The sequence below is a fragment of the Equus caballus genome, chromosome 10 (assembly GCF_041296265.1).
Source record: "Equus caballus isolate H_3958 breed thoroughbred chromosome 10, TB-T2T, whole genome shotgun sequence".
Classification (NCBI taxonomy): Eukaryota; Metazoa; Chordata; class Mammalia; order Perissodactyla; family Equidae; genus Equus; species Equus caballus.
The window spans coordinates 6,162,205-6,289,540 of NC_091693.1; the positions used below are offsets into that span (position 1 = coordinate 6,162,205).

Below are 127,336 nucleotides of genomic sequence, written 5' to 3' on the forward strand. Positions count from 1 at the left end.
CACAATAGTCACAAGATTGCCCTGTCAGCACAGTGCTTGATGGACACAGCAGGTAACGGTCTGCTGTCTCGGTGGGCGTAGCAGGAGGCAAGTCTGTCTGGAGCTGGGCGGTCACAGGTGAGCGCAGCAAGCAGTTCCTTGCCTAAGGAAAGATGCTTAATCTTTAAGGAAATGCCAACGTTGGGAGGGGGAGGGAAGTCAGTTACAGGAGGTTACCAGACAAGCACAATAAAATGCGGATTTAAGTCCTTGCCTTTGGTATTGCTTAAGAGTTTCTAGAGAGAAGGTCATCTCCTTTCTTCTTCCTGGTACAGAGAGAGAGGCACATTTTACAGATAGAGATTTACCTTACAAATGTAAATGTGTCCTAACGAAGGGCAAGTTCCATTCCTCAGAGCCTCCTTCCCTGTCCCAGTTTATCAAAAGCAATCAGCCTCAAATAATCCTGATGCCAAAGAGACACATCTTGGGGTGGCCAATTTCAGGTCCCTACAGTGTTTATGCTCCTAACTCAACCCAAGATCAGGAGACTCTAAACAAAATACGTAACTTGTCACCACTCACTCCCAACTTACCGTCATGACTCAGGAGCACAGTGACGGGACCTATTCAAACTGCTGAAGAAATTACTGGCAAGCTTGATTTCTACACATAGCAAAAGTGTCTTTCAAGAACAACCAAAAAAAAGAGATAAAGTTATTTCAAGCCCAAAATGAAAAAACTTAATAGAAAATTAACCTGCATAAAATGCAATTCTAAAGATTATATTTAAGAACAATGAAAGTGATTCCAGGTGGAAACGCTGCGATGATAGTGTAGGGACCTGAAATTGGCCACTGCAGAAATCAAGACAGGGTGGTACTGGCAAAAGAATAGACAAACAGATCAATGTAACGGATCTACTGATCTGAGAATAGAGAGCTCAGAAATGGACCCACACAAATTTAGTTAAGTGATTTTTGACAAACGAGCAAAGGCAATTCAATGGAGAAAGGATAATCTTTTCAACAAACGGTGCTGGAACAACTGGACATCAACACGCAAAAAAATAAATCTAGACACAGACCTTACATCCTCCATAAAAAAATTAACTCAAAATGGACCACAGACCCAAATTTACAACACAGAGCTACAAAACTCATAGAAGATAACACAGGAGAAAATCTAAATGAACTTGTTTTGGGCCATGACTTTTTATATACACCACCAAAGGCATGATCCATGAAAAAAATTGATAAATGGACTTCGTTAATGTCCATAGGATCAGTAGTAAATGGTCTCTCTCTTATTTCTGATATTAGTAATTTGTGTCTTCCTTTTTTTTTTAGCTTGTTGGTGTTATGGACTGAAATGTGCCCCCCGCCCCTCCAAATTTGTATGTTGGATCCCTAACCCCCAATGTGACTGTATTTGGAGATGGGACCTTCAGGGAGATACTTACAGTTAAATGAGGTCATAAGCGTGAGGACCTAATCTGATAGGACCAGGGTCCTTATTAGCAGAGGAAGAGACATCAGAGACAACTCTTTCCACACACACACAGAGACCACATGAGGGCACAGCAAGAAGGCAGCTACCTACAGGCCACCAGAATCCAAGCCTGACAGCACCTGGATCTTAGACTTCTAGCCTCCAGAACTGTAAGAAAATAAATCCCACTGTTTAGGGCACCCAGTCTGTGTTCCTTTGTTATGGCAACGCTGGCAGACTGATATAGTTTGCCTGGCTAGAGTTATCAATTTTATTAATTCTTTCAAAGAACCAGCTTTTGGTTTTGTTGATTCTATTAATTTTTTGTTTTCGTTTTCACTGATTTCTCTTCTAATTTTTATTACTTTTTTCTTCTGCTTACTTTGTTCTTTTTTTTCCCTAGTTTCCTAAGGTGGAAGCTATATTACTGATTTTTAAATATTTTTCTTTTCTAATCTATGTATTCAATGCCATAAATTTCCCTGTAAGCATTGCTTTCACTGCATCCCACAAATTTTGATGTTATATTTGTATTTTGATTTAGTTCAAAATATTTTTTTATTTCTCTTGAGACTCCTTTTGAATCTACATGTTATTTAAAAGTGTGCTCTGTAATCTCTAAGTATTTGAGGATTTTCCAGTGATCGCTCTGTCGTTGACTTTGAGTTTAATTCTATTGTTGTCTGAGGGCAGACAGTGTATGCTTTCTATTTTTTTTAATTTTTAGGTTCTGTTTTATGGCCCAGGATGTGGTGTGTCTTGGTTCCATGTGAGCTTGAAAAGAATATGTATTCTGCTCGTGATGTTTTTTCTGGGATTAACGTGATTTATTTCAGTATCAGTCTTAAAAGTTGCTGAGTTTGGGCAAAGCCAGCATGGTTGATAGTGTGTACCTCTAATTCCAATGCGTGTTTTCCAACACCACCAAGCAATTCTCCAGTTCTCAGCAGACACTGATTGGGTGTCCTACAAATTTAACTCAATGCTGACGCCATCTGCCTGGAGATAGCATCAGGTCCCACAGGTTAAGGGCTCGGTCCCCCAAGAGTGCCCCCATTTCAGACACCAGTTCTAAGTCTAGATTGTCACCTGTGCTTCTGATCAACTGGCTATAAACCAGCGGTTTCCATACCCCTCCTTGGAGTTGTTCATTTGTTAGAATGGCTCACAAAGCTCAGGGAAACATTGACCTTCATTCACCAGTTTATTAGAAAGGACGTTATAAAGGATAGAGATGAACAGCCAGATGAAGAGGTGCGCAGAGTGAGGTCTGGAAGGGGCCCAAGTGCAGGAGCTTCTGTCCCCGTGGAACTCAGGTGCGCACCCTCCCAGCATGTGGATGCCTTCACCAACATGGCAGCTCATCAAATCTTGTTGTTCCAGAGTTTTTATAGAGTTTAATCTGTGGCCACAAGCCCCCCACCAATTTCCCTTCCTAGAGGCCAATGGGTGGAGTTGAAATTTCCAACCTTAAATCACTTGATCTCTCTGGTGATCAGCCCCATCCTAAGGTTATCTAGGGGTCCTGCTGTAAGTCACCTCATTAACATAAACTTAGGGGTGCTCCAAAAGGGCTCCATATTAATAACAAAGACACTCCTATCAGTCAGGAAATTCCAAGCGTTTTAGGAAATTTGTTCAGGAACCAGGGACAAAGACCAAATATATTTCTTATTATACCAAGTACCTTTGATATAATGCGGGGAAAATGACACTTTACCTCTATGATCTTCTTCCTCAACTCCCGTAACTCCAGTCTAATCATGAAAAATTGTGAGTTAAATTCCCATAGAGGCACAGCCTACAGTACACCTGACCAGTACTACTCAAAACTGTCAAGGTCATCAAAAACAAGAAAAGTCTGAGAAACTGTCATGGCTAAGAGGACACGACAACTAAACGTTGTGTGGCATCCTGGATGGGAGTCTGATACATAAAAAGGGCATTAGGTTAAAAACCCAGGAAATCTAAATAAACTATGAGCTTCATTCAATAATAATGTATCAACATTGGCTCAGTCATTGTAACAAAGGTACCATATAATGTGAGATGTTATGCGTATGGGAGAGGTATATTGTAACACTCTGTACTATCTGCTCGTTTATTTTGGTAAATCTAAATCTATTCTAAAAAACATAAAGTCTATTATTAATTTAAAAAATCAGGGCTCTCTCAGAGTTTACAAGCATGATTGCGGACAGAGGATATTCCAAGAAAAGTGTGAGGATAGAGAATCACATCTATCGTGCTGTTGTTTGCAGGTAGGGGAATTGGGACTCTCAGATATGAACTCTTCCGATGAGGTTCAAGGTCAATCTTTTGAAAGTATCATTTCCAGGGAACCAAATCTCCGATTCCTATATGTGGACTAATTTAAATGGGAGGACAGGAGGTAAAACAGTGTTAATCTGTTAAGTATGGGTATAGTTAATGAGTCCATTGCAGTATGTGAGAATGTCTGAACTGACCACATTGGAATCTTCCATAGTCCCTGCCATGTATGGAATTCTCATGGATCTTCTTGTTGTCAATGCAAATAACAAATAACCAATCTCTAGATGAGACAGATAGGTGAGTTTTACTTGAGCCAAGCTGAGGACTAGCCCAGGAATGCAGGAAGGAAGAAAGTGTTCTGGGGAAGCATAGTCTTCAGGACAGCTTTATACCTTTTAGAACAAAGAACAGACGTGGAACATGCCCAGGATACATATTCGAAGACATATTTAGATACAGATTAGCAGGTCAACGTGAGCCTGGTGTCCAGAAAAGGAAACATCTTCAGGAGTACCGATACTGGCATAGTAGGAGGGAAGTATGCATCCTTATCTTCAAGGAGTGCATTCTTTGACTTTGAGATAATGTTTAACCATCTTTAATGGTTAAAGCAGATATACAAGGTATGTTTGACGGGCCGTGAGTCTGGCTTCTTTAGTTCAGGCTGAATCAGATTTAAACCAGAATAGCTGCTACCCCATATACCTCAATATGTGAAAATTTCTTATCACAGTTATTGTCTCATAGAGGAAGAGCTGAGTGACCTTGTAGGTGAGGATCAGAGAGTTGTCAAAGCCAAAGGTAAACCCTTGAACCATGGAAGGCTAAGTTCCTCTGAAATTTTTGTAATATTAGATTCAATAGTCCATTTGCCCACTCAATCAGGCAGGGCAAGAGAAATTCCCCAGGTGCAGAAAAATCATTCTAATAGAAATTTAACAACAGTAGTAGTGGTGGCCCTTTTACATGGGAAAGCTTTGATGCAACAAGAGAAAATGTGAGTGATGATAAGACATAGGGAGATGAATAAAACCTAATTGCCAACGGATAACCAGTCCCACTGGAGGTGGCCCTTTTCCTTGCCCCACCTTTATAGCTTTACAGGATTGTCTTGGGCAGATGGGGTGAAAAGATACCATTTGCTCCAGGTAAGGAGTAAAAGTTTCCGCTGATGCCAATGGAGGAGCTGCCCTGGTTTTTCCTTCCCATTTCCTGGAAGCCATGGACTAAATTTCAGGCATGGGGTTGAAGAGAGGCCAAACGACCATCTGCATGTCTCCCAAGTTGGTCCAGGTGCATGAAACAACCAGCTTGTTTCCAATTGGCCTTTTGATCTTAGGGGCTTTGAGCTGAGATGCTTTCATTTCCTCTATTCGAGGGGCAGGTGGGAGGCAGAGCAGCTGTAACCCTCGGTCTGGCCGTAGTGGAACTGGGGCAGACTTAGGAGCTGCTAGCCTAGTGTGCTTATCAGCTAGTGGGTTCCCTCTTTGCTTTGGGATCTTATCGCTCCCTTGAGCTTCTACTTTAAATATGTCCACTTCCTTTGGTGATAATAAATCCTCTAAGTGACCAGCCACCTGTTTCCCATCTTCAGTTGGTGTTCCAGTGCACTCACACGTCCTCTGATTTTCTCCAACATCCCCGTCGTGTACTTCCTCAGAAGCAGATCTGCACATATGGAGATCTTAAGTAAAGTGCAGCCCTTGGTGATAATGTGAGTTCTGCTCTTTGAGATGATTTGGTGTCAGCAGAGACTCATTCCACGGGATTTTGGAAACCTGTACTGGCATATCCTGCCTGGAATGTTCCTTCTGCGGTGAGGAGGTAAGATCCATCAACAAAGAGGGGGAGGTCTGGGTCTGTGAGGGGAACCCCTGAAATGTCAGCATGAGGAAGGGTTAGTGTTGAGGTGGCCGCAATGCAGTCACGTGGTTGGCCTTCAGCCAGGAAAGGAAGAAGAGCAGCAAGGTCAAGATTTTAGGGGATAGTTACGTGAGAAGGAGAAAGCACAAGGATCTCAAGAGAGGTGAGGTGTTGAGGTAAGAAAACATTCGGTGTTTCAGTGAGGAGAAGGATCTGGGCAGCATGAGGTACATAGACTTCAGGGTCTGACCTGGCACAAGGTCAGCTGTAGCTTGAACCCATTTCACTGTTGCCCAAATGCTCAAAAACAAGAAGGGAAGGCTTCAGCTGCAGGGTCTGCAGTGAGGCTAAAATAGCCAATGGGCCTTGGTTTCCGCTACGCTTCTGAGACAGGGCACCCGAAGCATGTCCTTCTCTCTCATGAATGAACAGGAAAAGGGGCAGGGGTAGTCTGGGAACCCCAAGGTGGGGCAGAGAAAAGGGAGGGTTTAGGGATTCAAATGCCATCACGGAAATGGGGTCCCATTGTGGAAGTTCAAGCTTAGTCTCCTGAGTTATGCCACACGGAGGGGACGCCACAGCAGAAAAATTAGGAATCCACTTCCGACATTATCCAATTAATACTAGAAAGTCCCAGAGTTGTCTTTTTGTTTCAGGCAGAGGGTAATTCAGGATGGCCTTGATAGTTCTGAGGACAAGGTTTTTCCTCAGGGGAGGTGTCCTGTCCTGAATAATGTACCTGGGGACAGCAAAGTTGTATTTTGTCCCTTAAAACCTATGTTCTTTGCAAGCCAGGGCTTCTAATAAGTATCAGCTGTCTGACTATGAGATACCAAACCTCATAGAACAAAGAAGGTCATCCACATACTGAATGAGGGTTGAAATTATAAGGAAAGACCAAATTCTTTAAATTTACACTTAATGTCCAGGCAAAATCAGTGGGAACTTGTGACTTTCCGAGTATACTGTTCATTTCCCATGTAAGGTGAATAGGTGTTGGGAGCTGTGATACAGGGGTGTGCTGGAGAAAGCAGAGCATGAGTCTACAGGAATGAAATAAGCAGTGTCAGAGGGTGTGGGACCAAGGGTAGTGTTGGGGCTTGGGAACAAAAACAATGTGGTTTTGCAGTTTTATTTATGACTCACAATTCTTGGACCAATTGGCAGCCCTTTCATTTAGGGTTCTTTACAGGCAGAAGGATGTGTTACAGGGGCTGGTTGTGGAGGTCAGAAGCCCCTTGTCAAGGAGCCCGTGAGGTTAGTTGTGAGACCATAAATTGCCTCTGGTTTTAGAGTATTAGGTTAGTTTAGGGAGAGGCATAGTAAGGTGTCTATCTACCATTAAAGGCTCTGTTCACCAGATGTATCCTACATCTGTCTTTCCTTGAGCCCAAAGTGAGTCAGGGATATGAATGAGCATGTCCTGAAGGTGGGGATTATCAGGGGCTTAGTGAGCTGAGAGGGGTCAGAAAACTTGGGCAATCTGTCAAAGCTGTGAGAGGGCAAAAGGAACAGAGAGGAGCCTGGAACGGCAAGGTTAGTCCCTTGGATGAACATGAAAATTAACATTACAATGAGAAATTAAATCTCTGCCCAATATATTAAAAGGTGTTGAGCTCAACAAAAAGGTTATGTTGAGCATCATGGGGCCCAAGAGATACAGAAAGGGTTTTATTTTATTTATTTATTGTTTTGTGACCGAAATTTTTTTTAATTATTTTATTGAGGTCTTAATGGTTTATAACATTGTGTAATTTCAGGTGTACATTATGTACATTATTATTTATCAGTTTCTGTATAGACTGCATCATGCTCACCACCAATAGTCTAATTTTTATCCATCACCATATAAATGTGCCCTTTATCCCTTCCACACACCCCCAACCCCCTTCCCCTCTGATAACCACTAATCTGTTCTCTTTGTCCATGTTGTTTATCTTCTAAATATGAGTGAAATCATATGGTGTTTATCTTTCTCTGTCTGGTTTATTTTGCTTAACATAACACCCTCAAGGTCCATCTGTATTGTTGTGAATGGGACGATTTTGTCCTTTTTTGTGGCTAAGTAGTATTCCATTGTGTGTGTGTGTGTGTGTGTGTGTGTGTGTGTGTCTGTGTATGCCACATCTTTATCCATTCATCAGTTGGTCACTTGGGTTGCTTCCATGTCTTGGCTATTGTGAATAATGCTACAGTGAACACACGGGTGCATAAATCTTTGTATTGTTGATTTCAGGTTCTTTGGATAAATACCCAATAGTGGAATAGCTGGATTGTATGGTATTTCTATTTTTAATTTTTTGAGAAATCTCCAGACTGTTTTCCATAGTGGCTGCACCAGTTTTCATTCCCACCAGCAGTGTCAGACAGGGGATTTAGAAGGGGTAAATCGTGTGGTTAATTATCTACAGAGATGGTCTGTGAACTTTGAGGAATTACGGTGGGGAATTGTGAGGTGTGGAGGGTGGAGTAGATGGCTCCAGTGTCTGCCAGAGAGAAGGTGGACTGCCCACTGGCTGAAATTATAATTTCACCCCACGTATTCAAGGGCATCTGGGGGAAGCCAGGAAAAGATTCCTTAGAGGGAGTCACTGGAACTCCTGTAATTATCCTTTTCTTTTCTTTAAAACTGGACAATCTTTAGTCCAGAGTCCCTTTTCCCTGTAGTATCTGCAAGTATGTCTCTATTAAAGATTTCGGTAAAGTGGAGGCTAGCCCTAAGGCCTTGGGACAATTTTCCTTGAGTTGTTTATTTTGAAGAGTCATGAGTTTACATTGTGTAGATTTAGTATTTAGTTTTATCAGCCATTGCCTCCTCACGGTGCTGCACGAACGCATGGATTTCAGAGAGAAGAGTCCTTTGCCAGTTAAGAGCGTGTTTCTGAATAGTCTCTCTCAGTTCCACATGGAACCTACTAGCAAAGTGAGTACTCAAAGCAGACGCCATATGGTTATGCAAGGTTAGACCCAAGTGATCCTTCCATACATTTCCTAAGCAACGCCTATAGTTAGAGACCAGTTCTTCTCCTTGTTTTCTGCACTCTTCAATCTTTAATCAGTCTATTTTGGATGAGAAGACTGCAGGGAAGGAATCCAAGAGCTTCTCTCCAATCCCCTTAGCTCTGTGTTAGGCCAGGGGTGAATCTTGATTTAATTGTAACCCTTCAGTGACTCTGACCCATTTGTCCTTTCACACCATAAGGAGACGTCTCCAGGACCCACCAGAAGTTGGACTAACTGGCGGAGTTCTGAAAACCGTGGAGAACATGCCCCTAAAATTAATCTTAGTTGTGTAGCAAATTCTTCTCCATTCTTCTCATGGGTCGGGGAAGTATTTTATTATAGCGTGTCAGTCGGATCAAGACCAAGGCTTTAAAATGACTTGTTTGGCAGTAGAGCTCCTTCAAGTTTCTTGCTCTTCTCTGGGGTCTGAGAACGAGGGGAGCAAGACCAGCATCTCGAATAACAGTAGAAAACTGGGGACAGGTTCAGGGGAGGCAAGTCCATACAAGGAGAGCCAGAACATAATGATGTGGGAGACAGGAGCAAGGTTGGAGGAGAGGAGGGATAAGGAGAGGAAAAGGAGGAGACAATTGTAGTCCCAAATTGCCCTTAGTGAAATTCTACCTTTCTCTTTTTTTTGAAATGTTGGACTGAGTTCGTGCTGTAGTGACAGAGCATATAATCAGCAGCAGAGAAGGAAGGAGGGCATGCAGTGGAGTAAGAAATTCCCCTGGGATTAAGTTAGCATTCACACAAGCAAAAGAGCTTTCACAGAAGATCTGGGAAGATCGTCTCTCAGCCAAAAGAAGCTTGGAAGATTCCTGCTCAACAGAAAGAGTCAGAGATGAGATACCCACCCAAGAGCCAAAGAAAGAAGTTTTCATTCAAAGGGAATCAAAATAACTCCTTACTGTGCTACAACAAGCAAATGTCCAGAGCACCACGTTAGAGCTTGTGACTCACCGTGTGGATCCAGATTTTCCCAATGAGGAAAGGACACAAAAGATATAAGAAGCTGGCATGAATACCTAGGGAAGACAGAGGGACCTGAGGGGCAGTCAGCACTCCATCCAAATGATGGCACCAGAAAACTGTCCAAAAAACAAACCCAAACTTAAGTCAGGAAAGACTACTCAACAAGTCTGTTGCAATCGACAGAATGCTCCAATCATAGATCTATAAGCACCTCAAAAGGCTGGGGAAAGTGGCAGTTGTCCTACAGGGAGGAGCAAACAAGGCTAGAAAGAACTGGTTGTAGGGGAGGGTAGGGAGATGAGCAAGTCATGTGGTCAAGCAACTGACCAGGAAGTGTTTTCCTTTGCAGTCAGCCAGTCCTCAGAAGGGGCTACGAGGAGCTTCTTCTGCATCCTAATGCTTGCTCAGGCTCAAGGGTGGGCTGACGTTCAAGGGCCTGTGGAGAGGAGAGATGCCTGATGAAAGTCTGGTCAAATCAAGTTAGCAGGTATTTTGTCCAGATTGGCCATTTGTATTTTCTAAAACTTGGACTAGATGGGATCGTACAGAATGTACTCTTCTGTGTGGCTTCTTTCCATCAGCATAATTATCTTGAGAGTTTCCTGCCTTGGTGGCTCTCCAAAATGCCTTCCACTTTTAATATTTTGCCCTGCTTTCCAATTGTTTTCCAGTGGAAAGGTTGATCTGAAACGATCCAGCCAACCATCGTTGGAAGTGGAAACCTGCTCATCATTTTGATTGTGGACTGTACTCTTATTCTCTTTTTAAAACATCTATGGGAATTTGGGGGACCTAGAATGAGATGTCTTCCTCAAGAGGAGTTGGGTCTGGCTCTGGTGGTGTCTGAGGGCTCCACTCTCACGAGGGCCATTTTGAACTAAGAGCACACCTTGCCCTGGGGTTTAACTGACTCAGTCTGCTTTGCAGTTCTTAGGATGGTGCTGCCGTCTCCCTACCTGGCAGAGGGCCCAGGCCCTGGCATTGCTTCCTCCACCTCCATATTGCCAAAACCAAAGCTGGTTTGCCAAAGGGGCCTTGACACTGCTCTTCTGCTCCCCTCTCTGATTTCCTTCTTTTCCTTACAATTTAGTTTTCACATTTCCATACTGTCTGATCTTTTAAGACTTCTCCCCAGAATTTTTAGTATTTTCAGTGGGATGTCTGTTCTAAATTACTTAGGCTGCCACAACCAGAAATAGAGTTCTAATATTGATTTTTTTTTTTAAAGATTGGCACCTGAGCTAACATCTGTTGCCAATCTTCTTTTTTTTTCCTTCTTTTTCTTCTCCCCAAAGCCCCCCAGTGCATAGTTGTATATTCTAGTTGCAGGTCCTTCTGGTTGTGCTATGTGGGATGCCTCCTCAGCATGGCCTGATGAGCAGTGTGCAGGTCTGCGCCCAGGATCCGAACCAGTGAAACCCTGGGCCACCAAAGCAGAGCGTGCAAACTTAACCACTGGGCCACAGGACCAGCCCCCAATATCGATTTTTAAATAATTTTAAATCTGAAGTTTTTGGTCATCTGATAAATTTAATCATCCGTTTAACCACCCTCCAAAGAAGACAGGACCCATGGAAAACTCTCTCCCTTCAACCCCTCATGCTGAGGTCATCTAAGATTTCAAAGAAGGCTGACCATCTTTGGGTAATCAACACTTTTCACTTTACATGGGTTTTGTTGTTACCTCTTGTTCTTGAGTCTTTCTTGGGTTCATTTTTGTTATTGTTCTTTATGTGCAGATTTATATTTTCCTTTAATTATTTTAATATCATTTATGGGTGGTATATTTTCTGAGTCCTTGAATATTTGAAAAAAGTCTTTATAATACCACTAAGTATTCGTTTCTCAGTTCAAAATAATTTCCCACCAAATTTTGAAGATATTGCTTGTCTTTTCACTTCTCATTGTTGACGATGAAAAGACTGATGTCGGGGGCTGGCCCTGTGACTGAGTGGTTAAGTTCGCGTGCTCCGCTGCAGGCGGCCCAGTGTTTTGTTGGTTCGAATCCTGGGCGCGGACATGGCACTGCTCATCAAACCACGCTGAGGCAGCGTCTCACATGCCACAATTAGAAGGACCCACAACGAAGAATATACAACTATGTACTGGGGGCTTTGGAGAGAAAAAGGAAAAAAATAAAATCTTTAAAAAAAAAGAAAAGAAAAGACTGATGTCAATCTTACAGGCATTCTTTTGTAGCTGACAATCTTCTTCTTCATTTTTTTTTTTTTTTTTTTTACTTAAATCTCTTAAGCAGTCACTTTTGCCCTTGGTGGATCTGCAATTTTACCATCGTAAGTCAAAACTTGAGAGTTTCTTTATTATTTAATTCAGCAGACCCTTTCAACCTGAGAGCTTAGATCATTGTTCAATCTAGAAAATGTCTTTTTAAAAAAGTTTCCCCTCCTCCATCTGTTCTTCTTTCTTCCCAGATCTGTAATTCGATGGACTCTCTGACATTCTTATGAAAGTCATCCCTCTCCCCGACCAGAAATGAAGAAACAGATATTCTCCCGGATTTTCTCCTAATATCTGAAAAGTCTTATTTACTTTTATTACTAGCATAGTCCTGAATTTTAAAATATTTTTAAAGAAGTCCAGTCTTTGAAAATAGAAAATCATCTTTTGCCACATTAAATTTCTACTGTATTATTTTTTCCCCTTTAATGTAAATGCCACTTTTTTCATAAAAGTCTACATTCAAATTGCTTTATTTCTTTGAATCACATATCCATATATAATTCAATTCTACTCTTTTAAAATTACTATAGTTTAATAATATTTTTATGCTAAGAAGAATCTTTTTATGCTAATGAAATCCTCTTCATTATTCCTTATTTTCAAAGGATTGCTATTTCCTTCCCAATCATTCTTTCCATTGAAATTTAGAAATCCCTTTTCAAGTGCCAAGAAAATAATTCTTTAAAATTTTTCAGGAACTTGATGGTTAAAGTGGTTGGGCTGATGTCTCTTGTCTGTGGTGTGGAATAGGAAACAGCACCTCTTTGGTTACTTTTTTTTTTTTAAGATTTTATTTTTTTCCTTTTTCTCCCCAAAGCCCCCCCGTACATAGTTGTATATTCTTCGTTGTGGGTCCTTCTAGTTGTGGCATGTGGGACGTTGCCTCGGCATGGTTTGATGAGCAGTGCCATGTCCACGCCCAGGATGCAAACCAACGAAACACTGGGCCGCCAGCAGCGGAGCGCGCGAACTCAACCACTCGGCCACGGGGCCAGCCCCCTCTTTGGTTACTTTTAAAATTTCTTTGGGGGGTTTTATCTCTCTTTAGGTTTCTTCTCTCTTTTTCAGCCTGTCATTATAACTTCTAGTGGCTGATTAACGTTTATGTCTATATTTTTAATGTCTTGGTGTATTTCTGTGCATCTTCTAATGGGCTTGTTTTAATGCTGTCTCGGGAGATGGAGAGCCGTCATCATTAATATCTGTGTCTCTGGAATCAGGCACGGCTTTGACTCCTGGCTCAGCTGCTTATTAGCTTACCTCGGCCTCCAAATTTTGGCAAACAGCCTGCTGTGAATTTGAATGAGAAAATGTATATAAATCAATGAGTTACTAGTAATCAAGTTGTGTCTTTTACGCTAGAAGTTTTTCTGATGTCGTTCTTTTCAAAACATGGGTCTCTCTTTTACCAGGGTCTCCACCATAACTGCCTCAAATGATAGTGGCATCAGTTCTGGCTCCACACGTGTGACAGGTCACCCGAACCTGACCCCCAAATTATACCCCAGCATCACATGGCTTCATTGTCCTCTCCAAAGTCTCAAACAATGCACCCAGGCTCGCCAGGACCTCTCTTCTGGGTTCCAGCCTCAGGGGATGAAGTGGAGTCAGCGAGCTGTTCACCAGCATCTCCCATCTTCCTCTTCCCTCTCATACCTCAGCCACGGCACTCAAATGTTCCTGTATCCACTAGCTGACTTTTTATAATCCCTGGGCTTTTTAATCTTGGAGATGCCTTTCCTTTAACATGAGACCATTTAAAGTTGGGAATTCGATGTGTGTTGTCACTCAATCACCCACAGGGTTAGACTTCAGGTTTAATTTTCGGAAATCTCAACTCAGCAGCCAAAGGAGATGAGATGTCTTTACGACATAGTCATAGAATGTTTCCATCCCTCACCTTGACCTTGAGCTGAGAACTTAAAGCCCTGGGCTCATTTTCATTCTGCAATTTCTCCTGTGTACTTAAAAGGAAGCAACCAACCAATCTATTGCACTTTTTTTTTAAAATTTTCACTAAAATGTTCTACAGCAGCAACTTCTTGGCCACCCAGACCGTTACCTCCCAGGCACTTCATTTCAGGTACCCTGCTGACAGGTGCCTCGTGGCGCTCTCTCTCACCCAGCTGTATTACTTGTAGCAAGCCCCACAGACATTCCCCCATCAGGACCAATGCGGCTGGACTGGCCCTTGTGGTTCTTGTTATGATTGCAGGACACACTTCTGGAAAAACTAGCAGGGAACTTTGAAAAATAAGATTTATAACTCACAGTCCCGGAGGGTCCACAGCCTGCCCAAGGACCACATGGCAAGGTCATGGAGAGAGACAGAGAGCCGACCTGGGGCTGTGCCTTTATTGGGGTCTGAGGGTGGGTGTCGGATTTGGAGGGATTACTCATTATTGGCTAATTTGAATCATAAGAGTGGGAATTAGGGCACGGGAGACTGGTGGCAGGGCCACTCAAGTGGTCAGTTACCTAGGTCGCCCAGGCTTTTCTGAAGGGGGAACTGCCTGGGTGTGGGGGGCCGAGTGCCTTATCTGGGTATTTTGCGAATAGCTGTGTCGTACAGTGGACAATATGCTTACTCTGCATGGATGTCTTTTGAAATAGATGCCTTGGCAATCAAAGCTTAATGTCAGGCACTTACACTATGACAGCAATAGTTTTAGTCACTATTTTGCCACTGCATTCCATAAGCAATCGATGTCTCTTTGACCACTGGAAATGGGGTCATGAATGTGTTGAGTCTGGTCCCATCAGAGAACCACTTCCAGATGTCTCTCCTTAAGGTTCCATCCCCCTGGAGCCATGCACAGGACCCAGACCCATAGCCATCAGTCAGAACTCAGCCGGGGAAGTGGACCTCTATGAGCATTATGGGATAAGGCATCTATGATAAGAATTAGACTGTTTGCAACTGTGGGAGGAGCTGGGAGAGGAAGGCCTGAAAGCGGAGGTGGAGTGTCGGAGGAGCCACCAATTCGTCAGTCTGAGAAGCTGTGACCGTGCCGCTGCCAAACCAGGACTGCAGAGTGGGAGCTGGCGGAGAGCTCCCCAGAGGGGACTGTCGCCCTTGTGGGTCCACAGCAAAGTACCTGGTGATGGCTCTGGGGCCAGTGCTTGGTCCGCAGGGCCAGAGTTGAGAAGAAAAGCTGGACATGGAGTGGAGGGGAGCAAGGACAAGCTGGAACCCACCGGCTCCTCTGTGTCTGCCTGTCACTGCATCTGACGTGATGACTTTCAGAGAGCGACGGCTGCTGCTTCACTTCCTCCAGCCAAACCCCGTGCAGATTGGTGTTCTGGCCAACTGTCCTACAAAATCATACGGGGACACGGCTTCCGGGGAGGGTGGTTCTAGTCTAACCAAGGTGACACCACATAAACCACCACAACGTCCATGCAGTGGACTTTAGATACGGGGCTATTTAAAGGAATGAACCAGGAAGGGATTTAGGAGGATTAAGAGAAGTTATTATTAGAATCATGATACTTACACGTGTTCAATTGCTCACGAAGTATTTTAGTGGACATTATAGTACTTAATCTTCACTCTAATCTTAGGAGTTATGTTCACTTAATAGTTGGAGAAACTAAGCGATAGAAAAAGAGAGCCAGCTGACGGGCACAAGGTCCAGCTTACCTCTTTCCAGTGCTGTGCTCTTTCCTGGATGCAGCAATATGTGACTCCTGGCCTCCCTTCCTATACAGTGTTCTCTCTTTTAGAATCTTGACCAGGTTCAAGGCAGGCGGCCCCAAGAGGCGCCATGCTGGTATGTGGATTATTTCGAACTGTAGAAAATAAAGGCTCAGAAGACTCAGGAAGAACATTTGGCCTTGCCCCAAATTGCCTAAAAGAATTTAAGATAGAAGGCCTGATCCAAGAAGGAGCTAATACCATGAGATAACTATAGTATAACGTAAAATATGTGTGATAGGAAAGGCAGCAACAAGCCCGTCTTATGGGAATTTTGTCCCTTGGGCCACGTTCTCTACAGGGGGCCCAGCAAACAGTTGTCTAACAAACATTTGCTTTTCCAGCTCCATGTGAATTGCCTTCCTCCCGTTTGAAGTCCCAAACGGCTACCCGCAACATCCTCCTTTGTCTTTAGCTGGAGGTGGTATTTAAGGTGGCGACTTTGGCCGTTGTGGCGAATTGCTCACTTTTCCCGGGTTTCTTCCATGTATACGTGTGATTAAACTTTGGTTTTCTCCTGATAACCTGCCTTTTTAATTATTTGACCAGCCGTAAGAAGCAGAGGGAAAGGTGGGGGACTATTTGTCCCTCTTATCCTATAATCTTGTCACTCCTTCCCCTCATTTCAGGGATATTCTGATGTTTCCTCCCTCTGTACTTCTTTTTTTCGTTTACTCTCCCACAAAATGTCTACTAACTTACAAGATACCCTTTTTCTACAGAACCCATCACCCTCCTTTTCACACTCCTTGCTGATTCCCCAATATTGATCCCAAGGCTCCTCCCTGCCATGGAGCCTCTTCCATGGAAGCACGTAAGCTCTGATGCACAGAAGTCTGCAGATTTGGGTTCTCGCTTTTCCCTCCAGGCGTCAGGTTCCTCATGTTTTGGATGTGGGGACTAGTAGCTATCACCAGGTTGCTCAGAGTGTTGATTAGGGTGCTGGACGCGAGAACACGTCACAAACCCCAAAAGCCCTAGAGAAATGCTTCCAACGGTAGCATTTCCCACATGATCAGCACATTAGAAAGTTGATGCCAAAGGATCCACCAAATGAAAAGACACTGCTTGAATTTACGGATGGGAGCGGCAGACTTCTTGAATGTGACCAACCCGAGAGGGCCTGGCAGAAGCCGTGCCTCCCCCAGGAAGCATGTACTGATGACAGGCTGGGCGGGAGTAGGTGAGAAGGAAAACGGGAGGGAACATCCTCCACTGGCCTGGTTTAGTTCTCTGGGGGGATGGCTTCCGTCCAGGCCTGGGTCCGACCTGGGGGTACCCTGATGGTCCAGACTGAGTTAAGGCCAAACTTTGATCCAGGATGAGAAAGCACATAAGAATAAGAGCCTTTGCGTCTCATAGGTCTGCTCTGAATCCTCATGAAAACTGTGACATTGGCCAGATCTCCATTTCTCTGTGCTTCAGATCCCCAAACTGTAAAACACGGGTGACAGGAGGGTGGAAGACAATCTACAGCATTTGTGAAAGCATTCACTGAAGTATAAAAGGCTTTCCTCCTGAGAGGCGCTCACGTAATGCTACCTGCGATAGGAAATATTTCACCAGATGAGCCCATTTGGCACGAGGAGTGCATCTTATTCATTGACGGAGCCCCAGATCCTGGCACAATGCCAAGGCACAATGCGGCCACAGCAAAAACCTTCTGAATGAATAATACAGTAAATAAAGAGGTCATAAGGTTAGATGTGATCGTGGGAGGAGCAGAAAGCAAACATAATCTGGCACCAGGTGTGCAGCTGGTGAGGATGAGGTGTCCTACCTCCTCTGAACCACAGGCTGTTGTGGGAATCAGTGTCTGTCAAGGGCCATTTGGGACACAGACGCTTGTGGGAATGGCTGAGCCCCAGTCTTCCGGATTCCTCCCCTCGCTGCCTCTTCCAGCTCCAGGCCTGTCATTCTAGGAGACTGCTTCTCAGGCCTCCACAGCCTCTCCTCAGGGCCCCGTTCGGGCCTCACCCTCCTGTCCTGATGCCCTGGGTGAGTCTCAGTGGCCCGGCTCTCTGGCACCTCCCCAGGGAAGCGCCCCCACCCGGCTCTCCCTCCTCCTCTGTAAGTGACACTCTTGGCTCTGGTCCTCTGTGTGGGGGCATCGGTGTCCATGGCTGAACCAATGCTTCTCTTTCTCCCAGGCGGGGAGTTTGGGTCCCTCCCTCTCTGCCTGTACCCAGTGCCCCAGGGCCCAACAAGCACTCAGTGTGAGGACTAATTAACCAAGGACAAGTGGATTCATGATTTATGAGATTAATGATTAAAAGAATAATGACCCTATTGATTACCGGAAATTTGGAAAGTGCCTACTGAATTGATGGGAAGGTATAGACAGCTGAGTGAGTAAATGATCTGATGAATGGATATATTCGAGTCGACCTTTCAGCAGCCTTGACTGCTTCCTCCTGCACCTCCCTTCTCTCCTGCCTTCTTAGACACCACATTCTCTTTGCTCTCCTCTTACCTGCTTACCACCTCGCCCCTTTTCCCTAGTCTGGCGTTCACACTGTCCACCGATGTTAGTTTCCCTACGGCACGGTCATGGCGCCTTTTGTCTTTCCATCTCCTCAAATGAGTTCCCTCATTCTCTTGACTTTGAATTCCATTCATTTCCTCCTGATTTTCAAAGTTACATTGCCCGCTCTCACTTCTCGCCAGCACTCTCAGCCCGTATGTCCGATGGATATCTCATAGCCCTCTCTAAGAGAACACTTCCTTCTAAATCTATTCCTTCTCCAGTGTTCCTCATCAGTCAGGACGCCAGAAGTGAGATGAGACAGTGTCTGAGCAGAAGCGTGGAGAGAGAGGCATAACAGAGAAGGGAAACCAAGACTTTGAACCCCGGAAAATAATAGATTGGGGGAGCAGCCCATGCCCAGCCCCAGCAAGTCTGGGAGCCTGACTCCAGGTACCGGGAAGGGGGCCCCCGGTTTTAAATTCTTTCCTAGCCAAGACTGAGCACTGGGGAGAACCTGTATTTCAATATCAGGTGCCCCTCGTACGGGGCTGCCCTGCAGCCTGTGAGTTCACGCACAGTCGGGTGAGCTCATCGTCCTCTGTCAAAGGGCACCTCACTCAGGCCTCGCCCCTCCCTTCCACTCTGCTCCCACAGGCAGTGTCCAGGCCCTGCAGATTCTACACCATCTGGACCATCTATGGTGGTCCAGGCCACTCTCATCTCCTGCCAGAATTCCTGGGCCAGCCGCCTCCCCAGTTCCTCAGAGAAACATCCACACCCACCAGCTGTTTCTCACCGTCCTGGCTCCCTTTTCTTTCACTGCAGTCTTCAACTGTTCACCGTCTGTGGGCAGTCAACGCAGTGTGTCTCCCATACCTGCCACCCGTTGAGCTCCACCAGGGCAAGCACCTGGGGTGTCTCATTCCGCTTTGCACCCTGACACTGAAGCAGCAACGAGTGGGTGCTCAGTGCATATTTCCTAGAACATGCGTGAATAAAATGGACATCGGGAGGACGGACAGAGGAATGCACAAATGGATAAACTGACCAGATGAGTGCTGGGTGGGTTGAGGCAGGGGTGGAATGAGAGCTGGAAAGGACGGCAGGAAGCTTGCACAAGTGTGTGATGGAGAAGGGGCTGTGACAGACATCTTTGAGGGGAGTTGCTGCCGGCGGGCGTGGGGAGCATTCCTTCAGGCTCTCCCTCCACAGTGAGAAGATCTCTCCCCCATGCCTTCTGGGACCCTCACATGGGTCTCTCAGGCTCCTTAACCGACAGACACAGGACCCGATGCCATCTTCCTCCGCCTCAGTGGCACCAACCACCGGTGGACAGCCACAGAGTCCTGCTCCAATTGGCTATGCGGAAGGTGGTGGGTCTTGGAAGGGATGGTTGGTGTGGTTGGAGGGGGCTGCTCCAGAAATCCCCTCCCAAGAGCCTTAAACCTAAAAACTGAGACCACAGAGCCCTTCAGCCTGAAAACAGGTCGACTTTATCAGTGGGAAGACGACCCGACTCCCTCCCTCAACGGTAGGCGTTGGATGCGGGGAAAGCGAAGGTCGGCTCCAAGGGGAGGTGGATTTTCAGGACTTTCCAACCCTATTTTGTGTAACTACTATGTGTTGAGGCTGTGAGGAAAATAGATGCAGGGAAGTTTATTATTTACAAAGGAAAATAGGAACTTTACAGTAAGAAACCCAGCAGACACCACCTTAAGTAAGTGATCAAGGTCATCATCCCCAGAAATGTCCTGTTGACATCATGGTCCCCCTGCTATGAAGCACTGAGAAGGGTACAACATCAGTCCTGTGGCATCCTTGCCATAAAGGCATAACCTCAATCCAATTGTGAGAAAACATCAGGCAAACCCGAATTGAGGGACGTTCTACAAAATACTTGTAATGATTCTGGTCACCAATTACAATGTGTGTGGACGTTTTTCCCCACACCACCAAGCAAGCCTCTGACATGAACTGGGTGTCCTACAATTCAACTCAATTCTGACTCTCATCTACCTAGAGAGAGCATCAGATCCCGCAGGTTAGGGACTCGGTCCTACACACTTCAGATGCCAGTCACAAGTCCAGGTTCTCACTTGTGATTCTGACCAACGGCCTGTAGATTGGAGGTTCCCATGCTCCCCTCTTTAGGTTTGATTTTTTTTTTTTTTTTTTTTTGAGGAAGATTAGCCCTGAGCTAACTACTGCCAGTCCTCCTCTTTTTTTTTTGCTGAGGAAGCCTGGCCCTGAGCTAACATCCGCGCCCATCTTCCTCCACTTTATATATGGGATGCCTACCACAGCATGGCGTGCCAAGCGGTGCCATGTCCGCACCCGGGATCTGGGCCAGCGAAACCCGGGCCACCAAGAAGCGGAACGTGCGCACTTAACTGCTGTGCCACCAGGCCGGCCCCTCTTTAGGTTTGATTAATTTGCAAGAGCAGCTCACAGAACACACAGAAACCTTTTACTTACTGGATTACTGGTCTATTATAAAAGGATGTAACTCAGGAACAGCCAGACGGAAGAGATGCATTGGGCAAGGCATGGGGAAGGGGCACGGAGCGTCCCTGCCCTCTCTAAGTGCACCACTCTCCCCAGATCTCCACATGTTCACCTACCCAGAAGCACTCCAGACCCCGTCCTTTTGGGTTTTTCTGGAGGTTTCATTACATGGGCATGACTGATTAAATCATCGGCCATTGGTGACTGACCAACCTCCAACCCCTCTCCCCTCGCTGGAGGTCAGGGGGGTGGGACTGAAAGTTCCAACTCGACTCGCAGCTGGCTCCATTGGCAACCAGCCCCACCCTCAGGTGGGGTCCAAAAGTCACCCTACTGCCATGACAGAAGACACCTTTGTTGCTCCCATCACAGGAAATTCCACGGGTTTTAGGAGCCAGAGACAGGAGGCAGACCAAATATATATTTCTTATTATAAATCACCATATCACAGCTTGACTCTTCAAAAGTGTCAAGGTCATGGAAAACAAGGAAAGATCGAGGAGACTAAGGCAACAGAGAAGCTAACAGCAATATGGATGCCAGACTGGATTCCGGAACGCAGAGAACATCAGCCGGTGAAATCGAGCCAAGCCCGGGGAACAGCGAATGGCATCGTTCCAAAGCTAATCTTTACTTTGACCGTTGTATTATTGCTGTGCGAGACGTGAACATGAGGGGATGCTGCATGAAAGTGTTTGGGAACTCTCAGTATTTTTTTTGTTTCCCTTCTATAAATCTAAAATCATTTCAAAATAAAAAGTTACAAAAGATAGATGCAGGAAAGGAACATCTCCTGCATCTGTGTGTGTAGGTTGGAAGGTGTGGGGATGATTGGGCGGTTGGAGGGGTCATGAGAAAATCTGGCCAGGAGGTGTCAAAGGTGAATGTGAGCAAGAAAGCCGGAGACGCCATCCAGGAGGCAGATGGGTCTGGAGCTCCGAGGATGGGGCTGAATCTGGAGGTTGGGAATCACTGGTCTCCATGGGAGAATTCACACCTGGGGAGTGAGAGCAAGGACCAGGGAGGTAGAGAGAGGAGCAGACAGGGCCAGACTTATTATTCCCTGAGGAATAACACTACTTAAACATGGGGTACATTTTGTGTTTTAGAAAATAAGAATCTATATTCATATTTGCTTGTATATGCATAGAGATGCTACAAATCAGTGCTTTTTTCCGCTGGTCACTAAACATTTACCAGCACTCCACTGTATCTACCGTAATTCACTTGACCAGCCCCCTATTAATGAACAATTAAAGTGTTTCCAATCTTTTTGCATCACAAGGAAAAAATGCTGATGTGAATAACTTTATATCTCTGTCATATCTCACATTTGTGGATATATCTACAGGAAAATTTCCAGCACCACAATTGGCACTTAAAAGTTGTGAGTATTTGTAATTTTAATAAATATTTCCAAATAGCTTTCTACAGAGGTGATGTCAATTTATGTTCCTACCAGCAACATATGATAATGCCTATTTGTCCATATCCTCACCAGCACAATGTTATCACACTTTTTTTTCATAGCCTGTCTTGATCCATGAAGAATTATGCTTCCTTGTTGTTTAAATTTGCATTTCTCTTAAGATGAGTGAAGTTGAGTGGCTTTTCTTATGTTAAGAGAACTTAGATTTTCCTATTCTATGAACTCTCATATTCTTTGCCCATTTTTTAACTGGGTTGCTGTTTTTTCTTATTGATTTTTAGGAGCTCTTTATATATGTGGAAAATTAATTCTTTGTTATATGAGTAGCAAATATTTTTATCAGTATGTAATTTATGTTTTATTTTATTTATGGCTTTTCTTAATGTGAACATTTTTTATTCTTATGACATCATACATAAAAAGACCACCCCAAAGCTGAGATTAATTTTTAATAATGCTCTTCCATACTTACATAGCGTATTTAATGGTTTCCGTGTTTTATGGTTAGGTCATGGCACCATTTGGAATGGATCCTGATTTGAGGCTCTGTCTGTCTTATCCTGCTTTGTAGCTCTGTTTCTCAGCCCTGAGGGACCAGTGACCCGAAGCTGGGTCCTTCTGCCCAGAGCCGCCTGTGCCAATAGAATGAGACCAGGTTCGGAATAGCAGAGCAGAAATTTTCTTCATTGGTCATCGAATGCAGGAGGCAGAGCTGGGCTCTAAAACACCTTCTCCCCGAAGGGAAGGTGAGCAGAGTTCTTATGGGATGCGGAGGAGGAGGGGTCCCCGAGTCACCACTGGAGGTGGGGGCATTTGGGGCACGCGTAGATCTTCCCTTCTTGCATGTGACATCTTTTGCACACATTTCCTTTTGCTCACGGCACCCCATCGCCACCTTGACCTTTCTGCTTTGGACCGGTTCTGTGGTTTGGCCATATGACAACGTTCTGCCTTAGTTCTTACAAGCAAGCGCAATTTAAAAACAAAGCATTGGACACGGAAAACACTTCAGGGACTTCTCTGTAGTAGTGACAGCACTACTTCCTGAGAATCGCCTGAAACCTAGTAGATAATAAATATTTGTTGAATGGATGAAAAAATTAGCTCTCCGTCTGCCTACACACCCTCTCCTGAAACCATTATTTTCTGTTGCCTGTGGTTCTTGATTACGTCCCAGGGACCTCCACCCCGTGAGCCTCCATTTCCCTCAGTTCCCACAGGCAGACGCCCTCAGAGCATCTCCCGTGGAGCAACGTGCGCTCACGCTTCTCGGAGGATGAGTAAACTGCCCCTGGTCCCTCCTCAGGCGGGGGCTGCGGTGGAGAAGGCCGCGGGGCTCCATGGCAGCCCTCTGCAGCGCCGGTGTCTGTCTGGCGGTCACCAAACGAGCCTTGCTGAGTTCTTTCTCACCATGTGGGCTGGAAGCCAGAGTGTGCTTAGCTCCAGAGTAAACACCCTCCTCTATGTCTGGCCCTGAAAACCATTCAACGTGAACCCAAAAGTCCAAGGAAAAAGCTCTTTCCTCTCGTATTTGAGAACCAAAGCAGATCCGTTTTTCTTGGGGTGCAGTGCCTGGTTCTGGTTTATAGAAAGCAAATTACAAACGTAATGTGTGAAGACAAAAGGGAAGATTGGGGGCACGAAGGCAACCTTTGTGGGGTAAACACCTTGTGTTGTCACAAAATCTAAGTGTCACATAACATAAGGGATGTGGGAGCCGAGCAGCAAAATAGGGAGACTGGAAAGAATACCCAGGTGGCCCCAACTCTCACTGTTCTGCTTCAGAATGTTCTTGTTCCAACAAAACCGAGCCCAGAAGCCCACTTCTGCGCCTCCTGCCCGCTGGCCTCCTTCAGTCAAGAATTCCTCCGTCGATCATACTGGGCAAGGCGTCTCCTCAGATTCCAAAGTTGAAAAGCAGGAACAGCTTCTGACCAGGGCATCTGGGTCCAGAACTGCCGGGAAGGAAGGCAGGGGCTCAAATGAGAGACGGCTCCCGCCATGGAGCAAATGGGTCTTCCTGCCATAGGAAGAGCCAGCGCATCCTGAGGAAGCCACAGGCTTTGCAGAGCAGAGCTCAGCCTGGCCCAGAAGAAGAGGATGTGAGTTTGTGATGTTCAGGGTGGAGAGCGTGTCCGAGGCTTCACCTGATTCAGACAGAATGTGAAACAGGCTCCCGGGGAGAAGACTCATAGGAGTGAGGCATGGAGTCAAGAACAGACACCCAGGAGAGAAGCCACGGGGCCAGATGCAGCTAAAATACTTTGTCCGTTTAGACACCGCAGGGCACATTTGGGCACATGTTCAGGCTGAGTGTGACTGGGGATTCTGATGAAGCGGTGACACGTGGGCAGCCAGAGGAGGGGTGGTGTATGAGTTATCTATTGCTGCATAACAAATTATCCTAAAACCTAGTAGCTGAGAACAACACGCATTTCTTATCTCCCAGTTTCTGCGGGTCAGGAGCCCGGCATAGCTTAGCAGGGACCTCTGCTCAGGGGCTCCCTGGAGGCCCCAGTCAAGGTGCCAGGTGGCGCTGAAGTCTCCTCTCACGGATTAGTGCCATCAAAATGCACAAGCCTAGAAGGCAATGGAGAGAGTCTGCTAGCAAGACAGAGGTCACAACCTGTTGTAACCCAATCACGGAAACGACTCCCCATCACCTTTGCCATGTTCTGTTGGTTAGAAGCGAGAGCCGTGGTGGAGTCAGGCCCACCTTCCAGGAAGGCAATTACACAAGGGCACCAATAACTGGAGGCGGGGGTGTTGGAGGCCCTCTGAGAAGCCTGCCTCCCACAGGTGGGGCGGTACCTGCAGAAAAAGACTTCAAACTACACTTCCCTCTCGGTCTAGACGGTTCTTGAGAACTATTTAAGGAGACAGCCTTTTAAATGAATTAAATGGCAAAGAAGGAGAGTTATGAAAGCGCCAATCTTTCTAAAAACATTTTAGGACTGATTTCCTAATAGTTTATGAATATTGAACTTAATTTCTAATAAGACTGCCTTTTAAAAGTAGTAATTAATGAAAAATAGGCTATTCACCTGTAATTAATCAAAACCGGAAGTTCCTCCCCTCCACCCTCTACCTGGTCAAATTCAGCGTATTGTGTAAGGGAGAGAGTCTGAGAACGTTCCAGTTACCTACTGCCGTGTAACAGCAAGTCAAAGCTTAGTGATTTAAAACGACGTTTATTTTGCTCACAGATCTCGGTTTTGGACGGGACTCGGCGGGAGCAGCTCACGTCCGCTTCGCTCGCGCATCAGCTGGGGCGGCTTGAAGGCAGGGAGCTGGGATCTGCTGAAGGCCCGTCACTCACATGGCTGCACCTGATGCTGGCTCTCGGCTGGGGCTCTGCTCGGGTTATTACGAGCCTGAAATGAAGGTGTCGGTGGCTGGAGGAGAACCTGTAAACACTCCAGAGATTACAGCTGTTAGAGGGCGCTTCCCACTTCAGTCCTTCCCCGCTGGGCGCTGCTAGGGAGGTTTTGACCACCATGGGGCGCAGGAGCCGCCATCCCCGCGGCCGGGAGCGCGGCCGAGTCCCAGCCCCTGCCCCGCCGCGGTGGGTACAGCATCAGCACCGCCCGCGAACCTGCTCCAACAGCAGAGCCGCGGCCCCAAACCAGACCCGCGGGATCAAAATCCGCATTTTGTCAACAGCCGCGGGCACTTAAAAGTTTGAGGGGTGCTTCAGCTCAGTTGTTCTCAACCTTGGCTGCCTGTTACAATCGCCCCAGGAGCTTCAAAAATTCCTGGCGCGAGGGCACCAGCCCCCAGAGGTTCTGATTTGAAGGAGCCTGGGGTCCGGGTTGTTAAAAGCTCCCCTGGGGATTTTAACGTGCAACCAAGGTTGAAAATCGCTGCGACTCTAGCTCATTCCACACTGTAAGAACCTTGTGGATGAAAGGAGTGTGCTGTGGTGCTGTTCCCACCATCCGGGCGTAGACACCGGAGAAGGACAGAAAGCCCCACCCTCAGGGATTTCCCCGGAATGCAAGACCCGGGACCCCAGGGGCCTCCGGGTTATGGTGAAGTCAGGGCAAAGGGGAGAATGTGAAGCACTGAAGGGATATTTCACAAAGTGCTTCAAAGTCCCAGGTCCAACACCCACTGTTCACACACAAATTCCAGTTCCCCCGCCCCGGGCTCTGGGTCGGTGCTCCCTGATAGGAGGGTGACGGTGCTCCCTGGCCGGCGGGTGACGGTGCCTCCTGAGCTCCACCTCGGGCTCCTTGAGAGCGGGAACTGTGCCGCCTCTCCCCTGCAGGTTGCTCCGTGAAGCCCCTCCACAGCTGCTACACGACCTGGGCAGAGCCCAGCTGGTGGCGCCAGTGACCAGAACTTCAAGAAAGCAGGTCTGGAGGGCAGAGGAACTCAGAAAGGTCAGAGGGACTTTAAAAATGTGCATCCTTCCCCATTTAGACAGCGCTGTGCAGTCCCAGTGCACTTTCCTGTGCGTCATTTCATTTTCACAGACCTCATCTGCACTAAAGCAGATTGCTGCAGACCCGGAAAACGGGGACGGGGGGCAATGGGTGTGCTGGGATTTGCTGGATGAGTCAGGCAGAATCAGAACAGGGAGTCGCTTTCCTAAATCCCCTGATTTTCTAAGTGCCATTTCCAGAATGTGGCAATATCCAATTTCTGACCGCTCTTCCCTCACACTGTTTGGGCCCATTTCTGGGAAGTTTATCTTTGTTCTTCCTTCTCCATTCTCCTTCCCAAGTTGAGGGTTTGTTTTGCCATTCTGGAATTCTCAGTTAACCTCTTGCCTAATGTCCACTGACTTACACAATTTCTCATTTTCCATAGAAGATGCACCAGGTATGGAGAAAATTCTGCAGATGCCCTGGCAATGATGCTGCTGATTTCACTATATTGTGCGTTTCTTGAATGTGAGGAATTATTTCCCATTGTATCTCTAGCACTTGAACAAAACATTTGTGGAATGAATGAATCACAAGTGAAGTGAAGGGATCTGCAAGTTACTTCCAGAGAGGGAGGAGGCAGACGCTGAGGGCGCATCCAGCTGTCAGCCCGTGGGCGTGTGCTGGGGCCGGCTCTAACCTCTGAACCCAGAGCTGTGGGCTGTGGTGTAGAAATACCACCAGCACCGCGGGGAGGGGTGGGTCTTCTCTTCTCGAATAATGGGCAACTCTCTGGCCTGCCTTCCCTCTCCCTGCTCCTCTCTGCGGTGCAGAAGAAGGAAGTTAAGGTCTGGATGCATTTCCTGCTCAGACTGAATGCCGTATTGTTCTTTGAAGAACTCAGTGAACCTCGACATGTTGGCTCTGAATAAGGGCCTTCCTGCTCCCCAATTTTTCCTGGCAAGTGTCCTTACTCCTCTGGCTCAGAGACCCTTCCTTCCTCCCCAGACAGCTCTCCTCCGTGGGACGTTTGAGGTGTAGGGAGGACATGCTCCGCCTTCACCTCTGCCCTGTCAGGACCAGGCCCGTCCCAGGCCCACCCCTCCCTGACCAGAGACCCTTGCCCCCTCCCATTGCTTTGCTCCCACCATCACCCACTTTCCTCCTTGAGACCTGGCCATCCAAGGGCCTGCAGCTCCTGTCCAGGGTGGGGGGCCTGGCTCCCTCGAAGCCCACTCTGCCCCTGGCATCCAGGGTCAGCGTCCAGCATCCACAGTGCAGGAGGCTGTTTACTCCTGGTCCATACTCAGGGCCTTGTGGGGCGCAGGCCATGGCGGCAGAAGAGGCTACCACCTGTGGACACTCGGGACTGGTGACCGGCGGGCGTGCTTCAGGAGCTGCGTCCTGTTGTAAAGGAAAGAACGAATTCCTTTCTCCCTTCTCAGATCATAGGGAAGAAACTTTCTTGAGTGCATGGATAAAAAGAAAGAGTGTTACAACTGAATGAGTTGAGACCAGTTCAGGGTTGGGCCCCAGGGAGGTGAAGATGCCCTAAGCGCCCAAATCTTCCTGTTCCTGTTGCCAGCAGGGTATTTAGATCTCCTGTTTCTTCACAGCCCAAGGCCCCTCCCTGAGCTCATCCTGGATCGCATCTCAACAAGGCAGCAGACACACATTAAGGATTTTTATATGCAAAACCCTGTGCCACAAGGGACCTTCGGGGGTCATAGTATATATGTTTGCCAAAAGTCACTGAAGTGTACACTCAAAACAAGTACATTTTATTGTGGGTAAATTATACCCCAATAAGTTGATTTTTTTAAAAACTGCATCAGAAGATTGGCAAGAATATTGATTGTCAAAGCTGCATGACTGTTTTCTCTCCACTTTGGGGAATATTTGAAAGTTTCGTAATAAAATGTGCTAGACGTAGTTCAGGGAAACATAGTCACACTTTAATGCTTCCACTTAAGTAGCAATTTATTGAGCATGCCCTATGTGCCACACACTGTGCTGGCGCCAGGCGTCTGGTGACCAGGGCATTCCCGTGCCCGCGTTGTTGGGCATGGCCCAGCGGGAGAGATGGCACTGAACAAAGAAATGATAAATGATAAATGACGACTTTCATAACCAAGGCAGACTTTTCAAATTTGAATTTTGATCAAGGTTAAACACACACATAATAGAAAAGGTAAAATAATTCAACAAGCGCTCGTGTCCCCCACTCTCCGCCCCGCGCCTTCTCATCCTCGTTCTGCCCCCAGAACAGCCGCGCTCTCTTTCAGCGGTGACTTCTGCTTTGATCTCCGTGTTTACGAATAGCAGCTTTGTATACCGTCTTGATTCTTTGGTTTTGTCTATTGCCAATTACTTTTCACCAGATGATGGTGAGTTAGCTTCTACCCCCGTCGCACACACACGTTTCCTTCCCCTCCATCTGTCCTCCCAAAGATGTTATTTCACGCTTTTGATTAAAGCAGTGACCGGTGATTATTTTATCATTATTATTAGGAAAATGTTAGTCAGAGCTGAGCTATACAGTATGCTGTGATTTGCATTTTTTTTCTGATGCAAGCTTTTCGTTTTTCTTTACAACCGTAGCTAAAATTTGCTTTTTTGCCCCCTGTGAATAATTTAACCCCCAATATCTCTGTTTTTCTGCTCCAGTCTGAACTGGCTGCTCCTTAAGCCAGCTGCAGAATTCTCAGGCTGGGTCTTCCCTTCACCATCTTATGTTGATTCCCCAACTTTCTCTCTCCTGGTTAACTCCCTCATTTTTTGGTGAAAATATCTTCTAGGAGCTTCTAGAGAAAGAGTGCTTGGGAGGCAATTTTTTCTCTTTTTTTTTTTGCTGAGGACGATTTGCCCTGAGCTAACATCTGCTGCCAATCTTACTCTTCTTTTTCATGTGAGCTGCCATCACGACATGTCCACTGACAGATGAGTGGTGTGCCATTGAGCCCAGGAAATGAACCCGGGCCACTGAAGTGTTGTGTGCTGAACTTTAACCACTAGGCCATTGGGGCTGGCCCAGGAGGTGGTTTTTTGAGACATTGTACATCTGAAAACATCTAGTCATACATTACTTAACAACAGGATATGTTTTGAGAACAAAGTTAGTAGGCAATTTTGTCATTGTACAAACATCATAGAGTGACTTACACAAATCTAGGTGCTATAGCCTATTACACACCTAGCCTCTATGGTAGTAACCTTACGGGACCACCATTGTATTATGTGTGAGTCATTGCCCGAAACATCATTGCGTGGTGCCTGACTGTAGTCTTGTTTCCACTTGATTGACAGTTTGATAGAAGTCTAAGTTAAACAGCATTTTTTCCAGAACTTCCAGTGTCCTTTCAATGATGATCCTTTAACTGTGATTTTTTTTTCTGGAAAGTTTTAGAACTGATGTTCTAAAGTATCATTATCATATTTTAACAGTTGTGCTGGACACTCTGTAGGCCTCTTCCGATTTTCAGTTGTGGGATTTTTCTTGTAATATTTCTTTAATACTTCCTTCACTACTGTATTTTCTGTTTTCTCTTTTTTGGAATTTCTACTTTATCTTCTAATTTTCTTATTTTTTCTCTTATTATCCATTTTGTCTTGTTTTCTGCTTTCCAGGAGTTTTCCTTCTAGTTTATCACTTTTAGTGCATATACCATTTATCAGTTAAAGGAAGCACTCATATTTCTAGTTTGCTAGTTTTTAGTCATGAACAATGCTAAATTTCTTAGAATGCTTTTTTTGCATCTTTGATCTGTGAATGTGTTGAATTACATTTCCTGGTTTTCTTTCTTTCTTTTTTTTTGAGGAAGATTAGCTCTGAGATAACATCTGCTGCCAATCCTCTTCTTTTTGATGAGGAAGACTGGCCCTGAGCTAACATCATGCGCATCTTCCTCTACTTTATATGTGGGACGCCTGCCACAGCATGGCTTGACAAGCTGTGAATAGGTCCACACCCGGGATCTGAACCAGCGAACCCAGGGCTGCTGAAGTGGAACATGAGAACTTAAGCACTATGCCACGGGGCTGGCCCCACATGTCCTGGTTTTCTATGTTAAGCCATCCTTGCATTCCTGGCCTAAACCCAACTGCAGGATTCAGTCTGCTAATATTTTGTTTAGGATTTTTTGCATCTCTGCTTATGAGTATAATTTTCCTTTCTCATCATGAGATTGTATATTTTGATATCGAGGTAATGCTAGCTTTATAAAATTAGTTGGGAGATCTTCCCTCACTTTTCTTTCTGGAAAACAATTTGTATAAGATTTGAATTACTTTTTCCTTGTATGTTTGGCAGAACCCCTGTTGAAAACCTCTTGTGCTGTGTTTTGTGTGTATGGTCTGATGGGGGAGTTACAGGGAGCAGAATTTTTAACCAGTAATTCAACTTATTTGATTTACTTGTTATATGACCATTTATATTTTGTATTTATTCCTTAATCCATTTAGTAAATTATATTTTTTCTTAGGAATTGGTTTGTCGCCTCTAACTTTTTAAATATATTGACAAAAAGTTGATCATAATATATTCTAATTGTCATTATAATATCTGTGTCTTGGTCCCTTTTATTCATTTTTAATTTGGAATGTTTTTGCCCTCTCTCTTTTTTTAAACTTGACCAATCTTTCCAAAATTTTGTCAATTTATCTTTTCTGACAACTTGTGAGTTTTCCAATCTTCTCTATTGTATCTCAGTTTTCTATTTTATTATTTTCTGCTCTTATGTCTATTATTTCCTTTCTTATATATTCTCAGAGTTTATTCCTCTATCTCTTTCCTACCTTCTTAATTCCATTGCTTACTTCATAAATAGCATTTAAGGCTGTAATTTTCCTTCAAGTTTTTATATATGGCATTTTAATTTTTGTTAGTTCCACACATCTTCTAATTTCTATTATGATTTCTTCTTGGACTCATGGGTTATCTAGAAGTATGTTTCTTAACTTCCAAACAAATAGGTTTTTCTAGTAATCTTTTTGTTATTGATTTCTGATAATTTTATTGTGACCAGAGAACGCATTTGTTTGCCATCAAAGACTTCATCATCAGCACTTGCTTTACGGCCTCGGCAGTGATGACATTTTGTAAATATCCACGTGTGCTTCAGGGCATGTTTGCTCTTTCCTTATAGGGTACGGTTTGTTCCTTACAGCAGCCGAGCTGAGAACCGTTGTATTTTCCTGGTAAACTGAACTTTTATATTGTTAGGGGTCGTGTCTGTCTTTACCTTTAAAACTTCTCTCAGAACCCCTTGCGGTGGATCATAACATTTTCCACACTTCACAGATGAGGGCTATAGGCTCACTGACCACAGGGACCGTGTCTATCTGTCTGTAGCTTAATTCCCCTTTTGCTGGAAAAGCAGCTGACAATGTGTGTCGGTGGGAAAGGAGACGGCCTAGAAAATCATTGCAGCTTATCGAAGGCTCCCCACCATCACTGCTGAAATGAAGCCTCCAATATCTAGAAGTTTCCTGGAAGAATTCCCACTCTGGGTGAAATACGGGATGGAAGCTCCACCGGGCATTCAAGATCCCCCCAAAACAGTTATTTTCTACAGGAAATGTTATTTTTGGTTCTGACAAGTCCTTGCAGAAATGAACCCGAATGGTCAGGAAAAAAATGTGATTCTTTAGGTTTTGAGAAGTAGAACAGGCCATCCTTTCTTAGACTATGTCTTGGGTACTTCCTAGGGTGGGAATAAAATGTATAAAATTAGAAGGCAAAACAGAAAAATAGATGCTGGGAAGAAACCTGGGAGAAGGAAGCAACTCCGGGGAGGCCCAATCTTGAATGCTCTGATTGACAAAATACAAAAAGCTCATCTTCATGCCCCTGGCCTGCACTGGTCAAGGTGCTGATTCTTTGGGCAACTCGAGGTACACCAACTTCCTCCCCAGAGAGCCCCAAGTGTAAGGGCAGGAAATGGTCTTGCCCTGGGTGTCCTTGCTGTGAGAGCAGCAGCACCAACACTTCGATCCAAGATGGTGGGGCGACAAGGCGGAAGTTCACGAGAAACCGAGGCTCAACGACACTCTGTCGGTGAGGCGGAGAGGTGGCTGGGAGGGGACCATCCAACTGGCCGCACAGACAGCTGCTTAGCACCTGGGGACACATCTGTTTTGTAGGAATAGAGCTCAGTCTAGCCCAAGGGGAGAATTCTCAAGATTGTGAACAAGGAATTGAAAGGGAGAACATCAGAGAATTGGGGACTTTCAAGGGTGGAGAGTGCGGGAAGGGATTTGTTAAAATCAGACACACTTGGGGAAGAAATCTTAGGTATACAGAGAGTGCGGGCGAGATTTGGGAAGAAGTCAAACTCACCAGACCCACGTGGATACTGAAAGAAGAAACCAGAAGTCACAGTTCACTGGAAACACAGAGACACAGTCGGAAAATCTTGAAGGACCTGGGGAGCGCAGCTATCACATTATTGCTTATTATTTGTCACAAACACATAAGCCTGTGCTTTCTTGAGCACCCACAGAGGTGAGGAAAGTGGAGCAGCCAGCACAGATCCCATCTGTGCATCAACTCTTCACGTGAAAAAACGCTATAGAAATAGCACAAAATCCGGACTCCTCAACCCAGCAGCCACCCCCGCTGGGAGGAGACTCCAGGGGGCAGTGTCATGGCCCTGCCACTCCCTGCACGAGGGGAAGGCAAAAGTAATGGAATAAGAGGCAGGTGGTCTTCAGTCCACAGAGCTTTGAGCATGGGGACCTGGGGCCTTCACGTGGGGCCTCACACGGGGCATTCTGAGATAGCCCTGCTCTGTTTAGGATTTCATTTCCACACACCAATCCTTCCCATGTTCCCAAGGATGTTAGGTCCCAATGGGGCTCTTTCTCTCCACAGCCCTAACACCAGCCATGAACCTGACTCAGAAATCTGTCTGCAAAGGTGGAGAGCAGAGAAGGTAAAGACAACCTGATGTAAGCCCAGTGCCCCATATAACTCAACCCCAAGAAAGAATCTGGAGTTGACCTTGAAGTTTCTTGAAGACAATACTCCTGTGTAGGGAGAGAAAGATGGGTTCTGGGAAAAAACGTGCCAGGTAAGGAGGGGGTCATCTTGCCAGCTAGACACTTTGGGCTGGGTGCTCCCCATTAACATGCTGAGGACTCCCAGGGCCAGCCCGGTTCTCTGTTCAGCCAGCTACCCACTGGACCTCTCCATCTGGAGTTTCCATAAGCATCCCCAGCAAGTTTTCCTGAATAGAATTCTTCACGTTTTTCTGCAAAACATTTTCTTATGTCAGTCTTCCACTGCCCCCTTGGTTGAGCCACAGGCTCAGCCTCATGTCCTACTCCTAAATACGAACTGACAGGCAAGGATCATGCACATTTGAGGAAAGCCTCTAATAGGAAATGCGAAGAAAGTCTTAAAGAAGAGCAAGGTGGGAGGACTTTCCATCCCAGATATCAAGATTAATTGTAAAACTACATATATAAATTAGGTATGTATAATTAGGATAGCACAGGGATAGACAAATAGACCAATGAAGCTCTGAAACACCCATGGATGGATGGATGGATGGATGGATGAATGGATAGTGGATGGATGAATGGATAGATGAATGGATGGATGGATGGATGGATGGATGAATGGATAGTGGATGGATGAATGGATAGATGAATGGATGGATGGATGGATGGATGGATGAATGGATAGTGGATGGATGAATGGATAGATGAATGGATGAATGGATGGATGGATGGATGGATGAATGGATAGTGGATGGATGAATGGATAGATGAATGGATGGATGGATGGATGGATGGATGAATGGATAGTGGATGGATGAATGGATAGATGAATGGATGGATGGATGGATGAATGGATAGATGAATGGATGGATGGATGGATGGATGGATAGATGAATGGATGAATGGATGGATGGATGGATGGATGAATGGATGGATGGATGGATGAATGGATAGTGAATGGATGAATGGATAGATGAATGGATGGATGGATGGACGGATGGATGGATGAATGGATGAATGGATGGATGGATGGATGGATGAATGGACGGATGGATGGATGAATGGATAGTGAATGGATGAATGGATAGATGAATGGATGGATGGATGGACGGATGGATGGATGAATGGATAGTGAATGGATGAATGGATAGATGAATGGATGGATGGATGGATGGATGGATGAATGGATAGTGGATGGATGAATGGATAGATGAATGGATGGATGGATGGACGGATGGATGGATGAATGGATAGTGGATGGATGGATGGATGGATGAATGGATGGATGGATGGATGAATGGATAGATGAATGGATGGATGGATGGATGGATAGATGAATGGATGGATGGATGGATGAATGGATAGATGAATGGATGGATGGATGGATGGATGGATAGATGAATGGATGAATGGATGGATGGATGGATGGATGAATGGACGGATGGATGGATGAATGGATAGTGAATGGATGAATGGATAGATGGATGGATGGATGGATGGACGGATGGATGGATGATTGGATAGTGAATGGATGAATGGATAGATGAATGGATGGATGGATGGATGGATGAATGGATAGATAGGTATATACTTGATGTGTGACAGACAGGAAAACAAGGAGACGTAAAAGAATGTTCACAGCAGCACTATTTTTAACAGTCCAAACTGGGAAGCCATCAAATGTCCATCAACATAATAGATAAGTAAATAGTAGTATTCATCTACAATTTGTTTCATCAGTGGAATACTATACAATACTAAAAATAAACAGATTTCAGCTATACACAATAAGCCAGATGATTCACAAACACAATGTTAAATGGAAAAAACCAAATACGAAAGAATCAAAGTGTGTTACTCTATTTATGTGAAGTTCAGAAACAGGCAAAACTAAACTAGGATGTTGGGGAATACACGCTCAAGTAGTAAAACTCCAAAGAAAAGCAAAGAAGGGCTGCTCCTCGAGGCCAGGGTGGGAGGCGGGTTTGCTGGGAAGGCACTGTGGCCTCTGGGACGCCAGCGACACACTCTTCCTTACCTGGATGATGGGTCCCTGAGAGTCTCTTTTCTCATATATTAAGTTGTACATTTATATTTTATGTCCTTTCCTGTGTGTATTATCCATCACAAAAAGGTTTTGAAGAACATGAAATATGAAAGAAAAAATCTGACAAAAGATAGGAAAGAACTTTACAAGAAACCATTTTTCCAAAGGACCTAAACCCCCGGTGGTGACGGTTGTACAACAATGTGAATGTACTTAACACGACTAAACTGTACACTTAAAGATGGGTAAGATGGTGACTTTTATGTTATGCATATTTTATCACAATATTAAAAAACACCTAAACATACAGTGAGTGACATGAAAACATACCCAGATACATGGGGAGTGACCCCCTGTGGACATTTTGGAAAACTCAGGATTGTAAAGAGAGCAATCGTAGGTTACAGCACGACAATTCAGTCCCCAGTGTTCACTCTTCTCCGCGGAATGTGACACGCTGACTCAGGTGGAGGAGGAAGACAGGAAGACTCGCTTCACCAGACAGCAAGACTTAGCGGAAAGCTAGAGTAACTGAGGCAGAATCCCACGGAGCCAGGACGAGACAGATCCCGGGACCCGACCTGAGCACTCAGAGACAGCCCCGCACAGGTGAGGCCCGGGGGGCTGGGCCATCAGTGGGACACTGGCCACCCCAGGGTTACCCAAGGAGCACAGCCAGGAGCATCCAGGGCAGCTCCATACATCGGAGCAGAGAACCGGAAACAACCCTGCGCCCACGGGCACACGGACAAATAAACTGAGGTGTCCTCCCACTACGGGATAGCTGCAGCAGCAGAAACGCTGGAGTGTAACCACCTGCACCCCGTGGACGAATCTCAGGAATAACGCTGAGTGGAAAAAGCAACTCAGCAGAGATGACACGTGGTATGAGGCCATTTCATAAAGCTCAAAAGCAAAGACAACTGAAAACTGTATTGTTAGGGATGCATACCAATGCGATTTAAAAAACTGTTCAAATTTGAAGGAATGATAGCTGTCAAACAGGGGCTGATGGAGGCTTCTGGAAGGGAGGTGGGGCAGGATGGGGGAGGCCCTAAGGCAGTCAGAGGGCACTTGCCTGTATGTGTTGGTTCTCACATTGGGGGTGGGGAGGTTACAAGTTTGTTTTATTGTTATACTTTGTAATTCACACCCACGATACAGACATCCTTTAGTCTGTGTCAATTATTATGTAGTAAAAATGGAAAAATAAGAGAAAAGTGCCCAGACCTAAGCCATGGGGAATAGCAGCGTCTACAGACCAGGTGGGGGAGACGGAGCTGCGCACAGGAGCGAGATGGTGCTGTCAGAGGGTGGGAGGAGAGCCAGAGACTGGGGCATCTCAGGGCCGAGAGAACCTCCCAGAAGGAAGAGAGGTCTCCCAGCATCTGGCTTCTAAGAGCAGGCAGGCAGATGAGCACTGGAACGTGTCTCAGACCCGGACACCTGGGGGTGGTCCCTGGACTCGGAGGAGCAGTTCTGGGGACCAGAGGGGACTGAAGCTATGTGGTGGCTGGCTGCCGGCCAACAGGAGTGATGGACCAGTAGAGGCCCAGGTGAGGACAGCCCCTTCCCCAACAGGGCAGTCAAGAGGGAAGGACGAGGCGCAGACCTCAGCCTCCTCCATGGTAGGAGCGCCCCCACCCCCAGCCTGCCCTCTCTCCCAGGAACAGCTGGCCAGAGGGGAACACGACTCCAGCCAGTCACAGACACGCTATTCCTGCCGGCAAGGTCATGACTCTCGGGCGCAGCCAGGACTCCCGGGGGGAGGGAGGGGCCTGCTGTCCAGCCCTGACCCTGGATGTCCAAACCCTGTGAAGACAGAGGAGGAGGAAGCCATAAGGTAGGGGTATTGGGGTGCCTGGGAGGACCCCAGGGTCCAGGCCTAGCCTGTAAGGGTCAGGGTCTTCCCCAAGCCAGGGGACCCTCACTGGGCCCCACAGGTCCTCCTTCCCTATTCCCCCGGCAGCAGGACGCCGGAGAGCCCTTGCTGTGCTCTGCTGTGAGGACAGACAGATACCCATCTGGTCTCCCCAGACCAGGCGGCCTCTGCTATCACGCTGCCACAGGCGGGACCCGCCTGGCTGCGTCCCAGCTGGGGAGGCCTCCGGCCACCCTCCCTCTGTTTGTCTAGGGAGGGGCGACTGCTGAGCCAACAGGGAAGGGAAAGCCTGGGCTCGGCCTCTCTCTTCCGCTCCATCAGCCGTTGCCCGGGTGGAGACCTCTGGGGCCCACCTCGGTCCAGCTGCTTCCTGGCTGGGGTGTGAGGGGCGCCCGGGTGGCGTATGGAAACGCGGGCCTAGCCTTGGTGAGTGCTCAGAGGAAGTGACCCCAGCCTGGGGGCCTGAACTGACTCACTGCCCACTGGCTGAGCGCGGCCCAGGCAGCGCTCCAAGTGTCAGAGCTCTGGGACACTGCCCTGCCCCCTAGGACATCAGCATCAGGCTCTCCTGTGTCCAGAAGAGGAAACTGAGGCTCAGGGTCATGAAGGGAAGACACTGGCTGAGGTGGGAACCCCACCCGGACTGCTCTGAGCTGCACCCTGTGCTCTGCACCTCAGCTCCTCTCTTCTTGGTGGAGCAGCCGGGGGAGGTGGTGAGGGGCAGGGCGTGGAAGGAGCTGCCCTTTCACCTCTCTTTTCTCTCCTCCAGAGACCTCGCTGCCGTCCAAGGCCCCCAGCCGGGCAGGCAGAGCCCTCCCCATGGCTGAGCTCCTGCCCCTGCTGCCTTGGGCACCCCCACTGACCCAGGACGGTGCCCAGGACTCACCTGTACCCCCAGCCAAGTGGCAGAGCCAGCAGCCACAAGGTGGCAGTGCCGAGGGCCTGGCCCCTGAGGCCTGGAGACTCCTGGGAGTGCCCTCCATTCAGATAACGCCATGTAGTGATGGGGAGTCACCCCCTGGAAGCCCGACCCCCGGGCGCCTGCAGCTGCTGAGGACCCCAGACCTGGAGAGCCTGCCCCAGGACAGGTCAGACCCAGGCAGTAGGGTGGGAATGGGTTTCCCTCTCCAGAGACTCATGCTGGAGGGGGGTTCCCTGTGGCTGTCACTGTGCAGGTGGGGAGCTGCTGGTCAGTCAGAAGGTGGCCTTGGCTGAACAGGGTCAGACTAGAAGCTGTGAAATTGATGCACGAACCAAAACAGGCAGCTGGGACTCTGCGGTGGGATAACGGCCTCAGCACTCAGCTGAGCAGGGCCCCGGAGGCTGGAGGGGGCCAGCCCCACACCCACCCTGTGTTTTTCAAACTGTGGGTCGTGACCCCTTTCAGGGCCATGAAAACAACCTGGTACATGGCAATCGGCACTTTTTCCCAAACAGAACTAGGATAGAAAGGAAAATAACACAGTGCGTGAGGCAGGTGAGTAAGTGTGGTTTCTGGAAACTTCTGTGACGTTACATGTATTCCTAAGTGTTGTACCGGAGGCTGATCTGAAAGCTATTTCCTGCCGCAGCTCACGGGCAAAAAAAAACAACAAAAAAAGTTTAAACAAAACTTCTGCAAAGAAACACAGCCTCTGGCACAAGGAGACAGGAACTGGGAGGTTCAAGGCTACAGGGGAAAGGACCGTGGTGGCCCTGAATAGAAATATCCATTGCCGTGCCTTCCCACAATGATCCAGATAAGTCTGTGAAGCAGAGTTCTGGTACCACTGCGGAGAAATCTCCGAAACAGTGACGGTGGGGAAAGCAGGTCGCAAAACCAAACAGCAGGAGCCTAATTGTCTATCTCTTGGTGTATCTTTTTAAAGGACAGTGAAAAATAGACTATTGTTGTTGATGGATACATCCTGATGTAGAAAAAGGAAAGAAACCTGCACAGGAAAAACACACTAACTGCAGGGCTGTGGGTCCCTTGGGGGGCAGAGGCAGAGAGAGGACGGATGGGGAGCTGGCTATAACTGTCGTAGTTTATTTCTTTAAAAAAAGAAAGAAAGAAAAAAGATCCGAAGCAAAAATGTCCATTTATATTATATACGGGTCACGGGGACATAGATGACCATTATATTTTTTTCCTATTTGAAATCAATATTCTCTAATTAAAAATTTAGAAGTATTTCAAGAGAAGAAACAGGCAAAGAGAAATATAAAGCAAGCAGTGAGACAGAGGGAGGTCATGGAAGGAGGACCTCTCTGAGGTCTCAAGGAGAGAGGCATTCAGGGCAAGAACTGGGGGAAGAGCTTCCATGCAGAGGTAACAAGTGCAAAGGCCCTGGGGCAGGAATGTGCCTGGAACAGGAGTCAGAGGAACAGCAGGGAGGCTGGTGGCCCGAGGGACTGAGCAAGGGTGAGACAGACAGGGGAGAAGTCAGAGTGGGGCCCTGGGCACCAAGGTAAGGACTTTGGTTTTACAAGGAGGGAGGTGCAGCCAGGGGAGGGCTCTGAGCCAGGAGGGCCATGACCTGACTGGGTTCACAGGGGGCTCCTGGCTGCTGTGGGGAGCAGACTTCAGCAGGCAGTACGGAGCAGGGAGACAGGGAGGAGGCTGCTGTGATGGTCCAGGAGGCAGAGGATGGAGGCCGGGCCAGGGTGGGGCAGTGGGAGAAGAGATTAGATTCCGGATAGATGCTGTGGGTGGAACCCACGGGGTTTGCGGAGAGACTGGATGTGAGTGTGAGGGAAAGAGAGGGGTCAAGAAAGACAAGTTTGGGGCCTGCCATCTGCCAAAATGGAGAAGTCCAGTGGGTTTTTCGGAGGGAGGGGGTGTAAGGGTGGGCAGGAGGCTGGGGATGGAGTTCTTCAAGACGTAGGAACAGCCCATCTGGAGAGGGGTGCGGAGCAGGTCCGTGCAGGGTTCCTCTGGCCAGGAGCCTTGAGGAGGGACTCGGGCGAGGAGTCCAGGACACCAGCAGATCCAGGCAGCCCCTGCAGAGACAGGCGTAGGTGATGGCGGCAGAGCACGGTTGCACCCAGCTCTGCAGCCTACCCACTGGGTGACCTCCTGACCACTCACTTCTCCTCTTTGAGGCCAGGTTTCCCCCTGCCCCGCTGTCCCGTGCGAAAGCCCTCACCAGAGTTCGTGGGCGCCCCAGCACGGGGGTCATCTCCCCAAGATCACAGGACACACAAGCGCCGGGGAGGCTGCATTTTAACTTGGTCTGGCTGACAGGGACTGGGGCCCCAGAGAGCGAGGGACTCCTGGGGCCAACAGGGGCTCAGAGACGGGGCGGCCTCCGGGCCCCACCTGCTTCCCCTTCCCGCCGGCCCGAGGTTCCTCCGGTAACACAGCCAGACACCTCCATCGGCTTCCCGGAATCTCCATCACCCCCAGATCCGCCCCGCTCTCAGGGTCGCCCCGGGAGGGTGGGCCACTCTCGGAGCTGAGGCCCCCTTTGCGGTACCAGGGAGAGGGCCGCAGCCCGTGCCCAAGAGCCGCCGTGGCGCAGTGTTGTTTTAATTGAGACTGTCTCTCTTTCTCTGTCTTCCCCTCTCCCGCGGTCATCTCTCTCTCTCTCTCTCTCTCTCTCTCTCTGCGGGCCTCTCCGGCGTGCCAGCCGCCCCCTCTGGATTTCTCGGTCGGGCCCCTCCTCCCCTGCGCCCTCATCTCTAATTCTGCTCCCGTCTCCTCTCCCTCGGGGCCGCCCGGTCCTCGCCCCGCCCCTCCCCCTCCCCTCCCCCCTCCCCTCCCCTCCCCTCCCCCTCCCCTCCCTTCCCCTCCCCTCCCCTCCTCCGCCATTCCTCCCCCTCCCTCCCCTCCCCTCTTCTCCCCTCCCCTCCCCTCTCCGCCATCCCTCCCTTCCCGCGGCGCCGTGACGCGGGGGGCGGGCGCGGAGGGCGCTGACGCCGCGGCGGCTCCGGCGGCTCCGGCGGCTCCGGCCTTTGTGCGGCGGCGAGGCCGGGGGGCGGCGCCGCGGGAGGCGAGGCGGGGGCCCTGCGGGGACGCCGGTCAGCCCAGCCCCGCTCGGCCGGGCGCGCCCTCCGCGCCGCATCCATGTTCGAGTAAGGCACCGGCCGGGCCTGGGGGCTGTGCACGTGGGGCGGCCGGGGGGGGCGGCGGGCACGGGGGCGCCGATCGCCGACGGGGCCGACTCGTCCCTGCGGGGCCCGGCGCATCCCGCGGGGAGGCCCGGCCTGGCTCGCCCCGCCCGGGAGGCGAGGGTGGGCGCGCGGCTGAGCCGGCCTTCGGGCCGGGGTGGAGGCTGGGCGGAGCCGAGCCCCGCAGGCCGCGGGCCGGGCAGGCCGGAGCAGCCCTCCCGGGCCGGGCCCCCTCCCGCCGCCCTCGGTTGCGCGGGGCGGGGGGCTGCTGCGGCTGGGGGCCTGTGCGAGCCCGGCGGACCGCGAGCCGGAGACCCTGGGGGTTCGTGGGCGCCGAGTCGACCTCCTGCCCCCGCCTGGGCCCGCTGCGTTATCCGTTATGAGTCCGGAGTCTTGGAAGTGTGTACGCGTGTCCGGAGCTCCTAGTGTGCGGGCGGCTGTGGTCGTCCTTGCCTCTGTGTGTGCGTGTGTGTGTGATTTACCTCTGCATCTGTGACTCCAGGTGTCACTGTAAGTTGCCTGTGTGTCCAGCCGGGACTTTAGCGTGTGTCCATATGTCTGGGGCTCCGCGTCTGCCGCCATGACCCTGTGCCTCCGTGCGTGCCTGTAATTTACCTCTGAACCTGTTAGCTATGTGTGCACATGTAGGTTATCTGCGTGTGCTCGTGTGTTGCACTGTTGTGTGTCGGGGGCTCAGCGTGAATGACTGAGACCTTTTGGGATGGTGCCAATCGTTTGCCTTCGATTCCATTTTTGTGTGGAAGTTCCACTGTGTGTCCATTTGTGACATTATTGTGTGTGCCTGGGCTTCCGTGTTTGCAGCTGGGACCCTCTGGGCTTTGTGTGTGTGAAGAGCAAGAGAGAGAGACCCCTTGTGGTTCTTGGCGGGCCTGGGACCCTCCCTCCGGAGACCTTGACTGTACCCTTGGCTCTGCAGCAGCAATGATAACTGATAGAGTTCCCCTGTCACAATGTATACAGCACGTCCTGTGCATTATTTCAGTTCCTGGCCTCTGTGTTGTCGAGATGTGTCCACACCCCCCTGGGCTGTGTTTTTCCCGAGTCCATCACGCGCCATGTGAGTGTCCTGGTTCTCTGTCAGCGACAGCAGCCGACACCTGCATCCCTTCCACGTTAGCACAGGCGGTTGCTTTGTCTTCCCGGCCATATGGTGACACCAGGAGAGCCGAGCCAACCCTGTGACCGTATTACCTGGGTTGTGCATGTGTTTGCTGGGGTCCCCGCGGTTCTTCTTTCACTGGGTGGCTCTCCGTAGCCGTGGGAATGTTATTTGTTTTTGGTTCTTCCCTGAGACTGTCTTGTGACTGTAAGTGTGAATGTGATCGATCTGGGACTTTCTGTGGTTTTCTGTGACCCTCTGCAGCTGCACGTGTGACTGTAACATACGTGTGATACGACTGCTACGTGTGTGTGGGTGGAGGGGGGAGGCTGGGGGAGACTTGTTGCAACTGTGGGGACCTCCATTTGCCTGTGACATTCGTGTGCGTGACCCACACCGAGTTTCCCTTTTATGCACACCTGTGTACACATCTGCCCGGCTCTGCCGAGAGGCACCTCTGGGCCTCTTGGGGCCCAGAAAGCCGGAGGTGAGGTGTCTGCAGTGGTGAAACCCCATTCTCTTCCGGGTCCCTGCCCCCCCATAACGGTCACCCGGCTGTGCGGGCTCCTCCCTTCCTCCTGTCCTCTGCCGCAGTGGCCTGCCTGCCTGGGCAGCCTTGGGGCTGTGCCTGCCCTCCAGCACTTCCTCTTCATCCTGCCAGGGAGCAAGAGCTGGGGGTGCGGCTGCCCCCCCCCCCCCCCCGCAGGAAGTGGGACAGGTGGAGGAGGGGTCTGCATTTCAGGCTGGAAGTTGAGGCAGGTGAGGATGTGTCACCCCTCCCTCAGAACCCTTCCGTAGCTCACCAGTGCTTTCAGTCTGGAGCCCAGAAACCTGGCCAGGGCCCCCAGGGCCTGCAGTGGGCCTGTGCCCTCCTCCCCTCCTTCCTCAGGCCCACTGGCCACCTCACTCCTCCTCAGACCCGCCACGTTCAGTCCTCTCCCTGAACTTGCTGTTCCTGCCAGTCTCACCCCCCCACTGTGCCAGATCTGTACTGTCCTTGGGCTTCAGCTCAGGTGTGCTCTGCCTGCCGCCCACCCACCCAGCCCATCCTTTATGTCGGTGGTCCTCAAACTTGACCTTGCATTGGAACCTCCTGGGCCCACCCTCAGGGGCTGATTCCGGAGGTCTGCAGGGGGCCTGGAATCTGCGTTTCTGACAACTTCTGGGGGCTGCAAGTGCTGCCGGGTGAACAGCTCTCGGCCGGCCAGTCCTGAGATCACCGTCCTCACTGACGTGTTTTCTCATTCATTATCTCCATCTACCCGGAGTGGCGGGTCCCCGCAGATGGGGCTGGTGTCCGTGTGGCTCGCTTCTGCAGGGCAGGTGCTCAGTGCACCTTAGAGGTGACTGACTGGCGTTTAGGGTCAGTTTGGGCCCCAAACGCCAGGCTGAGGTGTCTGCGTGGTACCTGTCGGGGTCAGCGTCGCGACATGGACACAGTGCACCAGGCCGGGTGCTCCCTTTCCGTCTGGCCCCCCTTCTGCAGCCCGAATGCCTCCCGTGTGCTGGCTCTGTGTGTCTCCGTCACCTTCCGCTGCAGACAGCCCTGCGACTCCTTTATGCTCAAGAAGAAGCAGGCATAGATGGGTTTAGACGCTTGCCTAAGGTCACACAGGGAGGAAGTGGCTGAATGGAGTCTCAGGGTCCAGCAGGTCACAGGCCTGGTTGAATCCAAGTTCTCTCAGGGGCGGCGGGGGGCATCAGTCATTCATTCAGTCCACAAGAGCAGATGCTCACAGAGCACCCACTGTGCGCCAGGCCCTGGTCTCGGCTGTGGGGATGCAGCGGGGAACAAACCCCCTTCCCTGTGGAGCTCACCCCCTGGTGTGGAGGATGAGCAAGGAGAGCCCAGAGACGGGTGGGTGGGGGGAGTGTGGAGGAAGCAGGTGTGGGGGGGGTCTGGAGGGTGGGCCTCGTGGTTTAAATGGGAGGTAAGGGGAGGCGTCTGGGAGAAGTGTCCATTGAGCAGGGCCCTGAAGGAGGCCAGGAAACCCTGCGGACTTCTGGGAGGAAGCGCACTTGGGCAGAGGGCATGGCCAAGGCAGGAGCTGGGGCCGGTGAGCAGGGGGCCATGGAGGGTCCAGCCCTGGGCTTCTCCCTGGAGGGAGCGCCGGTCACCGGGGGGCCCGGCCTGACTCGAGGTCCAGGCTCCTGGCTGCGTGTGGGGAGCAGACAGACTGAGGGGCACAGGGACGGAGCCGGGGGGACCGGGGAGAAGGCAGTTTCCAGAGTCCAGGGGGAGTGGTGGAGGCCCTGGTCACCATCTATTTCATTTATTTATTGTATTCCACAAATTTATTTCACAATTATGACCTTAATGCCTACCCTGGGCACCGTCCTGAGCAATGCTGGGGACAGAGCGGTGACCAAGACAACACCAAGGCGTGCCACCAGGGAGCTCACAGACCTGTGGGGGAAATGGAGTTGTCATCAGACAGTGACAGCCCAGAGCCGTCAGGTCTGGATGGGGGAGCCGAGGCCAAATAGTTAGGGAGAGGCTGAGAGCTGTGGGGGGCCTATGGGCACCCATGAAGGGGAGGCAGCATCCAGGAGGGAGGCAGTGTGCGAGCAAGAGGCTCAAAGGATGCCTGAGAATTTGCTAGGCAGAGAAGAGAAAGGCCAGTCTGGACCGAGGGCACAGCATGTGCTCAAGCCTGGAGGCAGGAGAGAGAAGTCTGAGGGACTGCCACCTCTACCCGGAGGAGGTCATGGCCCCCAGGCTGGAGTCCTGCCCAGAATTAAACCAGCCGTGCAGACTGGACAAGTGGCTCATGGCCTTGCGCCTCAGTTTCCTCCTCTGTAAGGTGGAGATGGTCATAGTCTCAGATGCACAGGGCTGCGTAAGGAATAATAAAGTTATCACTAGGAGAGCTTGCCGTAGCTCCTGGTACGAAGTCAGCAGTGACTCTGGTGCTTACCCCACAGCCTGTTACGCTTCCTGTTACTCAGCCCTGTGGGAGTTCTGTTGGTTCCTCTCTGCCTCCCACCAGGAGCTTGGTTCCCCCAAGCAGGAGCCTTGTCTGGTGGCTGCTGCTGCTCCCAGCTCCGGCCAGTGCACGGGTTGTCCTTGTGGTCACCAGTGTTGACAGAGGGTTCACTGTGCGCCAGGTGCAGTGTTGGGTGCTGGGAACAGGGGCAGCCAGGACCTCCTCAAGTTCAGGGTCTGGGGCAGACAGTAAACAAACTGAATAAGTGACGAGGATCAGTGGAGGAGGTGTGAGGCGGGACTGGGGCGGGGGGTGGTCCTGCCGGCTGGGGGACCAGGGGAGGAGGAGCGTTCGAGCGGAATGAGATGGAGCCGTCATGCTGGGGCTGTGGAAGGACATCCGGGCAGAGGGCCTGGGACAGGAGTGCAGTTGGTGAGCTTGCGGAGCAAAAGAGGCTGGGATGGCTGGAGGGGAGACAGTGACAGGGAGAGGGAGAACGTGAGGTCAGAGGGGGCACGGGGGCCTTGGGCGCCGAGGTGAGGACTTCGCTTTTACCCAGCCTGAGTGCAGCCAGGGGAGGCTCTGAGCCCGGAGGACCCTGACCTGACTCAGGTTCACCGGTGGCTCCTGGCTCCTGTGGGGAGCAGACTGCAGGGGGCGGGGACAGAGCAGGGAGACAGGGAGGAGGCTGCTGTGATGGTCCCGGAAGCAGAGGATGGAGGCCGGCCCTGGTGGCGCAGTGGAGCAGGGGAAGTGGGTGTAGTAGCAACAATGGAAATAGATTTGGGATGTGGAGCAGGTGGGACTTGCTAACAGCTTAGAAGTTAAGAGTGAGGAAAAGAAAGAAATGAAGAAGATGCCTAGGTTTTTAGCTCAAGCAGCTGAGTGGGAAGTGGCCGCCTAAGAACCGCTTGTGAGAGCGAACTGATAAGTGAACTCAGAAGACAGCAGGCGTCCTCCGCGGGCTCCATTCGAAGCACATTCTGTGCACTGACTGCAAACCACCAGCCCAGGCCGCGCTCGTCGCCCCGGGTCACAGGGGAAGTGTCTGCGGGGCGAGAGCAGGGCCGGAAGTGGGGTCGAAGTGGGGTCGGTGGGCTTGGGGGCGGGCCTTCCCGAGTAGGCGTGTCCCCGCACCCCAGCCTGATCTCCCCGCAATGCCCGCCTCCCCCCAGCACCACGCCCCACTCTGGCCGGAGCACGCCGAGCAGCTCCCCATCTCTCCGCAAGCGGCTGCAGCTCTTGCCCACAAGCCGAGCCCCGCCGGAGCCAGAACCGGGCACCATGGTGGAGAAGGGGTCAGACAGCTCCTCGGAGAAGGGCGGGGTGCCTGGGACACCCAGCACCCAGAGCCTCGGCAGCCGGAACTTCATCCGCAACAGCAAGGTTGGTGCAAGCCCCCATCGGGGGTGTGGGGTAGGAAGAGGAGCCGGAGGTGGGGGGTGGGGGGTGGGGGGTGGGGGGGCGGAGGGCAGGGGATCCAGAGCTTGTTCTGACTTCACTCCATTCTCTTGCAGAAGATGCAGAGCTGGTACAGTGTAAGTGTCTGGACGGCGGAGCTTGCTGGAGGGCTGAGAGGGAGAGGGCCGGTGCTGGGCCAGGGGCCCCAGGCTGCAGCGGTCAAGGGAGGGGTGCCAGCTTCAGCAGACCTAAGGTCACATCCTATGCTGCTAGTTGTGCTGTGTGCCCTTGAGTGAGTCGCTTAACCTTTCTGGGCCTCTCTTTCTTCTTGGGCAACAGTCCCAACCTTACAAGGCTGAAGGGAACCTCACTGAGAGTCAGCTGGTGGGTATTTGGCCTAGAGCCTGGCTTATGTAGAAATCAATAAGTGGCCCTTTGTCCTGGTTATGCTTGTGGTAGGCCCAGTGGGAGCCAGAAGGGAGTAGACACTGAGGCCTCGGAGACCCTGTCTGGGGCTGAGGAGACTGAGGGGCCCTGGGAGCTCTGTGGGGCAGAATTAGGGATGTGGACCCCCCTTGGGGTCCTCACCTCCCGTGCTGCCCCCAGATGCTGAGCCCCACCTACAAGCAGCGGAACGAGGACTTCCGGAAGCTGTTCAGCAAGCTCCCTGAAGCCGAGCGCCTCATCGTGGGTGAGTCCTGCGCCCCAGGCCCATCCCTGGAGCTGCCCCGAGTGCCCTGCTCTGCCCTCTGACCCCCGCCTCGCCACAGGCCGGCCCGGCCGCCGTGTGACTCGGTGTCTGCCCTCTCTCCCTCCCCGGCCGCCTCAGATTACTCCTGTGCCTTGCAGCGTGACATCCTCCTCCAGGGCCGCCTCTATCTCTCCGAGAACTGGATCTGTTTCTACAGCAACATCTTCCGCTGGGAGACGACGGTGAGCCGGTGGGGCGCGGGGAGGGCCCGGGCGGGCCCTGGCCCTGGCCCCAGCCCGGCTGACCCACCTCTCGTCCTCAGATTTCCATCCAGCTGAAGGAAGTGACGTGTCTGAAGAAGGAGAAGACGGCCAAGCTGATCCCCAACGCCATCCAGATCTGCACCGAGAGCGAGAAGGTGGGCCTGAGGACTGCTGATGGCCGCGTGGCCCCTGGTCCTGGCGGGCTCCCCCATCAGAGCCCTGTTTATTCTGCCCCCCTGAGCTCCTTGCGAACCTGTCGCTTTCTCTTCACTCCACCAGCCCTTGCCCAGCCCGGGCTCCCATCGCCTCTGACCTGGCTCCCTCCATCAGCCTCCTGTGTTGGTCCCTGCAGTCTGTCTTCTCTCTCACACAGCCTCTCAGGGATAGCAGTAATAGTGAACTTCTTCCCTCCGTCACCTCAGATGTCCCCTCCCCTTGGACGCCTTCCCTGACCCTCCGTTCTGTCCCCGGGATTGTTGCCTCACAGTTCTAAGACGGCAGCTCACACCAGCGGCCCCGACGGGAAGGAAGGGGGATGGGGGCAAGACTTCCCAGCAGACTTCCCTTTGTGTTTTCTTGGCCCAGAATGGGCCAGTTGGCCATCCCTAGCTGGCAAAGGAGACTGGGAAAGTGCCCTGGGTGGCTCCCCTCTCAGCCCAACCCCGTGGGCTGCCCTGTCTGGAGATGTGCCTGTCTCCTACCCTGGACTGTGAGCTTTGGGGACAGGGCCAAGGCAGTGTCCTCTTTGCAGTCACTCCAGCATCGTCCAGTGGCGGGTGGGCACAGAATAAAGATTTGTGGAGGGAATGGAGGGATGGATGAAGGGATACAGGAGGCTGGAGACTGGGACCGGGTGTGGGTGGGTGGAGCTTCCCTGCCCTCGGGCCGCTCCCTCCCTGCGCTCACAGCCCTCTGTCTCCTGCAGCATTTCTTCACCTCCTTCGGGGCCCGGGACCGCTGCTTCCTCCTCATCTTCCGCCTCTGGCAGAATGCACTACTTGAAAAGGTGGGCCTGGGCAGGGGGCCAGGGGGGCCAGAACTCAGGGAACTGGGGCACCCGCAGCTCTTCTCCATGGGCAGCAGGCCCAGTGCATCTGCAGCTTCCTCTGTAGGCCCCGCTGGGGGCCGCCCCGGGCTCCAGCTCCAGACCCACGAGAAAGGCACATCCATGGCCCTCATTCACCATCTGCAAATCCAGAATGCTCTGAAAATGAGGAGGTTTTATTGTATTTGTGGCGGCAAAATCTGACCTGAGCCAACATGGTGGTTTAGAGTCTGTGTCAGTGTCTCTGCTGCAGTGGAAGTGTCCTCTCCGTGCCGGCCTCCACAGTGGCCACTGGCCACGTGTGCCTGTTGGCCTCTTGAAAAGTGGCTGGTAGGACAGAGGATCTGTATTCTTAGTTTCATTTCATTTTAATTAATTTAAACTTAAGTGGCCACGTGTGCTTCTCAGTTAATGTGACCATTCATATGTTTCAGGACAAAAAAATGTTCATGTGTCTGACAGGGGTAAACCTTGGACGTAGTTGGAATTCGACAGGAAGCCATAGTGTGCAGTGTAGACGCTACCAGTGCCTCTCACACTGCAGCCTCAGGAACCCTTTGCACTCTTTACAGTGATTGTAGACTCCAGAGAGCTTTTGCGGAAGTGGGTGATACCTACCAACATTTACTGTATTGGAAGTGGAAACGGGGCCATCTTTAAACACGAGATACACAGGGACACCGCGCATTAGCCGCCAGAGTGACAGCATCCCGGGTCACAGGGCCTCTGGGAAACTCCAGTGCTCACTCATGAGAGTAATGTTGGGAACGGCGGGTAACGTCTTAGGCTGCCAGGAAAGCTCATCATACTGAGGAAGGGGGGCTTGAGCTCATGGACCCTTGAAGGGGCCTAGGGGGCCCCCCGGGAGTCCTCGGACCACACCGAGAACCTCTGGTCCACACTGGCCTGGACACTAAGTAAAATGGAGTTGTTGCTGGCGCTGTTACAGCGGACGGCGCAGGCCCTGGTTGTCTTTCTAGCCCCACGTGACTTGGCTTTGAGCTGTGTCTCGCCCGGAGGCTTTGAGTAGGGACTTTAGATTTGATGACCTCACTCATGGTCTGCGGTCTGCAGCACCCGCCGTGAGTGGCCCTCCGGGCATACCCGCGGTGGGACAGGGTTCATACAGGGTGCGTTCACTTGCAGGGAATGAAAACCCAGCCACACGATGGTTTAAGCAAGCAGATCCTGATAATCACAGAAGGTGGTGGGGTGCCAGGCCTTGTTCTGAGCATTCCCTGAGTTACCTCCTGCATTTGTCCTTCACAGCCACCCTCCGAGGTGGTGTGGTTAGTTCCTTTATGTCACCAGTGAGGCAGGAGGGGCAGACTTGCCCATGGTCACCCCTCTGCCTATTGATATTTTGTCCACATGTTTGTCGCCTCATGGTTGCAAGATAGCTGCCACAGCTCCAGGTGTCACACCCTCACATAAGTATGCCAAACATGAAGGAGGAAAGGGGTGGATAGAAAGTGAGCTTTCCTTTATCAGGGAGGGAAAGTCTCCTTTAGCTGACTTCTCTTTACATTTCTTTGGCTAGAACTGGGTCACGTGATCACCTTTGGTTGCAAAGGATGCTGGGTATGTGGCAAAGGAAAGATGAATTGGCGTAAACCAGTCACAGTTCAACCTTGGGGCTGGGGAAGATTTTCACCCCAAACTAATCAGGGATCTGCTGGCAGTGAGGAAGGGTGGATAGATACTGGGCAGGCACCGCACAGTGTCTGCTCCTGCTGGCCTCTAGCACCTTGCAAGGCCCACACCCGCTCCTCCAGTGGTGCTGCGCCATGTCCTGTCCTCTCAGGGCAGCCCAGCTGTAGCCGTCCTCGGGCAGGAGCAGGAACCTGAGAGAGGGACCTCATGGTGTCACAGTCTCCAAGGAGGGTGAGGGCAGAGGAGGGTTCCAAACTCAGGCCCTGAGGGCCCCGGGGCAAGTCACTGAACCCCATCAGTTAGATGGGGACCGTGCGTACTTCATAGCATGCAGGGCCAGCCCAGAGTAAGAGCTCGGTGATGTCAGCTCTTAAGAGGAAGGGTTGCCCAGTGGTTAGCCCCAGGGTGCTAGCCCAGCCCCCCAGGCTCACATCCCAGCACTGCCACTTCCTAATGGATGGCCTCGGGCCATTACTGCATCGCTGAGCCTCAGCGTCATTGTCTTAAATTGGTGACAGTATCGGCAGCTCTTTCACAGAGTTGTTCTGAAGACTCAGGGAGTTGGCACGGGTCCGCGGGTCGGGATTTGCCTGGCTCCCCGTGACGCTCAGTGAATGGCTGCTGCTGCTGCTGCGGTGGTTACTATTATTCCTGTTTCTCGTCGTGATCCAGCCGCTGTGGCCGTGGGTAGCTGAGGGTCCAGGGCTCTGAGGACACCTGGGAAAATAGCCGGGGCAGGATGCAGGAGGGTGGGAGCACCGGCTCCGGAGTCTGGCGGGGGTTGACTCGGAGTTGCCCTTGGTCACCTGTGTGGCCTTGGGCTCATCACTTCCCCTCCCTGGGCCCCACAGCCTCTCTGTAACGCTGGGAACGGTACCCTGGAGCTCCGGGAGTGTTGTGAGGACCCGAGGGGAAGTCCGGAGCAGACTGGCTCCTAGTGGGGGCAGGTGCGGTGGGCGGGGCATCCGGGGTTCGGCCATCCAGGGGCCTTGGGCAGGGCTGGGACGCGAGGCCGTGCTGCCCCCTGCTGGGAACCCGGCGAACTGCCGAGGCTGAGGGCTCCCGGGGTCCCGGTGGGAAGGGCTCTGGCCTCAGCCAGGCGGAGGCCAACCCCACGTGCCGCCCGCACAGACGCTGAGTCCCCGCGAGCTCTGGCACCTGGTGCACCAGTGTTACGGCTCAGAGCTGGGCCTCACCAGCGAGGACGAGGACTATGTCTGCCCCTTGCAGCTGAACGGTCTGGGGTGAGTCGGAGGTCGGCGGCTGGTTCCTGGGGTCGGGGAGACAGGAGGGGCTGCCTGCGGGGCTCCTGGAGTCCTGGGTGGAGTCAGGTGGGTGTGTGAGGTCTCAAAGATACAGTGGTCTCAGCCTCCCTTTCCCTGCAGGACCCCCAAGGACGTGGGAGATGTGATCGCCCTGAGTGACATCACCCCCTCGGGGGCAGCGGACCACAGCCAGGAGGCGAGCCCCGTGGGTTCACGCCGTGGCCGCCTCACCCCCAACCTTTCCCGGGCCAGCAGCGATGCGGACCACGGGGTGAGCAGGAGGGCGGAGGGGAGAGAAGGTGCTGCCAGGAGGAGACAGAGGAAGGAAGGCGGGGGGTGGTGTCGGGGAGACGGATAGACAGATTGGGGGGGACACGGGAGAGGATGGACAGAGGGACAGATGGAGGAGTAAGGGAGGGGACAGAGGGAGGGATCGGACAGAGCTGGGAAGATGGGCAAGGAAAATAGGGACAGAGAGAGACAGGCAGAAGGGGGGACACAGACGCAAAGGGTGGGAGACAGAAGAGGCAGGAGAGGGAAGGAAGGGTGGATGAGCGAGGAGACAGACAAGGCCTGCACAGGACGGACAGACGGACAGGACAGGCGTAAGAAAGCTTCTGGCCCAGGCCTCCAAGGCAGGCCTGTAGGGGCCCCTTGTGGCTGAGCCCTCCGTCCACACGGCCTCCAGCATTGCTTCTCCTGCAGTGGCGAGTCCTTCTGGCCGATGTGGACACGTGGGGGCCCTCGGGCTGGGGTAGAGGTGGGACGAGGCTGCATGAAGCCTTTCTCTGCAGGTCGAGGAGGACAAGGAGGAGCAGACAGACAGCCAGCCAGACGCCTCCTCCAGCCAGACAGTGACCCCGGTGGCTGAACCCCTGAGCGCGGAGCCCACCCCGCCTGACGGGCCCACCGCCCTGGGCCCTTTGGACCTGCTGCCCAGTGACGAGCTGCTGACAGACACGAGTAACTCCTCCTCGTCCACGGGGGAGGAAGGTGAGGCGGCGCCCGCACGGTTCGCTTCCCTTACCTGTGACAAGCCTCACTCCGAGCGGCCTGAGCCTGGGGTCTGCTGGCTCTCGGGACTAAAACGTCCGGCAGGTGGGCAGGTGAGGCGTGCAGGCGGTGTTAGAAGTCCGCCTGTGCTTAGTTCTGCTCTGAAGGCAGCAGGGAGGGGGACTCAGCCCAGACTCGGAAGCCAGTTGCCAGGGTTCAAATCCCGGCCACCCTGCTTCCCAGCTGTGCAGCGTGGGCAGATCGTTTAACCTCTCTGAGCCTCATTTTCCTCATCTGAAAAATGGAGTTAGCAGGAAGAATACCCACTCGCAGGGTTGTTGTTAAGAGAGTTAAGTGAGTTAGTACAGGTAAAGTGCTTGGGCTGGTTAGTAAGTGTTGGCTCTCGTTATTATTCCCGTTTTCCGCAGAGAAAGCTGCTCCTCAGGTAGCTGGGGCTCACTCTGCCCCAGGGGGAGAAAGCACGCTTTTCCCGGGGGCTGCACGAAGAGCTTAGGGTGGGCTCCCATTGGTCCAACTTAGAGCACAGGCCCACCCCTAAACCATCACGGTGGCTGATTGGCTGGGCCTGCGTCACACACACCCCTGAACCAATCACGGTGGCTGATTGGCTGGACCTGGGTCACGCACACACCCCTGAACCAATTCCTGCGACCGAGAGCCGCAGCCTGACCCCCTGTGACCCTGTGGCCGGAGTTGGTTGGCCTAGGTGTGTGCTCCGCCTTGAACCGGTGGTGGTGGCTCTGATCAGCTGGGCCTGGGACACACGCCCCCACTGTCCCGCCGAGCCATCCCTGTGGCAGAGGGGTCGAGTGGTGCTCTGTGACAGTGTCCACTCTGTCCAGGAGGATGGGCGTGGGGGCGGGGAGGAGCGGTCACCCAGAGGGCAACAAGGGCCCAGGCTGAGGAGGGAGGGCAGCAAGTGGCGTCACCCACTGCCTTTCTCTGCCGCCAGCGGACCTGGCCGCCCTGCTCCCCGACCTCTCCGGCCGCCTCCTCATCAACGCCGTCTTCCACGTGGGCGCCGAGCGGCTGCAGCAGATGCTCTTCTCAGACTCGCCCTTCCTGCAGGCCTTCCTGCAGCAGTGCAAGTTCACAGGTCAGGGGCCAGGTACCCGGGTCGGGGGTGGAGGGCCAGCCAGGAGATGGGGGTGCCCTGCTGTGCCGGTTAGGTGTGGCGGGTGGGGGAGGGACAAGAGGGTCCTGAGACCCGACCGGCGCGGCCTCGGCTGGTTCCCAGCTGCTCTCTGCCTCAGTTTCTTCTTCTGTGTAATGGGGGTGTGATGATGGACCTGCCTTGTCTCCTGGGAACTAGAGGAGTCTGTATTAGCAAGGTGCACAGGACAGTAGCCTGCAGTAAGCAGTTAATGAACACGAGTTAATGGTCACACGCTTAGTGCCCACTCTCAGGCTTGCGCAGAGACCAGGATAGACAAACCCCAGGATCTAGTGAGAACGCCAGTGTGTAGATGCTCCCATGAGGGGGAGAGCAAGTGTCCGAGGGGTGTCCGGACGCTGCAGGAAGGCTGTGAGGTTGAGCCTGTCAGGGAAAGCAGGTGGGGGGAAGAGGAAGCCAGGTGGCCAGCAGGCCCTGCAAAGGCCCTGAGGCTGGAGGCAGGCAGTGGCAGAAATCCCTGTGGCCGGGCCCCTGCAGCCAGGTGTGGAGGGGCAGCCCCAGCCCCAGGTGAGGTGAGAGGGCTGGCCAGGGGGCCAGCACAGGAGCTCAGGAGGCTGCGAAAGAGAGTCAAGTAGGGGAGGGGCCAGCTAGGTGGTAGCTTTTCTCTCTTTTTTTCTGTATTGATGAAACATGCAGAATATCCTACAGAGTGAGTCAGCTGTGCCTTGTCCTTGGGGACATACAATCCCCCAAAACTGTGCTTATATCCTGGAGATACTGGCACATCAGACTGAGGCACTCAGACTCTGTCTGGGGGTACTTGGGAGCTATGGAGTATTCTAGGCAGATGAGGTACAGGGTCAGGCTTAGCTTTAGGAAGCTACCCCTGGAGCAGAGGTGGAGACTGAGGCACGGAGCTCGGGGGGAAGCTGGAGGAAGTGGGGCCCAGCTCTGAGACAGGCCCCTAGAGGAGGGGCAGGTTGGAGGAGATGCTGAGGCTGGTGTGGGTTCTGGTGGGTGTGAGAGCTCCACGGGACTTCCAGGGCAGTGTGTTCAGGAGCCCAGGTCTGAGACTGGGGGTAAGCCGGGGCTGGTACAGAGAGGGAAACTGAGGCTGCAGGAGTGGATGAGCCCAGGAGGGCTGAGAAGTGTGGGGAAGGGAGATGTCCCAGCTCTGAGTATCACCAACATCTGAAGTTTTACGCGTCCAGAGGGAAGGTGGGCAGACACCCGAGTGGGGACACAGAGGAGTGGGGGTTTAGGGGCAAGTTCCCAGAGAACTAGAACCTTCTGGAAAGGCTGACTCTCCTACAGCCTGTGGGTGGGCAGAGGCCTGGAGAACGGTCTGCTCATTCTGCTTCTCCTCGCCTAGACGTGACCTTGAGCCCCTGGAGCGGGGACAGCAAGTGCCACCAGCGCCGGGTACTCACCTACACCATCCCCATCAGCAACCCGCTGGGTCCCAAGAGCGCCTCGGTGGTGGAGACACAGGTGTGCGGGGCGGCGGCCCGCCGGGGGTGGGGGGCGGCGCGGGGCTGGCCCTGACCTCCCGCTCCCTCTCGCAGACGCTGTTCCGGCGAGGCCCGCAGGCGGGCGGCTGCGTGGTGGACTCGGAGGTGCTGACGCAGGGCATCCCGTACCAGGACTACTTCTACACGGCCCACCGCTACTGCATCCTGGGCCTGGCCCGGAACAAGGCCCGCCTCCGGTGAGCCCCGACCGAGCCCGGAGCGCCCCCTCGGCTGCCACCTGGGCAGAGGAGCAGAGGTGTCGAGTCCCGAGGGCTCAGGGACACCCTGCGGTGTGGAGCCGCCGTTGACCAGGATGTGGTGCGGGCAGCTCGGTGTGAGCTGCATGGAGCTGGGGCACAGCAGCAAGGAGGAAGGGGTGAGGGCCGGGGGCGGGGGGCGGCCGGAGACTCGCCCAGGCAGAGGGTGCGGACAGGGGGCCGACGGGCCAGCGTTTGGGGTGAGTGCGAGGCAAGGAGGGATCACAGGGAAGCCGTGGGGTGGGAGTGTGTTTGGTCTGTGCGTGACAGGGGGCCGCCTCTGAATTAGGGAAGGGAAGCACCTGGGCAATGGGGCAGCAAGTCTGGCGTCAGAGCCTGACCCCTGCCCCATACCCCCACCCCAGAGTGTCCTCCGAGATCCGCTACCGGAAGCAGCCCTGGAGCCTCGTGAAATCTCTCATCGAGAAGAACTCATGGAGCGGCATTGAAGAGTACTTCCGCCACCTGGGTAGGGGCGGGGTCGGCCGGGTAGGGTCGGGGCGGGGCCTGCGGGGGGCGGGGCCCGGCCCGGTGCAGACCAGCGGAGCTCTGTCCTGTGTCTGCAGAGCGTGAGCTCGCCAAGGCCGAGAAGCTGGCCCTGGAGGAAGGCGGGAAGGATGCCCGGGGCCTGCTGTCAGGCCTGCGGCGGCGCAAGCGGCCCCTGAGCTGGAGGGGCCACGGCGACGGACCCCAGCACCCGGACCCGGACCCCTGCGCTCGCGCTGGCATGCACACCTCAGGTGCGTCCCACCAGGCCTGCGCAGGGCAGGAGGAGGAGGGGGGCTCGGCGGGGGAGCCCGGGAGAGTCTGACTGACTCCGAGTTGCTCTCCTGCAGGCTCCCTCAGCTCCCGCTTCTCGGAACCGTCCGTGGACCAGGGCCCCGGGGCAGGCATCCCCAACGCCCTGGTTCTCATCAGCGTTGTGTGAGTATGGGGCTGGCCTCGGGGTCAGACGGGCCTGGATCTGCATCCTTGGCTGTGTGACCTTGGGCAAGAGCTCGGCCTCTCTGGGCCTCTGCTTAAGTGGGAGCTTGGGCTCCCCTCACAGTGAGGATTAAATAAGGTGGTGTGTGGCACCCGCTGGCAGAGCTCCTCACACAGTGTGGACGCTTGGTTTGTCATGGACAAGTGTTCTCTGCTGGGACGGCAGAAGCCCTGGAGGCCGGGAAGGTCAGAGGGGCCTGACTTTGCTCGGGGGCAGGGGGCTTCCTGGAGGAGCAGGCACCCAAAGCCTGTGGAATCCGGTGAGCAAGGAGAGGGGCAGAGAAGAAGCAGTGTCATTTGCACATTTCATTCGTGTTTTCTGTGCCCAACTCTAAGCTGGGTGACCCCGGGGACACAGTAGTGACCAACAGCCCTGGGGGGAGCAGACCTGAAGGCAGACCAGATGATGAGGCTGTGATGGGGGAGGCACAGGCAGAGGGGACAGGCCCGGGCTGACGAGGTCAGGGAGGGCTCCCTCCAGGGTGGACGGGCGGGCGGTCAGGGAGGGCCTCCTGGGAAAGCGGAGGACTCCTGAGTGGAGACACCCCAAGGACTTGAGCAGGGGCCTGACATGCAGGCGGTTCTGGAGCCGCAGGGGGCAGGACGTGCTGAGGAGATGGAGGTGAAATCCATGCTCCCAGCAGACCCTGGGAGGTGAGACTCAGATGCGCCCCACACTCAGCTTCTCTGAGCCTCAGTTTCCCCACAACAGCAGGGCAGTGAGAGGCTGTGCTGCATGCTCTGCTCGGAGCCGCCAAGCCTGGAGGGTGGGGGGCTAGGACGGGCTGGCGGCTCTCATCTCTTTGTCTCCCCTCCCTGCCTCCTCAGGATCTGTGTGAGGTAGGCTCCTTCCCATCCTCGTGTCTCTCCCCCAGTGCAGCCCCTTCTCCCTGCCCCAAGCCCCTGGTTCTCCCAGGGAGGTGGCCCGGTGTGGCAGTGAAGGGCGCCAGTATCAGACAGGCCTGGGGTGGAACCCTGACTTTGCTGTTTGTGGACTGTGTGACCCTAGGCATGTCACTTACCCTCTCTGAGTCTTAGCTTCCTCCTCTGAAAAGGGAGGTAATCCTGGTGCCCCTTCAGGCTGTGGTTGTGCGGGTGCCCAGCTGAGGGGAGCGTCCGTATCCTGAGTCCTGACCTCTGCCCCCTGCCCCCAGCCTGATCGTCCTCATCGCCCTCAATGTCCTCCTCTTTTACCGCCTCTGGTCCCTGGAGAGGACGGCCCACACCTTCGAGACCTGGCACAGCTTGGCCCTGGCCAAGGGGTGAGTGGATAGCCCGAGGGGTTGGGGGCTTGGGCAGGTCTGGGGAGGCCGAGGCCCCACTCAGGTCCTGCATCTCCCACAGCAAGTTCCCCCAGACAGCCACAGAGTGGGCGGAGATCCTGGCCCTGCAGAAGCAGTTCCACAGCGTTGAGGTGCACAAGTGGAGACAGATCCTGCGGGCTTCCGTGGAGCTCCTGGACGAGGTGCGGCTTTGGGGCTGCGGGCTCCTGCATTTAAATCGCCAGAGGCAGCAGGTTCATCTGGGCCTCAGGTTCCTCTTATGTAAAATGAGGAGGCCATTCCTAGTCCCCACCTCCCAGAATTGCTGGAAAAATCAGTGGGATGGAAGAGAGAATTTCTTGGCTCTCATCCTGGGAAGAAAGTTCAGGGTGTCTGACTTCAGGCATGGCTGGATCCAGCCACACAAGACTAGTAAGAATTGGTCTCGTATCATCTCTTGTCTGTCTACCCACAGGATTGGCTTTGTTTTGGGCATCCTCTCCCCCAGGATGACTCAGGTGGTACTTGCAGCTCCAGGCTGACATCCAAAAAAAAGAGCCTGCCCTCACTGGCTGCTGGGGCCACATGCCCATGCTTGACCATTCACAGTGGTTGGTTAGGCAAGGCTTGGCCCCTGAACCCCTCCCCCGCTTTGGGGTGACTGAGGGGTCACCTGAGGGTGGGAGAGGTTGTCCTAAGGCTACTAGGGTATCATCTCCGGGAGGGGTTGCCCCAGACAACCTCTGCCGTTCAGAGGCAGCATCTTTTCAGATGGCCAGGTTCAAATGCTGGTGTGGGACCTTGTGCAGTGACTTCACCGTTGGGGCCTTGGCTTCCTCCTGGGTAAATGGGGTAGCAGTTGATGTGACCTCAAGGACTGTTGAGGGATTGAACGAGGTAACATTTAAATAGTGCCGAGCTCATTGTAAACAATGTGTTTGCTGTGAGCCCAGGGCCCGGTACACAGTAGGTGCTCAATAAATGTGTAGTGGGTCAGCACAAAGGGCAGCCCCTGGGGGAAGTGCCTAAGGTGGGGAGGGGCATGAGTAGCTGGGGAGCAGCTGGCCTCGGCTGGGTGCCCACCCTGGTGGGTGACGGTGAAGGTCACGTCTGGTCACCGTAGACCGTCGTGCTGAGGGCCACCTTCAGGGGCCTCCTTGCTCCCTGAAATGGCGCTCAGAGGGAGATCAGGCCGGGAAGGGCCATGCAGCACGGAGTGGGAGGGGATTGAGGCTGGGGCCCCATCGCTCAGAGAGCGGAACGGCCCGGCCCCCTGACCCTGAGTTAAATTCTTGTTTTCCTCTCTCTCTCAAACTGCCAAGGGCACAGAGTTGACTTCACAAATTAGTGTGAACGGCAGACGCTGGTTGAGGCCGGCTGTTCCAAGTGCTAAAATGGCCAGCTTACTTGCTCCTCACGCCAGCCTGTCAGGGATGCTCTCGTCATCCTCCATCTCATAGATGGAGATGCTGAGCAACAAGGCATTCAGACTCGCCCAAGGTTGCACAGGCTAGCTGATGTGCACTGAGTGCTTCCTGGGTGCCAGGTCCTAGGTGGCCCCCCCCCACCAGTATCCCTGAACTAAGCCAGGGAAGCAGGGATGTTACTGACCATACTTCCGCCGAGGGACCTGGGACGGCTGAGGGGCTGGCCCGAGGTCACCCAGTAAGGAGGGGAGCCAGCACTTGAAGTCAGGCCACCTGGGCCCCGTCCATCTGCTGCCTGTGAGAAGTTCAACTGGGCGCAGCCGGGTTGCCTCTTGTTATGGGGTGACCTTGGCAGGGCACATGGCCTCCCTCGACCTTCCCGGTTCCTCACCGGCAGGATGAGGCGACGTCACCTCTGCCGACACTCACCCGCCCACCTCTCCCCCAGATGAAGTTCTCGCTGGAGAAGCTGCATCAAGGCATTGCCGTCCCAGAGCCTCCTTTCGACTCCCAGCCACAGCCCGACGACAGCTTCTCCTGAGGATGCCGGACACGCAGCCGTTCACCCAAAGGGACAGATGGACATAGAGCCTCGGTAGCCACTGCTGGCACGGTGTGAGCGCCGGGAGCCTTCCGCCCACCCCTCCCGTGGCCTGACCAGGGGCCACGCAGACACGGGGACCACAGACACAGAAGATGCACTTTAGACCAGCGTGTGCGAGTCCAGCTGCCATCGCCTGCCCTCCAGGGAGCTGGCCTGGCCTTTGGCAGGCCCCCCGCTAACTTATTTTGCCCGGCTGGGGTTGTGGGGGGCGCCTCCTGGGGTGCACGGTTCCCTCAGCTCTGGGTTTAATGTATTATATTTATTTGGGGCTGACAGAGCCCCAATAAAGGGTTGGAAATGGCTGTGGCTATGCCTGCGGGGCCCTGGGAGCGAGAGGGGGGGGATCTGTCCATTTTCTGGGGCCATGGTCACTGGTGTGACCTGGAATTCCCCAGCATCTTTCATAAGCTTTGCATCATCAGGGTCCAATGCAGGAGCTCCGAGGACAGACTCTGGTGCCCGGTGGCCTGGGTTCAAATCCACGCCTGGTACTTAGCAGGCGCATAACCCGCAGCAGGTCAACCTCTCTGAGCTTCACTTTCCTCTTCTGTACAATGGGCGTAAAAATAACCCCTGTCTCCCAGGGGCGTTAGAAATGAGTCTTCTCACACTTGAGCTGAATCACGAGCCTGTAGGGCTTATTAAAAAGCAGAGGCAGAGCCCCCGACCCCCCGAGTGTCTGACTCAGCAGGAGGGGGTGGTCTGGGATCCTGCACTTCCAACAAGGGTCCAGCTGATGCTGATGCTGATGGTCCAGAGACCATCACTTTAAGAACCACTTGGAGGGTTCAAGGAGTTAATAAACGTGGCTACTTAACAGGCCCTGGCTTGGAGTAAGTATTCAATAAATGTTACTCTTATCATAGAAAAATTGAGGGGAAGAAGGTAACTCAAGTAGTGGGCGCCGAGTGCGCCCCAGGCTCTGGGCTGAGGTCTGAGATTCATTGAATTCTCACGGTAGCTCTGTGACATGGAGACAGAGTTACATGCCTGATGCCACTCAGCAGGGAGGCGCAAATGACAGGCCTGGCCCTGGTGTCTCCACATTCAGTTGCAGGGCCCTGTGCCCTTCAGGACCCCCAGAGGACACCTCCAGGTTGAGGCTGTCTTACCGAGGAGGAGATGGGTGGAGAGGCAAAGTCTCTGTCCAGGTAGAAGCCAGATCTGTCTCCCTCACCCCGTGTGCGGCTTGCAGAGTGAGCAAGGGGCAGAGAGAGACCTTCGACGTGTGCCAGCCAGGCTGGAAGCATCTTCACTGAAGGCTTGGGGCAGAGGGCTCGGTGGGTAGGGGCAGGATGGACCACCAGTGGCAGAGCCAGCCTCTCCTGTCCTCTAGCTGTGTGGTCATGGCAAGTTACCCACTCTGAGCCTCAGTTTCCCATACCTGTAAAATGAGCGTCATGGTAATACCCACCTTGTAGGAGGAATTGAATGAGTTAATATCAGTAAAGTGCTTAGAATGGTGCCACGCCCACAGCAGGTGCTCAGCAAACCCCAGCGTATAGGGCTGGCAGGAGGCAGCCCTGCCTGGTGCCCAAGTCAGGTCCTGGCTATGCCTCTGCCTTCCACCCGCTGCCGGGGGAGGGCTTGGGATAGCAAGAGGGTTATTTTCTGCAAGGGAATTTCACAGCCCAGGAGGTGCTGGCACAGATGCCCAGACCACAAAGGTGTCCGGTGTCCCTGGCTTCCTGTCCCTCTGCCCTGGGCCTGCCACACATGCTGGTTCCTCTTGCCCAGCAGGGCTAGGCCAGGGGTATTCTGGGACTTCACCCCACCCAGAACTGGTGGCCGAGACCTGAGCAGCGACCCCCCAGCCAGAAGTCTCACTCACCCTGGTCCTGACAGCCCAGAGCTGCCACCCCATCCTCTCCATTTGGCAGAATCCACTGACAGGACAGCCCACCTGCCGTTGCTGGGGCAGGATTCCAGACCCACCCGAGGCCAGGGCATGACTCTGCCTCAGTTTCCTCTTCTGTAAAAGGGATGATAGTAGACCTTGCTGCCCATGTTTGGGAGGGAGAAGTGGATCTGGTGTATTGCAAGGGCTCCAGCCTTGACATTTATTTATACATTCAACACATTTACTGAGGCCTCCAATGTGCGGGCACAGGTCACGGTGCTGGAGACACGGTGCCCAGGATGAAGTCGACCCTGGAGGAGATTGTTGGGGGGGGGGGGGGTGCGGTGCTGGAGAGACAGGCAGTGACCGGGGCTATGGAAAGGAAGAAGAGGATGTCAGGTAGGGACACTGCTGTGGAAGAAACACCGGAAACGAGTAAAGGAGGTCAGCTGAGGGGCGGGGAGGCAGTGCCCCGGGGATGGACAGAAGCCCTGACAAAGGTGCACTGGAACCAAGAACGGCAGGAGGCCAGGCAGTGAGCCTTTTGTTCACCTGGGGGAGGAGGGACCAAGGCCCCCAGGCGGGGATGAGCTCGGCCTGTGGGACAGCAGGGGCCTGGACACACTGGAGTTGGGGGGAGGGTAGAAGACGACCTCGGAGACAGAGGGGAGGGCGCTCCTCCAGAAACGTGGCACCCGCAAACCCCAGAGCAGCCTCTCGGCGGGCGGGATCTGGCTGCACCTCCTGCTTGGGTGGGGTCCGGAGTATCATCCGTAGCCCCAGCCGAACAGACCCCTCATGCCTACTTGGGGTCCCGCACCGTGACGTCCAAGCCCGGATGCCGGGGATCTGAGGGGGAGGTCACTTAGAGGTCTCAGCCAAGTCCCCCTCCATCCCATGAGGATGACCTCCATAATTTGAAGGCGGAAGCCCTGCCCCCAAATCGCCCTCAAAGCCTTCTTGTGACTTCGGGGGTGACCTGTCTCAGACTCCAACTCTGGGGGTTCCCAGAGCCTGGAGGGGTCGGACGCCCAGACCATCCGCCCCATGCCCAGAAGCCGCGGTCCCTGCGCCACCGGGAGAGGCCGGTGCAGCGGGCGCCTGCCGGGCCGCTGCGGCAAAGGCTGGGCGGCCGCGCCCTCCCCCCGCGGTGATTCACCCCGCCCCCTCCCTCTGCCTCTCCCTCCTCCCCGCAGGCCGCCGCCGCCGCCGCCGCCGCTGCAGTGCGCAGGAGACCGCGGCCCGCGCCGCAGCGCGCCCGAGCGGGAGCCGGAGCCGGGCCGGGGTCCGCGCGCCTGGCGGATGCGCCCGCGGAGCTCCCCAGCGCAGCAGCCCGAGCAGCGGCCGCCCGCGCGGCGGGGATGCCCGGACGCCGGGCCCCGGGGCTGGGCCCCCGGCGGTAACCGGAGCGGGGGGGCCGCGCCCCCCCTCCTCCCCCCTCGCCGGTCCCAGAGCCGCAGCTGCTGCGCCCGCGCGCTCCCGGGGACATTCTAACCGCCGCCGGGTCCCGCCGCCTCTCGCCCCGCTATCAATACCGGCGGCCCGGGAGCGGGGCGCAGCGTGCGCAGCGCAGCCATGGGGACGCTGCTGGCCTTCGTGGTCGGCGCGGCACTGGGTGAGTGCGCGGGGGGCGCGCGCGGCGGGGCCACAGCGGGGCACTGGGCGGGCGGCGGGATTCGCGCTCTGGGGCCGGACGGCGGGGCGAAGGCCACCCCCGGCCCATCTCCCGGCCCGGCTAAGTCCGCTTCAGAAGTTGTGCGCGCGGGGAGCGGGGTTAGGGAGGGCGGTGGAGGTGCGGGTGGGCAAGAGCGGGCGGGGGCCCGGCTGGCACAGTTTCGCGGCTGCGGGCGCCCAGCCGGGGGCGAGGAAACGCGGAGTCAGCTGCTCCCGGAGCCCCGCAGGCTGCAATGTGACACCTACAGCGGCGGGAGGGGGTGGGGGGAAGGCGGCGCCCGGAGACGGAGACGAGAGAGACTGAGAGACAGAGAGAGATGGAGACGGGAGAGATGGGGCGAGAGACAGAAGGACTCACAGTACTCCGGAGTGCTATGTTGGGAGGATGGGGTCATGAGAATAAAGAGAAACAGAGACAGAGCGAGGGATGCAGAGCTGCCCAAGAGAGACTGAGGAGAGTTAAGAATCTGAGTGGTGGAGAGAGAGAAACTTAAGAGGCAGAAAGAAGTGGAGACACGGGCAGACACGGGGAGAGATGGAGTTTTAAAGGGACAGGGAAAGGTGGAGAGAGATGGGAGAGGCTGTCTGAGCCTGGAAAGAGGACACAAAGTGGTGGGACCTTCAGAGAGCCCCTTAAGAGAGAGAAAGAAGGGGAAACAGAGGCACTCAAGGAGGTGGAAAGAGCAGAGGAGGACAAGAAGCCCCAAGATTAATAGAGGAAGAGATTCAGGGACGCAGAAAAAGACCCAGAACTGGAGCTGGAGACACATGCATTAGCAGTTAGCGCTCGAGGGGGCAGGAAGGAGGTGGCAGGTAAAAATGTGGAGGAGGGACCCAAAGGGGTTGGAATCCAGTAGGGGTGCAAAGGCCCTGAGGCAGGAAGGAGTTTTGAGAAGCTGATAGGAGGTGGGATAGGGGCCTGGAGGTCAGGGAGCCTGGGGGCGGGAGGACAAGGAGGCAGGAGAACTTGCGGAAGCGGGGATGACACAGGAGCTTGTGGGACTGGGGAGCAGGGCTGAGTGTGGGTCTGCCCTGGTTCCAGGGCCCATCTGCCCCTCTGAGGCCCTGCCTTCTCCCGGCACATGTGTCTGGGGCTGGCGGGGTGTGCAGAGCAGTAATGGTGGAAATAACTGCCGCCTTGAACTTCTAATGCAGCTGGAAGTCTAGTCCCACCACCTGGATGCTGCAGTCGCCTGGGCAGGGACCCTGAAGGTGGGGTGCTCGGGTGACAGACCCTGAGTTACTGACAGCATTGACAGCCTGTTGGTTGGGGGCCTCCTGTGGACCGGGCCCCCCGGGGCCTTACCTAACTTATGGAATCTGCCCAGCAACCTCCAGAAGCAAAGACGATCATTGCCCTCACTGTTCACAGAGGGAAACTGAGGCTCAGAGAACATGAGGGCCTTGCCAAGGGGACGCAGCACCTGGCAGGGCCAGGTTTGGTGTCCAGTTCTGTCCCTTCCTGATCATTATTGAGGGGAAACAGATGATTTGTGGGGGCCCGGAGAGCCGACAACCGGCAAATGTGGCGTTGCCCCGAGTGACGGGTGCCCCTGCGCGGCCTGTCCCCACAGTGTCGTCAGCCTGGGCGGGCTGTGTGGAGGTGGACTCGGAGACCGAGGCCGTGTACGGGATGACCTTCAAGATTCTGTGCATCTCCTGCAAGCGGCGCAGCGAGACCACCGCGGAGACCTTTACAGAGTGGACCTTCCGCCAGAAGGGCACCCAGGAGTTCGTCAAGGTACGTGGGGCGGGGGTGGGCGTCCGTGTGGACCGGGGCTGGCTGCCAGGAGGGCTTGTTTGTTTTCAGTAATGTGCTGGTATCGATGACTGGCTCCCCCTTGACCCGCTGGTGACCTCGGGCCAGTGGCGGAGCCTCTCTGAGCCTCAGCGCCCTCCTCTGTAACGATGGGGCGGCCGTGGTCTCCAGCTCAGCTCACTCTGAACGGAGTGAGTTGATGTACCTGGCACATGGCTGGCACAGAATAAATGCCGTCGGAATTATGTAGAACCAGCAGAAATGTCTTGGACAGTTGTCCTGGGAGCACATAGCACCCGCTGGACCTCCCGTGCACTCTGTGTGTTTTGAGTTACGTCTGCGGGGGCGCCATGAGCTTTGAGGGGCTGCTGGAGAACAGGGGTCTGCAGCAGCTGGGGTCAGGCTGCCTCTGTCCCTGCCGAGGAGGGTGCCTGGTGGCCGGGGACAAGCTATAGAGAGTGGGGGCCAGGACGGCTGGACGGGCACCGGGAGGGTGACTGAGGGACGTGCGCGTGTGTGGTCTCAGGGCGAGGGGCACAGTCAGGGGCCCGGGCAGACCCAGGCAGGATCCCGGCCCTCCAGACCCTCCCTGCCTGAATCCATGGGGCCCGAGTCCCCACGCTTGTCCCTCTGTGTGTCAGGGCGAGGGACAGCACAGAGGGGTGGGCGGGGAGGGGGCGCAGGTGGTGACCCCTGCTCGCCGCCCCCAGATCCTGCGCTATGAGAACGAGGTGCTGCAGCTGGAGGAGGACGAGCGCTTCGAGGGCCGTGTGGTGTGGAACGGAAGCCGGGGCACCAAGGACCTGCAGGACCTGTCCATCTTCATCACCAACGTCACCTACAACCACTCGGGTGACTACCAGTGCCACGTCTACCGCCTGCTCTTCTTCGACAACTACGAGCACAACACCAGCGTTGTCAAAAAGATCCACCTCGAGGTGGTGGACAAGGGTGAGTCGGGCCCTGCTGCCCCCTCATCCCTGTTGCCCACCGGCGGCCAGATGGAGGGACAGATGGCAGGGAGAGGACAGGCTGGCTCCACGCCTGGGCCGACCGTCCATGGTGGCGGGGGGAGCCGCACCTCCTTCCCCAGCTCCAGCTCTGGCCTCTCTTTCTCTCTAACCCCGGAGAGGTCACAGTGGGCCTCTCCTGTGGAAGTTCTGGGTGCAGAACTCAGCTCTGCCCCTTGTGCTGTGTGACCTCCGGCAGGTGTCTTTCTGTCTCTGGGCCAAAGGGTTGCCCTGTAGAAAACAGGATGAAACGTCTCAGGGTGTTGTTTGAACCCTTCTCCTGTCCTGGGAAGGTTATGAGCATCGGGCAGTTTGCTGGATGTCAGCTCCTGGCGCATGTCTGGCTCACAGTGGGACCTCAGTACGCGGGGCGATGGATGCTGGTGGTTCTGGTGGCCGAGTAGCCAGAGCCCCACCTCTCTCTGTCCCGCGGCAGGGGAGAGATGAGTGCGTCACCCATAGCGGTGCTCCTAAATTCTGCTGTGCACACGGAGCACCCTGGAGGCTTGCTGAGGTGCAGTCTGACTCAGCAGACCTGGGTGGCCCAGGATCCCCCTTCTGACGAGCTTGCAGGTGAGGCCATGCTGCAGGGCTGGGCCACGCTGAGCAGCCAGCATCTAAGGTGCTTTGGAAACTTTTCATCGTTTTGGCTTCAGCTGCCTCAACCTGTTCTCTGAACCATCTTCAGATGGCGATAAACTGGAATTTTCCAGGGCCCTACAGCCATTGGCTCAGAGTCAGGGAGATATCCCTGACCTTGGGCAGCAAAGACCCAGGGCAGGTGTGTCCCGTGGGGCCCGTGGCGCACACGCATCGTCATGGGCAACACACAGGGTCTTTCCTTTCCCCAGGATGGGTGCCAGCCCAGCGCCTTACGTGGAGTCCTCCTTGAGAGTCCTCCGGGCAGGGCTCTCACTGTCCCTGTCCTACAGGTGGGGAGGGCTGGGCTCGGGCAGGTTAGATGGTGTGGTCAAGGTCGCAGAGTGGGACCTGGACGTGAACCCGTCAAGCCTGTGACTCCTGTGTCTGTTCTCAGCACGATTCACTGCTCCCTTGTCAGCCAGAGCCTGCGGGTTTCTTTTTATAATTAGCATTTTTACGTTTATTGTCAAAGTGATCCAGCGGAATTCGACGCAGGAGACAGTCTGAGCGACTCCTCGGTGTAGGTGCCGATGCTGGGTGGGCGGCCACCCCCAGACACAGCAGATGCAGCCCCGCCCGCGTGAGTCGGGTGGGGGAGTGGAATTGCTGTAACAAAGGCGCCCCCAAATTCCGCAGCTTAACAAAATCTGTCAGTCCGGTCTCCCAAATCAGTGCTAGGTGAGGGGTGCGGAGGGCGGGGATCCGCGATGCCCTCGGGCAGCCAGGTTCTTTCCATCTTGTGGCTGGGCCCTTGCTCAGAATGGCCCTCATCTCGTGGTGGAGGCAGCGGCTGAGGCATGGGGACCCGGTGGAGCCTCTCCTTCCACGTTATCTGCATGTTACACCCCCTCCCAGAGCGTGTGCTCTCAGCAGCATTTACCACGACACGGAGCCCTTCTGTGGTCTTCCCGCAGCCTGCGGCCCCAGCGTTACCTGCCACCAGATTGCAGTATTGCATGCATGAGAGTACAGTATTTTATATCATACTCTACAGTATATTAACATTACCAAACACACGACAGTATTTTTATCCTAACCCATCATACTAGAGTATTTTTAACATTACTCACCATACTACCATATTTTTATCATTACCCACCATGCTATAGTATCTTAAAATACTATGAATTATATTGTAGTATTTTAAAATTTTTCTTGTTATGTTATAATATGTTCATCATTGCCCATCATGCTGTAGTATTTTTAACATTACCCATCACACTGCAGTACTCCTTTCGTATTATTGTCTGGTTAGCGTTGCCGGCCGCCTATCATCTTTTTTATTATGACCCCCCCATCAGACTGTGGTTTCAGCGTTCCCTGTCAGCCTGGATCGCCCGCCTCCTGGTAGTAACCCCCAGGGAATGAACCGAGTCATTTCCAAAGGAGGGGCAGTGGGGGTTGGTGGTGAGACCCCCTCCGCCCTGGCGGGGTCAGAAGACGGTAGGAAGCACCGGGGTCCCCCAACCAGGAGTAGGGCTGGCAGGCGGGGATGAAAGGGCTGATTCTGCTTGGGATGTCGTCGGTGTGAGTGGAAAATGTCTGAAAGCCGGCCCCAGGGGTGTGGCTGGGGCGTGGGACCTGGGGGCTACCCTTGTGGGTGGTGGGTAGAGCTCTTAGGAGGTTGGGGATGTTTGAAGAAATTGAAGGTCTCCCCACAGCAGGTGCCTCTGACCCTCTGTGTGACGCTCTGCCTGGGTCCCTCATCTGTAAGGGAGAATGACAGCCACCCCGGGTGTCTGTGTGGGTTGGTGGAGGCTGCGCTGGATCCCCGGCCGCTATCGCTGAGTCTCTGGCTGTGCAAGCTCTGCAGAGCAGCTCGGACGCTGCAGTCACCTGCACTCGGGGCTGAACCCTGGCCCTGAGTCCAATCCTGGCTGTGCATCCTTGGCCCAGCACCTTCCCCACTCTGGGCCTCAATGTCCTTGTCTGGAAAACGGGTTACAGACCCGTGCCGTCACTGTCCTAATCTAATTGGAAGAGCCGGAGATTCCAGGTTACCAAATTCCTTTGGGCGTTCAGTCCCAGGAGCAAGACCGAGAATTCCAGTGAGGTGACTTTATCCACTTGTAGCCAACTCAGTGTCTTCCTGAGGGCAGCTGAGCGCGAAGCCAGGACGTCTCTATCCTGGGGTGGTTTGGAAGAGTCGGGGAGATGCTCAGATAGAGACGCTGGGGTGAAGCACAGAGCCTGGCCCAGAGGTCACGTTCAGGACAGCTTTGGAGGCAAGGAAGGGGTGAACGAATGAATGAATGGACGAGTGAATGAATGAGGCGTGGAATCCGTCCCGGCCCCTCCTGCAGGGAAGCAGGGAGAAGCATCCAGCGCGCACCTCCCTCACTCTGGCGCAGAAAGCCCGGGTGCCACCTGCGCGGGGGCAGGGGCCGCAGAAAGTGGCCGCGCACAGGGCGGGAGGACGCGCGCGCACCGCGGGGAAAAGCAGATCCGGCCGACTGGGAAGGGAGCCGGCATGCGAGGCGGACCTGCGACAGCCGGCGCGACGCCCGGGTGGCCTTGCGCTCTGGTCCTCTGGCTGAATCGCGTCTTTTGCAGTTTAAATTGAGGCTCAATGAAAGGAAGCTGGCAGTGAGAGGGGCCGCGCGGCCCGGAGGCTGGGGGTTCCGCCCCGCCGCTTGGTGCTGATGGCTTGCGCTGCCGAGCCTTGTGGATGTTAACTCGCTTCCTTTTCCCAGCAGCCCTGTGAGAGGCCATGAGTATTATCTTCCCCATTTTGCAGAGGGGGAATCAAGGCCCAGAGAGGTAGAGTCATTTGCCTAAGGTCACACAGCTAGTAAGAGGCAGAGCCAGGATTCGAACCCTGGCCAATTCGCCCCAGCGCCCCTGCTCTTCCACGTTGTACAGCCCCAACAATAACAGTAATAGTAATATTAATAATAGCAAACATTGATTGAATGCTATTTATGTCAGGTGCTAGTCTAAGGATCTTTAAAGCTTATGTCATTCTCATGACACTCCCATGAAGGAGATATTGTGATTATCAACTTCTAACAGATGGGGAAACTGAGAGCCAGAGAGGCTGAGTCACTTGCCCAAGGCCACACAGCTGGCAAGAGCCAGGATTGGAACCTGAGCCCTTGGGTGGCAGAACTATAGATCTGGGGGACCTGCAGCCACCTGAGTGACAGAGATGACCCCCGAGTCACACAGGGAGGCATGAGGAGGGTGACCCCAAGGCCCACCCAAGGCTGTTTATTTAGAATCACAGCAATAACAATGGCCCCGGGGAAGCTGCATGGGTCCCATGGGCCCGGGGAGGCCCAGACACTTGCCCAAGCTCAACCACAAGCTGGAAGCACGCTCAGGCTGCGCTGGCTCCCCCAGCCTGGGCTCGGCAGCCGCCTGACTGTGCCTGGCCCCGCAGCCAACAGAGACATGGCGTCCATCGTGTCGGAGATCATGATGTACGTGCTCATCGTGGTGCTGACCATCTGGCTCGTGGCGGAGATGGTGTACTGCTACAAGAAGATCGCGGCCGCCACGGAGGCCGCCGCACAGGAGAACGCGTGAGTGGCGGTGGGGGTGAGGGAGGTGACCCAGGCACCCGGGACTCCCCCAGGGGAGCCTGAGCGGAGTGGGGAGGGGGCTGGGGGCAACCCAGTGCGCCGTCCCTGTCGTCAGAGACAAATATGGCTGCCGTCAGGTCCAACCCCCCTCCTCCCTCAGACTCAGCCCCCACTTCTCTCGGGGCCGTGGTTCAGCCCAGCATCCTTCTCCCCAAAGCTATAGGAATCCAGGGCCCTAACCCCTTTCTCCCCTGGGACCTGGGCGTCTGAGCCCCCGCTTCCCTCCTGCCTCAGACCCAGGACTTCCTGTGGGTCTCTAGGAGTCTAGCCCGCAGCCCCCTCCTCTAACTCCGGAGCCCTGAGCACCTGGGGCACAGACCTCCACCCTCTTCAGTCTGCTGGGGTGGGCCGGACTGGTGATGGGTCACCTGTACACCTGGCCTTTGCCCCCACAGCTCGGAGTACCTGGCCATCACCTCAGAAAGCAAAGAGAACTGTACGGGCGTCCAGGTGGCCGAATAGCCCTGGTAAGGTGGGTGGGTGGGCAGGGCCCGGGGGCCCGGGCGGTGTCAGCCCCCTCGGTCCCTGATGCCCTGTCTCTCCCTCACCTTCAGGCCCTGGGCTTCACCTCAAGGAAGAGCCAGCCCTACTGGGAAACACCCGGGCACAGCCTGCCCCCAATGGGGGTGGGCCATTCCTGGGCCTCCACAAGCCTCAGAGACCTGCCAACGGAGCCTCCGGGGTGGGAGGGGGCAGGGGGCTTGGCTGACACCCCAATGCAGCCTTCTTTCTCCCGCCCCATCGCCCACCCGCGCCATGCATGATGGGTAAAGCAATACTGCCGCTGCCCCCGCCCTGCTTCTGCTGCCTGTTGGGGGGGGCGGTGAGGTGGGGGCAGCGGCCCCTCACCCCCCTTCTTGCTGATTTGCACACATTGGCCGCTTCAGACACGCACTACTGGGGCCCAGCCCCTCCCTGCCCCCTCCCTGCCCAGAGGGGGTGGTGATGGGCCAGAACAGCTTGGGGCAGCGGGTTCTGGGAGCCACTCTGACCCCCAGCGGCACTTCTCCTCCTGCTTCCTCTGGCTGGACCTGGGGTCCCCTCTCCTGTGATGCACTCCTGCCCCAGCTCAACCCGCCCTCTCTCACCAGCCTTGGAGTGTGGCCACTTAGAAAGGGCCCATTCAGCCTCGTCTCTCTTGACACAAATAGTTTTGTTCATGGAATAAAGATTCTTGGACTTGATTGGAAGTCTGTCTGGTGAGCCGAGTCACCCTCTACGCGCCTCCCCACATCCAGGCGTTTCAGTTTTCCTGGGGACCCTCCACCACCCGCCGCACACGCTAGGAGATGAGAATGGGGAAGGAACCGGTGGGGGCCCAGCGCTGGCAGCTGCTCAGACTTGGTTAGCCTCAGAGTCGGGGGGATCATTAGCTGAGAGCGACTGTGAGTAGGGAGGGAGCCAGAGGGAGAAGAGGCGCCCAGGCCAGGATGGGGGTTGGGGGGCTATGGAGAGAAGAGCGGCAGGCAGGAGTTTGGGTGTTTGCTGTCTTCCCAGCAGTGCAGGTCTCTCTGCAGAGGTGGCAGCTGCGGAGAGGGAGAGGGAAGGAGAGAGAGGGCTGCGAGTGGAGAGCGGAGGAGAGATGGGGATCCCGGCTGAGCAGCATGGGGCTCTGAGGGGAGGGTGCCTGGGGCAGCTGTGTGGGACAGCCTGTCTGGGGAGCAGCTGTGCTCTGACTCTGGGTGCATGGCTGTCCACGGGCAGGTGTCTGCTGGTGACCCCAGTGTCTGGGCATCTGTCTGGTCCTGGGGCCTGACGTGCGTCACTCTTGGCTGCCGGTGGGACAGTGTGGGTCTGCCTCCGGACACTTCCGGCCTCTTGGCCTGGGCCTTAGCGCTCAGTGCTGCCTTTTCCGGGCCAGGCCCCCCATCCCCCGTCTGTCCGGGACTTCCCGGCTCCAGAGGTCATTGCTGCAGGCGGCAGAGAGGCTGCCAAAGCAAACCAGCCCCCGTGACTTGTAGGAAGGCAGCTGGGGGAGGGGTGGGGGAGAGGGCTCAGGGCCGGGGCCATGGGAGGGGGCAGAGTTGGGGCAGGAAGGGCCCGCAATTGGGCAGGGCAGGGCTGCCTCATTCAGGAGCTGGACAGGGGTGCAGGAAAGGGCAGGGGCAGTGGTGGGCCTGGGGCTGGGCAGGGGTGCCGGGAGGGGTAGTGTGGACAAGGACAGAGTTCGGCCTGCGCTGGGGCAGGGTGGGGGCTGGGCAGGGGGCAGGAGAGGTGGCAGGGGCAGCTGGGGCCCTCCCTGAGGTCCCATCCTTCAGTCCTTACACGCAGCCTGTTCTGTCTCCTGGAACCCCTGGCCCTCAGGCGAGCTGCCCCTGCTCCCTCCTCCCCTCACACGGCCTCACCTGGGCCCCCTCCAGCCAGAGGCGAGGCAGGTTGCTGGGCCGGCCCAGTCCAGCCCCTGCAAACCCTACCCCTCCAGCCAGGTGGCCTGCGATGCTGCCAATCCCTTCGCCCGGCCCCTGCCCGCCCCTTCCCCGCCTCTGGCCCAGCCTCCTCCTCCTCAGGTGAGGCAGCCAGGCCTAGCAGGCCCCACGCCGCTCCGGCCACCGCTGCTGCGGGGCCACCATGCTCCTGCCCAGGCCTGGAGACTGACCCCAAGGCGGCACCACCTCTCAGCTCCGCCCCCACCTGCCGGACCCCAGGGTAAGGACCAGGGCCCTCAATTACAGTCCCCAGGATGTGGGTCCCCTCACTCCCACCCAACCTAGAGCCCACCTCCCAATCAAGGGGCCCTGGGGGACCTCAAGAGTGGGGTCTCTGACTTCTCTCCAGGGACCTTGGAGCTGTGGCCCTTCTTCAGACTCAGAGATTGGGCCCCAGTCTCCTCCGCCCTCAGACCCAGGAGTCCAGCCCCCAGCCCCTTCTCCCCAGGACCCAGAAATCCAGGCCCCCGGCTCTCTCTTCCCTCGAACCCAGGAGTTCAGACCCTCAGTCCCTGCCTCCCCCCGGCCCAAGCACGGGCGCCCCAGTCCTGCAAATCCAGGTGTCTCCTGGCCGCTGGTCAGACACTGACCCCATCCTTGAACCCAGCCCAATCTGCGTCCGTGATCATGGCGTGCTCTGGCCAGGGCCCAGTCCCTGCAGCCTCCCTGGATGGGCGCCTGGGACTGGGGGCACCCGGGCTGGGCTGGCCCCCCCGGGCCCTGCCTCCCCGTTCGTCTCCCCACAGGGCCCGCCCCGGCCCAGGAGGTCAGCCGGGGAATCATTAACAAGAGGCCGTGACATGGCGGAGAAGGAGGGTGAGTCCCCCTTCCCTGATCCCCAACTTTGGCTCTGCCTGCACCCCTCCCTCCATGCTCTCTTCCCCACCCTCCACCCCCTTGGAGCCCCCTCTCTCTCACAGCCCTCCTGGGCCCCTCCCCACCCCCTTCTGAAGCCGCCCCCACCTGTTAACTATTAACCAAATCTGCGGGGCTGTGCCACCCCCTGCCTCCCTGCTGCCCCTTATGACTTTCCTGGCTCCTTGCCTCAGTTTCCCCTCGCCCCCCAGTGAGTTCTCAGCTAACCCTGGGCCTGTCATCTGTGTAGGGCCAAGGTGGGGAGACTAGCTATCATGGTTAAGGATGCAGAGTTGGGAGTCGAATGCACGGGCCTGTGTTTGAATCGGCATCTGCCGCTCTTTTGCTGTGTGACCTTGTGCAAGGGACGTTACTTCTCTGGGCTTTGGTTCCCCCTGAGTCAAGCATGGACCCTAATGCTACCTACCTACCCACGTGAGGTTGTTGGGAGTGTAGAACACACACAAGGCACCAACATGGGGCTTAGCATGTAGGACACATGCCAAGGTCCAGAGCCGTCATGACGGGTTGGCTGCCTGGGGGTCCCAGGGACCCAAGACCCCCAGCGACTCCAGGCATTCCTCCTGCTTCCTCGCATTGTGGGCAGAAGAGCAGAGGGAGGACTTTGGACCTGGCCAGGGTGGATGGAGAGGGAGAGACGGCAGAGAAACCACCCAGCAGGACGGGGAAGCGCCGGCCGAGGGGCTGGCACTGAGGACTCCTGGCGGCTGTGGTGGGGGCTCCAGGCAGCCTGGCTCCCTCCCAGCCTCTCCCACACCTGGGAGCCAGCTGGAGGGGCCCACTGAGGGGCGGCCTTTCCTTCCTCCCTCCCCAGCTGGGGCTGCCTCCCTCTCTTCTTCCTGGAACCAGGCTAGCTGGGTTCGGTCCCAGGCTGTAGCACTTTCTAGCTGTGAGGCCCTGGGCAAGCAGCTCCCCTCTCTGGGCCTCAGTTTCTTCATCTGTAAAATGGAGATGGTCCTGGTGCACACCTTGTGGGGTGGCGTGAGGATTTAAATGCCACGTAGGCAGGAGGCGCTGAGCGTGTGAGCTGAAATGACCAGCGTGGACCGCTGGCCTCCTGGGATCTCAGCACAGTTACCAAATCAGGCCCCAAGCCACTCAGCTGTGGCTGAGCGAACCCAGGCTCCCGCCCGCCGGCTCGGGAGGAGCCACTGTGCCCTTGCTCAGCAGGTGGCTGGCCGAGCCCTGCACCTTCGGGATGACTTCTTCCTCGAGCCGACCGAAGGGAGTCACCAGGGCTGAGGGCTGTGGGTGAATGAATGAGGGAGGAGAAGCCGAGCAGGCCCAGAGGATGGCCAGAGGCAGTCTGGGCACAGAGGGAACCGAGGCAGAGTGGGCGCCAGTGCATCCCCAGGCAGCTCGGCCCAGTCTCGGGGGGGGGGGGGGGTCCAACCCGGACAGATGCTTACTTGATGGTGACCCGGGGTAGGTGGCTGCACCTGTCTGTAAACTGGGATGATGATAACAATGCCTTCATCATTAAGTTGCAAGGATTTCAGGAAATCACAGGAGAGGTGGGACGGGCTGAGTCGGCCTGCTAGGATTCTAGGAGCTGTTGCTGCTGCGGCGGCTGCTGGTTTGAGTCAGCGTTGTGCTGGGGGAGTCTGTCCTAGGCCAGGCGGGGGCCCTGGGACTGGAGGAAGTTCTATCTGAATTGATACTCAGGATGGGCATGGGCCAGGGAGGGCGTGCCGGGTGGAGGGAAGAGCGTGGCTGAGGTGGGAGGGTGGGGGGTGACGCACTGCCGGTGTGCAGGGGCGCAGAGGCACTCTGGGTGTGTCTGGAGGTGAAGCTGGAAATGGAGCTGGGAGATGAGAGGTGTGCAGGCTGGACCTGGTCTGCTGGGATGGCCGAGAGGTTGGCCAGGCCCTGCAGTGCTGGGTGTCTCCACAAGAGGGTGCTGGAGGTCACGCTGTGTTTCTTCCTCTAATGTGTGTCTGTGTTTTATGGGTTCTGTGGTTTGGCTGCTTTTTGGAAACTCTCTCGGGGGGTCTGGTAATGACTTTGGGGAAGCATGTGCAGCCCCCGAATCGCTAACAGCCATGCTTGTATCCTTAGACTGTCCTGGGGACTCTGGGGGCTCACGGGGGATTCTGGGTAAAGAAGGGAGAGGTTGGATTTGGTGTTTAGGAGGATCCCCCAGGCATCCGTGGAGATGCTGGACCTCAGGGAGGACTGAGCCCAGGGGTGGATGGGGCTGGGGGCAGGGAAGCACAGGGGACAGGAGGCACTGGCGAGGCCTGCAGGCCGTGGAGCTGGCAAGCTGTGGGGGAAGGAGGCATCCTGCACATGAGGGACGGTGCTGAGGATGGGGGCCTCTGAGACTGGACCTAGCACCTGGGGAGACATTGAGACCAGATGGGACCTGGGGGGCGTGAAGGACCTAGGGGATTCCAGGGGGAGGCATCTAAGAGGCTGCCGGACCCCTGATCCGGGACTAAGGGGCCGGGACCAGGGCTGGAGACAGAAAAGGGAAACTGAGGCTGCGGAGGTGGGTGAGACAGACTTGGGTGGGAGGAGGCCTGGAGGGCGGGGTCCATGGCCCGCCCTGTGAACTCCAGATTTCAGGCAGTGGGTGGAGGCTCAGGAGACGGGGAAGGGACATCAGGTGCAGGTGGTATCCCAGAAGTCAAACGAGGAGAGCCTTTCCTTCAGGGAGCTGGAGTCGTGCGATGAGGACTGAGACACGGAGCTATCAACCGAGGGCAGTTTTAGAGACAGGAGCCGAAGACGTCCCTTGGGGGGTGTTGGCAGCTGATCGGTGGGGGCAGCAGACCTGTCGTGTGGGAAGAGGTGGGTGGCCCCTGGAGGAGCGGGGTCTCGAGGAGAAGTCAGGGCGCTGGCTTGCTGTGCACAGAGGCCTCTCGCTCCTGAGGACTCACGGCGAGGATGCTGTCCCTCTCAGAGTGAGGGCGCCTCCTGTCTCACCAGAGGCACTGGCTTTGGGGTCCCCTGAACCAGAGGGCATGGAAGGGCAATCCTCTGCCCTGGGAGACAGGGGTGGTGGTGCCTCCCGCCCCAGCAGACGCACCAGAGCCTCCAGGCTGGGCTGAGCAGCCGAGGGGAGCCAGACCTCCCACTGACCTGGAAGGTGGCTGGGGGGGAGCTGGGGTGGGACTGCCGGCCTTTTCTTGTGACGGAGGGTCAGCCAGCGGGGGCTGGGCTGGTCCGGCTCCCTGGGGCCTCTCTGGGGGGATGGACTGCTCTCTAGTGCCTTGACGGGAGCTGCGGGGCTCTCAAGTCCTTGAGACACCCAGACACTGGCCATCCAGGAGGCTCCTGGGCCACTCCCACTCCATTCCGGGTGCTGGCTGGCCTGTGACCACCAGCTGTCCTCCCACGACACAGAGGGGAGAGCCGGGAGCTCCTGCAGCCCTGGGGGGCCCTGCAGATGCCAAGGGCAGTGGAGCGTGTGCTAGGCCCGCTGAGGCTTTGAGCAGCCTTATCTCTTTGGGCCCTGGACAATCCCCAGAGAACGGGTTGGCTTTTACTTCCCAGGGGCCCCGTTGAGCTGGGAATGAAATCCCTCTTCTCCTTGGGCCCAGGCCTCCCCAGCCGGCCCAGCCTTGGCCCCCCTGGCCTTCCCCAAGCTTACGCTGTTCTGGCCACGTCAACGGCTTCGCTCGCCCTCTGACAGACTGTGCTCGTTCTGGCCTCCAGCCTTGCCTGTGCTGCCCGCTCTGCCCACGGTCTTTGCACGTCTGGCCTCGCCCTTCAGGCCCCAGCTCAGAAGTCACTTCTTGGGAGGCTCTCCCTGTGCCCCATGCGGACACCACCCCGGCCCCGACCTGCGTTATTTTCATAGACTTTGCCACAATCTGGAAGTTACCAAGTTCATTTACTCATTTCCTTATCTACATCCCCACCTTGCCTTACACACCTGAGACCGGTGAGAGCCGCAGCTCATCCGTCTTGTTTGGGGTGTGTCCCCGGAGCCTGGAATGGAGCCAGGTGCACAGCCGTAAGACCGTGAATGAATAAAGCTCCACTTTACCCATGAGAAAACTGCAGCCCAGAGAGAGGAAGGCCCTTGCCCAGGACCACACAGCTCTAATGATTTTGCAAGCATTATCTCGAACCTGCTGTGTGCCCGGCCTACAGCACAGAGAGGGGTAGGGCGGCTCTGTGGTTATGCACCTGGGCCCCGGGCTCCTGCGCTCAGCCCTGCCTCTTCCTGGCTAAGTTGCCCTGGGCACGCGACTCCATTCTCTGTGCCTCAGTTTCCCCTGTCTGAAAAATAAGACTCATAACTGAGACAGGAGCTGAATGTATTAATGCATCGGGGTGGCACAGACACAGCGCGAGCCTCTGAGCAGAGCTTGGCGATGATGAGGATGATGATTTTTATTATTTAAAAGAACTTTAAAGTATTGCATTTAGGGATGAGTGCTAGGTGGATGCCCATTAAGTAGATGAGGAAGCTGAGGCTCAGAGAGGCGATGCCACCTGCCCAAGGCCCCACCCAACAAGAGGTAAGGCCAGTATTTTTAAGTGAGGCTCACAAATTCCACACTTAGGTCCCCAACCTCCAGAGGCAGATTTGACCTTGGAGCGGGGTCCTGTGGGAGAGGTCTGGTTTGGAGGTTCCCCGGGGACAGAGGGTCTGGAACAGCAGGGAGAAGTGAGGCAGTGAGGAAATGCTGAACAGCAGGGAAGAGAGCTGCCAAGAGGGCGAAGGTCAGGGGTCATAGCCCCCAAGAGGCTTGGAGAAGCCCTGGGAAAGTCGGCAGAAGTGAGAGGTCCAAGAAAAGATGGCACAGTGTGATGAGAGAGATACAGAAGCGTGGTATCACTGGGGAGGAAAGATCCCGTAAGTGCAGGCAGGGAGGGTGGCAGCCGTCGAGGCCACACCCCTTCCCAGCTGGAACCCTTGGGGAGCTGGACACCTGGTCGTCCACACTGCGGGGGAGGAAACTGGGCCCAGGCCATGGCAGGCTTAGGCTTTTGCCTAGTCAAGCCTGGGGGGGCAGGGCGGAGCTGGCCCCATGCCCAGACCCTGCTGCGGAGAGAATAGGCCTGGTGGGACCCAGCATGCTGTCTGTTGCAGGTGGCCGGACTGTCCCATGCTGCTCCGGACCCAAGGTGGCAGCTTTCACTGCGGGGACCCTACTGCTCCTGACAGGCATCGGGGCGGCATCCTGGGCCATTGGTGAGCGTGGCCCCCTGCCCATCTGGCCTCCTGGGGCCCCTGCTGCCCCCTGGCCTGCCCGCCCTCACCTCTGCCTTCTCTGCAGTGACCCTTCTGCTCAGGAGTGATCAGGAGGCGCTGTATCCAGGTGAGCAAGGCCGGCTGGGGCTGTCTGGGGCGTCCTGGAGGCGACTGTGCCTGGGGGCGCTGCTTGGGGCAGGATCCTTTGAAGCGATGAACAGATACAGAGATGCTGGTAATAGCGCACGCACTTGCATCAAGCTGCCCGCTCTGGCCCAGGCGTTGTTCTAAGCTCTTCACTTGTCTCACCTGGTGTTTTTCACACTCTACGCGTGTTCCCCGTTATTGCGTCATGAAATTAAATGAGCGAGTTGAAAACCACATTTTTAAAAGTATGAAATAGATTAGAAAATATCAGAGTGCCTCTCGCTCCGTGAGTAAAAGCTTTGTTAAGCTTTGCTTCCGTTTGATGAGGGTGGCAGTCTTATTCTCTCCATTTTACACATGGGGAAACTGAGGCTCCGAGCAATGTGATGGTTTGCCCCAGAGAACAGAAGTTCAGGGCTACGTGATAATGTAAAAATGTGTTTCTTACTGTGGGGCATGGTCAAACAGGTTTGAGAGGTGCTGTGTGAACTCGGCGAAACTTCTAGCTCTCCTGGGGAGGTAGCTGCTACTATTACCCCCATTTACAGATGTGGAAAGTGAGAACAGGCAGCTGGGAAACACTGGGGCTGGGAGCAGCTCTTAGCCTTGCCTGGTGGGGATGTGTCTGCAGGCAGGTGGAATGAGTGACCACACTAGTAAAAAGGTGCAGAAATGAACTGTGGAATGAATGAATGAATCTTCCCAAATTTAAGCTCCCAGCTGCTGTTCTGCGGCCCGGGGCAGCAGGAGGAAAGGGGAACTTGGGTGATGGAATGGATTTTGCACTCCCACAAGCCTCATCAATTCCATAAAGGATTGGGCTCACCTTAGAAGAAAGGGAAGCGTGGACGAGGAAAGCTGCCCTCAGTGTCAGCCCTCGTGGGCGCACTGAGCGAGCGTTTCCACGTGCCGGGCACATCAGTTCATTCAGTCCTCCCACCAGCCCATTTCAGGAGGGGAACACTGAGGCGCCAAAGGCCAAGGGACTGGCCGCAGGTCACAGAGCTGTGCGTGGCAGGTCTGGGATCTGAACCCAGCGGCCTGGATCCAGCCCTTGTGTAGAGCTGTCACACTGTTGTTTCTCAAGAAAAAGTCAAGAGAGTTGCCATAGTGATGGCTAACGTGTGCCAGGCCCTGTCCGTAGCCTTTGCGCAGCGGCCCTGGGAAGCCGGGGCTGTTGTCATCACCCCACTTTGCAGCTGCAGGAAGCTGAGCCCAGTGGAGGGAACTGACTTGCCTGAGACCACGTGTGGAGTAAGTGGCGGGGCAGAGGGCTCACGCCCGCCGGCAGCCACTCCAGGGCTCCCCACTGCCTCTGGGCTGAAGTTGCAGCCCCTGGTGGGCTCCGCGGCTCCCAGGCTGTGGGTCCCTCTCTGCGCCCACCTCACGCTGGCTCCCGGCGCCCTCCAGGCTCCAGCTCATGGGCCCTCTCATGCCCTGGAGGGACCCTCCTGGCTCGCAGCCTTTGCTCTTGCCTGTTGGCACTCCCGCCCCAGGCAGGATGCGGTTCTGCACGTCCTTGCTGAGCCTGAGGCCTCTCCTGCCCTCCGAGTTGCAGCATCCTCTTCTGAAGCTGGGTGGGACTTGGAGGAGATGCCCTCAGCCAGCTCCTGAAACCTTGGCTTTCGTGTCTCACCCTTCGGGCTCTAACTTTCCTGAGCAAGGCCTTCCTGTGCCCCAGACTCGGTGCTCCCTCCCACACCCTGTCTCTGGCGTCCCTGAACCCCTACCGCTTCCCCAACTCGGGGAAGCTCCACTCTACTCTGACTGCATCTGTCTCTCCCTGATGCGTGAATTTCCCAGGGGCACCGCCCCAGACAGTGTCTGTTGCGTAAGTGCTCAGGACTCTGTGCTTAAGGAAGAAACAGGAAGACAAATCCGGGCATGACGTAACTTGTCCCCAGCCTCCAGTGGGACAGTAACGAACCCACGATTCCCACTAGCTCTCGCCGACCCCGGCGCCCTTCCCCTCAGTTACACGTGGGTTTTTCCAAAACGTTGGGAAATTACAAAACAAACAACAGCAACCACAAAACTATATCCCCACCTCATTTCTCGGGGATTTTCACACCTCTAAATATATCAGATGATTTGGTAAGCAAACAAGGTGACCCAGAGCACTCTTCTTGCATTGCTTAAAATAATGCAAACAAGAATAAAGAGTTTAAAAGCGAGGAGCAATGGCACAGAATGTGGCTTTAAAAGTAATTGGAGGGGGCATTTGACATCCCCTCCCCCTGCCACCTCCCCCAACATACATCCACAGAGTGATCGTTTTTTCCTAAGACCTCACACTTTCTGGAAGTCATATTTCTGGAGCCCTTAGAAGTCATTTTTTTTTTTCTTTTGAGGAAGATTAGCCCTGAGCTAACTATTGCCCACCCTCCTCTTTTTGCTGAGGAAGCTGGCCCTGAGCTAACATCCATGCCCATCTTCCTCTCCTTTATACGTGGGACGCCTACCACAGCATGGCTTTTGCCAAGCGGTGCCATGTCCGCACCCGGGATCCAAACCGGCGTACCCTGGGCTGCCGAAGCGGGACGTGCGAACTTAACCACTGCGCAACCGGGCCGGCCCCAGAAGTAGTTTTAAAATAAGAATTCATCCCCACCCCTAGGTGGAGTTTCAAACCTGGGTCTTGGTCTTGGGACTCAGGCAGTGGTAGGGACTACCCAGCAGAGGTGCCAGGCATCCCCTGCCCCACCCTGGAGCAGGAGGCCATAGTTACGACAGGCCAGCCAGGAAGCTCTTAGTCTGGGCTGTGGGTGGGTGTGTTCAGGCTGGGGACGGGGAAGGGGCAGGGCGTGTGCAGGTCGGGGGACCTGGGCTCTGAGCCCTATGCTCCTGGGCAAGTAACACTCTCCAGGCTCGGTTCCCCATCTGCAAGATGGGCGTCGAGATGGCCTCCACTCCCCAGGGTGGCTGTGGGATTCTAAGAAGGACCCTCCAGATACGACACATAGTCGAGGCCAGCCCACTGCTGTCCCCAGGGAACACAGCCAGAGTTTTATGATAGCGCTGGTGTTTTTAACCCCCAGGAGGGAATGTGCCTTGAGAGGCTGTCTAGGGCGACGCTGAAAGCTTGGGGTTTGGAGTCACTCGAGCCTGATCCTCTCTCGCTGCCTTTGACTCCCTTGGCGATGCTGGGCAAGTCACCCCACTGCTCCAAGCTTCAGCTTCCCCATCTGGAAATGGAATAACCTCTGTGGCCTCGGGGTGGTGGGCCCCGTCTTGGTTGATGGCGGGACAGGGAGAGCATGCAGCACGGCACTCGGCACACAGTAGGTCCTCAGCAAGCCAGGTTCTCCCTGGCAGCCTTGCCTCCCCTTGTCCAGATCTGCAGGGCGGCAGGAAGACCTCTCAGCTTGGGTGTGGCCTTGCCCGGTCCCTGCTAAGAGGATGCAAAAGCGAGTTTGCACCAGACTCAGTTTTCTGGAATGTGCTCTCGGAACACCAGCCATGCAGGAGGCTCAGGAGAAAAGGACCCAGGAGTTCACAGCTGACCTTTCCCCAAGCCCACTCCCTCCCCGCCTTGCCTATCCTGGTCGGTGTCAGGCCCATCCTTCTCGTGGCTCCAGTCAAACACCTCGGATTGTCCTTGACCCCTCTCTTTCCCTCACACGCACATCCAGTCTCTCCGCAAACCCTGTGGGCTCCACACACAACATCTATCCAGAATCTAAACTCTTCTCCCCACTGCCCCACCCTGGCCCGGCCTCCATCCTCTGCCTCCTGGACCATCACAGCAGCCCCCGCCCTGTCTCCCTGCTCCATCCCTGTCCCCTGCAGTCTGCTCCCCACAGCAGCCAGGAGCGGCCTGTGAACTTCAGTCAGGTCAGGGCCCTCCTGGCTCAGAGCCTCCCCTGGCTGCACTCACGCGGGGTAAAAGCAAAGTCCTCGTGTTCTGGTCTGTCTCCCGCCTCATGTCCGCTCGCTGCCTCTGCTCCAGGCTCCTTGCTGTTCCTCAAACACCGCCCCCAGCCTTGGGATCTCTGTGGTTCTCTTGGCCTAGTTCTATGCTCCGTCTCCTGTCTTCACGACTCTCTTTCTCACCTCCTTCGGATCTTTGTTTGGGTACCACCTTCTCGCTGCCCCCGTCAAGCCTGATTTCTCTCCCGGCCCCTTCTTCTCTTGTGACACGCCATATACTTTGCTTTGTCCTGGTCTGTCTCCGTCTCACCTGTCGGCCCTCGAGCTCCACAGGGCAGAGGTTTGTCTGACTCGTTCATTGCCCAGGATAGAGCTGGGTGCGTACAGAGTGTCTGGTAAATGAAATAATACACCTAAGGGCCGTGGCCAGCTGTGAACGAGGCTTGTCTGTCTGTCCGTCCGGCCAGGTGTGGGGAGCAGCCTAGGGGGAGCTGAGGGGAGGGTTGGCTCTCCACACGCCTAGCCCCAGGCAGGAGGGATCCCCCGTAGGCTCTCTCCAGCCCTCCTGTACATCTCTGCCCCGCCCCTGCTCAGTTTGGGATGTTGTGTTTGCTTGGGTGACTTTGTTATTGTTGTCTGTTTCCCCAGTTCTCAGACTTTGGCTTGGTGAGGGCATAGCCCAGGACTGTCTTGGTCATCTTTGTGTCCCCAGCATCACCCCGCACCAGGGTGGGACTGGGCATGGAGTACGCGTCTATTTAATGCTTGTTGAATGAATGAATGAATGAAAACTGCATCCTCTGTTTGGAGAATTATCATGCACTTTCCTCCTATATTCAAGGCTCTGACAAGTCCTGCGGAAAACAGCATTCTTTCCTTTTTTTGTTTTGTTTTTTAAAGATTATAGGATATCTATTTAAAGATTTTGGCAATCTGATGTATTAGTCAAGGGTCTTCAGGCTGCAAAAGACAAAAGGAAAAAAATAAAGAAACTGGCTAAACAAAATGGGACGTGATTAACTTACATAATCAGATTCTAGGGGTTCTTCAAGCCTGACTCCACGAATGGGCTTTAAAAATGTTACCAGAAGTCTCCTGGCTTTTCTCCATGTTGGCTTATATTTCCCTCATGGGGGCAAAGATGGGCCCTGGCAGATCCAGCCTCCCACGCCATTCTCTTGGGAGCTGGGTTAAAACCGTTTCCCTCTTCCCAAATGTCCCAGCAAAGTTCCAGACTTACATGAGCAACCAGCTTAGGAAGCCCAGGGGCGAGTGGAAGTCCCCCGGCTCCCATGGGGCCAGCCAAAGTCCCAGGGCTGCCATTCAAGGGTCCACTGAGTCACGCACGTGCCCTTGCAGGTGCGAGCACAGATGTGGGGACATGGGGTGCTCCAATCGGCCTGCAGGGACTCAGGCCCAGAGCCCCAGGCTGGAGAGCTGACCTGGAAGGGCTGAGGAGGGTGACCCGGCTGCGGTCCTGTTGTCCTGCAGTGCAGGTCAGCCCGGCGGACGCACGGCTCACGGTGTTTGATGAGACGGAAGGGACCTGGCGGCTGCTCTGCTCCTCGCGCTCCAACGCCAGGGTAGCAGGCCTCAGCTGCGAGGAGATGGGCTTCCTCAGGTACCGGGGTGCCCCGGGGGGGCGCGGGGGAGGGGGCGGGAGGACAGGCCTGACCCCTGCCCCGCCCAGGGCGCTGGAGCACTCGGAGCTGGACGTGCGGACGGCGGGCGCCAACGGCACGTCGGGCTTCTTCTGCGTGGACGAGGGGAGGCTGCCCCACGCCCGGAGGCTGCTCGAGGTCGTCTCTGTGTGGTGAGGAGGGCAGCGGGGGGGGGGGGGGGGGGGGGGCATATCCCGGGCCGCCAAGCCGCGCCCTGCCTGCTGCCCTCGTTTTCCCTTTATCTGTCTTAACTGGTCCCACTTTTTGTTTCTCTGCATCTCCGTCACTGTCTCCCTCGCAGTGACTGTCCCAGAGGCCATTTCCTGACTGCTCTCTGCCAAGGTGAGGCCCCGACACTTAGAACCTCCACCTTAGACCCCCCAGGGCAAGACCACATCCCATCAGATGCCCCCAGGCAGGCCATATCCTCTTAGATCCTACAAGGAGGGGCCTGTGTCATCCCAGACTCCCCAGGGCGGAGCCCTGTCCCCAGAGGTCCCCAAGGATGGGCCTACGTTCCCTCAGATCCCTCAGGCCAGGGTCGTGTCCTTTCACACTCCCCAGATTGGGGTGTGTCCTCGCAGACCCCCAGGGGTCCCGGCATCCCCCACTGCCCCTGACACCCCCTCCCACAGACTGTGGCCACAGGAAGCTGCCCGTAGACCGCATCGTGGGAGGCCAGGACACCAGCCTGGGCCGGTGGCCATGGCAAGTCAGTCTCCGCTACGACGGAGCACACCTCTGTGGGGGGTCCCTGCTCTCCAAAGACTGGGTGCTGACAGCTGCCCACTGCTTCCCTGAGTGAGTGTCCCCCACGGCGCTGAGGGGGGCGGTGGCGGAGCGGCGAGGTGCGGGAGGCTGCGCCCAGGCAGACTGCCACCCTCCCCTCCTGTCCCCTGCTAGGCGGAACCGCGTCCTGTCCCGCTGGCGAGTGTTTGCCGGCGCTGTGGCCCAGGCCTCGCCCCACGGCCTGCAGCTGGGGATGCAGGCGGTGGTCTACCACGGGGCCTACCTCCCCTTTCGAGACCCCAGCAGCGAGGAGAACAGCAACGATATCGCCCTGGTCCGCCTCTCCAGCTCCCTGCCCCTCACAGGTGAGTCTGCATCTTGGCCTGGGGACCCCAGAGGCCGGGAGGATGGAGGAGGGCACCGGGGGCTTAGACGCTGTGGGGAGAGAGAAGATGGACTTGCGGGGCATGAGCTGGGCATCATTAAATAGGCGTGAGCTGGGCAGCCGCTTCGGAAAACCATCTGACGGGTCCTCAACAAGGTGAGCGTGGAGCTCCCCCTGGACCCAGAAACTCCAGTCCTGGGGTGCGCGCCCAAAGTAGTGAAGATACGTGTCCACACAAAAACTTATACTAGTGTTCACAGCAGCTTTATCCCAGTAGTCAGAGACGGAAACCGCCTGGTGTCCATCATCTGACACACGATGAACACGCTGTGGTTGATCCACACGATAGAGTAATATTTGGGCCTAAAAAGGAATGAATTCTGATTCGTGATACACAATGGATGACCCTTGAAAACACTGTGCTGAGTGAAAGAAGCCACAATCTAGATGGTTCCATGGATATGAAGTGTCCAGAGTAAGCAAATCTGTAGAGACAGGAAGTAGACTGTGGCTGCCAGGGGCTGGGTGGCATGGGGTCAGGTGTGATGGGGAGGTTGGGAGGTGAGAGGAAAGCATACAGGGTTTCTATTTGGGGTGACAAGAATGTTCTAGAAAGGACTGTGGTGGTGGCCACCCCTTCCTATGGCCAGACATGCTCCTTAGCTATTATCTGTGAACCCACTAAAAACCATGGACTTGCAGAATTTAAGTGGGTGGATGGTAGGTATGTGAACTATATCTCAAAAAATCTGTTACCAAAAAAAAAGGTAATTTGGGGCCAGCCAAGTGGTGCAGCAGTTAAGTTCTCATGTTCCGCTTGGGCGGCCTGGGGTTCACCGGTTCAGATCCTGGGTACGGACATGGCACCGCTTGGTAAGCCATGCTGTGGCAGGTGTCCCACATATAAAGTAGAGGAAGATGCGTACGGATGTTAGCTCAGGGCCAGTCTTCCTCAGCAAAAAGAGGAGGATTGGCAGCAGATGTTAGCTCAGGGCTAATCTTCCTCAAAAAAAAAAAAAGTAATGAAAAATATTTTTAAACCTATGAAGGAATCTGAGGAAGCTGGGGGGCTCCCTCTGAACTCTCCACAAGAAAGACTCACTTGGGGGCCGATGTGCCTTTAACATTTCTCCAACGCACGACTTTTGGGTCAAAAGCAGGCCACAGTGTCATAATAATAATCAAAATAGTGGTGATGATGATGATAACCAAGTCGGAATGGTGACGGTGGTGAAATCATACAATAAGTGATTCCCACAGTGGTGAGGTGGCGCGCACCAGCACCTGTGCTGTTCCCGGCGGTCCCCCGCGTGCGCTCCGTGGTCGTCAGCAGCCTGGGGGGGTGGCGCTCCTGTAGTCCTGTTTTCCCCCACAGGGAGAGGTCCCAACACAGAGAAGGCCAATGTGCCCCAAATTCCCGCAAGTGGCAAAGACGTGAGCCCCCGCGCCTGGCGCTGGAAGCTACCTGTCACCCCGGGCTGTGCCACCCGGGAAGTCAGGACCATTCTGTGGTTGGCATTATACTTATTTTTATGGTTATTTTCTTTTTAATGATCCGTGAGACTGGTTTTCCGCTTAAGGGAGCCATGTTTTTCTTGAAAACAAAACAAACCCTTCTCTTTAGTGAAAAGAGCGAGGGGGTTAAAGACATTGAATAAGGAAGAGTCCATGGAAACACAGGTGGGTGGGGTGGGAGGGTTGGATCCGAGACACAGGGCCAAGGGGGTCACCACGGGCTTTGGCCAGATTCACGTCCTTGCCAGCTGTGTGATCTTGGGTGTGCGACTTTGCCTCTCCATGCCTCAGTTTCCCTCATCTGTTAAGTGACTTCCTACAATTAGTGAGATGAGCAAAAGGGTGAATCTGAGTAAAGAGTTTAGAGCGACGCCAGCACACAGTGAGACTCTGTTACTGTCAGTGGTCATGGCCATTGTTGTTTCCTATTATTACCAGATATGTGAGCACTTCCTGTCTGCCAGGCGTGGTGCTCAGAGCTTCGCCAGTTTCCCACGACAGCTGCTGGGGGAGACGCTTCTTCTTCCCATTTTGCACCTGAGAGCCCTGAGGCTCAGGCAGTAAAGTCAGCAGCAGGCAGCAGGCAGGGCTGCCAGGATCCCTTGTGTGGGTTGTGCACTGCACAAAGGTGGCACGTCTCAGAGGTGCTTTCTCTCTGTGGTCGGTGTCGACTGTGTATTTATGATGGTGGTTTCTGGCAGCTGGAAGTCAAGTATCTCAAGATAGGGCGACTCTTTCCATTTCTCCTGAAGGCACCTCTAGGTGGGCGCGGCCCTGTGAGCCATGGGTAAGGACTCAAGCTTGTGAGCTGGGCCAACCCAGGGTCAGATTCTGACTCTGCCATTGACTCGTTATGGGGCTTTGGACAAGTGACTGGGCCTCATCTCCGCCCTATGTAAAATGGGCTAATCGTAGCCCGCCCCCCTGGGCTGATGGAGATGAGAAGAACTGACACAGGGAGCACCTGTGAGCTCAGTCGCCGGCAGCGTCTGCTGTGGTTGTTACGAAGAGCAGAGGAAAGGAGAGCCGGGGCGCTGGGGGCAGCTGGACAGAGGTTTGTCCTGGGGCCGCCGGCAGGGGCTGGACCGGCGTGGTGTCTCTCACAGAATACATCCAGCCCGTGTGCCTCCCGGCTGCCGGCCAGGCCCTGGTGGATGGCAAGATCTGCACGGTGACTGGCTGGGGCAACACGCAGTACTACGGTGAGTCCTGTCCCCCGGGACGCCACCAGAGGGAGACGCTGAGCCGGGCTGGGATGGGCAGTCTGGCTGGTGGAATGAATGCCTCTTGGCCCTGGGGCGTGGGACACCAAGGAGCCCAGGGTGGGTGTGGGAGGGAGAGGGGGTGCGTGCTCCCCAGCTTTGGCCAGCCTTGCCCCCACACCCCCAGGCCAACAGGCTGGGGTGCTCCAGGAGGCCCGAGTGCCCATAATCAGCAATGACGTCTGCAACGGCCCCGACTTCTACGGGAACCAGATCAAGCCCAAGATGTTCTGCGCCGGCTACCCCGAGGGTGGCATTGACGCCTGTCAGGTGAGGGACCGTGTGGGGCAGCCCCGGCCCTGCCGCCCCGGGGATGGAGACCCAGGCAGTGGGCGGCCGGCTCCCTGTCTCGGCCCATGGCCGTCCGCAAGGGCCTCCTGGCCAGCCGTCTCGGCCTCTCCTCCCCCGCCAGGGCGACAGTGGTGGCCCCTTCGTGTGTGAGGACAGCATCTCTCGGACGCCACGTTGGCGGCTGTGCGGCATCGTGAGCTGGGGCACCGGCTGTGCCCTGGCCCAGAAGCCAGGCGTCTACACCAAAGTCAGTGACTTCCGAGAGTGGATCTTCCAGGCCATCAAGGTGAAAGTTGGGCTCGGGTGGGAGCCAGAGGGGGGCAGTGTCGGGGACTCTCCTGGGTAAAGGCAGGCAGGGGCGTTCTGGAAACGGACGCGTGGGCCTAGAAGAGGGCGCCCCGGGAGCAGATGGATTTCAGAGGGCTTCTTGGTGGAGGGGAGTTGCGGGGCCCGGGGAGGCCTCTCAGACCTTGGAAGCCCCCAGTTGTCTTTCCCCAGACTCACTCCGAAGCCAGCGGCATGGTGACCCAGCTCTGACCCGTGGCTTCTCCTCGCTGTGCGTGCCTCCAGGGCCCGAATTGATCTAGGTGGCTCCAGCCCCACATGGTGGGGTCCACCCCGGGCCTGGGATGGAACATTATTCTTCTTGGGCCCAGCCCACAGGCCCAAGGATACCCTCCCTCCGGGGTCCTCTTGTCCATAGTGGCGGGCCCACTCAGCCCTGGGGCCACCCGAGCCTCACCCTCCTGGCCCCCATGTAAATATTTTTCCACCATCTGGGGATCCCCATCTCGGTGCCCCTGATGACAGGATGCTCTTTAAATAATAAAGATGGTTTTGATTAATGTGGTCTCTGAATTTGTAAATGTAAGCAGCAATGAGGACATTTTGGGGGGATGGAAGAGAAGAATTAGGGCCTGGCACAAATCAGGCAGGCGGCAGGATCCCTTGATTCCCACTGGCTTAAGAGATTTTAATTGGTTCACTTAACTGGAAATGCCCTGGAATATCGGCTTCAGGTACTGCTGGATCCAGCTGCTCAAATATTTTTCATCAGGACTGTGCTTCATTTCCTCTTTCAAATCTACTTTTCGCTGTGTCAGCTGCATTTCCAAGCAGCCTCTCCTACAACCAGAGACAGAGATGTCCCCTTCCCCACACCCTAGGCATATACGCCATGGACCATTTAGCAGCCCGAGTGGAAAGGGAATGCTTCTTTCTCAATAGCTACGGCAAAAGAAGTCCCAGGCCTAGCTCTCCTTGGACAGATTTGGGTCATGTGCTCCTGTCTCATCAAATCACCGTGCACCTGGTGCCTGGAGTTTGTGGAGAGGGGCGGTGAGACCCTCAAAGACCACATGACTTTGGGGGGTTCCCCAAAGGGAAATGTGGTACTGTTGTCAGAAAAAATGGACATAGATGGGCAGTGAGAAGAAAAGACACCCACCTTGGGCCGCCACAGGAAACAAGGCCCTGTGGGATGGAGACAGTGGCCCCAGGCCCTGTGAGCACAGCCTGAGACCCCCACCTCTGCCTCCATCTGGGCCCCACTCTTTCCCAGAGCATCCTCAGATCTTGTGGGGGCTCCGATGGCCACCAGGGGGCGCTGCTGCCCCTAAACGGGGAGAAACGCAGGTGTTTCCTGTCCAGCCTCGACCACGTGTTGCTGAAAACCAGTGTTGCTGAAAACCAGACGGTCTTCGGGAAAACGCTCCCTGGGTGCCCCTTTCCCCTGCGTTCCTGTGATAAAAGTTGTAATGTGTCGCCCACCAACCACAAGCCCCCAGGCAATTTCCTAAAACATAAACAGACATAGAACAGCGTCTCTGACTATCTGTTTGGGAAAGGCGCCCACCACCGTCCCTGGACACCGCACCCTTCGCACAGTTGATCCCTTCCTTGGCCTCGTCTGAGTCAGGAGCACCCTGCCCCACGTCTCGTTTGCAGGGCGCCACGCAGTTTTTCCAAAGGCCTGCGCGTGGCTGCGCTGTCCTAGCCATCCCCCCGAGATCTAACTGCAGGCTTGACTCACGCCTTGCTTTGTTAGAAGTGTTCTGAGTGACGGGGATGTGACTATAAGTTTTTCTTCATAACTGTTGGCTGAAATATGTACCGTACATGCGTTTTATGAAGTTCGGGGGCTCCAAGAGCACATGGCCCACCCTGGGGGTTCTGAGCAGATAGGACCATGTCCCGGAGGGTCTGAGGGGACACAGCTCACCGTGTGGGGGGAGAGGGCCGGTCTGAGCAGATATGAACTGCCCTGGGGGGACTGAAGAGGGCATGGCCCCACCCTGGGGCATCTGAGGGTATGCAGCCCTACTCTAGGGGACCTGGCGGAATTTGGACGTTAAAAGCCGATAGGTGGTCTCCTGGGAAAATGTCACCCCTGGGGCCACCCTGGATAATGCCAGCATTACTGCTCTTTTGGAGAAGGGGGCGGGAGGGGCACTGTGATTCACCCAGCAGCCATCCACCAGTTCCCTTTGTTTGTTGCTAGGGGTCTGGGAGCCTCAGTTTCTCCTCCTGCTCCCACCAACCTTGCCACCCACCCAAAGGAGCCCCACAGATATTAGAAAAATAATAATAACACTCCTGGGGTTGCTTTGATGTCCTGCCAAGATCTTAGTCTCCAGAGAGACCGAATATCAAACCTCGTTCTTCCGTGTCATCGCTGTGCGGCTCCGAGCCAGAAGCACTTGGCCCGTCTTCTCTGAAAAATGTAACCACATCAGGACACGAGCAGGCTCTGCGTTTACGGTTGGTGCTTCTATCCGGACACTCACTTTCAAAGATAGAAAGCCCTCTGGACGCCACTTGGAGCGGAAAGCTTGGCGTGGTCTCCGGCTGGCGGCCGCCCAGTCGCGTTGCAGGAGGAACGGCCGGGAACCCTCCCACGGTGTTTATTCCACAAGTAAAACGCGGCCGGGATGGACAGTGACTGTGACAGCCATTGATTTTATGTTCAGAAAGAATTATTGTGAACGTTCAAATAGTGGTAAGTAGGGAAATGGGTTCTAGATTCTGCAGAAAGAGCCATGCTATTTGAGGCCCGCGGTTATTTGGGGAGTGGCTGTTTCGGTTCTCGCTGCACAGAGACCACCCCGCTCAGCGGTGGGGAGAGCTCATGGGGTCTGCAGCTCCGATGGGTGGGGAGCAGCACGGACAGCTTGTCTCTGCTCCCGATGTCCAGCCCTCCGCCGGAAGACCTAAAAGGTGGGGTGACTCGGTGGACAGGGGCTGCACTGGGAGCCTTCTCTACTCCCGCGCCTGGTGCCCGGGCTGGAGTGGCCCCGAGGCTGGGCTCAGCTGGGACCACCGGCTGCTTGTCTGTCCAATGGCTTGCGCTTCCTCCAGGCGTGGCTGCCTCAGGACATTTGGACTTCCTCCTAGAGGCTCAGAGTGAACATCCCAGCAAACGCGGCCTCGTCCACCACAGCCTCACTTCTGCTTGACTCTATCGGTTGAACAGTCCCAAACCTGCCCAAGGAGAAGCGACAGACACAGACCCCACCTCTCGGCCTGTCGATGGGTTTTGGGGCCGTGTTTCAGAACTGCCACAGGAGGCTACAGACGGCGGGAGCACAAAATGACCCCTCATGAGAGTGTTCAGCCTGAGAGATTTGCCTGCTCTAATTGGGGATGATAAAATTGTGACAGTCATAAATTTTTAATACATTTTCAGGGTTGTTTTTATCTCTCAGAAGTTCATTCTAAGATGACAATCAGCTTTGGGCATATCTTGATTTTTTTCTTTTAATTTTTATTGAGATTATGATAGGTTACAATCTTGTGAAATTTCAGTTGTGTGTTATTGCCTGTCAGTCGTGTTGTAGGTGCACCCCTTCACCCTTTGTGCCTACCCCCCACCCCCCCTTTCCCCTGGTATCCACTAATCTGTTCTCTTTGTCCACACGTTTAAATTCCTCATATGAGTGGAATCATACAGAGATTGTCCTTCTCTAACTGGCTCATTTCAGTTAACATAATTCCCTCAAGGTCCACCCATGTTGTTGCAAATGGGACGGTTTTGTTCCTTTTAATGGCTGAGTAGTATTCCATTGTGTATATATACCACATCTTCTTTATCCATTCGTCTGTTGATGGGCACTTAGGTTGCTTCCATGTCTTGGCTATTGTAAATAATGCTGCAATGAACATTGGGGTGCATGGGACTTTTGGAATTGCTGACTTCAAGCTCTTTGGGTAGATACCCAGTAGTGGGATAGCTGGGTCGTATGGTAGTTCTATTTTTAATTTTTTGAGGAATCTCCATACTGTTTTCCACAGTGGCTGCACCAGTTTGCATTCCCACCAGCAGTGTATGAGGGTTCCTTTTTCTCCACAACCTCTCCAACATTTGTTACTTGTTGTTTTGGTTATTTTTGCCATTCTAATGGGTGTAAGGTGATATCTTAGTGAGTTTTGATTTGCATTTCCCTGATGATGAGTGATGGTGAGCATCTTTTCATGTGCCTATTGGCCATCCGTATATCTTCTTTGGAGAAATGTCTGTTCATGTCTCTTGCCCATTTTTTGGCCAGGTTGTTTGATTTTTTATTGTTGAGCTGTGTGAGTTCTTTATATATTAAGGAGATTAACCCTTTGTCAGATATATGACTAGCAAATATTTTTTCCCAGTTAGTGGGCTGTTTTTTTGTTTCAATCCTGTTTTCCTTTGCCTTGAAGAAGCTCTTTAGTCTGATGAAGTCCCATTTGTTTATTCTTTCTATTGTTTCCCTTGTCTGAGAAGATATGGTGTCCAAAAAGATCCTTTTAATACTGATGTCAAAGAGTGTACTGCCTATGTTTTCTTCTAGAAGCCTTATGGTTTCAGGTCGTGTCTTTAGGTCTTTGACCCATTTTGAGTTTATTTTTGCGAATGGTGAAAAAGAATGGTCGATTTTCATTCTTTTACGTGTGGCTGTCCGGTTTTCCCAGCACCACTTGTTGGGGCATATCTTGATTTTAACGTTTGGCCAGAATACCTATTTGTTGCACCTCTAAATCCTAATGATTTTTATGAGGATAAGCACACCAATTTGAGCGCTTCCTTCATGCTGGGCACCATGGAGAGGTTCGTGTGTTCCCTCAGCGTTTCCCTACATTCAGACGTTTAAGTGTGGCTTTCCTAATTTCTACTACTGACTCCTTCATTCTACTGATATTTATTGAGCAAGCAATTATTAGGTGCCAGGCAGCACTGTTCTAAGCACTGGGGACACAGCTGGAGACCAAACAGACAACGTTCCTGTCCTCGTGGGGCTGGAACAAATACCACTGGTAGCGCTTGGGTTATTGTTTTATTCACATCATCTCTTTCCCTTCCCTGTTTTTCCCTTTTTTTTTTTGCTGAGGAAGAGTGGCCCTGAGCTAACATCTGTGCCCATCTTCCTCTATTTTATATGTGGGATGTCACCACAGCACAACTTGATGAGCAGTGTGTAGGTCCTTATCTGGGATCCAAACCAGTGAACCCCAGGCAGCCAAACGGAGTGTGCGAACTTAACCACTATGCCACTGGGCCGGCCCTGTATCTTTCTCTATTTTTGATCTTAGCCTTGATTCAAACAGTAAAATTAATGAAACTATGGGTTTCGTATGGCAGTGGCATATCTTTTTCAATATAAATAGAAGATATTAGATAGACAACCACCAGTAAAATAATGACGAGTGCTCCTTCGTTGCCCCCCTATACATTCCCAGGGTCCCCGTACCAGCGGCCTGTGGACACATTTTGGGAAACGCCTGTTGGGTCCTCATACAAACCAGGGAAAGGGGCTGTGAATCTGCGCATGGTGGCCCATCTGAGGGGGCTGTGACAGAACACTTCAGGGGAGGGTACTGAGCCCCCCACTGCCAGCCCCTCTCAGCTGACTGGGCGTGGACACTGCCCCTCGGGGGTTCCCTGGGGCCCCAGGAAGCCTGTGTCTCCAGATGCTGGGGTTGTTCTGGGATGGACATGGGAGGCCCTAACCAAGGATGCCTGAGTCGGGGAGGGCGAGGGGCCCCTCACTCATGCTGGAGGGAGAGGGGCCTGCACGTCAAACCATGGCTGGCCCAGCGCCACTCTGTCCCACCTGGTTGACCATATGAAGGGCTGGCTTGGGTTTAGGGAACCAGAGCAGTGCCTTGGGGACCCCCCTTGGAAGATGGAGTCCCCACTGCCTAACTCTGCATGTCCTCTCCCAGGGTGGCCCCCACGACGTCCACGGGGGCACTGTCTGCATCACTCCAGACGAATCTCTCTCTTGCTGGGATGTGCCCCTGTCATGCTCCCAAATGCCCAGCCATGAGCTCCTACCATAGCCTCCCCCACTGTTCTCTGCAGAGGCCCCTCTGGGCCCCTCGGCCGGCCTGCAGCCCCTGGATCTCCCCAGGTGCGCATCCTGACCACCTGCTCCGCACACGCTGGCTCAGGCCGCGGGAGGCTGCTGGAGAGAACGGGCCCCGGAAGGAGAGACTGTCCGCCTCGTGGGCTCTCCAGCAGCAGCAGAGCTCCAGGGTCCCCATCTGTGGGGTGCATGACGCATGCTCAGGCCTGCTAACGGGGTGGGGAGCTCCTCCCCGGCCCTGGCTGCCTGTGGTCGCCCTGCCCACTGGGAAAGCCCTGGAGGCGCCTGTCTCCTCTCTCCCTGCTCGCCCCATGCTCCTCCACAGGCCCGGCCCAGGCTCAGCCAGACCGGCTGAGAACCAGGATCCTGGGGAGCTTCCCAGGCCCCTGCATCCCTGAACAATGGGCTAGTGGAGCTGATTACAGGCCCCCACCCCCAACTTAGCCCCAGGTATAAACCAGTGCAGACAGCAGCACACCGGGCCACCATGGGGATGTGCTGGCTACTGCTGGTGTGTGAGTGGGATCGGGGGTCTGGAAGAGAGTCAGCTGTGGAGGACGGACCCCAGCCTTTAGCTCACACCCCTCCCCTCAGCCCTGCAGAACGAAGCGACCTGGAACGAGGGGCTCAGAGGTGAGGCTGGACATGTCCCATAGCCCGGTGAGGGGACAGGGCCACTGGGGCAGGTAGGGAGGGCCCTAGGAGTCTGGGGGTATGCAGCCCCACCCCAGAGAACCGTGGAGACCCCCTGCTCTTGGGGACTGAGGGGACATGACCTCTCCCTGGGGAGTTTGAGAGGACACAGCCCCAGCATGATGGGGCTGGAGAGCCTCAGGGGTCTTGGTGTCCCCAGCCTCACTCCTGTACCTCCACGGGCTGGAGCATGTGGATGAGACCCTCCCTGCAGAGAACGACGGCTTCTCCAAGGGGCTGCAGCTGCTGGAGCCCTTCATGCTCTTTGGGGTCACACACAGGACGGCCTTTGTGAGCCCTGACTCCGGACCGTGGGCCTCCCCTCCTCCTGACTGATCCTGTCCACATCTGCTCCTTCCTCCTTTGACCTGTGTCCTCTGTCCTTCTGGGCCCTGGGCCCTGTCCCTTCTCTGATCCCTGACCTGATGACACCGCCCTGCCCAGCTCTTTCCCCCCATGGTCCCCAAGGTCTGCACCAATGGCTGGTGTCCCTAGGGGGGCCTGTGGCCCTGTTCACCCCCAGGCATTTCCCCCTGGAGATGGGCCAGGCCTTTGCGGCCCCGTTCTGGGTGGACGGGTCCACATCGAGCAGGGGCCACAGTAGTGCTAGCAGAGCTGCCGGCCGAAGATCTGGCCCCTGCCTTTCCCCACGCCCCTCCCCCAGCGCTCTGCTCGTGGCCACCTGGGACTGAATTGCCTCTTAGGGGCCCCTGGCCCCCAGGTGAGGAAGCAGGTGGGGGAGAGGGGCCCAGGATGGTCCAGCTCCCAAGGAAGAAGGGTCTGGTTCTGGGTAAGTGGGAGACACCACGAGGGAGAGAGAGATAGAAGGAGAGAGTGAAGGACAAAAACAAGGGGGAGACGGAGAGAGATGGAGAGACAGAGGGGAAACAGAGAGAAAGAGAGAGAGAGAGAGAGAAGGAAAGACACAGACTAGGAGAGAGACGGAGAAGACAGAGAGAGAGAGCGAGGGTAGGAGACAACCAGATGGAGAGAGAAAAAGAGAAAGAAAAGGATAAACGATTGGGGGCGGGGTGGGGGAGGCAGAAGAACAGAAATAGAAACAGGGAGAGGAGGGGAAGAGGGAGGCAGGCCTCACAGGCTCTGGTGGGCCGACCAGACCGCGGGCTGGGAAGACAGGAGAGCTGGGAAGCAGTGGAGCCCAGCGGGCAGTGGCCGCCAGGGGGCTCGTGGGCGCCCCAGGCCAGGCCAGGACGCAGCCGCTCCGACCGCGCTCCCCCACGCAGGTGAACACCTTCCAGGCGGTGCTGACCGTGGCCACCTGCGCCTCCTGGGCACTGTTTCTTTACAAGGACACCCTGTGGACCATGGGTGTGGCCAGCGGCGGGAGACCCGACAATGGCCTGGGGGGCATCGCGACCCAGGTGGGTGGGGAACCAGCAGAGGCTGCCCGGCATCCTCGGGGAGGTGAGGAGCCGGCCCGGCTGACCCTGTCCTCAATCACACCCCAGGCCGGCTTCAGTAGCGGCCGGCAGAGGGACAACTTCACCATCTCTGGCTCCAGGAGCCCCGACGTCCTGCGCAGACACGAGCAACATGGGCGTCCCGGGGTCCTGGGCCTTCCGTACCGACTCCTTTGTGGTTCCCAGTGGCAGTGCCCCAACGGTGAGGTGGTGGGAGCCCCACCAGACCAGCCTGCCCCTGGGTCCAAGCACTTTCCTCCTCTCAGACCAAGGGGTCCAGCCCATTCCATCCTCAGAGCCAGGAGTTCAGACCCCCAGTCCCTCCTCTCTCAGGACCTGGAGGCCAGGCCCCAGCCCCACTCTCTCCACAGCCCAGTTCCTGCCCTTGGTGCCTCTTTCTGGAACAGCATGCCTGCAGCCACCACTGCAGCCGTGGCCAGGCAGGCCGGGTGCGCTGTGGCTGGAGGGCTCAGCAGTTGCACCTACACACCCCTTCCCGCGCTGCCAGGTCCCTCCACGGCCCTCCTGCTGCCTGGGTGCCCTGGGCCACCTGCACACACTCCTGGGAAGGCAGCTGAGGCTCCAGCCTTGCCACTTTGTCCTGGCCCTGCTTCCTGGCATCCGCGGGGAGGGGAGCTGGGCCCGGGAGCCCCGATGCCGGAGGCCCTACTGCGGCTAATGGTCCATCGCCAGGACATCGTGGTGAGACCTGAAGGCCCAACCGGACCCGTGATGGTGACCGAGGCTGGGCTGGGCTGGAGGGTGGAGCAGAGGTGGGGCACCCATGAGGGGAGAGGCAGAGTCAGAGGAACAGACGGTCATGGAGACCGTCAGAGACCAGCAGGCAGAGACTCAGATGGCACATAGACAAGCAGGTGGAAAGAATGACAGGCAGAGAGATGGACAGGAAGATGAACAGGAAGATAGGATGGCTGGGCAGGTGGACAGGCAGATGGACAGGTTGACAGAGAAACAGAAAGAATGACATTGGGATGAACAGAAGAGGTGGAGAGACAGACGTCAGGGAGAAGATGGACAGGCGGACAAAGGGTGGGTGGGTGGTGAATCGCTTGGGGGCTCACCTGAGGCAGGAGAGACGCAGCCCCCAAGGTCTGGTCCTGACCACAGGCCTCTCTGGCCCTCAGTGCAGGCCCCCGGCGCCTCCCTGTCTTCACCCCCCATCCTCTCGCCCTCACCCCTAGGCAGCCGAGCACCCCGGGCCGGCTGCATCCCTGTGATCGTGAACCTGAAGGGCCATCTTACTCCCTGGTGCCCCTCGTGCCCGCTCTCCCTGAGGATCGGTTCACACCCCCCTCTCCCCTCAGAGCAAACCCCACCCTGGCTGCGATGTCTCGCTTCCTGTTTAAACCTGGGTGGGAGCCCTCTGTGGGCTCCCCACCCTCCCCGAGCCCCTCTGCCCTGCAGGCTGCCCCCTGGAAGCCTGCTGCGCTCTGGCTAAGCCCCACCCTGGCACTGTCCCTGGGTCTCACCCGCCTTCTTGACGTTCTCTCTGCTCCACCTGGATCTGTCGTTCTCAGAGCTGTGGACCGGCAGCAGCAGCAACCGGGGACCTGTTTGAAATGGAAGTTCTGGGGCCCAGCCCAGACCACCCCGGGTGGGACCCGTGTCCGGTTACCAGCCCTTCCAGGACCCTCACGCACAGTGGTCTGAGCACCACTGACCTGAGTCCACACCGTCAGTTTGCCCCTTTCTACTGGATCCTGTCACCACATCCCGACAGGCTGAGATTTGTCCCATCTTAAAAGCTCCCTTGACCCCGTCCCCTCCAGCCATCGCCCCCTTCCTTAGGTCCCCTGCACAGCACAAGGTCACCCCAGAGCTGTGTGTGCTGGCTACCTCCGGTCCCTCCTTTCCTTCTCTGTGAGCTCTCTCCAGTCCCTTCAAATTCAGGCCACCAAAACCACTCTTGGCCGGGTGCCCCCAGTCCAGTCGGCCATCCTCAGTCCACGCCCTGCTGGACCCTCGGGAGCTTTAGACGCTGCCTGACCCCTCCCTCCTCCACGGAGCGCCTTCTTCCCACTTCAGGGACCACAGCTTCCTGGCTTTCCTCCTGCCCCCCCGCTGAGCGCAGGGCTCCCGCCCTCCCCTCGTCCTCCGCTTCGCCCACTCCCTTGGGCGTCCCTTCCAGGTTTTCTGCTGCAAACACGCCACCATCTCTTCCCCTTTCCCGTCAAGGGTGCCCCGCCTTACCTGAGCCTCACCCACTCCTTCCTGCCACGCGCATTTCCATCCCAAATGCCTCCCACTGGAGCCTCCCCCAGAGCCGAACCCCGGGCCCGGGCCCCCTGACCCCTGTGCTGTGTCCCGTCCCCGCAGGTGACCGGGCATCTGCTTCCTCTGCCCCTCTCCGTCCCCGAGGCTGGGCTTGCCATCCACGCACGGGGCTCAGCCAGCCGCCTGGCCATGGACATAGGCCTCGAACTGCAGATCCAGGATGGGCATCTGGAACTCGTGGTACCAGAAGCCGAGGCCATGGTCACCAGGGGCCTGTGTGGGCCCGAGGCCTTGACCCCTCTGGGAATGCTGCAGCTGGAGCCCGGGCCTTTCCAGGCCAGCTGGCAGGAGGGGTGCCCTGTAGCTCAGAATGACCTGTCTGCCCGGCCCACCTGAGGGCCAGGTATGCAGGCCCCAAGGCCTGTGGGCGGCTCTGAGAGCTGACAGGCCCCTTTGCAGCCTGCGCCTGAACTCTCCCTGTGGGACCATTCGTGGACAGCTGTGTTGAGGAGCTGCCTGCAGCCAGCGGGACCTCTGTCAGGCACTGGCTGCCTTTGCCTGGGCCTGTCAAGCTATCGACATCCCTGTGGGCAGCTGGTGTGGTCCTGGCTTCTGCGGTGAGCTAGAGAGAGATAGTAAAGAGGAAAGGAAGGTGGGAACTCGGTCCAAGAACTGTGTAGAGTTGCACAGGCTGTGAACTGCACAAAAATATCCGGCCCTGCCCTGGGGTCTGAGAGGACACAGCCCTACCCTGTGCGTGCGTGCGTGCGTGTGTGTGTGTGTGTGTGTGTGTATGGGGGCAGGGTTTCTGAGGAAAGTGCTGCTCTGGGGTCCTAAGGCGTCATGGCCCTCATCTGGCTCGGGGTGTGGGGGGTGTGAGGGAACATCTTGGATGCAACACTCGGTGTTTATCTCTCACTCTCTGCTTATTCCAGAACAATCCTGCCCTGAAAACAGCCAGTGGGAGACATGTGCCGCAGTTTGCGGGGCCAGCTGACCCCGGAGGAGGTGCCTATGGCCTGCCACGGCCCAAGTCGCGAGGGCTGCGCGTGCGACCGGCTACCTGCTCCGCGGCAGGGCTTGCGTGTCCCTGGCCCTCTGCAGCTGCCCCTGGGTGCTCAGGAGCTGAGCCCGTGCTGTCACGAGCTGTGCAAGTCTGGAGGCGTGGTGGCTGCCTCACTGCAGCCCCCGGGCATGGGGGCCAGGGCACCAGGCTCTGGTGTTGTGGGGTCCCAGGGGGCAGCAGCTGGGTGTCGGGGAACCCCCACTACCACACCTTCCATGGGGCCACCTTCACCGCCCAGGGGGCCTGCCTCTATGTGCTGAGCCCCACCTGTCAGGCTGGCCCAGGGGCACCGGCTGTTTGAGTGGACAGTGAGTACCTGGGCCCCAGGGCCAGTGCCACGGGGGCTCAGCACGTCCAGGCGGATGCCCATGGGGTAACAGTGGTGATGGAGGCCTGCACTCCTGGGAGGGTACAGGTGAGCTTGGGCAGGGGCTGGGACCAGAGGTCCAACGGTATGGAGGGAGTCTGGGCACCCCCCGGGGGGTCTGATGTGGACGTGTCCCCAGCTGTGTCTCCAAGTTGACGGGACCCAGGCCTACCTGCCCTTACCCATGGCTGGCAGCCACATGCACATGCACTTCAGTGGCTCCGGGGCCATGCTGCACAACAACGCAGGCCTCCTCGTCTCCTATGATGGTGCCCCCACGTATCCATCATGGTGCCCAAGACCTATGTGGGTGCCCTCTGTGGCCTGGGGGTGGACTTCAACGGGGGCCCCAGGGATGACTGCTGTGGCCCTGATGGCTCCCTGCTGCCCAAAGTGGAGGCCTTTGCACGCAGCTGGAAGGCTCCGGGCTCCATCATGGGCCCCACTCCACTGTGCCCACACGACAAGGAGGGCTGATACCCGTCCCTGGCCTTCTGCAGGCTGCTGAGGGCCCGAGACTGTGATGAGCCAGCAGAGGCCCAAGGCCACACGGAGAACTGCGTCCACGACCTCTGTGTCACCGGGAGCTCACGGGAGATCTTGAGTGCGGTGCTGGCTAGCTACGCCCAGCAGGCCAGTGGCACGGCCTCCCTGTGTGGCCCTGGAGACACGTGGTGCACTGTGGTGGGCGGCCACTATACCGACTCTCAGCGCATGTGCCCTGCCCGCCTCTCCGTGCCAGCCAGGATTCTTTCGCTTGCTGGCTGCAGAAAACCAAATCAGCTTGTTTTGTTGGCTTGTGTGATTAATGCTCTAAGTGCGGCTGCTTCAGGCCCGGCTCGATCAGGCGCTGAAACAGTGTCATCAGTGCTGGTTTACTGCTTCCCACCCTGTTGGCCCCCCTGTCCAGACTGGCTCGGCCTGAGAAGAGCAGCTCCAGAGCTGCAGACGCTCAGCTTGCAGCCCAGCAGGAAAGAGAGAGCCTCAGGTCCTGGAGGGCCCCGCGCAGATTTCACTGTGTCTCCGTGGCTGTGACTGCTCCTGCTTGAACCAGGCGCTGTGGCCAGGCTTCTCCCTGACCCCAGGCTCTGCCCCCTGGGAACCTGCCGGGGCAGAAGCTGGGGTGAGGTTAGCAGTGGGTGGTGGGTCCCGGGTGGCGCCCAGAGGACCAAGGTATGGTCTGCCCTGTCCCTGCCTGCTGCCGGGCCGCCTCTGCCAAGCGCGCTAAGCTCTGATGGAGACCCAAGTACGACACAGCTGGGGACACAATTGTATGAGTCTCCTACTGCTGCCATAACAAATTGCCACAAACTCAGCAGCTTAAAACAACACAGATTTATGATCTGACAGTTCTGTGGGTCCAAGTCCGACAGCGCTCTCATCAGGCTACAGTCAGTGTCAGCAGGGCTGCGGGCCCTTCTGGAAGCTCCAGGGGAGCATCCTTGTCTCGCTCTCTCAGACTGTTGGCGAATTCACTTCCTGGACGCTGTAGGGCTGCGGGCCCTGTTTCTGTGCTGGCTGTAAGCTGAGGGCCGTTCTCCACTTCTAGAGCCGGCCCGCATTCCTGGGCTTGTGGCCCCCCCCCCCCATCCTCAAGCACTTACAGCAGGCGCAGTCCGTCTTGAGCTCCAGATCTCTCCTGCCTCTTTCTCACTAACTCTTCGGCCTCCTTCTTCCACTGTTGAGAGGCCATGTGATGACACCAGGCTCATCCGGATAATCCAGGATAACCTCCTCCATCTCAGGTCCACAACCTTAACCACATCTGCAAAGTCGCTTTGGCCACGTGACGTAACCTAGTCACAGCTCCAGCGATTCGGCCTTATTCGGCCACGCCGAAGTATGTGTTCACATAACACAAAGCGTCACCACGCAGGAGCCTGCACGCAGATGCCTTCCATCCCATTCTTTTCTATTCTGTTTCACTTTTTTAAAAGCGAGAATTGCCTAACTCACCTGTCCAGCCTTGAAGTTGAGAACACAAGTCCCCAGGTCAGCCTGCCCCGTGAGAATGCCAGCTGTGTGCTCCCGGAGAAGTCACTTACCCTCTCTCTGTGCTGCCGTTTCCCCTCTAACCAAAGCAAGTGATGGTAACCGTACTAGCCGGCGGGGTTGTTATGAGAATCAAATAGATGAACAGTTCCTGGAGATACAGGGCACGCAGCGAGTCAAGCACTAGCTGTCATTATTCGACTGATTTATAATTTTCACATCAGGGAAAAACTCTGCCCTAACGTTGCTCGTCCCCAGGTCAGGACCACAGGCTCTGCGTCCTGGAGCCTTGTTGGTGGCAGAGGCTGTCCCAGGGCCCTGAGTCAGCTTGTCCTGGGGAGGACCTGGGCCATCCCGCCTGGCCCCTCCCCATCTAGCCCGCCCACCTTTTCACCCCTTTTCTGTGGACGTGAGAATTGCACAGGTGAAGAGCAGACACTGAGGCACGGAAGTGAGGGGTCTAGCTCCAGGCCACCCAGCTAGGGAGTCCAGGGAGGGGCGCTCTGGGCCTGACCTTGCTCTGGCTAATGCTGGGGACATAGCAGAGATGGAGAGAGGCCGGGGCTGTCCCCTGGAGCCACACTCCGCTGGGAGACTGGGCTGTGCTCAGACAGCGGCACCCCGGACGGTTGGGGCTGTGACGGGGCAGCTCAGGCAGCCTGATGGGAGCTCAGACGAGGGGCTTCAGGGTCTGCGGGAGACTGGGGTGTCCGGGCCGGCCTGGGAAGTCAGGGCAAGCTTCCCAGAGTGGGGACATCTGAGCTGAGGCCCGAATGAGAAGTGAAGTCAGAAAGGTAAACAAGGAGAGGGCAAGTGTTCCAGAAGAAAGGACGGTTTAGCCTGGAGGAGAGGCGAGATGGTGAAGAGAGTGCAGGGGCTGCAGCCCGGAGCCACGGGGGAGGGGGCCTCGAGTGACAGGTGCAGAGTGGGGACTTTATCCTGACGAGTGGCTCACAGTGACTCCGCTCCCCACCCCCAGTCCCATGCACCTCTCAAGACAGGAAGAGAGTCCAATGTCCCTCTAACAAGACCCCTCTTTGTGGGAAGGCAGCGGCCCCTGCGCTCCGAAGCAGGTTGGGATGGTGGCGGGGGTAGGGGGAGGTGCCCTGGCTGCCTGGCCTGCCGCTCCTCCCAAAACCAGGGAGAGCCGGGCAGGACTCACTCCACGTAACAGTGACTCAGGTTAATTGCCGGAGTCCCGCTCCGGCTGAGTCCAGGTTCCTGAGGGATGGACGGCGTCGGCGCAATGAGGGGAAAATAAAGGGGACGTGAGACTTGGGGAAAATAAAGGGGACGTGAGACTTGGGTTGGTGTAATCAAGTCCAACTTTACTGTGCAAAAGTGTCGTTTTTATATTTTTCAGGATTAGTACAGAAATAGCTCTACAAATATTCTCAGAGAGATAAGGAAGTAAAAAACGAGCACAAGAATATTTATTAGCATTCTATTCTATAGAGCATAAGGTTAATGATCGTCTTCTCCGCAATTAACTAGTGTTTGTTGTCTCTAAGCTAAAAGAGATAGGTACCTTGACATCTGTCGTAATTCACGGTATAGTTAAATCAAAGAGAGAAGGTCCAGGCCTCCGGACAGGACAGCATTCCGTCTGTTTACATCCTGGGGGAGCCACCCCTGCCTCCCTCAATAATTTACGCCATTAGTGTAGATGGTTAATGGGAACAAAAGGCAACTCCAGGGTATCTTATCCCCAGGGCTATTTGCGTTCTCAGCGGGCAGTTAAACACCTTTACATTCCCGCGCCCCTTAGGGGGTGAAAGCATTCCTTTGTCCTTCAGGAGGCAGGGCTAACAGTCCCTTGAGCACACTGCCCGGAGGAAATATCATTTTGTTAGTAAGGTAAAGGGCTGAAAAGCTAAGCTAAACTATATATCTTCAAGAATAAAAAGCAGAAACAAGTATAGTCATAACCTTGATAGAAAGCATGCATACCTTTCAGAAAATATCAGCGGTGTCGGCCAGCCATTCTTCACCAGGGGCGTCCCTGCGCCCCTCGGCCCTTCTCAGCCCGGACCCTGTCAGACGGCTGTATGTGTTGGTAACAGGGCTTCCGGCAGTTAACGGAGCACCTACCAAGTGCCAGGCAGTATTCTCGGCTGGGGACACCATAGTGAGCAAAACAGACAAAAATCCTGCCCTAGTGGGGCTGCCCTTCCAGTGGAGAAGACACAAAAGTTGCACACTGATACGTAGATTATGTCCACAAAATGGGGGGGTGGAGGGCTGCAGAGCGCTGGGGAAGGGGCACGCGGGGTTACACATCCACAGGGATGGCCGGGTGTGGGGGAAGGGCCATGGGAGCCAAGGGAGGGGGCCGCGGGGGCTGAAGGGGAGCATCCCTGCAGCGAGAGCCCGGAAAACTGCCCAGGAAGGAGGCAGGTCCCTCCCAGGCCTCTGGGCACCCAAATCAAGATGAACTTTGAGCTGAAAAACTCCCCTGTCCCACTGCAGAGCACCCCTCCATACTAACCGCCTTCACTGACTCTGAGATGGGAGACCCCCTCCCGATGCACACGCGCACACACACACACACACACACACACATCTCCTCAGCAATCTCTCCTCCAACATCTGTCCTTCCCCTGATCTTTGAAACCCCTAAAGACAGCAGTGGGGTCTGTCTTGGTCACCATTGTGTCACCAGCACATGGCTTAATGCCTTTAAAAGTATAAACCAGATCTCGTCAAATCACTGATTAAAACATCCATGGTTCCCCATCCCTCATGGGATGAAATTTGACCTCCACGCATCTTCCTAAGAGACTCACAGGCTGCCTCTCCCTACACTCCCTCTCCCTCTGGCTCACTCGCTGTGGCCACACTGGCCTCTCTGAAGCTCCTGGAAGATGACGGACTCATTCCAACCTCAGGGCCTTTGCATTTGCTGTTCCCTCTGCCTGGAATGCTCTTGCCCAGATGTCACCTGGCTGGCTCCTTCCTGCCATTCAGGTCTCAGCTCAAATGTCACCTCTGCAGAGAGGCCTCTCTGTCCACCATACCCGCCGCAGCCCACAGGTCGGCCACGCTGTCACACAGCCCAGTTTTTCAATCTGACATGATCTTCTATTTGTTACTAGTTTTACTGCAAAGGTCCAGATAATAAATATTTTAGGCTTTCTGAGCCACACTTTTCCACAACTACTCAACATTTCTGCTGTAAATGAAAAGCAGCCCTAGATAATACATCAAGAAATGAGCTGGATTATGCTAAAATGTTATTTATGAACAGGGAAATTTGAATTTTACATAATTTTCATGCCTCATAAAATATTCTTCTTCTTTTGATTTTTTTCTCAACTATTTAAAAATGTAAAAACCATTTTGAGCTGTTTTATTCACACTTCTGACACCAAATGTGTGGGATTTTTTTTCCCCTACACCAACCACTTCTCCAACTCTCCACCCACCGGCTGGTCCTACAACTCAAATCAGCACTGACACTAACTGCCTGGAGCCAGCGTCAGCCTGCACAGGGGTGGGGCCCAGGCCCCCCGGACGATCTCACCTCGGCTGCCGGTCACAAGTGTTTGGGGTCTGAAAGCTCCAAGCTTCAATCAAGGCTTGTTCTTTCTGGCGACCAGCCCCCATCCTGAAGCTGTCTAGGGGCCCCAGCCGCCAGTCATCTCATTGCCATGTGAAGACACTCTCATGGCTCTGGAGAGTTCAAGGATGTTACCAGCTGTGTGCCAGGAACTGAGGACAAAGACCAAATATTTATTTTTATTATACCACACATTCTCAGCTTGCGGACTGTACAAAATCAGGTGGCAGGCCAGATTTGGCTCACAGGGCACAGACTGTCGACCTCACTCTAGAACGTCAGCACCATTGGGACTGGGATTTCTGTGCTCGCTGCTGCGTCCCCAGCCCCTAGAATGAGACCTGACACGTAACAGACGCTAAGTCAGAGGTGAACAAAGAAATGCTGCAGAGAGGGGCTTCGGTACATTCATCAATTCTTTCAACAAATATTCATTGAGCTTTGCCTTGCGCTGGGCACTGGGGAGATGGCAGGGAAGAGAATTTGACCTTGGGGCATGAATTGATGTCCTTGGGACAAATGACTTGTGTTCCTCCAGAGCTGGCCTGCCCTCCCCACAGCCACTTGAGCTCTGCGGCTCCTCGTGTCCCAGCTCCTGTGCTGAGCCCGCCCTGCCCGACAGATGCCGTGCCAGGAGCTTTGTGACAGGGGCTTCACGCTCAGTGGCACTGACTGCATACCCCCCCCCACCCCAGTGTGGCTGCTCCACGGGGGGTAGGTTCCACCTGGCCAGGGAGGCCTTCTGGGCCGGGGAGCACCATGAGTGATTCTGCCACTGTGAAAATTCCACCCAGGCCGTGTGCTGCTCCCTGTCCTCCTTTGGGCCTGGGCAGAAGTGTGGGGCCCTGAGGGGCATCTTCAGGTGCCACCCGCTCCCCCCCCCACCGGCACCTGCCAGGCATCTGGGTACTCACACCTCACCACCTTCGACGGGAGGCCCATTGAGTTCCCAGGCACCTGTGGATCCGTCTTTGCTGAGTCCTGTGGCTCCTCCGGGTTGTTGCGCCTTTTCAGGGTGGAACTGGGGAAAGAGAACAGGTCCAGCAGCCCCTTCACGCTCATCTCAGCGGAGCCCATCCAGATTAACGAGACACAGGTCCACCTCCAGAGGGACAGCGGAGGCACGGCTCAGGTGAGCGCACAGCTTTGGGCACATGTGGGTTCTAGGAATCCCAGCCCCTCACCAAAACCCACAGTGCCAAGGGGAAAAGTTATTTTCCCTCCAATGTTTCCACATTTTTACCTCTATTCTCTGATTACACTCACTTTCTGTCTATATCCATCAGAACGCATTCAGTTTAAAATAACAGAAACACCTCTCAAACTGGCTTAAGAAAAGAAGGAATTTATTGGTTTACATAAGTGAAAAAAGTTTCCAGGTCTCTGGCTTCAGGCATAGCTGGATCCAGGTACTCAAACAACGTATCCAGAACCTATCTCCATTTCTGGGCTTGACTTTCCTCTGTGGTGGCTTCATTTTCAGGCACATGCTGCCCCACATTGTGAGGACAAAGATGGCTGCCAGTTTAGCACAATGTCACTGGACAGAGGACCTCTTCCCAAAAAGTCCCAGGGCTGTCCCTCATTGGCCCAACTTGAGTCATGTGACCATCTCTGAACCAGTCACTGGACCAGCTGATCACCGGGCCTGGGTCCTGTGCCAGAAGCTGGGGTGGGGTCAACTTCCTGAGAGCTACATGGATGGAGACTGGAGACATGGCTTCCCCAGGAAATCCAGAGAAAGGAGAAGGGAGTGCTGAGCAGGAGATAAGAGATGCTCGCTATTGTAGTTTTGTCTTTGGCCGTTCACTTAAATATTTCACACGTATGTGAACACCCCCGTGAGCCAAGTGCACTAACCAGCAACCACGGCCCCGTTCTCCTGCGCCTTCCCTGCTCCGTCTGCCCCTCCAGTGGACGGCGTGGCGGTGGCCCTCCCTGGGAGCTGGGCTGGGGCAGGCTGGGCCTGCACTGGAGCGGCCTCTTCTCCATGCTGCCCTCTGACTTTGACCTCTGGCTCAGCACCGACCTCACCGACGCCCTCATGCTGGCCTGCTGCCGCCCTACGAGAGCCACAGCTGTGAGCTCTGCGGTAACTTCACTGGTGACCCTAGGGATGACGCCAAGGCCGGTGTCCCGCTGGAGGAGAGCAAGGCTTGTGGGGACGACTGTGGGGCTGCCTGTCCCATGTGTAGTGACGAGGGGCAGATGGCGTCAGCCAGGAGGTGGTGCTGGCTCCTGCAGGACCCCCAGGGGCCCTGCGCCCCATGCCACAGCGAAGATAACCCAGGGCCGTATGTATCCAGCTGCATCGCTGATCCGTGTCTCGCCAGGGGCCATGACCGTGTCCTCTGCTTGGCCCTGCAGTCATATGCCGCTGTGTGCCAGGGTGCCAACGTCACCATCGGGCGCTGGAGGAGCTCCTCCTCCTGTGGTGAGTCTTGGCTGAGCCGGCCGGGAACTCAGGTGCGAGCTCCAAGGGCCACGCCCGTTGTTGCTAGCAGATGAACTCCTGCCTGCCCCAGCCCCTACTGCACTCCGCAGCCTGCCAGGGTGGAGGCTTCCAGACTCTTCCAGGTGCAGCCGGATGCACATGGGCTGGTGCGGAGCCTGTACTCTACCGACTGCTGTACACCTGGGCTGACTCTTGACTGCCTGTGCCAACCCCCGCCTCCCTCTCGGCTGGACTGGGTACCCTTTCCATCCTCAGAGAGCCCGACCCAGGATGCCCACCTTTCTGATCCCCAGAGATGCCAAGATAACAATCCAACAGCTTCCCGTGCCCCCTGAGCATCCACACTGCGCAGGCGCGGGCTGAGGGCTCCGCGTGCTTGTTGCTGTCACCTCCTCAGAAACACCCTGTGAGCGGGAGACAGAAACTGTTTCTATCCATATTTTACCGCTGGGAACCCTGAGCCTCCCAGAGGCAGAGTCACTGGTCCAGGGCTAACAAAGGGCATCGCTGAGCCTGGACACAAGACTTTCTTGCTGCAGGGACGGAAGAAGTTTAATTATGGCAACATCCTCCAATTCTTTCTTTATTTACTTTAATTCTTTATTATAGAAATTTTCAAACATAAACAAAAGGAGAGAGAATAGACCATGAATGCTCCCGTGTCCACCAGGCAGCTTGCGGCCGAGCCTGCTCCAGCTGCCCGCTCCGCCCTTTGTTTACTTACTTTGGTGAGGCGAACCCCAGACATTGCGAAAACCCGTAAATACTTTGGCATGAGTCTCTGAGAGACCAGCACTTAAAAAAATGGTTATGATTTGCTCACACCTAACAAAATGAACAGTAATTCCCTGATGTCACAAAAAACCCGTCTACGTTCAGATCTTTCCCATTGTCCACCCCCCGCCCCGCTTCCCCCTACTGCCGCTGCCGGCTCCTAGTGTTTGGATGGCAGAGGCTGGAACGTAAGGGTTGCCACAGGCGCAGGGCATGCTTTCTGGGGGGCACCACCCCCCTGCCCAACCAAAAGCACCCAAAGCCCCCATGGGACCATCCTGGGGGTCAGGATGCCCCTAAAAGCATGCCCTGCCCCCATGATGTTAGACCCAGGTGTGAATCTCTGACACCCAGGCAGGAGGGGGCCCTCAGAAGCTTTGGAGGAGGAAAGGGGGTGGGACGCTGCTCATGGAGCCGGAAGGTTAACCAACCAGGGGCTCTCTCTGGGACAACATAGGTCACGTCGATCCTGGGCTCCTGATGTGCTAGGGGCTGCCCCAAACACTCCATTTGTTTTAACTTGCTTAATCCTCAAAACAAGGCTGAGGCCAGCACTAAAGAGCCCATTTTAGAGATGGAGGGACTGAGACAGAGAGAGGAAGCAACAGGACGCGGGTGGGACAGAGCCCAGACCTGAAGCTCCCGGGCAGGGACCTGGGGCACCGGTGGCTTGCGGAGCCTTGGCCTCAGCCTTGCGTTCCCTCCGTCCACCCGGCTCAGTCGCCCCCAGCTCCTGGCGCTGAGCCGCTGCCTCTGCGGCTCCGCCTAGTGCCGCACCACCACGCGCCTTTGGGCTCGGTGGTGTGTGGGCCCAGCGGGGCCGCTCCCGAGACGGGTCCGGCCATCGGGAGGGTCACAAATCCCCAAAACACGCCAGGGATGGGTCCCCAATCCAGGACACCCATACTCAACGGGTGTGGGTGGCGGATTGAGGATTTCCCGTGTGTTACCAGTTAGTCTTCATCGTTGATGATTCCACTATGACTCCTACTGTTTGCTAAAGTCATTCCCTGTTCGCAACGCTAGGTGCTGAGTGCTTCTTATCATCATCACTATTGTTAGTATGGTTGTTTTTATCAGCCATCGTTTACTGAATGCCTGCTAAATGCCCCAACTAAACACTTTGGTAATAATAATGGCAAAAATAACAATAATAAAAAAAATAATCATAACGGCTAAAATCATTTGGCATGCGTAAGTACCAGAGTCTGTACTAAATACCTCATTATTGTTGTTGGTACTGTTTCTTTAGTGGCCAGCGCCCGAGTCCTGACCTATGTCAGGCTCCATCCTACTGCTGGTAGTGATCCTTACCATGTATTGGGCATTTCCTTTGTGTCCGTGCCTGGGCCTAGCATTTTAATAACAACAACAACAACAAAGGCTAATACACTTCGGGCGTTCACTACGTGTCTCTCTGTATGGGAATGATGATGATGACAATGGCCATATGTCCTGGGCATTGGCTGTGCCCCGGGGCTGAGTATTTAGCAACAGATACGAATGGCACTGGTGAATACGTTTTGGTCATTCACTGTGTGTGTAAGCCTGTTGTCATAATAACAGGTGACATCTTCCGAGATCTCAAATTATGTACCAAGCCCTGGACCAGCATGTTATTAACAACGATATTGGCTAACGTGTGCCGGCAGAGTCCTGGGGGCCAGCTGGGCGCTAAGAGCCTCCGCACACGAGCACACTGACTTCGCACGGCCCTGCCTACCCTGAGGTGCAGGGAGGCCACCGAGGCCACCAGACAAACAGGGCTTTCAGGGACAGAGCTGGCTCTGGACTCCAGGTTTCTCTGACCCCAAACTGTGTCCTTAACTCTGGGCCGTTTTCCGCTGAGGGAAACGGCTCTCATAGTTTGCTGCCCTCTGGGCCTGTCCTGAGCATCAGGCACCCCCTGTTGTTGCCTCTGAGCACCCCTTCATGCCTATTCTCAGGCAGAGCCAGCCCCACGGCCTCTGCTCTTTCTGATCCAGCTGCCAGGCCCCACTTCTGCCTGCCCCTGGCCTCCACACGCCCTGTTCGGGTTGGCCTGGGCCGGGCAGGGGACGCTCATCTGGCCTCTGTCCCTAGGGAGGAGACCTGGTCTGGCTGAGCTGACACACCCGCTGCTGCAGCTGTGACAGACCTGGGCATTTTGACTGTGGCCCAGCTAGGTGCCCCGTTGGGGAGGTCTGTGGTCTGCAGGTGGCCGGCTGGGCTGCCAGAGCCCCCTAGGCACCTGCGTGGCCACCAGAGACCCTCATTACGTCACCTTTGATGGGGCTGTGGCCACTTCCAAGGCACCTGCACCTACCGCCTGGTCCATCCCTGTGGGCCGGACCCCACCCCGGGGGCTTCTCCTTCGCTGTGAAGGCTTCCAACAGGAACTTCCGCAGCCAGCACGTGTCCTTCTTGCACCGCGTGGAGGTGGAGCTTAGCAGCCCGGAAAGTGAAGACCCATGTGATCCTGGAACAAAGGCAGCAAGTTCAGGTGAGAGGACAGAAGGGTGAGCCCAACTCCCAGCCCTGTCCAGGCCAGTTCCTCATCCTACCCTCATCCATTTAAGCCCATGCTGCGTCCATCAATCACATAACCATCCTTCCATTCAATTACCCATCCGTCCCTCCACCCCTTCATACAGTCATTCTTCAATCCATCCATCCACCTTTCCATGCATTCATTGATTCACCCATCCTTCTACCCCCATCCTTCCACTCCTCAATTGATCTACGTGTCCCTTCACTGAAACTCCCTTGCATCAGAATATCTCCAGGGATATAGCACAGCATCGATCTATCCGTCCCTCCATCCTTCCAGTCATTGCTCCATCTATCTATCCATCCTTCCATCCATCCATCCATCCTTCCATCCATCCATCCTTCCAGTCATTGCTCCATCTATCCATCCATCTTCCCTCCATCCATCCATCCTTCCATCCATCCATCTTTCCATCCATCCTTCCATCCATCCATCCTTCCAGTCATTGCTCCATCTATCCATCCATCTTCCCTCCATCCATCCATCCATCTATCCACCCATCTATCCTTCCTTCCATCCACCCACCCATCCATCCATCCATCCATGCACTCACCCGTCTTTATATCCATCCATCCATTCCCCATCCGTCATTCGTCCATTCAACAAAACTTTACTGAGCATCGACTTTGTGTCAGGCCCTGTTCTAGGCTCTGGGGACACAACAGAAAACAAAACAGACAGGTCCCTTCCCTCCTGGAGCTCACCTTATGACAGTGGGAGTCAGACGGTAAAAATAAATATATATCTGATGGTAGTAAGTCCTAGAAAAATAAAACGAGAAAGGAAGCTTGGGGGCGTACATGTGTATGGCATGGGGGTTACAACTTTAAATGGGGTGAGGTTCCCCTGGTTTCATGTGGGGACCAGACTAGTGGGGTCATGGGCGGAGCAAGTAGACTGGAGAGCAGGCTGATGCAAGAGAGAATCCAGCAGGGCAGCAAGCGAGGCTGGAACCAGGGAGGGGATCACGGGGGTGGGGAGAAGTGGTGGGACTCTGAAATATTCTGAAAGGATCAGACATAGGGTGAGAGAGAGGGCAGGTTCCAGGATGGCTTGGTCTTGGGGCTTCCGCATCCTGGAGGGTGGCGCTGCCTGAGATGGGAAGGTGCGGGCATGGGGATGGGGTAAGACGTGAGCTCAGATTTGGATGTGTGGCGTTGGAGATGCCCTTAGTGCTCCCTTCCTCCCCCCATATCTGTTGTGGGGGTCACAAAGGGGCGTGTGGATGGCATCGGGCAGACCCTGAGCTCCACCCCACCGGTGGATGGCCAGGTGGTGAGCCTCCCCGTGTGGCCAGGCTGCAAGGCCTGCATGTAGCGGGAGCAGGGCCCAGTGAGGCTGCAGGTGGCACCCAGCTCCAGCTGCGCTTCCACAGCCACAACACGCTCTTCATACCGGTGGGGCCTGAGTTCTGGGGCCACCTGTGCAGCCTCTGCAGCAACTTCAACGGCGACCCTGGCGATGGCAAGGGCCTCCCCAGCGGGGCGCCGATCCCCAGCGATGCCGACTTCAGCAATGCCTGGCAGACCCTGGGCAGCTAGCCTGGGTGAGCGGCCACACTGGGCCGGGGGAGCTGGGTTGGGGGAAGCGCTGGGCTGGGGGCAAACAGCAAGCAAGCAGGCAGTGCCTCCAGGACAGACAGGCTGAAACAGAGGCCACTGATGCTCCTTAGCACCTGGAACTGCTGTTACACCCACTTACAGATGGGGACACTGAGGCACAGAGGGAGAAGGATCTGCCCCAGATCCCAGAGTAGGAAATGGGGATTGGAAGCCAGGCAGCCTGGCTCCAGAGCCCTTGACCTTAAATACTCTGCTCTACCATCTCCGGAAATGGAGGCCGGAAGCATTTCTGTACCTCCGGTCCTCAGATGTCCCATGAGCAGCCATTAGCCTCATGTGCTCTTTACATGTGAATGTAAATTAATTTAAATGAAATGAGCCCTCCGGGTCCTCAGTCACGCCAGCCAGCCGAGCCGCCTTCCAAGGGCTCGGTGGCCGCCGCTGGCTGGTGGCCCCCGCTGGCTGGTGGCTGCTGTGCTGGACGGCACAGATCCAGAGATCATTCCAGGTGGCAGAGCTGGGATGTGAAGCCGACGAGGCTGATTCCGGAACGCCTGCTCCGGCAACCACTCTGTGCTGAGTGACAGTAGGAACGTCGTTTGTTATTATGGGCGGGGATTTTAAAAGTTTATAAACTGCACCAGGAGCTGCCAGAGGCTGGAAGGGAGAGGCTGGCAGGGCTGGCCAGGCGGTGAGGCAGGACACAAGGCGTGGAGGTGGCCGTGTTGAGTCCCCTCATCCCCCAGCTGCGGGCGGGATGCAGGGGTCACTGAGTGCTGCCGGGATAGGCTCCGCGTGGAGCAGCTCTGCAGTGCTGGCGAACCACTCCGGGCCCTTCGCCGAGTGCCGCTGGCACGAGGACCCCGCGGCCTACCTGGAGGCCTGTGTCTTCCACTTCTACCAAGAGGCCTGGGCAACCGCATGCTGGGTGCTGCGATGGAGGCCTGCGGGAGCTCTGGGCGCCGTGCTGGAGGCCTGCGGGGAGGTCTGCGCCCTGCACGGCGTACGCCTGCTGGAGTGACCAGCCAGCCTCCGATGTAGTAGGTGCCCTTTCGCCTTCCGAGGAGGACCTTGCCCCTTGGCTGGCTGGGCTGGTGCCGTCCCCGGCTGATCAGAGCCCCTCATCCGAGAGGAGACCCCAAGTCTCGCTCCCCGGCATGGTGACCCCAACCTCAAACCAGAACCAAGGCTCCCTTCTCATTCCCACCTCTCACATCCCTGCGCTTGATCCTGAGTTGTCCTCCTTGTGCATCACGTCCCACAATGTTTAAGTGGCCTGTGGACATGATATTAATAAACCCCGTGGGGGGAAAGCACTCACCAGGGACACTGGCGGTTCAGGAAGCATCCCGCGGTCCGTCCCTGCCCCTCCCTGTCCTGCAGCCATCCTAGGTTTTCTCCCTCTGCTCCAGGGATCAGGGCTTCAGGGGGTGGCCTCCAGTCCATCTTTCCCCTCCCCCAGGTGAGGCGTGTCCAGCCAACAGCTACTGCAACTTCTGCGGGCCACCCTGCCCCGCCACCTGTGCCGGCCTGCGCTCCTCGGCGCCCTGCCTGTGCCAGTGCACGGCGGCTGCTTCTGCCACGAGTGCTTCGCCCTGGAGGCGGGCACTGTGTGCCACACCCTCTCCGCGGCTGCCAGCTGCAGGGCTGCCACGTCCCTCCGGGCGCCGAGGTGCTGCCCACGGCGCCTGTGTCCAGAAGTGCGTGTGCCACCGGCCTGCACAGCTGCTCCAGTGCTGCCCTCACACCTGTAGGCCCATGACTATGCCACCCGCACGAGGGCGTTTGGGGTCACCACTCCATGTGCTATGGGACACTGTGTGGCTCTGTGGAGACCACCCACTGTGCACCTTCAATGGGACCCACTCTCGGGTCCAGAGGTCCGGTGCGGAGGAATTGGCTGGAACGTGCTGGTGCCACCACACCCCCGTCGCCGTCTGGGTAGAGGTCGGGCCTCAGGGACTCTGGGGCACCGCATGGGCCAAGCAGGTGGACGTGGATGTGTCAGGATGGCACTGTCACTGCTGGCAGGACAGCCAGGTAGGCATCGCCCAGCGGAGCATCCCCGTGACTAAAGAACAGGAGTAACACGAGGCTAACGAAGTAGCGGCCGAGGGGCGTTCCCATGGGAGAGGGAGATCCTGGGGCTCTGTCACCCTTAGATCTGGGCAGAGGGCCCCTGCCCCAGCCCTGCACTTCAGAGGGTCCCCTCTCTGGCCCCCTCCCCGAGGACCTCTGGGAAGTGCCTCCAGAGCCTGTGCCTCCTCCCCAGCCCGTTCTAGATGGTGCTCCAGGAACCCCATTCCTTGCCTAAACGGCTCTGAGCCCATTCCAGGGCCCTCAGGGGCCTGGTCTGAGGTCCATCCTCCTGAGAATGGACCATGTGGCCAATGAGCACGCTCTGAGGGCCCCTTGCTGGAGGTGGCTGGGACCACGCTGGGCTGAGGAGCGCAGGCTGGGTGGGACGAGTGTGCAAGACCTCTCGCAGTGTGGGCCAGAGCCAGGGCTGGGGAGCCAGGGGACAGGCCTGGGGCGGCCTCTCCTGGGGTGTCGCGTCCTGTCCAGGAACTCCGGGGAGTCAAAATTCTAAAGTCCCCCTGGCCTCCAGGGCAGTAGGAAGGTCTGTGTCGAGGCAGGAGCGAACAGATTTCACTTCACAGCATGGCAGCCGGGGGACCACGAGATGTGGGCCTCACTTACACTGTTCTTGTGAGCCCCACGATGGGGGGCAAATGGACGTGGCCCATCAGGCGTTAGTCGATGCTCCAGTGAAGTGGGGAAGTGAGTGCTGCTGGGCCCGGAGGCCTGGGTTCCAACCCCTCTGTGCCGTTTGCTAATCACTGACCTTGGTCTAGTGGCCTGACATCTCTGTGCCTTGATTTCCCCATCTGTAAAATAGAGGATAATGGTACTGTGGTACTACTCTCTTCACAGAACACTTCTGTGATCACAAGTGTGGGTTTTCCACACCAAGCAATTCTGCAGCTCTCTGGGGACACCAGCTGGGTGTCCTACAGTTCAGTCCAGCTCTGACGTGGTCTGCCTGGGGGCAGCAGCAGACCCCGCTGGTGAAGGGCTCGGTGCTGCAAGACGGCCCCCCACTTCAGATGTCGATCACAAGGAGTGGGACCCCATCACCCACACTGCTGTCTGACTTGGCTACAAACCGGTGGTCCCCATGACTCCCTCCTCAGTTTCTGCAATTTTTGATAATTGCATTTGATAATGGCTTGCAGAACTCAGGGAAACACTTGCAATTACTGATTTATTGTAAAGGCTGTTACAAAGGAGACAGATGAACAACCAGACGGACAGGGACATAGGCGAGGTCCAGGAGGGTCCCACACGCAGGAGCTTCTGTCTCCGTGGAGTGGGGATGTGTTACCCTCCTGGTACGTGGATGTGTTCACCAACCCAGAAGCTCTCTGAGCCCGCAGTTCAGGGGCTTGTATGGAGCCTTCATCACAGGCAGGATGGTCCTTACCTCAGTCCCGAGCCCAGAGGGTGGGGGGGCTGAAAGTTCCAGCTTCTCACCATAACGACACACTTATCATGGCCTGGGCTTTCTGGAGACCAGCCCCACCCAGGAGCCCCCAGGCGTCACCTCAGTAGAACAAGAGACACTCCTATCACCCAGGAAGTTCCAAGGGGCTGAGGCGCTCTGGGGTCAAGGACAGAACATCTATTTCTTCATACGTCACGGGTGCCTCCCGGCGTGTGGGGGGACTAAGAGGTGGGGACTGCCCAGGACAGGCCTTTAGTAAGGGCATAAAAGTGTTTGATAAATAAATGAAACATAACCGCAAAGTCAAACTGGCTTTCTAGCAGTGCCCCGCCCCCCAGGGCAGGCTGAGTATAGATGGAATCTTTAAAAATCTCAAGTCAGGTCACGTGGGTCCTATCTCAAAGCCCTCCCATGGCTCCATCTTACTCGGATTAAAACTGCGGCCGATGTGACCCCAAAAACCAGCCTCTGTTATCCCTCTGCCCTCCTCTCCTCCCCTTCAGTCGCTCTGCTCCAGCCACATTGTTCTCTCTGCTGCCCCAATACCCTAGGCAGGCTCCCACCTCAGGGCCTTTGCACTGGCTGTTCCCTCTGCCTGACACTTTTCCTTGAGATGCTCACATAGCTGATGCACTCTCATCCTTCAAGTCTCAGCTTAAGTGTCACCTCCTCTGAGAAGCCCCCCGTCCACCCTTACGACAGGAGCCACCCCTCCCAGTCTCCATTATCATCCCCCATTTTTTTCCTTCAATCCACTTGTCAGTATCTTGAGCCATGTTTTCTAAGAATCACATCTTCATTTCTTGTCCACCTTCCTCTTGACAGAAGAGGAGTTCCCCTGGGCAGCGACTTTGTTTATTTTGTTGAAAAACAGACAAAACCCCTGGGAGAAAGACAATACCACAACACAGAAGTAAAATTCTAGTATGCTGGAAGGTACACAGTTTGTTCTGGAGAAAAATAAAGCAGGCAAGGAGGCAGGAGAGCAGTGGGGTCTGACCCCTGAAGACAGGAGGCAGGCACCTGGGGGAGATGAGACAGGGGTCATGCAGACAGGGCAGGGAGGGAGCAGCGTGGGCCCCTCCCAAGGTTGAGATGGCGCCTGGTGTGCCACTGGAGCAGAGTGAGTGAGGGGCCGGGGAGAGGAGACGAGGACGGAGGTGACAGAGGCCGGGTTGCAGGGCTGCACAGGCCACGGGAGGACCCTGGATTTCTCCGAGGGTACTAGGCAGCCACCGGAGGGTTTTGAGCAGGGAGCTCAGGATCTGAGCTGTGATTTTACAGCACTCACTGGACGCCCCCGGGAGAGTGCATCACAGGGACCGAGGTCAGCTGGAGGGCTGGCGGCTGGGCAGGCCTGCCTTACGCAGCCCCAGTGTCTGTGTTCCAGGTGAATGGATCCCAGGCCGGCCTGCCCCTGGCCCTGGCTGGGGGCACGCTCTGGCCTCCTCTGTGTCCTCAGCTGTCACGGTCCAGGTGGCCTCTGGCTTCTCTGTGGCCTTTCACGAGTCCCGTGCCCTCTAGGTGAGAGTGCTGGAGACTCACGCTCACACCCTCTGTGGCCCGGGCGGGGACTTAGCCACGGAGTCTCGGGACAATGCCAGTGGCTCCGAGGCACGTGGCTCTCTGACCCCCATAGCTTCTCCCCGGCCCAGCCCTCCGGGCCCACCAGCCTCCTGCGGGGGGGGGGGGGGGGGGTGCTGCGCGCCCCCCATGGGCCCTGCGCGGCCTGCAGTGCAGCCGCGGCGCTGCAGGTCCATGTGGAGAGCTGTGTCCACGACCCCTGTGCCATGGGGGGTTCGCGGGAGACCTTGTGCGCCGCGCAGGGAGCCATGCCCGGGAGCCCCAGCGTGGCCGCCCGCCCGTGCGGCCCTGGAGAGCCTGGCGGCCTGCAGTGGGTGGGTGTTGCAGGGGAGGGTCTTTCTCAGCCTGACCCCACCAGCGGGCCCAATGCCACCTCCAGGGTGTCCTCCTGGGTTCGTGCCACTCCTTTGGGTCACTGCACACCGAGAACCCTGCCTACTGACACCCTTCAGTAACGACGACAGCTGACACTGCGCGCCATCGGGTCAGCCGGGGCGGTGGGGCTCGCACGCAGTCACAGGGGACCTGGCGCCCCCATGGCCGGCGTGCACTCCCACACACCGCGCAGTGTTCTCCAGGCCCCGCGCAAGCCCAGCCCAGGAGGCCGCCGCTCTTCCCACCGTCCCCTGGCCAGCCTCACTCAGCTCCGTGGCCAGAACTGGTCACGTCCCGCCGTCTGCAGGGGGCTGGGCCGCGCGGGGTCGGCGGCCGTGGGTCGCCCGCCCGTGCATTGGCTCATCCAGGACCTGCAACAACCCGCTCGGGGGAGCGCAGGGCGGCTTCTGTTTTGCCGGCGGGGAAACCGAGGCGCAGGGAGGCCGGTGACTTGTGCGGGGTCCCTCGGCGTCAGCGGGGGGCGTGGCAGGACGAGGCGCGCGCCCTCCGAGCCAGGCCCGTGTGCGCTGAGCTGCCCCCTCTGACCCCGGCCGCGGCCCTCACCTCTGGTCACGTCTCGGAGTCCTGAGGTGCGTGCCATTCCCTCACCCTCCCGGCCATTTCCTGCTGCTCCTTCAGGGCTCAAAACCCAACTCCAGGGGGCCGGGCGGGCGGGTGGCTCAAGTGGGCGCGGAGCTGGGCCAGTGGGGGGCGGTCTGCCGCCGGGGTGGGCACCGCTCTCCCCGATGAGCTTGCCGAGCGGGAGTGTGGGCTCAGGGAGCCCGATCGCCTGTTCGAAATCCCAACTCCATCACTCGGTCGGTATGTGACCTTGGGCAAGTCGCTTAACCTCTCTGGGCCTCAGTTTCCTTATCTGTAGAAGAAAGGGGGTGATGACAGTCCCTGACTCTGGGCTATTGTGAGGTGTAAACAAGATGTGGAAAAAGAGCTCCTGGTAAGTGCTCAGTTATAGGTAGTTCCTTTCGTTGAAGAGATGACAGTGACCTTGCACAGTTTCTGGCTAGCTCAGTTTTCTCAGTGAATTGGAGAAGAAAATATGAAGAATTATGAGAGAATATCTCTCTCATAAAGAAGCATAAAGCAGGGCCTGGCATATGGCGACTGCTCAGGTAGTGTTATCTCAGGCCATCTTTGTCACCATTGTCATCTCCATCATCACCATCACCCTAATTACCACCACCATCACCATCACCACTGTCACTGTCATCATCACCATCACCCGCCACCACCACTACTATCACCATCATCATCACCACCACCGTCATCACCATCATCATCATCACCATCATTACCACCATCGTCATCACCAGCATCATCACCATCACCTTACCTCCCGTTGATGCCTCTCCCTTCTCGCCTTTGCCATTGTGACCTTTCCTTGGCCCCCTCAATCCTCCCTCTGCTCCCTTGGTTCTTTCCTGGTTGGAAATGTTCCAGAATAGTAATGCTTGAATAATTATCAACCCCCATCTGTCTTCCTCCAGAGCTGGCCTGCCCTCCCTACAGCCACTATGGGCTCTGCAGCTCCTCATGTCCCAGCTCCTGCACCGAGCCCGCCCTGCCTGACAGCTGCCTGACACCGTGCCAGGAGGGCTGCCACTGTGACACGAGCTTCATGCTCAGCAGCACTGACTGCATGCCCCCCGCCCAGTGTGGCTGCTCCACGGGGGGCAGGTCCCACCCAGCCGGGGAGGCCTTCTGGGCCGGGGAGCACCATGAGCGATTCTGCCACTGTGAGGCTTCCACCCACACCGTGCACTGCTCCCCGTCCTCCTGCAGGCCTGGGCAGAAGTGTGGGGCCCTGAGGGGCATCTTTGGGCGCCACCCACTCTCCCCCGGCACCTGCCGGGCATCTGGGCGCTCATACCTCACCACCTTCGACGGGATGACCATTGAGCTCCCAGGCACCTGTGGCTCTGTCTTTGCCGAGTCCTGTGGCTCCTTTGGCTTGCTGCCCCTTTTCAGGGTGGAACTGGGGAAAGAGAACAGACCCACTACAAAGATGTCTATCCAGGTGAACAGGACCCAGATTTCCCCACGGAGAGAGAGCATTGACCTGGCCGAGGGAAGGACTTACTGGCCTCTAGGGATGACACTTGAACTAATTGAAGTGAAAAGAAATGCTTTGGCTCAAACTAAGTAAGAATCACATGATGTATCCCAGTGAAAGTGCAGTGATTCTGAGTCCACAGAACTTCTCTGTGGGCCTGTTTGGTTGTTCTTGGTTACAAATAACAGGAAACCTCATTAAAGCTAATGAAGTTTAAAACCTCATTAAAACTAAAATTTTGAACAAGTCAAAATTTTAGATTAAATAACTGAAAATTCCAGAGGGAGATCAGGCATGGTTTGATCAGGGCGTAGACTTTGTTTCTCGACATTTCCCTTGATTTGTGGTCCTCCACAGTGTTAGCTTTGTCCTCAGGCTGGCTTTTCCTGTGGTGGCAAGATGACTGCAGTTTTCAGACCTCAAATGTGTACCCCCACTATTCAAAGCAAAACTCAAATCCTTTCTTTCCTCAACTGCCAAACAAAATTCCTGTGCTTCAGTTTGATTGGACCCCAGTGAACCAATCGTTGCAGCCCAGAGAGTGTCTCAAGCCTGACAAGAGATCTTCACATATTGAGGTATATGGGGTAACTATTCAAGTTGAAAACTGATTTGGCTTGAACTAGAAAGCCTGACTCATGGCCCATCAAACACACATTGTCCATCTGCTTATCCATTAAAGTAAGGAATCTCTCTTGGATGAAGAATGTAGACTTCCCCTCCCACGCCCCATTGGTAACAACACCCTATTGGTAATGCCGGGATTAGTCCCTTTCCTGGCATCGTGGTCCTGTTGACCTGCTAATTTGCAACTGAATACCTCTTTGAAAATGTATCCTGAGTGTGTTTAATGTGTCTTCTTCGTTCTAAAGAGATAGAAGACTGGGCTGAAACCCATGCTTCTCTGGAACGCCTGCTAAGGCCTTCCCGGGTTATAATCCTCACTCTGGCTCATAGTAAACTCACCCCAATTCTGATTTATAGGTTGGTTATGGATTATTTGCATCGACGTTTCTTGGCGTATTCACGGCAGGATTTCAGAGAAACCCACCAGAGACCACCTGGAATCTACACTGAAGATTTGGTACCAATAGGGGCCCATTGAGCCCCCTGATCACTGCACTCTTCAGGTGACCCTGGGGGGTTCTCCTGAAACCCGGAGAAATCCTTATTTTAAGTTGACGGTCCAGAGTTTATATGAGCTGTTTCAAACCTTGAGACTAGGTGTCTTAGGGGGTACTGGTACAGACCCCAGGTAAGAGGAACCCAGGGGGAATTCCTAGAAAAGAGAAACCCAGGGGAATTCCAGAGGCCAGGGGAGCCTAGAGGGAACTCTGGAGTGAACGGGGCAGGCTGACCTTTTTCATGTGGCTTTAAATTGTAAAGAATTGTGTTTATATAAATTCTGAACAAGATGCTTGATAGAGAATGAGAGACTGATGTGTTCAGCTCCAAAGAAAAGGGACACCAGCTCCTTCCAGCTCAAAGGCATTCTCAGGTGACTGAGGACCTCAGCTGGAGTGTTGGAGGGTCCAACCCTCACGACGCGTAGTGGTCCCATAGGGAACTCTGCTACCACTCATGTTAATTAATCAAAGGCTCGTCCGGGGAGGCTCACGTGAGGGTTGGTCACTCCAGCTCTGAGTGCCCATGGCAGTTTTAGGCTGCCGGCGGGAGAAACCGAGGCACATAAGAGAGTGTTTACGACCTTTCTTTGGGGAGTAACGCTCACAAGCAGCACATTTCTGACCCACTACACTGTCCCTAGGAATTGTTCAGACTTTATAGCAAAACAAAACTAAAAGGAAAGTGGGAAATCGAGCTTCTAAAGGCCGACCAGTTCCCAAATGTGCAGCCTCACCTCCAGACTCCAGTTGGAATTCACCCTGTGACTTGCAAGTGCTTAATGAAATAAGGATAGCTGTTAATGGCTGGCAAGATAACCCGGGATAATTTGAAATCACAGTGGCCACTGTGGGGCTCCTTTTTAAGAGCCAGGTAACAAAGGAATTTTTAAAGAGTTGAGCTCACCAACTTCCAGCACAATTGCTCAAAAACTAAAGGTTCTGGAAGCTGTAAATATTTACAAAGAACAGCAAAAAAAAAAAATATTTTACCAGGCTTGTTTCATGTCCTGAGGGCTTGGTTTAATAATCATCAGGTTAGAGGTCCTGAAAAGTGGTCAGACAAAATGCGCTGCACCCCATTTTGTGGTCAGAGATAGTCAGACAGAAATGTGGGTTGCACTCCATTCGTAGCATACGGAGCTGCTGCCAGCCTCAGGGGAATTCCATTGGCCATTAGAAGGAACATTCTGATTAGATAAGGTCATTTAAAAGTGCACTAAAAAGCAAAAATTTCAACATTCCAAAATAATCTTATTGAAAGTTTTGTTGCAAAAAGCTAATAGGAAATTAAGTTACAAATAGTAATTAAAGGGATATATTAGGCCATGACTTTACAGACACCCCCATAATCTATGAGTTAATGAGACTCTGGAGATTTTCTGGGAAACTGCTCTGCTAAAGATTCCTGGAACTGTTCAATACTGCCAGGTAGTTACTGTTTGTCCTGGCTGAAACCGACAAGGTATTCAGAAGGATTTAAGCAATTTAGGATCAGAAACGTGGCCACACTGGAAGCTGACATTCAGAGTCTGATAGGAGTTTTCTTTCCAGGCCTTCCTCCCTAAGTCAAATTAACACTAAGCACCCAGAGGGAAAAAGGCAAATTAGGGTGATGGTGTTGGGCAGGTGTCCTCAACTTACAAAGCCCTGGAAGACTGGAAAGCAGTTCTAGAGGCAGTTCAGATTCCACCCAGTCCCTTCATCTCAAAAGGATTATGGCCTCGCCTCTCTGGGAACTGTTATCTAGCTCATCACCAATTCCTGAAACTGAAGGAAAAAAAGTGGAAAAAGGCCAGAAAAACAGTCATAAGAGTGACCTTGCCTCAAATCTAGCATCTTAGTGTCTTCTCCACGAATATTAGTAAAAAGGCTTAAAGTAAAATTTGGACTCATAACTGGTGAGCTTTGTCTTGCTGTACCTGATTCGTGGCAGAAATTTTAAAACAATAGCTGTGGAGACCGTGTATGTGTCTGTCTGTGTGTTATATGTGTGTGGTGTTTTACCTCCAGATGGTATGGACAAAATTAAGAGCTCTGATTCATTGGCTTAAACTAAGTGCTTACATAAATTCTAAATGTAGTAGAAATTAACCCAATGTCTTTCAAGGTAACATGAGACAAATTAATCTTTGGTAAATGAAAACTTGTTTAAGTTTGCTGGTTTGATTGAAATAGGCGTGTCCTCAGAGCTGTCAGTATTTGGATATGATGCAGACATGCCGCCTGGGTTTACTAGTCAAATATGCTCTTGTGATCTGTACAAATTCATCAGCAAAATAATAGCTTTAAATGATAGCTAATTTTGTCTAACATCTAATGAAGTTTTTGTGGGGGATCTGAACATAATTGTTGGGAACAAATGATTTAGATAGGTTAAAATGGGTAAGAGTTTGTGAGTACAATAATTATATTTTATGGTCTGAATACTTAAAAAACAGCTTTAAAATTTTTGGTGACTTAAAACTTTAGAGTTTTTCTAAATTAAGCTAAATGATAAAAACTTGTTGAGTGTCTGGGTCATTTTCAAATAAGATAAAATACTGAAACATTATTGCTAAATGTATCTAAGTTTATCTACGTTTGGCTTCTTATTACAGAGAAACTAAAAAGTGTTTGGCTCTAATTGTAAACATGTCTTGTATTTGTCGATGAAAATAATCCATAACCAATCTATAAATGAAAATTTGGGAGAGTTTATTCTGAGCTAAAATCTGAGGACCATGGCCCGGGGCCTTTCTTCCCGAAGGAAGAAAGGGCACCAAAGAAGTGAGGAATACAGAGTGGTTATATACCCCCAAACAGGATGATTTACATATGATTGAAATGTCCCTCCCACAATAGTCACAAGATTGCCCTGTCGGCACAGCGCTTGATGGACACAGCAGGTAGTGGGTCTGCTATCTCAGTGGGCGTAGCAGGAGGCAAGCCTACTGTCTTGAGCTGGGTGGTCACAGGTGAGCGCAGCAATCAGTTCCTAGCCTAAGGAAAGATGCTTAATCCTTAAGGAAATGCCAACGTTGGGAGGGGGAGAGAAGTTGCACCTTTATCTCAAGGGCCTTTGTTCTTGCCATAGGGAATATCTAAAGCAGATATACAATGCATGCTCAACAGCCTCAGTCAGGCCCTTTTGGAAAGACAAGGTCAGGCCAAATTAGGTTTACACCAAATGGCTTCCTCATATACTCCAATATATCCTATTACTTGCCATTTTTATTTGTCATATTTTACTGAAAGATTGTACTACAAAGGTAACGTTTCTAGAAATTATAAAAAGTATTTATAAATTTACCCCAAAATGGTAGTATAAAAGAAAGTTTATAATTGCTTACTTAGTTTTTACTTAGAAATTAAGTCCATAAGAGTCAAAAGTTCTAATTGATATATGTAATTAAAGCTACTAAAAATTAATAAGGAAAACAGCCCTGTATACAAGGAAAGTAAAATATGTTTTCAGTAAAGAAGATAAAAAGAATGGAAGTATTTTTGTTTGTTGGGTTAAGAAAGATAAATTTGTCCTAAAGTACTAGAAGGGAAGATGGAAAGCATGGGACAAATTCTGAAGGTAAAAAGAAAGTTATAGAAGGTTTGTGAAAGAGAAGGTCTGAGGAAGTTCTATGCCTGGCCAAGTTGGCTAAGATTAAAGTAAATCCAATTAAGTAAATGAGTTTTACTGTCAAAAATAAGCTGGTGCAAAAATTAAAATTTGATTTTCTCTCTCAAAAGGATAATTTTCTTGAACTTTTGGTCTTCTCCTGATAAATAGGTTATAAAAGGTTTTTCTTTGAGTAAAGTCTACCTAAAAGACAGAAAAATCTGTTTTGTTAAAATAATTCCCTATGTTCCAAAGGACTGAGGTCTTTCTATTAATATTTTTTGACTGTTTCTGTTGTCATTTTGAATATATACCTGAGCACTGTTTTGCAGTAAGCATTGTTTCCTATTTGAACAAGTGTTTTAAAACCTTTTGATATTTTTGACAAGCTTCTCCCTCAAAAAAATATTCAAATCCTGAATGAAGGCTTTCCTTTGAGCAGGGAGAAGGAAGAGAATTTCTCTGAGGATTTTCAAAGGGCCCCTGAGACTTTTCAAAGAAATCTGTTCTCTTCCTATAAAGGGGGGGATATTAATTAGACTTGTTTGGGATGCTGAATTGCATGGGAAGTGCTGCCAAGCAAATGATGATAAACCTTCTTAGGTTATATTGTGTAGGTAAAGATTATTCACCATTTTAACCTTGCTACCTTGCTTCCAACATCACAAGGGGAATAAACCGTGACTGCATTCTATTATTTAGTCAGTTTACAGATCGGTCTTACTTAAACTACAAGCAAGGATGTTATCAAGCTGGATATGCTGTCCAGCCTCAAGAAGGCCAGCTACTTTCTATGAACTCCGCTAACCCGCCAAGAGGTTTCCTTCTAAAGGCTCAAGAAATTGCCACAGAAGAGAAGAAATAAAGGTGGCAACAAAAGGGGGGAAATAATACTTTTGGAAACTTTCTCCCACAGCAGCTCATAAAGCCTATACTCATTGTGCTACATGCCTAAAATATAACCTAGGGGAACTATTTCATGAGTCACAAGGCCACCTTTCCCTTCATAAAGGACCCTTTGAGGTATGGCAATTGGACTTTGTCCAAATGCCACCATCTCAAGGGTAAATATAGCTTGTAATGACTTGTGTGTTCTCATATTGGGTTGAAGACTTTCCTTCAGAAGAGTGATGGCTTTAGGTAAATTATTATTGAAAATGATAATTCCTGTTTGAGGAATTCCTACTGAGTTACACGGTGACCTGGGAACTCATTTCACCAGACAAATAATTAAATCTATTTGTAACATTTGGCCAATAATGCAGCATTTCCACTGCGCTTACCATCCCTGACTCTCAGGATTGGTGGGAAAACTAACAGCACAATCAAAAGTTAATCGGCAAAGCTTTCAGAAGCATTTCATCTCTCGTGGCCAGAAGCTTTCCCACTAGTGCTCCTCACTCTTAGATCCATACCCT

The 127,336-nt window shown here is 54.7% G+C and overlaps 3 protein-coding genes and 2 long non-coding RNA genes across 18 annotated transcripts; 3 read left to right on the top strand and 2 right to left on the bottom strand.

Annotated features, from left to right (window-relative positions):
• The first annotated feature begins 36,569 nt into the window (after window positions 1-36,569).
• On the top strand, window positions 36,570-60,157 carry GRAMD1A (GRAM domain containing 1A). Of its 6 annotated transcripts, XM_023649529.2 has the most exons (21): window positions 36,570-36,899; window positions 37,011-37,186; window positions 37,995-38,313; window positions 46,540-46,750; window positions 46,882-46,902; window positions 47,372-47,456; window positions 47,595-47,698; window positions 47,779-47,874; window positions 48,645-48,725; window positions 51,549-51,661; window positions 51,803-51,953; window positions 52,477-52,675; window positions 53,649-53,792; window positions 55,183-55,301; window positions 55,376-55,518; window positions 55,944-56,047; window positions 56,145-56,318; window positions 56,415-56,502; window positions 57,717-57,824; window positions 57,907-58,027; window positions 59,700-60,157. In XM_023649529.2, exons 3-21 carry the CDS (start codon window positions 38,045-38,047, stop codon window positions 59,790-59,792), a joined length of 2,424 nt encoding a protein of 807 aa, XP_023505297.2. In that variant the 5' UTR covers window positions 36,570-36,899; window positions 37,011-37,186; window positions 37,995-38,044; the 3' UTR covers window positions 59,793-60,157. The 6 variants fall into 6 exon arrangements, with proteins under 6 accessions (XP_023505297.2, XP_070080132.1, XP_070080128.1 ...); XM_070224031.1 differs by lacking the exon at window positions 36,570-36,899 and having other exon boundaries at window positions 37,127-37,186; window positions 37,995-38,702; XM_070224027.1 differs by lacking the exons at window positions 36,570-36,899; window positions 37,011-37,186 and adding an exon at window positions 37,469-37,651.
• On the bottom strand, window positions 39,397-40,912 carry LOC138915884 (uncharacterized). Its single transcript, XR_011422296.1, has 2 exons — window positions 40,354-40,912; window positions 39,397-40,207 (listed from the first exon to the last, which is right to left on the bottom strand). It is a non-coding gene; the product is annotated as an uncharacterized lncRNA (long non-coding RNA).
• LOC138915883 (uncharacterized) lies at window positions 44,690-47,858 on the bottom strand. Of its 2 annotated transcripts, none has more exons than XR_011422294.1 (3): window positions 47,766-47,858; window positions 45,356-45,600; window positions 44,690-45,273 (listed from the first exon to the last, which is right to left on the bottom strand). It is a non-coding gene; the product is annotated as an uncharacterized lncRNA (long non-coding RNA). The 2 variants fall into 2 exon arrangements; XR_011422295.1 differs by lacking the exon at window positions 47,766-47,858 and adding an exon at window positions 45,968-46,412 and having other exon boundaries at window positions 44,691-45,273.
• A 2,765-nt stretch (window positions 60,158-62,922) lies between the features above and the next one.
• Window positions 62,923-71,548, top strand: SCN1B (sodium voltage-gated channel beta subunit 1). Its single transcript, XM_003362226.4, has 6 exons — window positions 62,923-63,310; window positions 64,944-65,110; window positions 65,839-66,079; window positions 70,163-70,304; window positions 70,760-70,831; window positions 70,919-71,548. The coding sequence occupies exons 1-5, from the start codon at window positions 63,271-63,273 to the stop codon at window positions 70,824-70,826; spliced, it is 657 nt and encodes a 218-aa protein (XP_003362274.1). The 5' UTR covers window positions 62,923-63,270; the 3' UTR covers window positions 70,827-70,831; window positions 70,919-71,548.
• An 888-nt stretch (window positions 71,549-72,436) lies between these two features.
• On the top strand, window positions 72,437-89,520 carry HPN (hepsin). 8 transcript variants are annotated; one of them, XM_023649533.2, is made up of 13 exons: window positions 72,437-73,010; window positions 73,537-73,606; window positions 78,714-78,815; window positions 78,901-78,942; window positions 84,324-84,453; window positions 84,523-84,645; window positions 84,795-84,835; window positions 85,129-85,294; window positions 85,397-85,587; window positions 88,229-88,324; window positions 88,512-88,654; window positions 88,797-88,961; window positions 89,174-89,520. In XM_023649533.2, the coding sequence occupies exons 2-13, from the start codon at window positions 73,591-73,593 to the stop codon at window positions 89,210-89,212; spliced, it is 1,254 nt and encodes a 417-aa protein (XP_023505301.2). In that variant the 5' UTR covers window positions 72,437-73,010; window positions 73,537-73,590; the 3' UTR covers window positions 89,213-89,520. The 8 variants fall into 8 exon arrangements, with proteins under 8 accessions (XP_023505301.2, XP_070080141.1, XP_023505303.2 ...); XM_070224040.1 differs by having other exon boundaries at window positions 72,613-73,010; window positions 73,398-73,606; window positions 84,192-84,453; XM_070224042.1 differs by having other exon boundaries at window positions 72,843-73,010; window positions 73,398-73,606.
• Window positions 89,521-127,336: the final 37,816 nt, after the last annotated feature.

What these genes read in the sequence shown, in the direction of transcription:
- GRAMD1A (XM_023649529.2), top strand. Translation starts at nt 38,045, where the DNA reads ATGGCTGAGCTCCTGCCCCTGCTGCCTTGGGCACCCCCACTGACCCAG. An exon ending in TTGCAGCTGAACGGTCTGGG is followed by an intron (nt 51,662 to 51,802) that starts GTGAGTCGGAGG and finishes CTTTCCCTGCAG; the next exon opens with GACCCCCAAGGACGTGGGAG. An exon ending in CGGAACAAGGCCCGCCTCCG is followed by an intron (nt 55,519 to 55,943) that starts GTGAGCCCCGAC and finishes CCCCCACCCCAG; the next exon opens with AGTGTCCTCCGAGATCCGCT.
- SCN1B (XM_003362226.4), top strand. Translation starts at nt 63,271, where the DNA reads ATGGGGACGCTGCTGGCCTTCGTGGTCGGCGCGGCACTGG. An exon ending in GCACCCAGGAGTTCGTCAAG is followed by an intron (nt 65,111 to 65,838) that starts GTACGTGGGGCG and finishes CGCCGCCCCCAG; the next exon opens with ATCCTGCGCTATGAGAACGA. An exon ending in CCTCGAGGTGGTGGACAAGG is followed by an intron (nt 66,080 to 70,162) that starts GTGAGTCGGGCC and finishes CTGGCCCCGCAG; the next exon opens with CCAACAGAGACATGGCGTCC.
- HPN (XM_070224040.1), top strand. An exon ending in GGGCAACACGCAGTACTACG is followed by an intron (nt 88,325 to 88,511) that starts GTGAGTCCTGTC and finishes CCACACCCCCAG; the next exon opens with GCCAACAGGCTGGGGTGCTC. An exon ending in GTGGCATTGACGCCTGTCAG is followed by an intron (nt 88,655 to 88,796) that starts GTGAGGGACCGT and finishes CTCCCCCGCCAG; the next exon opens with GGCGACAGTGGTGGCCCCTT.